The sequence below is a fragment of the Mesoplodon densirostris genome, chromosome 8, assembly GCF_025265405.1.
Source record: "Mesoplodon densirostris isolate mMesDen1 chromosome 8, mMesDen1 primary haplotype, whole genome shotgun sequence".
Classification (NCBI taxonomy): domain Eukaryota; kingdom Metazoa; phylum Chordata; class Mammalia; order Artiodactyla; family Ziphiidae; genus Mesoplodon; species Mesoplodon densirostris.
Genome location: NC_082668.1, coordinates 6,567,486 through 6,711,664, shown reverse-complemented (window position 1 = coordinate 6,711,664; position 144,179 = coordinate 6,567,486). Strand labels below are relative to the sequence as shown.

Here is a 144,179-nt window from a genome sequence, read left to right as displayed (position 1 = left end):
ACATTAAACAAGATGGACTTAACTGATATTTATAGGACATTCCATCCAAAAACAACAGAATACACATTTTTCTCAAGTGCTCATGGAACATTCTCCAGGATAGATCATATCTTGGGTCACAAATCAAGCCTTGGTAAATTTAAGAAAATTGAAATTGTATCAAGTATCTTTTCCGACCACAGTGCTATGAGACTAGATATCAATTACAGGAAAAGAGCTGTAAAAAATACAAACACATGGAGGCTAAACAATACACTACTTAATAACGAAGTGATCACTGAAGAAATCAAAGAGAAAATTAAAAAATACCTAGAAACAAATGACAATGGAGACATGACGGCCCAAAACCTATGGGATGCAGCAAAAGCAGTTCTAAGAGGGAAGTTTATAGCAATACAATCCCACCTTAAGAAACAGGAAACATCTCGAATAAACAACCTAACCTTGCACCTAAAGCAATTAGAGAAAGAAGAACAAAAACACCCCAAAGTTAGCAGAAGGAAAGAAATCATAAAAATCAGATCAGAAATAAATGAAAAAGAAATGAAGGAAACGATAGCAAAGATCAATAAAACTAAAAGCTGGTTCTTTGAGAAGATAAACAAAATTGATAAACCATTAGCCAGACTAATCAAGAAAAAAAGGGAGAAGGCTCAAATCAATAGAATTAGAAATGAAAAAGGAGAAGTAACAACTGACACTGCAGAAATACAAAAGATCATGAGAGATTACTACAAGAAACTCTATGCCAATAAAATGGACAACCTGGAAGAAATGGACAAATTCTTAAAAATGCACAACCTTCCAAGACTGATTCAGGAAGAAATTCAAAATATGAACAGACCAATCACAAGCACTGAAATTGAAACTGTGATTAAAAATCTTCCAACAAACAAAAGCCCAGGACCAGATGGCTTCACAGGCGAATTCCATCAAACATTTAGAGAAGAGCTAACACCTATCCTTCTCAAACTCTTCCAAAATATAGCAGAGGGAGGAACACTCCCAAACTCATTCTACGAGGCCACTATCACCCTGATACCAAAACCAGACAAAGATGTCACAAAGAAAGAAAACTACAGGCCAATATCACTGATGAACATAGATGCAAAAATCCTCAACAAAATACTAGCAAGCAGAATCCACAGCACATTAAAAGAATCATACACCATGATCAAGTGGGGTTTATTCCAGGAATGCAAGGATTCTTCAATATATGCAAATCAACCAACGCGATACACCATATTAACAAATTGAAGGAGAAAAACCATATGATCATCTCAATAGATGCAGAGAAAGCTTTCGACAAAATTCAACATCCATTTATGATAAAAGAAACCTGCAGAAAGTAGGCATAGAGGGAACTTTCCTCAACATAATAAAGGCCATATATGACAAACCCACAGCCAACATCGTCCTCAATGGTGAAAAATTGAAACCATTTCCACTAAGATCAGGAACAAGACAAGGCTGCCCACTCTCACCACTATTATTCAACATAGTTTTGGAAGTTTTAGCCACAGCAATCAGAGAAGAAAAGGAACTAAAAGGAATCCAAATCAGAAAAGAAGAAGTAAAGCTGTCACTGTTTGCAGATGACATGATACTATACATAGGGAATCCTAAAGATGCTACCAGAAAACTACTAGAGCTAATCAATGAATATGGTAAAGTAGCAGGATACAAAATTAATGCACAGAAATCTCTGGCATTCCTATATACTAATGATGAAAAATCTGAAAGTGAAGTCAAGGAAACACTCCCATTTACCATTGCAACAAAAAGAATAAAATATCTAGGAATAAACCTACCTAAGGAGACAAAAGACCGGTATGCAGAAAATTATAAGACACTGATGAAAGAAATTAAAGATGATACAAATAGATGGAGAGATATACCATGTTCTTGGATTGGAAGAATCAACATTGTGAAAATGACTCTACTACCCAAAACAATCTACAGATTCAATGCAATCCCTATCAAACTACCACTGGCATTTTTCACAGAACTAGAACAAAAAATTTCACAATTTGTATGGAAACACAAAAGACCCCAAATAGCCAAAGCAATCCTGAGAACAAAAAATGGAGCTGGAGTAACCAGGCTCCCTGACTTCAGACTATACTACAAAGCTACAGTAATCAAGACAGTGTGGTACTGGCACAAAAACAGAAAGATAGATCAATGGAACAGGGTAGAAAGCCCAGAGGTAAACCCATGCACATATGGTCACCTTATCTTTGATAAAGGAGGCAGGAATGTACAGTGGAGAAAGGACAGTCTCTTCAATAAGTGGTGCTGGGAAAACTGGACAGGGACATGTAAAAGTATGAGATTAGATCACTCCCTAACACCATACACAAGAATAAGCTCAAAATGGATTAAAGACCTAAATGTAAGGCCAGACACTATCAAACTCTTAGAGGAAAACATAGGCAGAACACTCTATGACATAAATCACAGCAAGATCCTTTTTGACCCACCTCCTAGAGAAATGGAAATAAAGACAAAAATAAACACATGGGACCTAATGAAACTTAAAAGCTTTTGCACAGCAAAGGAAACCATAAACAAGACCAAAAGACAACCCTTAGAATGGGAGAAAATATTTGCAAATGAAGTAACTGTCAAAGGATTAATCTCCAAAATTTATAAGCAGCTCATGAAGCTCAATAACAAAAAAACAAACAACCCAATCCATAAATGGGCAGAACACATAAATAGATATTTCTCCACAGAAGATATACAGATTGCCAACAAACACATGAAAGGATGCTCAACATCTTTACTCATTAGAGAAATGCAAATCAAAACTACAATGAGATATCATCTCACACCAGTCAGAATGGCCATCATCAAAAAATCTAGAAACAATAAATGCTGGAGAGGGTGTGGAAAAAAGGGAACACTCTTGCACTGCTGGTGGGAATGTGAATTGGTACAGCCACTATGGAGAACAGTATGGAGGTTCCTTAAAAAACTACAAATAGAACTACCATATGACCCAGCAATCCCACTACTGGGCATATACCCTGAGAAAACCATAATTCAAAAAGAGTTATGTACCAAAATGTTCATAGCAGCCCTATTCACAATAGCCCGGAGCTGGAAACAACCTAAGTGTCCATCATCGGATGAATGGGTAAAGAAGATGTGGCACATATATACAATGGAATATTACTCAGCCATAAAAAGAAACGAAATTGAGCTATTTGTAATGAGGTGGATGGACCTAGAGTCTGTCATACAGAGTGAAGTAAGTCAGAAAGAGAAAGACAAATACTGTATGCTGACACATATATATGGAATTTAAGGAAAAAAAATGTCCTGAAGAACATAGGGGTAAGACAGGAATAAAGACACAGACCTACTAGAGAATGGACTTGAGGATATGGGGAGGGGGAAGGGTAAGCTGTGACAAAGCGAAAGAGAGGCATGGACATATATACACTACCAAACGTAAGGTAGATAGCTAGTGGGAAGCAGCCGCATAGCACAGGGAGATCGGCTCGGTGCTTTGTGACCACCTAGAGGGGTTGGATAGGGAGGGTGGGAGGAAGGGAGACGCAAGAGGGAGGGGATATGGGAACATATGTATATGTATAACTGATTCATTTTGTTATAAAGCAGAAACTAACACACCATTGTTAAGCAATTATACTCCAATAAAGATGTAAAAAAAAAACAAACCTAAGAAACATTTAATAGCCAAACAACAAAATGGAAAAAGTAGCTCTATTATATATTACAAAATGTTAATAATATTAAAATATAAAGAGGAACATGAAAGCCCTGAAAGAGAAAAGGATGAAGTTCATAAATGGCAATCAACAAAAGCTGGAGTACAAAAGGCCCATAAACATATAACATATCCTGCCTCCAAAACCAAATTTAAAGCTTTGAATCACTATTTTAAACTGTCAAATTAGTAAAGATAAAGAACAATAAAAATAATTGGTAGAAAAAATATTGGTGAAAATACGAAGTGAATATTTTCTCATATTTTGGAAGAACGTTAATTTGTACAATTTCTCCTAAAGTCAATTTGGTAGCATGTTATTTAGCTGCAGAATCTTTAGTGAAGCATTTTTTATAAAGTCCAATCCTAGAAGGATAGTTTTGAGTAAATGGTGATACACACACACACACACACACACACACACACACACACACATATTTATTGTCATCTAATATGTATATGATCTTCTAGTACAAAAGTTTACAAACATGTATTATATACCTGCATTTAAAATATATTCATTGTATACTTTAAAATTTTGAGTGTGTATATATCAAAATGTTTCCAGTGTTATCTCTGGATGATGGTATTGTGGATTATTTTAAATATTTGTTTTCCTTAGCTGCATTTTCTAGAATAAACATGTATTCTGCATTTATGAGCAGGCATTACTCATGTAATAAAAATCCCAGCAGAACTAATCATGTGTTTTCACCTTGGGTCTACAGAATTAAAGACCATTTATCCAAAGAAGACACACATGGCTCCAAACCTTCTAAAACTGCTCTTATACAGTTGGACAACATTTTATCACAATGATACTTCATGTCCCAGCTTTTACCCAGAAATGATTTTCCTGGGAAAAGTAGGGCTCCAGCCCTCTTTTGTGCTGTTCCGGCCTCAGTTTCATGTGGTGGGAAATTGCTTTTTACTCTTCACCTTAGGCTTTTTGCAATACAAATACCCTCTTAGGGTCATGGTTAATGTGTTTTAATGGGCTATCCATTTTAAAAATCAATGAAAAGAACTTACATTAAAAATAGAAGGCGATTAGATTGATTTGGATGACCTATCTTTAATCCACCCCATTATTTATGGATCTGAAAAATTTCAGGACATCTTTCTCTGTAGCATTCAAGGATCAGCTCTTCTTTGTTCCTATGTATGAATAACTTTAAAACAGGAGGCACCAGGATCATTGATAATTTGCTAAATACTTAAAAAAATTACCTACCTTAGAAATGTCCCAGGATTGCCTCCCCTTTCTTCTTTCATCAACCCATCACCCCATCACAGATCCTTCTTGTTTCCCATGGTTTACTGGAATATGTTTGAAAGGCACAGAAGACACTGTCGTGTTTTTTGAAAAGTTTTAGTGCATGCAGTCCTTACTCAAAATGAACTTTTTGTTAATAGTCTTACCCCTTTTCTCAACCATCCTTATCTCTTTATATTCAACCACTGACACCATTGCTTCTAAGGTTATTTCTTGCAAGAAATAAGAATTATTTCTGTCTGCTCATTTATCACAATTATTTAGCATCATTATAAAATGCACAAAATTTAGATTCCTTTTAAAGACTTTTTTTTTGATGTGGACCATTTTTTTAAAAGTCTTTTGAATTTGTTACAATATTGATTCTGTTTCAGTTTTGGATTTTTTTGCTTTGTTTTGTTTTGGTATTTTGGCCATGAGGCATGTGGGATCTTAGTTCCCTGACCAGGAATCGAACCTGCACCCCCTGCATTAGAAGGCGAAGTCTTAACCACTGGACTGCCAGGAAAGTCACACAAAATTTAGATTGTTTTTAAAAAAGGAATTCTCACTTGTTTTCTCATCTTCTGTATTTTAAATGTCTTGCTTATATCCCAATTTTTTTCTATTGCTGAATGGGATATGCATTTCAGAACTCTATGAATTTTCTTAAGTCTATAGTTTTGCAAGTATGTGACAGAGAAAAATAATAACTCCCATTTCAATACCTATTCCTTTCTATGGTCTATTAGTAGTATTTTTACCACATATTGAATTTATTATGAAAATGTTATGTTTTTCATTTGCAATCATTCTTCTGAAATTAGCAACATAATTTGCTAGTGCTCAGAGGGGAAGAAACTGCAGAAAGCAATGTCTCCTTTACCTGGAACATTCTGCAGTCATTTGCAATATGTAAGTGCTATTGAACCTAACTGTCCCCAAAAGAACTGTGAACTCCTTACACCCTGAAGGGTCTTGGAGTTTAAGTTAGTGTGTTTAAGAATATGAACATCCAGCTATAACCCAGACAATGCCCATTATTAAGGCAGTGTTGGTGATAGTTTCCCCTCCCATGTGGCCCCAGCTTATGTTTACTGTGGGTTTTTGATTCACCAGACTGCGGCATTGTGATGGTTAATTTTATGTATCAACTTGACTAGGCCACCAGATAACCAGATATCTGGTTAAACATTACTTCTGTGTCTGTGAAGGTGTTTCCAGAAGAGATTAGTATCTGAACTGCTAGACTGAGTAAAGCACCCCAATGTGTGTGGGCCTCATCCAATCCATAGAGAGCCTGAATAGAGCAAAAAGCAGAGGACTGGGAGAATTTGCTCCCTCTCTCTGCTTGAACTAGGAAATTGGTCTTTTGCCCTCAGACTGGGACAATCGTCTTGTGGTTCTCTGGCCTCCAGACTCAGGCTGGAGCTACACCACCAGCTCTCCTGGACCTCAGCTTACAGAAGGCAGATCGTGGGACTTCTCAACCTCCATAATCCTGTGATTCCTAATTATATATATGTATATATTTCCTATATATTTATAATTTATATTTTATTTTAAAAAGGTTGGTATCACACATACTCAAGTATGTTATACCATATTCATTCCTCAAAAGTGGCACTTCAAAGTGTCAAGCATTGTTAAATATCATAAAATACAACTCTGTTTTACAATGTAGTACTGGCGAAAGTCAAGGTAGTATGCCAATTATAAATAGTATAATCAAGTTTCAAACATCTTTTCAAACATATTGAAAGGAAAGCAGGTAGACACACACTTATTGCACCTTGTGTGTGTGTGCATTCTCTGGGGGCCTGTGTGCCACTCAGCGGCAGCAGAAGGTCCTCCCCCTCAGCATCCTGTGTTCGTTCCTGCTCATCTGCAGCACGGTCTGCAGGGCTGGTGCCTCCACCTCAGAGCGCGGTGCTTCCCATGGTCCTCATGGATGGCCCAGATAGAATGACTCTGTGTTAGAAAATGTAAGGGGGTGGGGAGATGGATCCTGGGGCAATCCAATTCCTGCAGTAATAGCATTAGTAATAGCAATAACACTATTCATTGAGCAGAGACTGTGCTAAGGGGTTTCCGTATATTGTATCCCTTGATCATCTCGACAAAGGAGAGTGATGACCTGTCTTACAATCTTGCAGTTTGTAACCAAGGCCACCTTGGGCAATAGACCTGAGCCTCAGTTATGTCATCTGTGAAATGGGAATAGTATCTGCTTCATGGAGTTATGGAGATTAAATAAAACAAGCTAGGTAAGAGCACCCGGCACAGTGCTTGGCATAAAGCATAACGGTTACTAAGAATGTAATTTCCTAACCATGCAGGTGTGGGGCTGGAAAACAGGAAGAAGAGAGGGGCTACCTCTAAATCACATCGCAATACCTTGAGTGGCAGCGAGAGGATGATGTCTATCCAAGGTACGTAGTTAGGAAAGAAAGCTGGTCGGAGATGTTTTTTTCCAATTAACATCCCAAACTTCATTGTTTTGCTGAAGCCTGGAAAGAACTACCAACTTATTTTAGAAAATAACTCTTTGATCTAGCTTTATAGTTTTTTAAAAAAATAAATTTATTTGTTTTATTTATTTATTATCTTTGGCTGTGTTGGGTCTTCGTTGCTGCGTGCGGGCTTTCTCTAGTTGCGGTGAGTGGGGGTTACTCTTTGTTGTGGTGCACGGGCTTCTCATTGCGGTGGCTTCTCTTGTTGTGGAGCATGGGCTCTAGGCCCGCGGGCTTCAGTAGTTATGGCACACAGGCTCAGTAGTTGTGGCTCATGGGCTTAATTGCTCTGCAGCATGTGGGATCTTCCCAGACCAGGGATCGAACACGTGTCCCCTGCATTGGCAAGCAGGTTCTTAACCACTGCGCCACCAGAGAAGTCCCAGCTTTTTAGTTTTAAAAAGCCAAATGGAAACCAAATAAGTATTAGTGCAGGTAAGAGGGCAGAGATTTCTAAGTGGCTCCGGTACAGAGACGTTAGCTAAATTACTTTCCTTCTCCTTTTTTTGGAGGGCAACACTTTTGTGTTTTCCAGGTGTCTGCTTTGTGCTTTCTTTCTTGGCTTTTACGGGACACCTACCTTGTTGTAGATGGAGCCTAATGGACCAATTTGCCCCAGAGAGGTCTGACACTATCACACTTCTTTGCCACAAGTTTGAAAAGGCTGTGAGTAGGGAATATTGCCTCTCAGGCTGTGGCTTTCCTCCTTACTGTAGCAAAGCCTTTTTCTGACATTTCTGACGGCTTTGAGGATTATGGTGAGGTCATTTCTAAGCCATGGTGTTGCTTCGGATTACATTCCCTCAAGCAGCTCTTCTGTTGGAGAGAAGAGGTTCAGCTCCAGTCACATTGGTTGGGGATTATTATATCTATCTTGATGTCTACTTGTTCTTTAACTGAATATAAGTTTCAGGAAGGGGAGAGTGTCTATTAATATCACAGAGAGGGTCATTTGATGTGAAACTGACATTCTGGAAGTTGGGCTCATACATCCCATTGCTGAGAAGAGCAGGTCACAGGGGACCTGATTTCATCATCCATGGAAGCAATTAGACCTGCTGCAGGTCAAAAGGGGAGTCATTTCATCAGAGTACCTGAGAAAGCCCTCATTGCTACTTACCTACACTGACCTTACCTACAATTCCATCTATTGGAAAACATGCGTGAGAACAGTTGGGGACATAGTTGCCTCACAGCTGCAGGGAAAACCTTTCCTTCTTCCTGGTTATTGGAGGGGACAATGGACAATGATGCCACTGAAATAATAATAGTGACAATAGTGGTGACAATAAGTGGTGACTTTTTCTGGTTAAATATTTTCCCTTTTAATGTGAGATTGATCACAGAGCGCTGTATAAAACATCCATGTACAGCTGAAAGAATACTCATAAGCAAACACCCCTGCCTATAGCCATGGTGGTAAATAAAATTAAAATTTAAATGAATTCAAATAAAATTAAATTAAAATTTCAGTTAGTCACACTAGCCACATTTCAAGTGCTCAATAGTCAAATGTGGACAGTGGGTACCGTACTAGACAGAGCAGATATGGGACAATCCATTGCCATAGAATGCTCTAGGAGAAAATGCTATTCTAGATAGTTGATCACAGCACATAACAGAGGAATCTGTATTTTAAACCAAGACTCATAACTTGACTTGGAAGGGTATCTATTAGTGCTCGTATATTATAACTAATAATTCAGCTTCATTTGCTGTCATTTGTCTGAAGTGGGGTCTCCAGGTAGAAGCAGGCACTGTTGCTCCAGGGAGGACATGTTTTACATGTCATAACAATGCTCGAGGTGGGCAGTTCAGACTCAGTAAGACTTTGCTTTCTAAATGCCTCAGTGTTAATTTTAAATTCCCCATAAGACTGTCAGTGCCTTACGGACAAGGACCACATCTTTGTGCTCCAGAATGCTCCACGGTACAAATCCCAAGGCTCAGCATGTGACAGAAACTTGCTACTCTAATGATTTATTTTCGGATGATGGACTTCAGAAAGCAAGTCATCTCATTTGAGCCAGAGACCACCTCTCACAACAGAACTTCAAAGAGTACTTTAGTTAATGACTGTGTTAATGACAGCTCTGTTAATGTGCTGGTCCAAGTCACCATATAGACATGGTAGAGTGCTTTGCTTTAGTGATCAAAACCCTCAAATCCTAGACATGGTCTATGAGACACTATGTGATGTGGATCTGCCTCATCTCACACCACTCTCTTCTCTTTCTAGAATGCTCCAGTGATACTAACCTTCTTCCGGGTCCTTGAATGCCTGGCTTCTCTCTCTGATCCTAGTGGACAAGCTCAGCATCCTGCCCCTTTAGAACGAAATGTCATTCTGATGGGGCTGTCAATCATATGGCTGCACTTTCCTTGCTGCAGAGGTGAGGGTGTGACTTAAGATGGACCAAGGAGAGTGCTTTCAGGGATTTTATCCAAAGGTAGTGGGAGAGAGAAGTCCTCTTTCTTCTGGATTTGCCAGTTCCAAAGACAAAAGCTGTCTGCAGCTCACTTGCCCCCAGGCTTCTCTCCTTATGGCATCTTGGAAGCCATAAGCAGTAGGGGAGAATGAGGGCATTGCTCAGAGAGAAGCAAAGCTGAGGGAGGGTGGTGGAGGAGCAGAAGGGTTTCTTAAGTCAGGCACAAAAAATATTAACTGTAAAAAGAAATGGGGATTTCCCTGGTGGCGCAGTGGTTAAGAATCTGCCTGCCAATGCAGGGGACACGGGTTTGATCCCTGGTCTGGGAAGATCCCACATGTCGTGGAGCAACTATGCATGTGCGCCACAACTACTGAGACCGCGTGCCACTACTACTGAAGCCCACATGCCTAGAGCCCATGCTCCACAACAAGAGAAGCCACTGCGGTGAGAAGCCCACACACCACAAGGAAGAGTAGTCCCCGTTTGCCACAACTAGAGAAAGCCCGCATGCAGCAACAAAGACCCAACGCAGCCAAAAATAAAAAAAATTAATAAATTTATATAAAAAGAAAAGAAATGGATACATTTGACTACATTAAAAATTAAGAACTGTTCATTAAAAGACAACATGAAGTGAAGAAATAGAGTAAAGAAAGACATTTATAACTAAAACAAAAGAATATAGTCTTTTGAATACATAATAATATAGATTACTAACACATATATATTCCAGGTCCATATGAATCCATCCACAAGATTAAGACAGACAACACAAAAGAAAAATAGGGCAAAGATTGGAACACACCCCTCTCAGCAGTGGAACTCTGGCCAGTAAACATTAATAGTCAGGGAAATACAAATTAAAACCACAACAAGATACCATTTTGTACCATCTGATTGGTAAAAATTTTAAAGTCTGGTAATAATACCAAGTGTTGGCAAGGTTATGGAGCAACTGGAACTTACTGACAAGAATGTAAATTAGTTCAACCACTTTGGGGAACACTTGGGCATTATCTACACACTTTTAACCAACTACTTTACTCCTACCTAAGGAGTCTATACCCCAGAGAAGTTCACATGCCCTAGAGAAGTCTAGGAACAGGTGCACCAAGGAACACAGATGAGCATGTCAGTAACAGCCCTAAACTAGAATCATACTGTAGTAGTCTGCAAAGGCTGCTATAACAATGTGACACAGACTGGGTGGCTTAAACCACAAAGTTTATTTCCTCCCAGTTCTGGAGGCTGGAAGTATGAGAACAAGGTGTTGGCAGAGTCTGTTTCTTCTGAAGGCTCTCACCTTAAGGTCTTCCCTGTGTGTCTGTGTCCTAATCTCCTCTTATAAGGACCAAGTCATACTGGGTTAGGTCCCACCCCCATGACCTCATTTTAACATAGTTGCCTTCTCAAAGTCCTAATCTCCAAATATCAGAGGTGCTGGGGGTTAGGAATTCAACCAATGAATTTTTCAGGGAGATACAATTCATCTCATAACACAAACCTAATAATGTCAGTCAACAGGAGAATGGATAAATAGATTGTGGTCTATTCCTACAGTGGAATCGATTGCAGTGCAAACAGCTGAACTATATGTAATGGAAACCATGGCTGAATCTTACAAAAGCAGCGTTGAGTCTCAGAAGCTGAGTTGGGCCCCTAGATGTACCACGTAGTCTTCTCCTCAAGGAAGGGCCTGGGGTCTCAGCTGCTGGAGTTGCTTCTAGCAGGTGCCTTCAGCCCTCAGCTCCTCCAGGAACCGCTTCAGTTACAGAGGCTGCCTCAGCCGAGGGTGCACCCAGCCAGGATGGCTCACACGCATGATGATCGCTGCGGCCATCTTGGCCCAGCTCCGGGCAATTCTGAAGGACCCCACAGGTCAGCCAAGGCTGTCGTTGGACCTGAATTGCAGCTCAGTCCTCTGCCCACTCTTGCTTCTCTCCCCCACCTTTCCTTGCACAGGTGTTAGTCCCCAGGGCAGTCTTTAATAAATATCTGGTGCTCTAACTTCCATCTCAGCAGCTGCTTTCTGAGGAACCCCACTTGGGACAGCTGGTTCCAGGAGTGGTCCTAGAAAGGAGGTTGTATTAGTTTCCTGGGGCTGCCGTAAGAAATTACCATGGACTGGGTGGATTAAAACAACAGATATTCATTCTGTAGCAGCTCTGGAAACCAGAAGTCTAAAACCAAGATGTTGGCAGGGTTGGTTCCTTCTGCAGGCTCCCAGGGAGAATCTGGTGGCTTCTGGTGGTCCTTGATGTCCTTGGCTTGTAGATGCATCACTCTAATGTCTGACTCCGTCTTCACATCAACTTCTCCTCTGTGCTTTCTCTCCTTCTTTCTCTCTTTTTTAGTTTTTGGCCACACTGTGTGCCTCGTGGGATCTTAGTTCCCCCACTAGGGATTGAACCTGGACCCCCTGCAGTAGAATTGCGGAGTCCTAACCACTGGACCACTAGGGAATTCCCCTCTTTTTTTTATAAATACACTTGTCATTGGATTTAAGGTCCACCCTAATCTAGGAGGATCTCGCCTTGAGATTTTTTTAAATTAATTAATTAATTTTGCTGTGTTGGGTCTCCGTTTCTGTGTGAGGGCTTTCTCTAGTTGTGGCAAGCGGGGGCCACTCTTCATCGCAGTGCACGGGCCTCTCACTATCGCGGCCTCTCTTGTTGCGGAGCACAGGCTCCAGACGCGCAGGCTCAGTAGTTGTGGCTCACGGGCCTAGTTGCTCTGCGGCATGTGGGATCCTCCCAGACCAGGGCTCGAACCCGTGTCCCCTGCATTAGCAGGCAGATTCTCAACCGCTGCGCCACCAGGGAAGCCCCTCGCCTTGAGATTTTTAACTTAACTACATTTTCAAACACCATTTTTCTAAATACAGGTACAGTCTGAGTTTCCAGGACACATATAGTTTTGTGGGGCCACAGTTCAACCCACTACACAGGTGGTAAGATGGGGTTTTGAACCTTGTCCTGATGGAAGCTGGGCACAAAGTGGAGCTCTAATTGCTGCCACTTTCTCTGGTGGTGAAAGGGATGGCAGAGTGTTGGAAGAGAATGCATTAACTGTTGCAATATTTCAGGTAGTTGGGAAATATGGGTGAAGCAGCAGCTGTAGGAACAATGGGATTGGGTGGCTGTACTCAGCTGGACACAGACAACAAAAAGCTGAGAGCATAGAAAGAGGCTCATCTCCTGCAGGAGGAAGGCAGGAGGGCCGAGGCCCAGGTCCAGGACTGAATGCTCAGCGTGGCCGAGCTCCAGAGAAGGTAAAATGCCCGAGCAAGGCAGGTCTGCTGTGTCAGGTCAGAGTCCTGGTTGGGAAAGAACAGGACCCCGACACACACAGGATGGGGACAGCTAGGCTGGTGTCTCCAGCAACCTGGAACTCCCAGACCCTTCAGAAATAGCCCACTTCTCCTCCTAAGAGTTAGAGCACCCCCCTTTACTCAGAGCCTATGCAGAAGTGTCATCTCCAGACGACACGTGCTCTCCCAGCGTCTGCTTCCCTCCCCTCCCTCCACCCATTGCCTATAACTAGAGCTAAGTCAAAACAGAACCCAGTGGTGTTGCCCTGGGGCTGCTAGAGAGCTGCAACACCAAGGCAGCACGTTCCAGAAGGAGCCAGGAAACCTGCAGGTGTGACGAGGATGAAATAACAGGGGTATAACTGTTTACGTGGAGAACAAGAAAAGGATGCCTCTTAGTATCATTATAAAGAAAAGACAGATGATTTGCAGACGATATGATTGTCTACTGGGAAAATTTAAGAGAGTAAATCCATTGGGAAACATGCAATCAATACTAAAAATTTTTTTTCTTTTTTTTTTTTTCGGTATGCATGCCTCTCACTGTTGTGGCCTCTCCCGTTGCGGAGCACAGGCTCCAGACGCGCAGTCTCAGAGGCCATGGCTCACGGGACCAGCTGCTCCGCGGCACGTGGGATCTTCCCGGACCAGGGCACGAACCCGTGTCCCCTGCATCGGCAGGCGGACTCCCAACCACTGCGCCACCAGGGAAGCCTTAAAAATTATTAATAGGATATTTTATATTCTTTGTTTTCATGCTAAGCATTTGAAATCTGGTGTGTATTTTATACTCATAGCACATCTCAAGTAGGACTAGCCATATCTGAAGTCTCAATAACCACAGGTAGTCAGAGGTTACTGTAATAGCACAGATACAGACTATTAAAAATTAAAAGCCAGGACTTCCCTGGTGGCACAGTGGTTGAGAGTCCGCCTGCTGATGCAGGGGACACAGGTTCGTGCCCCGGTCTGGGAAGATCCCACATGCCGCGGAGCGGCTGGGCCCGTGAGCCATGGCCACTGAGCCTGCGCGTCCGAGGCCTGTGCTCTGCAACGGGAGAGGCCACAACAGTGAGAGGCCTGCGTACCGCAAAAAAAAAAAAAAGAAAGAAAATTAAAAGCCAATGACAACTTGAAAAGGCAGTTGTTTATTTTGTGTGTATGTGTGCATATTTATTAAAAGGGTTTACATCCTTAATATATAAAGAGTTCTTAGGAATCAGTAAGGATAGGCAAGAAGGCCAGTAGAAAAATGGGCAAAGGATGAGAACAGGCAATTCACAAAATAATCAATAAACACATAAAAATATCCAGGTTCTAATCATCAAAAAATGCACATTAAAATACAATAAAATAGATAGTGTTATCTATTACACTGTGAAATGTTACAAATTCTAATTTCCTGTGTTAGTAAGAATATAATGAAGTAGACACTTATACATGCTGCTGTTGAGAATGTAAATAGGTACAACCTTTCTAGATGCAAATATGTATCAAAAACCTTAATATATGTTTCCTTTGAAATAGCAATTCTACTGTAGGAATTTTCCTAGGGAGGTGTATCAGTTTGGTAGGGCTGCTATAACAAAGTACCACAAACTGGGTGGCTTAAAGAACAGAAATGTATTGTCTCAGTTCTGGAGGCTAGAAATCCAAGATCAAGGTATCAGTAGCTTTGATTCCTTCTGGAGGCTCTGAGGGAAAAATCTGTTCCATGCCCCTCTCCTAGCCTCTTGTGGTTTGTAGCAATCTTTGGCGTTTCTTGGCTTATAGAAACATCACCTGATCTCTGCCTTCATCTTTGCATGGCCTTCTCCCTTGTGTTCGTGTTTGTCTCCAAATCTTCCCTTTTTATAGGGATATTGGTCATACTGAATTAGGGACTCACCCTACTCCAGTATGGCCTCATCTTAACTAATTAACTCTACAACAACCCAATTTCCAAATAAGGTCACATTCTAAGTTCTGGAAGTTAGGACTTCAACATATGATTTTTTTTTTTTTTTTTAGGTGGGCACGGGAACACAATTCAACTCATAACAGAAGGCAAAGATGTGAACAAAGTTTTGGTGGCAAGAAGCGCTTCCCTCCATCTCCACTTTCCCGCACTTGGCTAAGCCACCATCGGATTTTTCATTTGCCTTCCCTCTGGTCTCCGTGCCTTTACCCTTGCCTTCCTATTGCCCATCCTCCACAAGCAGCCAGTTATTTGAACACAACATAACACAGCAACACTTATGAAGAACACAACTCAGGTTGTGTCCCTCCTGTGCTCGGAACCCTCTATGCTCCCATCTCACTCAGAGTTAAAGCCCAAGTACAGACTGTGTTCTCCAGTGTCATCTGCTTCTCCATCTCCCTGCCCCTTCTGATCCATTTCAGGTGCAGGAGTCCTCTTGATGTAACTATAGCACCTTGGGGTCTTGCCAGCGTTATTCCTTCTGCCTGGATGCTCTTCTCCCACGTGTCTGCTGGGCTCACTCCTTCACCTTGTCCACTTCTCTGCTCCAGTATCAGCTCCTCCCCCACGCACCCAGTAACATACCGACTTCCCCCCTGTCCTCATTAGATTTTCCATTTAGGCCTTGTCACCTCCCAACATAATATGTATTTATTTGTTTGTTTATTCTCATTCTTCCCCCTTCAGAAGGGATGGCAGGGATTTCTCTTCCTTCTTGCTGTGTCTTTATTACTTTCAACAATGCCTGGCAAAAGACAACACTTAGTAATATTTGTTAAGTGAAAGAATGAATAAACACATTGAATGAAGGCTTATTGCCTTCATTCAATGATGTAGAGAAACTGGAAACAGCTTGTTTGTCCAAAAAAAGAGGAGGGGTGGTTAAATATATCATGGTGGTTTCTAAAATAGAATAATAAATCTTAGGAAATATATTTATTGACATAAAATATTCATGAAATGTTAAAGTGAAAAATGCAGGTTATAAAATGTGCACCTCAAATGATCTAATTTTGGAACCTATACCTATTTACTAAAATCTGGACTTGTGTCCGACAACATGTGAATAGTTTTTCTCAGTGTGGGACTATAGGATTATAGTGTGTTTTAGTGTACAACTCTTTTATAATTTCTAATTTCCTGTGTAAATTTTAAAGTTATTAACAGAAAAAAAGGCTGTGGGAAAATATGCAGCATATTTAAAGAGCTTTCCCACAAGAATAGCTAAGATAAAAGGAAAATCAGTAAAGTGGAAATCAAAAGTTATCCTGAAGCCCCATCCCATGAAGCTGTAGGTAAACCAGCTGGGAATTGCACATAAAATAACAAGAAAGGCCATATGTACTGAACAATACATAGTGTACCCGGCCCTGTGATTTCCATCATTAATTTGGTGGGTATCAATGCTGCCTGCACATTAGAATCACCTGGGGAACTTTTACAATAGTGATGTCTGGATGGCCAGGCACCACCCAGATATTCTGCTGTCATCAGTCTGGAGTGGCCTGAGCATTAGCGTTTTTTAAAAGGCTCCCCGATGGCTCCAATATACAGCTCAGATTGAGAACCACAATATTAACTTCTTTTATATCTCACGACGACCCTAGAAGGAAGATTTCAATTGTCATCTTCATTGTACAGAGAGGTTAGGCAACTAGGGTCACACAGCTAGTCTGTGATGAATGTGATTGGGACAAGGCAGTCTGGGTTTAAAACAGACCCTCTTAAACAAGATCAATATGGCCTATATACTATACTGATATGCTGGGCACCTAGGCTTAATTTTATCTAGTCTGGCACTTAACTGAATTATGGTTAAATAAAAAGGCACAGTATATTCAAAAGTACTTTATAACTGACAAGGAACTATTTAAACATGAGAAGTTATTATTTCTGGTTATATTAGTTCCCATTTACAATCTTATTCTTTTACTGAATGAAACCTATGATCTGACCAATACCAGCTTCTTCATCCTTTTCTATGAATAAGGTCTTCAAAGCCACTCCTCTTTTAGTGGGTTATTTTTTTTTACCAACTATCTAAATTTGAAATGAAATCACAATTTAGAATGTTTGTGAGGGGAATCTAATGTGTGAATCATTTGGAAGAAAAGAATTCAAATCTTGAGATTTGAAACTGATGAGGCATTTCTGAGCTTGTCAACAAGGAACAGGTTCCCCTAAGCATGCCCAGGGTTGGCTGGTTTGCCTGTTTTTTGTGAGGTTCATGAATTAAGCAGCACAAACCAAGCACTCTCTACCTGACTGCGCTGAGAACACAAGAATGCCCTGAGAATGCCAGGATGCAGAAAGCATCATCTGCATCCTCTTGGAAGTCACAAGACAGGGGGGAACCTGACAAATGAAGTGGCAGTTATGGCCTTGTGATGTAGGACACGGAGGAACAAAGGGCAGGAAGTGGATGGTGCCACCTGAGAAAGGTTCTTGAAATAGGAAGTGCTTGACTTGGACCTTCAAGGCTGAGCGTAGAAGGTGCGAGAGAAAACATCCGAGTGATAGAGCAAGGCAACAGGCAAAGCATGGAGGAGAGAAGGCACACAAGGCTGTGGGGCACTGATAGTCGCTCAGCCTGCTGGGAGCATTAGATCAAAGGCAGGTGTGAAAGAGGAGAGATGCACTGGCCAGCTCCCTGCTATGCAAATAACAGCCAGGAGGCTGAAGGCAACTAGTCTGAACTAGTCTGAGGCAACTGAGCTCATCTTGAAGTTAAAGCACTCTTCCCTAACGTCGCCAATGCTACTGCTTCTATCTTGGAGCCATCTTCACCATTTTTTCCTAATTCTTCTTCCCTGACATTCAGGAAGTTTCTGTTCTGTATAGAGCAGGCACCTTTGTTATCATTAGAGAGCCAAGATCTGGAAACAGCACAAAAGTAAAAAGGAAAGAGAATAAAATATCATCAGCTGGACTTGAATTTTGAATTTGTGTTGCCTAGGGGGTTGACCAGATGTCATGAAGAAATCAGGAAAAGCTCTGATCTTATAATTGTGTGTGTGGCCACAACACCCAATGAGTCACCTAATCAGGAACATATCTATGCTAGGACAATTCCTAAGAGGCCCATTGTGTTGGACTACCAAGGATATTCTTCTTAAGTATAGCATCATCTCTGTAATCAGAGAAGCTAATGGGAAAAAAAAGTTGTAAAAATTCTCACCGTAACTTTAGGGGTGGGGGGCAAAGGAAGTAACTTCATTGCAAGGACCAGGTGAGTTTTGACCCCAACAGTGTATTCTTCCTTTCCATGTCAGTCATAGGAAAAGAAACCCTTGAAGAGGAATCTATAATCTGTCCCTTTAAAGAACACATTAAAGCAGCCAGTCCTAAGTGGTTTCCAACACACAGCATCACAGGACTCGATAAATAATTGATTTAAATTAATGGCCAATGAAAGAAACATATCCGCACTGATCTATAATTACTGGAAGCAACCTCATATATTTTTCATAAAAGTGTCTTTTCATTGCAGTTTTTTTTTTCTCTAAAATTCCATGTATTTAGAGTTTAAATTGCTTTCAATAACTGCTTTCAACTGCTTTCAGTAGTGGAGCTTCTCTGTCAATCCGGGCATCAGAGAAGCCTGTGATTTGGGGGTTCCTTTCTCACCTTCTGATTCTGCCTGACTGTCTGACCTGGAATGGCGACAGCAAAGATGGAGATTGGGATGGCTGGGAACACCTGCGGGCACACTTCAGCAGCTGGTTGTTCTGAGTGTGGCTCCCCAGAGAGAGCCTCAGGGGGAATGTCATTGCTTCAGAAGTTTGTAGGAGCAGAAGCCAGGTCCACGGTTGGCATGAGAGCAAGTTTACAGCCCAGCCAACTGAGGGTTCCATTGGGTCCAGTGTAGACATGTGATTCCACAATGAAATGAATCTTTTAGGCAGTGATTGAAGTTTCAGCTAGGGTTCTGAATTAACTTTGCCAAAACAATCATTCGGACAAAACAATAACAACAAAGACCCAGTTCTGATCTGGAAACTGACTTCTTGTTATTAAGAGCATGGTTTCTGGAGTTGGACCGACTGGTTCGATTCCTGGCTCTGACACTTGCTAGCTAAACTTGGGCAAGTTACTTCATATTTTTGAGCCTCAATTTCCTCATCTGTGAAATGGAAAAATAATACCAATTCCAAAGGGTGATTGTGAGGATTAAATGAATGGAAATATCTAAAACTTTTGGTATAATGGCTAAAAGTTATCATTTGAAAATCAGTGAAGACCATCAAAATTGGTAATGAGAAAGGATCTGTTCCCAAAGTGTGCATGTGCCCACGGATCCAGATGTATCATATGAGGAGAGCAATATAAGTCAAAAGGTCTCGGAAAGCTTGGCAAATCATGAAAGGACGATGAGAGTTTTAATAATCAAACTTACCAATGAAGAACCAGTTCATATAGCGTTTTTCTTTTGATGTGCTTTTAAATATACAAATTCCAAATTTTCTTTTAAATATTACACATTGGAAAGTCCTATTTCCTGTCATTAAAAATGATTCCCGGGCTTCCCTGGTGGCGCAGTGGTTGAGAGTCCGCCTGCCGATGCAGGGGACATGGGTTCGTGCCCCGGTCCGGGAAGATCCCACATGCTGCAGAGCAGCTGGGCCCGTGAGCCATGGCCGCTGAGCCTGCGCGTCCGGAGCCTGTGCTCCGCAACGGGAGAGGCCACAACAGTGAGAGGCCCGCATACCACAAAAAAAAAAAAAAAAAAAAAAAAGATTCCCTACCAGTGAAGCCATGTGCTAGGCAGCATCCAATAATTATAACCTACCCCCGAGGATTTGGTTAATGGTCAAACAAACAAGAATTCCAGAAAACAAGTGTTTGGGTTATAAACTCACTTTTATTTCTTCTTTTCTTTCTTCTTCCGCCTCCTCTTCCTCCTCTTCCTCCCCCCACCCCCTCATTTTTCTTCTTTTTTTCCTGATTGGCCTGGGAAATTGAACCTTTTGTAGCTTAGGATGAAAAAGGGAATTTTTCTTATCTTGATTTTTGCCATGAAGCATTAAATGTCAAACTGAGGCCACTGAGATAAAGATCAAAGTAAATAAGACCCTTCATTTGCTTTATAGCTTCTGGTAGAAGCTGGCTTATTGTTCGCAGACCTCATTTTCTTTTCTTTGTGGTCACACAGCTAGACCCATACCTCCCAGCCTCTCTTCAAGGTAGGTGTGTCCACAAGGCTGCGTTCTGGCCAGTGCAATGTCATTAGAAGTGATATTTGTCACTTCTAGACACAGCCTCATGATTTCCCACTTTCCTTCTTGTTTGCTGGATTGACAGGTGACCTTACAGAGGACTCCAAGGGGATGCAGAGCCACAGAATGGAAGAGACCGGTCCTTGAACTGCCTCTTGAAGACCAACATTCAATTTGGACGTGAGTAAAAAATAGACATTTTTTGGCATGAATCCTCAGAGAGAGGGTTTGCTTGTCACAGCAGCTAGCCTGCCCTGACTGTTCCAGAAATAGCCTCTAGGCACTTTTGCACACACACACACACACACACACACACACATCCCCATTTTATCCTCCCTGTAGCCTGCTGAGGGCTAGAGGTTTCCCTGAGGCCCATGCTTGATGTTTGATTCAGCTGGAGCAAATCCCCATAGACTCTCCGATTAAGAAGGTACCTTTTATTTATTGATTGGTAGACTGATGAGTATAATTCAGCAAGCATTTTGCATGGCCCTCTTTATATGAGGCACAGTGCTAAGTATTGGGAACAAAAATGAAATTGGCCCTCAAAGTTTATTTAGTTCTGCTACACTGAATTCTTGAATTCCATCTAAAAGAGTGTCCAAAATCAACTATCTTCCAGGCCCAGGCAGTGATATCAGGCTGAGAAGAAAGTAGGAGGATCTATAGGAAATTGGAGTGTGGAGGCATCAGATGATGGTGTTCAAATAAAAAATCTTAAAACACTGTGCTGCCCTAACAAAATATACATTTGGATCGTGTTCAGCCCACCAGCTCCCATTTTGTGACCCCTGCTCTATATCATCCCCAGGGATGGCCTTGTGATGTGGGCTCAAGACAATCAGTGAGTTGTATTTGCTGATAACAAATTGCTTAGGGTAGACTCATGACCTCCGTCAGGCCAATCAGAAACCTGAAGATCCAATTCTGAGACTTCTGTTTGTGTGGTCTGGGGAGTGGGCACTCTTTCCCCCATTTTCCTTGCTCATGAGATGATGTTAGACCAAGCTTCTCAGGCCATCCTGCAATCAAGAGTGGAAAAACATGTCTGAGAACAAAGCCCAGATAGAGAAGTCTGGAACCAAGAAATACAGAGACAGAGGCCAGGTCCTAGTGACGTCATCTGACATCCTGACCAAACTGCTCCTTAAGACGATACGACCCTGTTACTTTTAGTTATCTGAGCTAATAAATCCCTTATTAAGCTAACTTGTATTGGGTTGGGCTTTCATTTATCTGCAGCAGAAATTCAAACTGATACACAGATGTCTTTCAAAGGAGATCTGGTGAATAAAATTTTTCCAAGTCTTTACTATAATAGATATGCCACAGAAGGTAGAGCAAGATCTAGCAACTTCCAAGTCTGAGTATCAGTGGTTGGGCTCCGTGATTATACTGGAATGACCAAGAATCCTGATCCATTGGTGAAAGAGAAAGTATAAAAGGAGGATTAGGAAAGAGAGAGAGAGAGAGACAGAGAGACAGAGAGACAGAGAGGCAGATAGAGATAGAGACAGACACAGAGAGAAGGAAATCTCCTTCAAGCAAAAAGAATCATGCTGTGAAGAAAAGTATTCATATGCATTCCATTCCATTCTGCAGCGTGAATAGGATGGGACCTGTTGTTTGGCCAGCTTTGGTGACTTTCTGTTACTTGAACCTAGAAATAGAGTTGTTTGTAGGCAAGAGTCTCCTGGTATAGGAGACTTCTTACCTTCCAAGGTAGGAAAGGGCCTCAGGTTCTACAGGTGGTGGAAGCATAGGCAGAAAGCCTGGGTTTATTCTCAGTTTCACATCACAGTGTGCAGCCTGGCCATCCGAAGTGGCCCTGGTCATATGCAGATGACTGAATCAATCAATCAATCAATCAACCAACATTTCTTGGGCACCGACTATGCCAGGAAGCATGGGAGGCACAGGTGTTATGTTGTCACCCTCTCTAAGGCCTAAGGTTGTTCGCACCTGAGATATCACATCACACAGGAACTAATTTTCCATTTGTTTGGGGTTCATGGGAAAATACACAAGAAAACATCGAATGTATTTGAGCCTGGATTATTGATCCTATTCCAGGATTAGGAAAAAGTGAGTCAGGGGCCAGAAAAGTTCAAAACACACACCAGTGTACCTACGGTTCCCAGAACTCCATGTTTATGTGTGTTCAGTCTTGCTTGCTGTAACTTTTTGGGTAAAGGCTGAAGATGTATCCATTGGAGCTGATCCTTAACCCGCAGTCTCCAATTGATCAAAGATGATATATTCAAAAGAAAGTACAAGGCTTTCTTCTACTGTGTTTTGTGGCTCTAGCCTTCTCCGTCCCGAGGGTCCTGGGTATGGATTCAGGTAGCACTGGGCCCCTCCTCGCGTCCCCTGATGCTCGCTGGGAGAGCTGCTTGCTGTGGCTTCAGCTAAGCCTGATTTAGCATCACTGTGAGCTGGGTGCTTTATTACATGAACTTGGGCAACAGCAGGGCAACCCCAGGGAACAAAGAGAAACCAGGCACAAAGAGATGCATCTCCACACATGGAAAATCGACTTCTGAGGCAGCCACATCCAGGCAGGGAGGTATGACTGCTTTGCCCATGGCTGAGAACACTGATGGGCAGAGCAGGGCTGTGGGTTCCAGAGCAAGCACCAAAGCTGGCGCTCAGGCATCAGTTTCTGACCCATTCACTGGCATCTTTGGGCAAAGTCATACTGTTGCCAACAAAACATAACCACGTTGCCTGGACTTCTACCACATTTTCTGTCTTTGTTATCATAATTAATGTCATAAAGACCAATAAAAAGTACTGTGGAAGTGTTCTTAATTGGTTTCCGCTTAGGTGAGTCACCAGATATGAACTGGTGCTGTTAATCTGCTTTGTAAAATCTGCCGGGTTTGGCCCAGGTCATACCAAATCCTTGCTGCTCCTAAGTCACTTTTTAGAAGGACCTCGAACCTCTCCTTTCACCACTAAAGGAAGGTGATGAAACCAGCCTTGGACGTGTTTGTTCCCGAATACTGTTTCTGCCAGTTTTACTTGATGTTATAATGATGTAAATTAATTAAATACTCCACAAATAGATGAGAAATAAATGTGAGAATTAAGAGTTGCTCTTTCTATGGAACTATATTTGTTTTCAATTGCTGCTGCGACAACTTACCACAAACTTCATGGCTTAAAACCACATAAATTTCATGTATGACGATTCTGTACCTTAGAAGTCCATCATGGGTCCCACGGGGCTAGCATTAAGATGTTGGCCGGGGTGTGGTCCTCTCTGGAGGTTCTAAGGGAGAATTGTTTCCTTGATTTTTCCAGCATTGAGAGTCTGCCCACATTTCTTGACTCTTGGTCTCTTCCTTGTAGCATCTCTCTGCCTGTTTCCATCATCACATCTCTTTCTCTGACACTGACTCTCCTTAAGAGGACACTTGTGATTACATTGGCCCCCTGGGATAATCCAGGAAAATCTTCCTCCTTTAAGGTCAGCTGACTAGCAACCTTAATTCCTCCTTGCCACGTGATCTAACGTATTCATAGGTTCTGGGCATTAGGACGTGGACATCTTTGGGGGGTCGTGATTCTATTTACCATAGCATTTTATTTTTATTTATTTTTATTTATTTATTTATTTATTTTGTGGTACGCGGGCCTCTCACTGTTGTGGCTCCTCCCGTTGCGGAGCACAGGCTCTGGACGCGCAGGCTCAGCAGCCATGGCTCACGGGCCCAGCCACTCCGTGGCATGTGGGATCTTCCCGGACCGGTGCACGAACCTGTGTCCGCTGCATCGGCAGGCGGACTCTCAACCACTGCGCTACCAGGGAAGCCCACCATAGCATTTTAAATTGAATGCATGTCAAGAGTCTTTAAATTTTTGCTGCTCTTCAAAGAAACTATATCCTACTACTAGCTCTGATGGTGTTTGCAAGAGGGTTTCTACTGAAATTGCAAGGAGCACAGTGGTAGTGAATTAGCAGTAATTGCATGTAACTGCCCAAGCACGGCCTGTACGGCTTGGTTGATTCCTCCTCTTTCTTATATCCTACCATCCAGAACTTCTAAGGTTATAAAACCCATCCCTCCTCCTCGTCATCTCTATCACTCTCCTCATCTCTTGTTGGGACCAAATTGCTTCTTTGTTTTCATTCTTCACTTGACCACTGGGGAGACTCAAGGATGATCTTTGTAAAACAGAATTCTGGAGATGACCCTGTGATAAAGCTCTTCGGTGCCTGCATGCTCGCAAGATAAATTCCAAACTTGTCTTCCAGGCCCACAAAAGGCCTGTTCAACCTCCTCTCCCTCAGCCCAGCTACCACCTTTAAACTCCAGCCACACCCATCTGTTTGTTGATGGGCATCCCGTGTTTGGTTCCTGCTCCTGTAGGAATGTGATGGAGAGGCAGTTTTTCTCATCCCCCTGGGCTATGTTGCCGCCCCTTTGGGTATTTCAGTTATCCATTTCTGCATCTTTGACCTTGGCCATGCTGCGATGCTTATAAGCAGGTACCGGGTTGTACTAGCCTAGGTGACTTGGGTGCTCAGCGTTAGGCCAGTATGGGGTTGGTGCTCAGTTATTGTCAAGCGGATGAATGAATCAAACGATGACTAAAGAAATAAATTAGTGAGTAAAGAGAGAGGGGAGAAAGGGTAAATATGAGAGGGTGTGTCTGCGCTCGGGCACCAAGGTAGACTTGCCTTTGAACCACAGAGGCTTCTGCTCGGTGGCAGCCACGTGAGAACTGCAGAACATACAACACGATGTCAAGACCTCCCGTTAAGGTTTGAGGTGCAGCGATGACTGGACACAAACTTGGGCAGCAGAATAACAATCCCAGGGAACAAAGAGGGACCTCGCACAAACAGAGCATTTCTGCCCGTGAAAAATTGACTTCTGTGACTTATGCTGTTCATTCGGCTTTTATCGAGTCCTACCATGTGCTAGGTTGTGCTTCAGGCCCTGGGGAAGCCCTTGTGAGAAAGACAAGGCTGCTGACTCCCTGGTGAAGCTGAATAAAGGCTGGAGGGAGAGAGAGGTGATCAATAACACAGAGCAGCACCATCTAATAGCAAGTGGTGATCAGTGTAGTGAAGGAGAACAAGACAGGGCGATAGGACACAGAGTGATTGGTGTTGGGGCTCAGGGAGGGCTTCTCAAACGAGGGAGCGGTTGAACAGAGACCTGGAAGAGAATGCTATTAAGAATATAATGATGGGGCTTCCCTGGTGGCACAGTGGTTGAGAGTCCACCTGCCGATGCAGGGGACACGGGTTCGTGTCCCGGTCCGGGAGGATCCCACATGCCGTGGAGCGGCTAGGCCCGTGAGCCGTGGCTGCTGAGCCTGCGCGTCCAGAGCCTGTGCTCCGCAACGGGAGAGCCCACAGCAGTGAGAGGCCCGCGTACCGCAAAAAAAAAAAAAAAAAAAAAAAAAAAAAAGAATATAATGATGATGATGATGAGCATTTCTGTATGCTTACTGGGTGCCAAGTACTATCTTGAGTGCGTGACATGTATTAACTAATAAAATCCTCACAGAATATCTATGAGGATGGTATAATTATTATCTCCATTTTATAAATGAGAAAACTGGGTACAGAGAAGTCAAGTGACTTGGCCAAGGTCACACAGCCAGTAGTGAGTGGTGGGCTGACTCTCCAGAGTCCAAGCTCATAACTGAGTTGCTATTAATAATGCTAATAATAATAACCACAGCGAACATTGCTTGAGAAAGGCACTGCTCTGAGTGCTTCACTTGGGTTAACAAGAACCCTGGGTAGATACTATGATTCTCTTCACCATTTTCTAGGTGAAGAAACAGGTACAGAGAGGCTAAGAAACCTGCCCAAGGTCACACAGGTGCAAGAGTGGCGGCAGTGCCCTTCGGGAGCCTGAGCTCTTCACCTCCACCCCGTGCATCCTCGAGGCAGCCACATGCTGGAAGATCTGGGGAAGAGGGTTCTAGACATGGCAGATGGAAAACACTGAGAACCTGAGGGAGACAAGAAGGAGAAGGCTGGGAGCTGAAGCCGGCGGTTGCCCCAGGCCATTGTAGGGGCGCAGGTTTTATCCTGATTACAACAGGAGGCCACCTGATGGGTGTAAAGCAGGGACAGATACGATCTGATAAGGGCTTTGATGAGATGGCTTTGGAAGAGAGGTGGACAATGGATCCTGGGCAGAGAGGGAAGCAGAAGATCAGCTTCCAGGAGAGAGATGGCAGAGCCTTGGATGCAGGAGGTAACAGCAGGGATCAGAGAAGTGGCCGGGTTTGGGGTTCACAGGATGGGAATTAGAGGTGGCACCGACAGGAATTACGGGTGGATTGGGTCACGGGGCGGGGGGAAGAAAAGATCTGGGAATGACTCCAGAGTGAACACCAGGGTGGAGGACAACTCCAGGGGACCATGAGCTGCTCTGGGGAAGGCAGAGGTTAAGGGTTTGGTGGGAGTGGATGGCTAGGACTCAAACACTATGGTGGGGGCCTGCTAAGTCTGAGATAACGCTTATTAGACACATAAGTGGAGACATCAAGGACAATCCTTGGAAATTCCTGAAAACATAACTTGTCCCACAGAAACATGGCTGGGACAGTCTTGACCTTTCTTTGTATTTTATTAGGGCCAACCTGCCTCTCTGTGCCTCTGTGCTGAGTAACTCTGAGGGTGTGTGTGTGCGTACGTGTAGGTATGTGTTTGTATGTGTGCACGTATCTATGTGTGTGTAGGTATGTGTTCGCGAGTGTGTACACCTGCACATGTGCCTGTAGCAGAAAAGTCAGACAGAAGAATTCTGGAACCACACAGCCTGGATTCCAAAGCTAGCTCCAGCACTTGCTAGTTATGTAACTTTTGGCAAGTTAGTAAAGCTGTCTGTGGCCTAGTTGCATTATCTGTAAAATGGGGTTGGTGATAGTATAAAGACATATACTTGGTACCTGGTACCTCCTTGCTGGGCAGTTCCACAAGTCAGCACATGTAAAGCACCACTTGCCTGACACAGAACAGGCTCTCCATAAATATTAGCCATTGTCACAGGTGAGTGTGTACACATGCACTTAACTGTAGAGAGAGTTTATGATGGTAAACTTGTTCAAAATTAGGAATTCTTTATTGGGTGAATGGTCCAGTACTTTCCTACCTGAGATGTCATTGTTACAGAATGAATAAAAGGAGAAAAGCTTAACAGAAATCCTGTCCTTGGTCGTTGGATGGACTGCCTCGCTGCAACTGGCCAGAATCCCACATCAGACATCAGTTTCTTCTGCACAATTCTTACTGACTGAATTTCTCATGTCCAGTCTTTTCCTTCAGTGTGTTTGAATTTGCAGCCCCTAGCCCGGATCCTGGCAGCCAGCCCATCCTGGTTTGATGGATGGGGCTTCTAGGGGTCAGCAAACTGTGGTGCTCACTCTCACCTTGGAAAAGTGTCTTTCCCATCAGATTACTTTTGGGACAAATATTCAGTTATCATTTGGGGTCGCTTGGCTATTTTTGTTTCTGACATTTGAACCCTTTTCCACTCAGGGACCAGTCTGTGTGATGGTAATACTTATAATAATCCTAATTGTCCACTTTTTTCATGTTCTTTCTTTCCATTACATTTCATCACCCGTAGCCATCATGCTTTTAAGTAACAATCAATCATCCTTTCTGTCTTGGGATGGGTTTCTCATCCCCCGAAGCAGAAAGAAGACAAAGCAGCTCTGCTAATCCAAGTGGGCCTGGAATATGTTTTTATTCTCATGCTGCTCTCATGACCATATAATAGTGGTCAGAAATCACTCAGAACTTATTTTGTCTCCTCAAGCAAAGTTTCGGTAATTTGGGTAAAAGGAAAGAAATGGCTTCTTACTGTTCCGGAGCTCTAAAATGGGATGGAGCAGGGTCATATGGGCCAAATGGACCACTGTGTGAATTTTCAATATAGAAGGTAGTTTCATTTCCTCTCGTACGCAGGAGCTGAAGCACACTTGGGCTGGAATCAGGACAAAAACGTTTCCTCAAAAGACACCCTTCCATTTCACCATCCCTTTTGCTTTATCTATTCGAATTGCAGATTTTAAAAGGCAGTTTCCTCTGTAGCTCTTTGAAATGATCTACTTTAAGTCGCATAATCCTCTTTCTAATTCCTGTACATCAGCATCGTTGACAAGCTTGTCCGTTAGTCATGGAGTGTTTATGCACTACTGTCAGGGGGCACACATTCCTGTGTAAGGAGCTTAACCCTCTTAGCACACTCTATATTCACTGATTCTTTACCCTGCATCATGGCATCTGAGCTGAGAGCTTTACAGGTGGTGCTAGAGGCGAGGACACTAGGTCAGGGAGGTCAGGGGCCTTGCCCGAGTTTGCCCTGGAGCCTGAGCTTTAATCCAGACCCATCTTCCAGAGGTGGAGTACTTGATGGCTACAGTATTCTGCCTTATTCTGAGAGATTTCTTATAAAAGCATAAGGAAAATTGTCATTGTTTACATTTATGTTGGTGAATATCAAATACTTGATCTCTGAGTCTGAATTATTCTTGGTCCTTTTCACTTTGGTACCTCTGTCATCTCTCTCTCTCTCCCCTTCTCTTTCTCTCTCTCTCTCTTTCTCTCTCTCTCTCTCTCCCTATCTCTATCTCTATCTCTCTATCTCTATCTCTATATCTCATCTCTATCTCCATCTCCATCTCTCTCTACTTTCATCCTCATCCCCATTCCCATCTCCATCATCTTCATCCCTGTCTCCTTCCCCATCATCTCCATCTCCATCTCTTTACCTGTCTCTATCTCTATTTTTATCTCCATCTTTATTTTGTCTATAAAAACTACTGTTCAGGGCTTCCCTGGTGGCGCAGTGGTTGAGAGTCCGCCTGCCGAAGCAGGGGACATGGGTTCGTGCCCCAGTCCGGGAAGATCCCACATGCCGCGGAGCGGCTGGGCCCATGAGCTATGGCCGCTGAGCCTGCGTGTCCAGAGCCTGTGCTCCACAATGGGAGAGGCCGCAACGGTGAGAGGCCTGCATACCGCAAAAAAAAAAAAAAAAAAAAAACCAAAAAAAAAAAAAAAAACCCAACTACTGTTCATTCTTGTTTCCAGTCCCAGTTCACATGAAAAGCAACTTGGCTGACATAAAAAAATTATTGAGGAGTTTCATCTAGCTCTCATGTCTGGCATAACTGAAGAAGGCTGGCCATGAGCGTGAAAGAGTTTTAAGCTCCTACCTCTTATCAAATCACTCAACAAAACCCTGATCTCTAAGGAGGTGTCAAAAAAAACACACAAAAACATTAAAGAGGTGTCAAGCCCCACAGTTCCCTTGTCAGGTCACCTGCAAGGGAATTGGGAAGACGTGAAGTTTAAGTGGCCCAGGGCAAGTCAGGCTGAGGCTGGCCAATGTTCAGATACCTTGAACACGGCTAGAACAGGAGCCTCTCACCTGAGACCAGAGGAGAGACTGGTGCCTTGGCGAGCTGGCTACATCTGGTTCGGTCATGGGGAGCAGAGGAGATGTCTGAAGTGCACCAAATCCAGAGGCGTTCCTTCTCCCCTAGGCAGACACGGTTCCTGGGTTCACCTGACGGATCATCTTCAGGTGGGTGGCACTTTATCTTGACCGCTTTTCTGGTTCCTACCTTTCTCACTGCTGCTTGTCTTGAAGCTGACCGCGGTGCTGGCAGAAATCTGGTTCTTTCTGCTAAAGATGTAGCATCCCAGGTCCTGCCCTATATGTGCTGAACCAGAATCTGCCTTTAACAAGATCCTCAGGTGGTTCATGTGTACATAAACATCTGAGCCAGGGCCGGGGCCTACCTGGGACTCCAGCTTCATGCAGGTGGTCAGGGGAGGAGGCAAGTTCATGGAAATTCACATGCGCAGCCTCTGCATGAAGGGTGCCCTATTCATGTAATGCCCAGGTGGGCCTTCCTGCACTGGGCCAGAGGCCATGTCCTTCCAACCAGCTCAAGTGGAGCAAACTCAGTCGGAGGGCATGGCTGCCATGCACAGCTGTGCCCAGTCTTCAGGGGAGGGGAGAGATGGCCCGAGTGCCTGGAGAGGAGGTGGCCCCAGGGGACAAGGAAGCTGGGAGTTTAGAGAAGGAGCATGCTGGGGAGATGGAGGGGAACCAGGGTGAAGCCCTTGAACACCTGCTGACGTCTGGGCTCCAGTTCATGGCCTCTGTGTGTCTCCTATAGGGAAACTGTGTGCTGGAGGGGGCAGGATAGCCCTGCTTTCAAGAGGGGTTCTTTGGGGGCACAGATGGCCAAGAAATCTCTCCCATGACCCATAGGGTCTGCAGTAGCTCAGAGCCAGTATATACTGTATATATACTGTATATAGTCTATATGGGCTATTTACTATACTATACTGTACACATATATGCTATACATATATATATATGCTACACTGTACACATATATGCTATACATATATATATATGCTACACATATATATATATATATGTATACTATATATACATATATATAGTATACTATACAATGTATAGTAAGTAGACAGCCAGTATAGCAGAAAGAATCCAAGCTCTGGGTAGAAAGTGCATGTGTTGACCTTTTCCTTCCCTTGTAGACAATGAGCTTTGGGGGTGACATTGGGGGTCCCCCACAGAGTGTGACCACTTCTCTGTGCGGTTACCCAGCTCCCGCCGGCTGTCCCTGTCCCCAGGGCAGCACACTCACCACCGCCCACCTGGCTGTGTTTTTGCCTTGTTCTTGCCGGGTGACAGCATTTTTTCATCTGGCACTTGTTTCTTCAGAGCTGAGGTTGTCTAACTCTGCCAAACTTGAGAAACATCAGATTCCTGGTTCAAGATGTCTAGGGTGGGGCCTGGCCATCATTTTCAACCTGTGGCCCTGAAAGGCCGATGCAGGCGGTCATGGGCCACGAAGGGAAACACCAGTGGAAGCACGTGGGGGCTCATCTTCCTGTTTCAGTGGGCACTGGGCAACAGAAAGAAAGGCAACCTCTCCCTGCCCCATCTGCAAAGTGGAACCCCAGACACAGGGATGCTGAGCTGGAGGGACAAAAGCAGCCGGAGGAGGATGCTAACACGGTTGGTGCATCTGCCATGGTTGTCCTTTCAGTATTCCCCCCAAATCCTGACACAGCCTGAGACGTAGGCATTAGAATCCCACATGGCTGAGGAGGAGCTGGGGTTCGGGGGTGGAGTAGCTTTTTCGAGCTCCCACAGTTAGCAAAAGCTCAGAGCCAATTTCATTCAATATTTTTAAAAACTATTTTTCACTGTGGCAAAATACACATAACATAGAATCTACCATCTTGCCCATTTTTAAGCATCCCGTTTAGCAGCTTTCATTACTTGCATCCACATTGTTACTCAATCACCACCACCCATCCACTTCCAGTTCATTCAATTTTGACGTTTTCTCACAGCACAAAAAATAGGGAAGCAAAGCTGAGAATCCAGTCTACACATGGAGCTGATGGACTCTGCTTACTGTTCTGGGGCCAAGAGGGCTCTGAAAGGACAGGCCAGGCCGACGTCATTGTTCACCTGTTAAACCTGCTTTAGGGATAAAGGTGGTTGAAAATGTCTCTCCTGCAGCCACTGAATTTGCTCAGAGAAGCCACCTGCTGGCACTGAAAGAGAATGCAACAAGTTGGTATTTAAACATTCTTTAAAAAATCACGTTTGCCTCCGTAGAGGAATTTGGTCATTTTGTTAAGTCTTGGATAAAATGGCAAAGCTGTAGGTTATATACCTATGCATCTATACCTATACATACAAATCTATGCTATATCTATCTCTGTACTTCTATATCTACACCTATACATCTGTATCTGTAACTATACCTGTATCTCTACCTATACATCTCTGTTTCCATCTCCACTTCCACCTTCTCCACCTCACTTGGTTAGATGTATTTTGAATCTTCCCCTGTAAACACAGCTCTAAATCACCATGTGCAGTGGCTCTACGATGGTGCACCTGCTGAGATCATCCTCCTTCTCCCCATCTCTCTCATCCCCACCTCTGTGCTCATCCCTCTTCTGCTCTCAGCTTTCCTTCTGCCAGCCTGGGATCACTCACCTTCCACAAGGAATATTCCTCCATAACAGATCAGTGTGCGGTTGGTACTTCAGTCTCTATAATTTTCTAGCTTTCTGGTCTTTTGCAGTTCATATTTTGGTTTTCAAACTAAACTTTAGGTTCTGCTTTTCAATACCTTTGCATCTCTGAAAATACCTGGAAGGATGCTGTGTAGATTGCAGGCTGAGGACAGAGAGGACCAGATCCACAGCCCTGTGTATGTGCATGCATGGGGTGGGGGGCCAGGAAGGAAATTGCGGCAGGTAAGGGTATGGGAGTTTTTAGTCCTACAATCCACATTCAGGGCAATTTTGAGATTTCTCTGATTCTCTCTCTGTTTCTGGCTAGATCTCTTCTCACATGGGTCCTCATTGAGATGCGGCCCCTGATGTTTCCAATATTCCACAGTCCTTACCCTTCCCTATTGCCTCACACTTGGTCACTCCATTCATTTTCACTACCTGTCTGACTCTTGGAGTATTTGAGTTTGTGATCGTACCTTAAGTTTTTTCTTAAAGATTTTCTTTGTCTAAGGGGTTTTCTCCCTGAATTGAACATGTTTTCTGAAGGAGTAATTATCATTAATTACATCTTATCTCTCCTTAGAGATCTTGACCAAATCCCTCTGCCTTTACAAAATTGCCCCTGACTCTCATTATGTTTAATCTCTAACTTCTTTGCATTTGTTTGACTGTATAATCAAATTTTAAATTATATGATCTTATTTCTACTTGCCTGAGACATATACTTCATATATGAATACGTAATAGAAATAATAGCCAATACTTAAGGAACATTAACTGTAACAAAACTATTTAAATGATGCTTGTGGTACATCATTTAAATAAAATGACTATGGGCCTCCCTGGTGGCGCAGTGGTTAAGAGTCCGCCTGCCGATGCAGGGGATACGGGTTCGTGCCCCGGTCTGGGAGGATCCCATATGCCGCGGAGCGGCTGGGCCCGTGAGCCATGGCCGCTGGGCCTGCGCATCCGGAGCCTGTGCTCCGCAACGGGAGAGGCCACAACAGTGGGAGGCCCGCATACCGCAAAAAATAAAAAATAAATAAAAAATAAATAAAATGACTAAAAATTGCCCACTAGGGATTATTATTTTATCTCCTAGTGGGATTTTCACAAAAACAAAATGTAGTTTAAAGGGAGCATGGAAATAACTATAATTTAATAAAGCCAGCCTTGCTGAGTTTTCAGGTCACCCCCCTCAGCCCTGCCTAGCTAGCCCAATGCTGAATATATTTTGGTGTGGATAAAGTTAACAAAATCGACAAAAAAGCAATGTTTGTTAAATTTCCTCTACTTAACAACTTTTTCCTAATCTTAATTAAAAGCTTTTAATCTATTAATTAATTTTATCATGACTTTCCATAATGAGCATTTCCCATTTCATTTGTGGTTTTTAAAATGTGCCACAAATTGTAGAAATTCAGCTTTAGTATGTTTAATACTCTGATACAATTGGCAAGCCAAGAGTGGGGATTTTGTATTCTTACTTTATGAGCATTTAAAATACCCTGTTCTATGAATATGCATTCTTTACTCATATTCAATTGCTACACTGCTACGGTATCCCATGGTGTTAACTGTCTTTTTTCAGTGGCTTGAGTTTTTTTTCTCCTCCTCTTAAGAGAACCTCAGAGAAGAAGGCGGGGCTGAGAAATCTCAAGTTATAAAAGCCTCTTCCTTTTGCAAGTAGATCAGAGGAGCAGGATCTTTGGAGTGAAAGCAAATCCTGTCTGATAACCTCCACAGGTATGTTATCAACTTTTGCTTTTCATCTTTCCATAAATGTTGCAGTTGTGTAACTTGTAGAATTGATGTTAGTTTAGTGAATCTGAGGAGGGCATCATTCGTTTTTTTCTATGAAGATAAGAAACTAAAGGAAGACAAAATTTGAAATTTCTCCAAGATCTGTGTGGATAAGCAAAATGCTAGTGCACAGGTATCTTCAGTACTCATCTGGATTTATTTAAAAATGTAGAAATCTGTGCTAGATTTTTGAGTGATTTAAAATATATCTGTAGTTTTTTCTCTTTTTTTCTTTTTTCCTGATTGCCAGAGTCAGAAATGTCCTCAAATGAGCTTTACTAAAAAAAGTCACTGGGATCTTAAGTCTGCAACTGACTATCTTACCCGGTCCTATGGTTTCAAACCTACTGGGAGCAGAATAAAACAGGTTGGTCTTAAATCAAGACTATGGTGAAATATAAATTAACATCAAGAAAGGATGCATTCAAATGGTCAATATTCTTTGATAATAAAAGGAGAAAGGTATATTTGACTTATTTTTACATACTGTGGTTCCCTTAGTTTTTTTCAGCTTCTGAAACATGCTCATTGATTGTATTATTTAGAAGAAACAGAGAAACGCTGAGGAGTTGGATGAATAATTAAAGGTTTTATTTCTATTTAATTTTGAAGCCATTATTGCTAAAGCTGACTTTTTCAGTGTGTTGATTCTTAAGCTGAAAGTAAGAAAATGGCTATTCCTTAATCTATTCTATATATGTGCTCCGACAAATATGCTTATCATGATAGGAGTTTTAGCTCATTAGTATCTTAGAGTGTAAAGAACTTTCTTCCAAGGTTATGACTTTGGGTTTATAATTCTTTAAAACTTGGAACAAAGTTGTTATCCTCCATTATTAATTTTTAAAGAACTGCTGTGACTCTTGGCACCTATAAAGATAATAGGGTTCCGGGCACCATAGGGACTCCACACTTTTCTCCTTCCAGACAGTACCTTTGAGCATCGTCTCCTGCCCCAGTTCTAACTCCGGTCTCTTGCCTCTACTCTTTGGGATAGAATATCTGGGATTGGTGACTTCAGGAGCCTCCGTTGGCTTTTGCCATTTTCCTGGTTTTTAGCCATCTATTCAAATCTCAAAAAATGTGGTCGACAGAGGCAATTAGAAAAGCAGGATGATTCTGATAACAAAACAAGCCTCATTTCTTCTCTAGGGTTGAAAGACATGTGGAGGCAATGGTGTACATTAACCCTTGCAGGTCACTGGAACTCTTGCAGGTACCGCTCTAGCACTTTTGCCAAAATGAGAATTGAGAAGATTTCTCCGGATGGTGTCATTTATATCTGAAGCCTCTGCAAGTGTCACACTCATCATTACAATGAATAATTGATGGAAGCCAAGAGTGGAGATGGCTGGGGTTTGGTACGGGGCCTTTTGGAACATTCTCATCAGAGGATAAACAATTTAGTTTCTCTCTCATTAAGTGTTAATAAGGAGAACTTCTTATTTCTTCTTATTTAAAAAATTTTTTTTAAACGTAGAGAGAATTAGAACTTGAAAATGACATCTTAGGACTGATATGAACATGGTGATAGGCAGGCTGAAACACAATTTTAAAAACATGCCAAATGCCATTCTTGTGTTAGGACAATAACATAGCAGATTGATTTTTGTTTTTGTTTTTGTTTTGGGCTCACAGGATGCAAGAGTATTCTGTTGTTGATGGGTGACTTCTAGACCATTTGAAATTATTCATGAGCGTCAATGATAAAAATAACACCAAGTCAGCCTCTCCCCCAACCAACAAAACAAGGTTTCTAATTATTTAAATGTTGATAGTGTATTTATATAGTAAAAATGACAATCTATCCTTTCACAAGGACGTATTAAAGTGGCACAAAGGAGCTTACATTTTAAGGATTGGGCTCTCGGGCCAGCCTGCCTGGGTTTGAATGCTGTATCCTCCACTTATCAGCTGTGTGACTTTCGGGGAAGTTACTTAACCTCTCTGTGCCTTGGTTTCCTCATCAGCTTTAGTGGGAAAATAATAATCCATATAATTCATGAGAAGATTAAAGGAGCTGACACATGTAAAGAGTGTAGCGCAGTGCCTGGTACATAATAGGCGTTATATAAGACAAAGCTGTTATTAGTTATTCTTGGCCTGATGAAGATGTATGTTTCATATGCTATCAGGACAAATCGTGTTGTTCATAAATACAAGTTGCAACCACAGAAAAGAACTCAGCCAAAGTTATATGATGTCGCCTCTTAAATATCCTGTCAATTACATGCTTGTGTTTGAAGAAGATTTGAGTACAAGCTTTGAAAAAGTCTAACTGGTGCTATGTGTAGCATCCTGGTTTAGCTCAGTGGTTCTCCAGTGTGGGACCCTCACCAGCGGCATCCGCAGCATCTGGAAACTTGTTAGAGATGCAGAATCTGGGTCCCCCGCCCCCCGAGATCTGTGGAGTCCTTGAGGTGGGACCCAGCAGTCTGAGTTTGAGCGAAGTCCCCAGTGATTCGGCTTGCCCAGCCATCATGTGTTTCCCTGAGTGGGAAACTGCAGAAGCCGGGCAGCTGTTAGCATGGAGCAGCTGTCCTGATGTGGATGGTGGTCCATATCTTCACGATCTACGGTGAAGTCTGAAAATGTGAGTGCTGGTTAAGCATCCACTGTGGTTTTAATTTGCACTGAGGTAAACTTCATGATGGGTATTAGGACTCCATTAATTTCGTCAGACCCATCTGCAATCTGAGAATAAGGACCGTAAGTAAAAATAACTGAGATCTTGATGAAACTATGAAAGCAAAGACTTTGCATCATTCTACAAGTAAGTTGAACTAAATCTGGCCAAACTCTCAGACATTTCTATACTGGGGCCCATCATTTGTCCCTGCTATGGAATTGCCTGCACTGAATTTTACCTTAGTGATACATCTTCCACTTGCATTCAGGACTTTATAAGAAATAGCCACACAGTTTTGTGCTGTAGGCATTGCAGGGTTATGTCAAGATGTTTCCTATTGTGTGGCCCAGAGTTCTTTTTACATAGAAGTTTATTCCTTTTAACTTATTATTTTGAGATAATAACAGATTCACAGGAAGTTGAAAAAGTAGTACAGAGAGGTCCTGGGTAACCTTCACCTGGTTTCCCCCAAAGGTAACAACCCACATCACCATAGTATAATATCAAAACCAGGAAACAGACACTGGTATACTCCATAGACTTTATTCAGATTTTACTCACTTGCATGTGTAGACTTCTATGCAATTTTAGCATGGGTAGATTTGTGTAATCACCACAACAATCAAGTTGTGGAACTGTTCCATCACTAGAAAAATCACCCACGTGCTGCCCCTTTACATTCTCACTTTCCCCCCCCCCCACCCACCTACAGGAGGTCTTTGTACATTGGACTCTGGATCGGGGCAGGTGGGTTTGATCTTGCTTTATGGATGCCGTGATGCTTGCAGTTGACCACGTTCGTTCCCTTGCTTTGGTCCCTTGCAATTAGGTTGCAGTTTCTAGCAACACCCCACAAGCAGACTTTCCATGCGCTGGATGAGCCCATCATGTTACCAGTTTCTCTCGTTTTACTCTCTGCCCACTTCTTTCTCTTTGGTTCCTTTGTATTCAGTAATATCTTAGGAGGTGTCTTCAAATCCTTGTGCATTGAGATGAAATATAAAAAAGAAAAAAAAATTAAAGTCAAGGGACTTCCTTGGCAATACAGTGGTTAAGACTTTGCCTTCCAGTGCAGGAGATGAGGGTTCGATCCCTGGTCAGGGAGCTAAGATCCCACATGCTCTGTGGCCAAAAAACCAAAACTTAAAAAAAAAAAAATAGAAGCAATATTGTAACCAATTCAATAAAGACTTTAAAAATAGTTCACATCAAAAAAGTCTTAAAAAAATTAAAGTAAAAAAAAACGTTCCACCATGTCTTCTCCATTTATTATTTAAACGTATCACCCCCTTCAAATTCCTGAACTGCTGAAAGTTGTGTGGGTGCCTTTCTACCACCTCCTCAAATTCCTGAGGGTGCTTTCTGCTGCATTCACATTTGTATTGGCTGAGGATGCAATTCCTAGGTCACAATCTTTTCCTCCAAAAATTACAAATATTGCCACCTCTTCCAGCTTACAGTCCTTCTAGAAGAGAAGTCTGATGTCAGCCTGATTTCCCCCCTTCTGTAATTTACTTTTTTTTTTGCTATGTTGTTTGTATGGTTTTATGTTTATTCTTACCCTTAAATAATTTCACTGGGTACCTCTAAGCCTATTAATTTGCCTGGTATGAGGCTCTGGGACTTCTTTGTATTGAAGACCCAATTCTTCCCTTAGCCCAGGGAAGAAGATTTCTCCTGTTGACTTTTTTGACTGCTACGTCTCCTGTGTGGAAACTTTTCTTCTTCTGGAAGTCCCTTTGCTTACGTGACGCATCTCCTAGACTCTAATACATGTTCCCACGGCTCCACGGAAAGGGGCGGAGCTTCCTGAGGAGCTCCCGTCCCTATTGGACAGGTGAAAGCCGATGGGTGGAGCCTCGTGACAACTCCACCCGTGCTGTCGTTACTCAGCAAGATGCCTGTGTCAGGGGTCCCCGTGAAGGACGCTGTGGGCTGGCATCCCCTGCACATCCGAGCACATCTTCTAGTGTGACATTAGGTCACATGACGATGCCAGTTTTTGCCACCCCTGAGTAGGGCGCCAGCTCCATGCAGAAATAAGGACAGTAGTCCATTCTGGAAGGCAGCACCGTCCTTCTCTCTTTGTCACAACTGACTTCATTAGACAGTTAGTGAACTGGGGAGGCCACACACTCCCCGGGGTGCTGTCCATGCCCCCGGGAGGCTGTAATCAGAAAACAATAATGAAATAGCAAACTTTCTAGAGCTGAAAACAACAAAACCAAAAAACCCCACCAAACTCGAATTTGCATGTAAAAAGAGCACATAGTGTAAAAAATTTAGATGAATATCTAGTCAGAGTCAATGAAATATTAGAATTTAAGGAAAAGAGGAAGAAGCATATAAATGTTGGAAAAAAGGATAAAAGTGAGGCTGCCTCAGGGTTTTCCTTTACAAGATCAAAACCCTAATAAGAATGGAACTGTTCCTATGGTGTCAGCGGGGAAAAGTGTTGGTCAAGTTATTCATGTGTGAATGCAGTAAAAAGGCATGTGCACTGTAAAAAAAATTAATAAACAGAAACCTCAATAAACAGAGTTGAAGGAATTTCCTGGAGGTCCAGTAGTTGGGACTCCACGCTTTCAATGCCGAGGGTCTGGGTTCAATCTCTGGTTGGGGAACTAAGATCCCTCAAGCCCGGGGGTGAGGCGGAAAGAAAAAAGAAAAAAAAAAGAAAAAAAACACATAGAGTTGAGAGACCACAAGGGGGGAGCTCTCACACCCTGTGATGACAGCAGAGCCCAATAAGAAGAAGAAGACTCTCCTCCCCCCTCCCCACGCGGGGGCTAAGCCAATGAAAAGCCAGGGACTCTGTTTACTACAGCCCTCCCTCCCTTTTCCCTCTATATAGGAGTCTCCTTCCCTTGCTGTGCAGGAACTTGAAAGTGGTTCACCATGGTTGCTGACCCTGAATAGCAATTCTCTGCTGGTTCTGAATAAACCCATCTTTGCTGGAGAAATATCTGGCGGTCTATTTGTTTTAGGTCAACAACATGGATAAGAAGCTCCTAACACACACCTCACTAAAATCATCCCCAGGGACACTCTGATGCCGACAGAGGAGTCCAATGTGGATAAGTCGGATATGGAAGGACTCACACTGGACTCATGGACACCAGTGACACATGCAGCGCTCAGTCTAAATGAGTGTTGAAAATACAGAAGAAAAATTAATATGAAGATAGAAATTATTCTCAAAGGGGAAATCTAGAATCTAAAAAGAATAGCTTACCCGTAACAGCATGGATCTAGATCCCAGACTGAGTGGACCGCTGTAGTGAGGTTGGGTGATCAGTGCTCAGATGGCAGGCAGTCAGCAGATTAAGAAAAAGCAAACTTTTACCCATACCAACTTAGCGTATGGTCATCGGGGGCGTGCAGTTAGAAGGGAGGCTCGTTGCGGGTTCTGTGCCACCATTTTTCCTAAAGTTACTCTAATTTTTTGCTCAGGGTTTCTGCTCAGTCAGATACCTTAGGAGTCCTGCTTTGAATTTTACATTTATAAGACCCAAAAAATTGATGAGTCTTACGGCCAGTCTTGGCACAATGCTCCTTGGCACAATATTCAAAAGATTCTTACGGCCAGTCTTGGCACAATGCTATATTCAAAAGATATTCAGATATCTTTTCAGATATTCAGATATCCAACAAAGCAAGAGCACTGGAAATAAATGTGAGTTAAAGGTGCCATGGTAGGTGGGCTTCTAAGATGGGCCCCCCACCTGTGGAATTCATGGCTATTCACGCCCTCATGTGGTCCCCTCCCCTTGAGTGTAAGTAAGACCTAGTGATTTGCTTCTAACCAACAGAATGTGGCAAAGGTGATGTGTAATGTCACTTGCATGATTAGGTTACAAAAGATTGTGACTGTGTCTTGCTGGCAGACTCCGTCTAATGCCTTGTCAGCTTATATGCTTTGATAAGGAAGCTGCCATATTGGAAAGGCCCTGGTAGCCAGACACTGAGGGTGACCTCCAGCCAACAGCCAGTGGGGTACAGAGGCCCCTGGTCCAACAGCCCTCAAGGAAACATATCCTGTTAACAGCCACGTGAGCTGGGAAGCAGGTCCCTCCCCGCACCCCGCCAACCCCGGCCCCAGCCTTGAGACAAGACCGCAGCCTCTGCTGGCATCTGAGTGCAGCCTGTGAGAGCCCCTGAGCAGAGAATCCAGCTCCACTGAGCCCAGATGCCTGACCACAGAAACTGGGAGATCATAAGTGTGTGTCATTGTAAGTAGTCACATTTTGGGATAATTTCTTACACAGCAATAAGCAGCTGATTCTAATGGTTGGACTCTAAAAAACATCCAAAAGATGCCGTCCACCCATCTTGCTAAAGCCTTACTCACCGTGGCAGCCGCCTTCCCCATAAAGTCTGTATATATTCTCGCCTCTTCCTCTCCACTCACTGAGCTCTCCTGCTCACACCCCATTCCTCTCTCACCACCTCTCCCCACATTCTACATGTGTCCCCTGTGACTGTCTCTGCATCCTTTTGAATGTAAACCTATTTAGCTCCCCTAGGCCACTTCCAAGTTTTCACCCTGCAAGGGCCTCAGGAGCTGAGCAGATAAAACACAAGTTCCCTGGTGACACGGCGGGGAGTGGTCACAACACTTGTGAGTCCCTGTTCCAGACTCTTCCTGCCACAGCGATTTTCGTCCCGCTCCTTCCTTGCTCTTCTCGTGAAGCCCCGACGCTAGTAATAGGAGTATTGATAAAAGCACCGATGTCTACATGACTCAAGCACGTGCCAAGCTTGCTGTAGGAGCATCCTCTTCAGTCCTGTCACAACCAAGCCATGGGGCAGGGACACACGTTTTTAGAGATCAAGGAGCTGAGACCCAAAGGGGCTAAGTGAGCTGCTAGTCAGTGATGGAGCTCAGTCCCACGCTTGGATTTTCCTGACTCCCAAACCCAGGCTTTTGTTTTGTTTTGTTCTCTGTATCTCTACAGTCCTCATTTTCCTCCAGGTTTGATTGTATTAATAATAGATGTCTCTTGGTGTGTTTATTTGAATTCCTCTTGACATTGTACTTTTCATTATTGAAGAAAAGTACATGTTTCATTTTTGCCTGAACTTTTGAATCCCTGGCCTGTGTTATGACACTAGTACTTTCCTGATGCATCGACCAACCCTACGATCTTTTAGAAGTAGAATAACAGAGTGAACTGGGTTTGAGTTACATGAAATCCTCCTCATCAGACCTCATATACACGTTACGGGGCATGCTTGGTGTTGTGTTACTGGTGGATTCTACTTGGGGAGGTCCCCTCGGTGGGGTTCGTCCACATCCAGTGCTATCATTTTCCTGACTCTATTTTCCCACTCCTCAGTGAGAATTTCATTAATTTATAGAAATACACTCAGATACAGTTAAAGGTAAAGCAAGAAGATGGTCTAGCCTTGAAACTCATGCTTGTCAGCATTATACTCCACTGCCCTCCAAATGGGTGGAACGTCAGTGCCATATACCCCATTTCTGATCCAGAGAAAGACATAATATCCGAGAGATAACTTTGGTGAGGTTTTAAGACCATAACAATTATGTATCATGCTTATATCATGTCATGTTATGTTGTGTTATAGTTTGGGAGCTATGAAATCACGTATTCCAAGATGTATGTGAAATGCCAACCCCTAATCATTGGGGTTATTGGGAATAAGTCCATCACCTTTAACTTCTGGAGCTTGGCAAACCATCTATAAACTCACTTTTCCTCAAGGAAAGTAGTGCTTTCTTACCAATTCCAAGAGATGGAAGCTGCAGAGGTCCCCTGGCTGCCTGTGTAGTTAAGGTGACCAGGAGCAAACTTGCAGCAGAGCTCCAGAGCGGATGTGTCCAGCTGTTCTTCAGCAGCAGAAACCTTTCCTCAGGGGGAATCTGTTAGGACCCTGGAGATGTAAGTCTGATGAAGCAGCACTGCTCCCATTGACGTGGGGAAGCATCCCTGAGCCCCTCACAGACGCAAGGCTCTAAGCCCCGCCTTTGAAACCACTACTCTAGACTCGGCTTTTTCAACAACTATTTAGAGTTGTTTTTTTTTTTTTTTTTTTTACATCTTTATTGGAGTATAATTGCTTTACAATGGTGTGTTAGTTTCTGCTTTATAACAAAGTGAATCAGTTATACACATACATATGTTCCCATATCTCTTCCCTCTTGCATCTCCCTCCCTCTCACCCTCCCTATCCCACCCCTCTAAGTGGTCACAGAGCACCGAGCTGATCTCCCTGTGCTATGCGGCTGCTTCCCACTAGCTATCTATTTTACGTTTGGCAGTGTATATATGTCCATGCCACTCTCTCACTTTGTCACAGCTTACCCTTCCCCCTCCCCATATCCTCAAGTCCATTCTCTAGTAGGTCTGTGTCTTTATTCCCATCTTACCCCTAGGTTCTTCATGACATTTTTTTTTCTTAGATTCCATATATATGTGTTAGCATACGGTGTTTGTCTTTCTCTTTCTGACTTACTTCACTCTGTATGACAGACTCTAGGTCCATCCACCTCACTACAAATAACTCAATTTTGTTTCTTTTTGTGGCTGAGTAATATTCCATTGTATATTTAAAGTTTCAGAGCCCTGAAAATGTATGCAGTGTCCCCAGCCAACCTCCTCTCTGGGGCGGACTTGGCATTTCTTCTCTGGAGTACAAGTCAGACAGTCCAGATAAGACCAAGAAACTGTGGCCAGTGGGAAGTCAGTTTCATGTCCAGAAATGATTTCAAAGAATATGATGTGAGAGAACAAAAATCCCCCCATTGTCATCAGTATTTATTATGTTATTGTTGACTCTCTTTTCCTTTTACCTTCAATTTATCATTTATCCTCAATCAATCATTTTAGTGCTGATGGCTTCACTGCTCCTGCCTACCTCTGCAAAGTCCTACTCCATGCTCTGCTGTCATCATAATTATTACATTATTATATTTGCCCTGTGGTTTAATTTCTCCCTCTCTGCTGGTTTTCCTCCACAAAGATTTAAACATGATCCCACCTCTTGGGAGGAAACAAGTCAGCCATGGACCCTCCCCTCCCTTCTAGCTGCCCACCTACCACGTGCTCTTGTGGATGGAGAGGTCTGCCCTGGTGGTCCTCAGTCTCTCATCCCACTTACTGAAATGTTCTCACTAAGGTCACTGGTTCTCTTAGCCTTGCCCAGCTTCTAGACACTTTTCCTATTTATTAAATATATTTTCCAGATTATTTAAGAAATATATTTAATTTGGGCAAATATAAAAAGTGAAAGAATAAAATTAAAATCACTCACAGTCCCAGCCCCACATATGGCAATGGTGAACACCTTGGTGTATTTACTTCCGTGTGCCTTATACACATTATACGTAATGCATTTACATCCCTTACCTCGATAGCTCCGCTTCCTGAAGGTGGGTCGTATGTCAGCTGCTGAAACACCCTTATAGGGAAGCTGAGAGGGTGAAAGACTCACTCAAGGTCACAGGGTGAGTGACTGAACTCGAGCTGACTGGCTCTAAAGCCAGAGCTCCTGACCACGGTGATTTCTTGCCTCCTGCTTTTTTTCTACTCACAATAAATCCTATGACTTTTTCCATGTCATTAAAATGCACCCACTTCATGGTATCATCCTCTTACTTCTTCTGGGTGTAATGTGCTCCTACTGATGGAAATTTAAGTCATTTCTAATTTTTCCTATGAAATGAATATCTTTTGAGTATACCCTTTAATGTGTTTCTGATGATTTCCTTTATCTAGAATTCTCCAAAGCCAATTCACTGGGTCAACAATGATAATACTTAAATGTCTGGCTACATTATTGCCACATTCTTTTGCAGGCAGGAAGATGATTTTTACCCCCCCCCCCCCCAATGATATGAGAGTGTCTGTCTCACTAAGCTCTTCCCAACATCAAATGTTGTCATCTGAAATACCTCCCCTGGGTGTTTCATCATAGTTGGACTTTTATTGTTTTTATTACTAGGAAGGCTTAGCATGTTTTTGTGTTTATTAGTGACTTGTGTTCCCTTGTTTGGTGGCTTTGGATTCTTTGGCCCATTTTCTCTACTGGATTTTGTGTTGTTCAACCCAGTGGTGTGATTTGATGACTTTACCTTAGCGTGTGATGCATCAACTGGTTTCTCCCTGGTGTGACTTTCCTTCCCTCCTCCTGGTTGTCATCCTACTTTTCCAGTTCACCCCCTTTCAGGGGCAGGCCACCCTCTTTCCCAAGGTTCCTAGGGGGGCCCCTCTGGACCCTCTCCTCTCCAGACCCTCCTGGAAGCTCTTGGCCCTTGGCCTATGTCCCTCCTCCTGGAAACCCCTTTCACACCGAACCCTTAGCTCCTGCATGTGTTTAGGAGATGGATAAACGGTCCACCTGGAATACCTGGTATGTAGGATGGTATGAAGACCGCCTGGACTCATAATTCGTCACCTTGAACATCACCTGGCCTCAGAAAGCCAGTTAGAAACTAACATCGAATAAAGGCATGTGAAATGTCAGAACAGGGCAGATTCTGCACTTCTTACGCAGCTTTCCCATTTCTTATTTGACTGAACTGTGATGAAAAAGCAAAAATACACTTTTCTCCGTTGCAACGAAATAAGCAGTTTTTTCATTGTGAGCAAATGAAATCATTTCCTGACTGTTGGCGCCCTACTTAGAAGCCATTTGCTGTATGGGGATCATAGTAAATACCTTGCAGGATTGATTTGCGGTTTTGCCGTAATGTATGTAAAGTACCAATTAATACTCTGAGCCTCTCTGTGAAATGCCTGGGGAGAGAAGTAAAAGAAGCGCTCCTTGTTTTAAACAGCCTGGCCTGAGGTTTCTGAGTGGGCTTTGAAGAAGCGTCGGTGTCTGTGGTGTGGGAGGGTTTTGAGGCTGGGACAGGTGACCTGGAGGAGGAGACAGGCTGAGGGCTCAGGAGTCGTGTGGCTGAGCCGTGGGTCTCAGGCCTTTCCTCGTGCAGAGGGTATGGAAGGCGAGGTGGAAGTAATTTGCAAACTGAAAGAGGATTTTGAGGGTGGGAGGGAGTGTTATATAATCACTTAGATTATTCCCTCAGTCAATATTGGTACAATTCTACTCTGTGCTCTGTGCCAGGCTCTGGGAATACAGTGCTGAACAGATAGAACTGGTTTTATTTTTTTTATTTTTTATTTTTTTGGTACGTGGGCCTCTCACTGTTGTGGCCTCTCCCGTTGCAGAGCACAGACAGGCTCCGGACGTGCAGGCTCAGTGGCCATGGCTCACGGGCCCAGCCACTCCACGGCATGTGGGATCTTCCCGGACCGGGGCACGAACCCGTGTCCCCTGCATCGGCAGGCAGACTCTCAACCACTGCGCCACCAGGGAAGCCCCAAGATCTGGTTTTTAACTTAAGTAGGCAGACAGGGGCCAAACAGATCATGTAACAAATCAGGATACACACGGCTTGGTGGAGGGGAGATGGTGCTTCCAGAACAGGCCACCAGGCACCTGCACCAGCCTGGGCATCAGAGGTACCTCCCTGAAGAGATGGTGCATAAGGTCCGTAGGATGGGCAGGAGATAAGCAGCTGGGCAGGGTTTGGGGAAGAGGGTTCCAGAGAGACGGTGGGACCCAGATGGGAAAAGCGGGGCCCCGTGAGGAGCCTGGCCCAGAAGGAGAGGGAGGTGGGTGCAGTCATGCAGGGGAAGCAAGCAGGGCCCAGGTGGCAGCTGCGGACCACTGGAGGGGCTGGAGAGGGGCGAGGGCGTGGGATTGCCACTTGGATGTGGTGATGATGGAGGCGAGGGTGGGGGCAGAGGTCACAGGCAGCTGGGGGAGCTTGGTCCCAGGAGGAGACACAGGGAGGCGGGGTGTAGGAGAAGGATGATGCTCTTGTTCTAGAATCGTCTTGCTTGCTGTGCCTGCTGGACAGCCTGGGGAGGTGGAGTAGCTCTCTGTGGATACGGGTCTGAGATAGTGTTTGGGAGACAAGAGGGGCGGGGGGCTTCTGCAGCTGGGATGGGAGGGTCTGAGCCCTAGAAGAGCAGGGGGCAGCCCGGAGGCATCTCCGTAGCAACTGAGGCTTCTGGGATGCCCGGGCTAATGGCCTGCTCTCCAGGCTGGGAGGGAATTATTGCCGGGTGTCCTTGGGAACCACGTGCCGGCTCCGAGTCTCAGGGTGACCTGGAGCACACCGGCCCTCAGACCCTACTGCCCCTGCGGGTCAAGGTCCTTCTCCCACTTTACTTGACCGCATCAGGGCAGGACTCCTCTCTGCCGCCAGCCAGCCGGTCCTCTAGCTGCCACAAGCCGCTAGCTACAGTTCTGCAAGTTCCTTCACTACAAATCCATTAACTTGGAAGGAGCTATGATGCACCTCCTATGCTTGGTGGTCTGGGATGCGGGATCCCACCTCCCATAGGAGAGGGGAGCGCACCCAGGAGGGCCCTGCCCAGACGGGAGCGGCCAGGGAAGGGGTATGGAAGGACTGAACTCAAGCTGGCTCCTGGAGGACGAGGAGGAATGAAGCAAGGAGAGCAGAGGCAGGGGGACCAATGTCCTTTGGGGGTGGGGGCGGGACGGGGCTGGGGCATGGCAGACAGCGAGAGGGGGTGCGGAGGGCGGGGGGGGACGGCATGGCGGTAAAGCTCTCAGTGAAGCCCGTCCACCGTTTGTGACCCCATCTTACCCTCCCTCCCCTTTCTCCACAGGGGAACAGATGTCCTTCAAGGGCGCCCGGCTTAGCATGAGAAGCAGAAGGAACGGCACGCCGGACAGCACCCGGACCCTGTACTCCAGCGCGTCTCGCAGCACAGACGTGTCCGACAGCGAGAGAGTGAGTTGAGCCACGCCCCACCAACCCGCTGTTATGTCAGAAAGCAGCCCTTTGCAGCTAGGATTCTTTGGGGACCAATACTCCTTCTTTAAAAAGATCATATCTCAACGTATGGCATTTTGTTCTGCGGATTATTTTTGTCGAATGTAGAGGCCTTTTCTTTTCTGTGTAGTTTTTCAAGCATTCCTGTTTTGAAGATTGTGACTGCAGCCTTGAGTTGCTAAAGAATGTAATTATTTTGGGCCTTTTTAAAGAAATAGCAGTGTTCATTTCTGCTGTAGAGCAAAGTGATTCAGTTACACATATATATACCTGCTTTTTCATATGCTTTTCCATTGCGGTTTATTACAGGAGACTGGATATAGTTCCCTGTGCTGTACAGTAGGACCTTGTTGTTTATCCATTCAAGAATGCACTTGTTAAGTGACTTTTATGAAATCCTAGATACTGCACTTTGAATATTCCTTTTACTATTTAATGCTTGGTGTTCTTTTTTTTTTTTTTTTTTTTTTTTTGCGGTATGCGGGCCTCTCACTGTTGTGGCCTCTACCATTGCGGAGCACAGGCTCCGGACGCACAGGCTCAGCGGCCATGGCTCACGGGCCCAGCTGCTCCGCGGCATGTGGGATCTTCCCGGACCGGGGCACGAACCCGTGTCCCCTGCATCGGCAGGCGGACTCAACCACTGCGCCACCAGGGAAGCCCTAATGCTTGGTGTTCTTGCTTCCAGTCCTGTGGGTTCACCTTGGAAGTGATTCTTGAAGTCCTGTTCTTCATCTCTATGGCCGGGGGCTCATTCTGGGTCAGCCTTTCTTCTTGCCGTAGCTTCTAGCTGTTCTCCATGGCACCCATCTCTCCTCCTTCCAAGCCCGTGTCCACGCTGCCTTCAGGACATAGAGGCACACTGAGCTGCTTCTTAGGGGTGAGCGGACTCAGGGTGGGGCGCCCGGCAGGGGGCTCCCCGCTGGGCTGCGCTGCCTCTTCCGTCCCTCAGCCACCTCGAATGGTTCCCGCAGGCTTTCTGTTCACTCTCACGTCCTAGCGAGTACTCGCATTTGTCAGGAAAGAAAGATAACGTTCCAGTCTGGTACCAAGCTTCCGCCGACTAGAGTGTTAAAAGTCGGGGCGGTGGCTAACTTTGGAAAAAGGAAGGAGGAGGGACTGGGCAGGGACTTCTGGGGTGCTGGGCATGGCAGTATTTTGATCTGCTGGGTGGGGCTCTCGGGGGTGCCCATGCACTTGCTGCTCTCAACACCCAGCGCCTCCTTAGATTCTGCACCTGCCGTCACCTTGACCCTGCTCCGGTGAGAATTACACAGTGGGCAGGGGGCGCTGGTGGCCTCTCCAATGCCCCCTCCTCCAGCCTCCAGCAGTGACAGACCTCTGGAAGGGCAGAAAAGGCCTGTCCGGATCACACTTGGATGCAGGCGTGGGTGCCTCTGGGAGACAAAGGCTGACTGTCCCTTGCCCTGCTCCTTCGGGCTCCCATGGGATTTCTGGATGGATTTCCCGCTCCCCTCAGAGATGCCAGCTGCCCTGTGGGTAGAATTTCTGAGACCACCCAAGTACATCCCAGTTATGGCGGGGGTCTTGTTTGCCCCTGAGAATACACATCTTTGCAAAGTACATTTTTCAGAGGGAACTTATTTTTTTTAAAGGCCTTTATTTTTTAATTAAAAAACATTTTTTTTGGCCACGCCTCGTGGCATGTGGGATCTTAGTTCCCTGACCACAGATCGAACCCATGCCCCCTGCAGTGGAAGCGTGAGTCTTAACCACTGGACCGCTAGGGAAGTCCCCAGAAGGAACTTTCAGCAACAAGGCAGTTTTTATCACCACCCCCTCCTCCACCATCATCGATTTCACAAGCTTATACATATAAGCTTATACTGTTGAGTTTTCTTCATCTGTGTTAAGTAGACTTAAAATTAGTGAAGAGCTAGAAAATATTCTGAGGAAGAAAGAGCATCACAGGTTTTCAAAATTTTTCACGTTCAGATGAGTGTAGGATTTATTTTTGCTCTCTACATTTTTATTATTTGTGGAAAAGAACATGCAAATGTAAATTCCCAGCCTAAGGAAGAAAAATAAAATGAACACACTTGCACCCACCATCAGCCCTTTTCAGGAGTCCCCCATGTGCCCTCCATGCCAAAGGCGCCAGCTATCCTGAATTTTGTGTTCCCTGGTCCTGCTTTTATTTATAAGCTTATGATTTGAATATATGTCCATAAACAATACATGGCTTTGTTTTGTCTGTTTTGATATTTGTGGAATTACACAATAAGTATTCCTTTGTGAATTCATTGCTTGCTCACCATCCTGTGTTGGTGGTCCCTCTGTGTTGCCAGGTGTAATGGCTGTTGATTCACTCCTGCTGGGCCACGCTCCATCCTGTGCATGTCTGTCCAGCCTAAGTGGGGTGAACATTTGGGTTTCGGGTGTTGCTGTTAGGAGCAGGGCCACTCTGAGCCTTCCTGGATGTGGGATGTTCTCTCTGGAGAAGGTTCTTCGGCTTGAGGCTGATGGGTAAAGGCGAACGCCTCTCCCTCGTGGGAATTGGGGTTAAGACACGGGACTTCTGGGGCAACTTGGGGCATGTGGTCCCCATGCTCTGATGTCTCAGGATGTACGTTGGTGGGGGTAGGGGGCTAGCAAAGGGGGAGACTGCTGGAGGCGTGGGACCTTCTTCCAGGAGAGGGACTGCCACCTCCCTTTTCGTGGTGACCTCATCATGGGGGGGGGGGTGAGGAGTCAGGTCTGGCTTTGGTGCAAGGCCGGGGGGCAAACCCACATGACACTGTCTGAGAACCGCTGGCGCCCGGTGACCTGAGGGAAGTGGGTTTGGGCTGCCAACCCCACCTCCATGGAGCAAGACAAACCCCTAAATCTGGCAGTGCGTTGCCAGGCATCTGAGCTTGCAGGTCATTCACAGGACACAGGGACTATTTCTAGGGGACAGTGGTGGACAGTTTCCCAGAGTGGTCGAGCCAATTCACTCATGGCCCATAGTGGGCTGAGGCCCCCTGCCTGCCTCTTCACTGGCATTTGGTGCCAATGGCTTCTCAATTTTTCCAGCCTGGTGGGTGTGTAATGGGATGTCATTGTGGTTTCAGTTCGCATTGGCCTCATTACTGACAAGGCTGAGCTCTTTTTCACACATCTGTGTGTCCTCTTTTATTTAAGAGGACATGTCCTGCTCATGTCTTTTGCCTTTTTCCCACGAGGTAGTCTGTCTTATTCTTAGTGACTTACAGTCTTTTATTTATTCTATTTGCCAATCTTATGATGATTAATATATGTTGCAAATATCTTCTCCCACTTTGAGGAGTGTAAATATTTTCGAAGTATTCTTCAACTCCAAGGGGTTTGTTTCTGCCAACTAAAGGGAAGCGTTCCGTTGTTTGTCAGAATTAGGTCCTGGATATGCCTTACCACCTTGCCCGTGGGGGGACAGTTGCAACTCTGGAAGGAGCATTTGGAATATACCTTCTTTTGAACCGCAAGCATAAGAGGAACTAGAATCTGCAATAAACCAATATTTATGCTAAACTATCAATGAATGCTTATATTCCCCCAGTTGCCTTAGAGTCAGAAAAACATACTTTGTATGTATATAATGACATTTGTTCCAAGATGATGCCAAGTAACTTTTAGAAAAATTTGCATTTAGTTATAAAAATGTAAACGTATGCCTCTTTTTACAGACTTTGTGTACTCTAAAAGCATGAATGGATGCTGGTTGCTATGATGTGTGGTGAATCCTTAAAACCTTTGAAGTAGGTTTAAGTCATTCATGAAGAGCAGCAGGGGCTGAGAACAAATTAGTGATGTGTTGTTCCAATGTTCTTTCTCCAAAGGACTTGGTGAATTTCATTCAAGCAAATTTTAAGAAACGGGAGTGTGTCTTCTTTACCAAAGATTCCAAGGCCACGTAAGCAACTACTTTGCCTCCATTTTTTGCTACCATGTTCAAAAATAAATTATTGACCACCATGACAACAGACAAACAAATTGCTCACTAGTTCATTATTCAAGTTGTTTGCATCTTGCAATTCTCAGAAACGGTGTGTGCACAGGAAGAGTTTGGCAAGCAGCTTGTCCCTGGAGAAGTATCATCTCATTTCATATTTTAAGCTTTGTCAGTAGTTGGTAAAGGCTCCAAGACAGGCTGTCACTCTCTTTGATATTCCCACGAGCCTGGGAGCCCACCGGAGTGGCCATGGCAGTGAACCTTGTTGTTTCATAGCGGTTGGCAGGAGACACCAGGCATGCGCGCACGTGGCAATCTGACCGGCTCCTCTGCCGGGCTGTTGACTGTGGCCCTTCCCATCTGACCGGGTGTTTATCTTCTCTGAATCTTGTGTGTTTTGAAACATTGAGGCTGAGTCACAGAAGCCTTGGGGAGCACCTCCAGCAGCTCTGCCCACAGGAGGTCCTCAGCGAATGCAACCTAGTGGGCCACTGATAAGTGGACTGACCTCTGGTGTTTCCCACAGAAGGTGCCCTGGGATCTAACGAAGTGATTTTTATCCTCCGTCCCTCTCACCTTTTTCCTCTCTGCCCCCTCCCTTTTGCTAACTGGTGATAGGAGAGAGTCTAGCTATTAATATTTTTTAATTGAAGTATAGTTGATTTACAAAGTTGTGTTAATTTCAGCGAAGTGATTCAGTTATGAACATAGATACCTTCTTTTCAAAATATTCTTTTCCATTATGGTTTATCATAGGATATTGAGTATCGTTCCTGGTGCCATGCAGTACGACTTTGTTGTTTATCCATTCTATATGTAATAGTCCAGCTATTAATTGATTGTTTACCTGCTACTGTAGTTTGTAATTAAAGCACTGACTCTGTTGAACAGAGGCAGTGCCCAGAGGAAGGCAGTAAGAGCAGGGGCCTTAGAATCAGCGTTGGATCCAACCTGGGCCTGGCTGCCTGCTCACTGCATGAACTTGAACCAATTATTCTCTTTTCTGAACTGAATCCTCTTATCCTAAACCACTGGCAAAGTACACCTCCTGAGTTGTAGTAAGGGTGCAGTGGGACGATACATAAAATTCCTGCTGTAGAAAGTTCTCAGTCAGTGTGTTTTCCTACTTTGTACGAATTAGAAAGCAAACATTGGAAAAACTAAGAGATCTCTATTTTGTCATTGGTATAAACTTAGTCATTATGAGTCATTTTGACAGAGTATAAACTCTGTGAGTCAGCTATTTATTCCCCACATGTTTCCCTGAAAGAGTTTGCTGTTAATCTATTTGTTTGACTGGTAGAAAACACTGTTCGGATTCGTCCACTCATTCAACAAATATTTATTGGGCCTTGACTATGTCGTGGGGACTCAGGTACTTGATTGCTAATTCTACAACTGCCCTGCCAGGTAGCTGTTATCATTTGACTGACAAGGCAAGTGAGGCCTGGAGGGGCTCAGTGTTTTACCCAGGGCCACATGGCTGGCAGGGGATAGATGAAGGATTGAACTCAGTTTTCTGATTCCTCCTTGTGCATTCCTCTTATGCACAGCTCCTGCCCCTTCTAAGGACAATCCTGTCTTGGGCTGACTGTAATCATCAGCACCTTGTCAGTTGCAGATATCCAGTCTAATTGGCCTAAGTGAGTGATGATTGTAAAGGGGCAGCCACATCCAGGGCTCAGTGTCACCAAGACCCTGCCTCTTTCTACCTGTGGTTCTGTCCTTCTCTGGGTGGGCAGGCTCCTTATTAGTGGTGGCAAAACCACAACTCTGGCTGACCCCTTTTCAGCTTACCAGTGGGGGGAAAGAGGGCCTTGTTCCCAGTAATTCCACCCAAAGTCCTGTGCTCATGGTCATGGCTCTTATTGGCCTGGCATGGGTCAGGCACCCACTCTAACCCCTGCAACTGGGCAATGGAATATGTGACTGGCCAGCCTTGGGTGTTGTGTCCACATGGACCTGGTGTGGAAAGGATGATTCCTCAAAGGAAAATCAGAGTGTTCCTACTAGCAGAAGGAGAAATGGATGCAAGGTAGGGAAACCTATGGCTGCCCACCTTATGGTGCTTGACTACCACTCAAGTCTGGCCCCAAATAAAGGGAGATGTGGTGAGCAGTCCCTGCCCTCCACAACACCAGCACAGGACAGGAACACCTCAGGGTCTTCCAGTGCCCATATCAGAGGGGACCCAAGGATATAAACCAGAGTCAAGACTCTATAAGATTTTAACTTCTTGTATTTATTATTTTCATCTCTCCATCGGCAGTGGGGATGCTCTGTGTAATCTGGATTACTCATCGGACAAGTGAATCAAGGGAAATGACTAGTAATAGTGTTACTGTAATTTTGCAGCTACTTTTGCCACATCAGCTGACATAGGCTGCCCCAAATCTCCCAAGAGCTGCTTCACATGTGCTAAGCCCAGACCACTCATGTTTCTCTACTTTCAACACTTTGGATATCTGTTTCTTGTGTGGTCACTAGGGAGTGATGCTGGACCATGGCTCCTCTTGCCAGGCACCCTCTGAGACACTGCTGTCCAGCTTAGGGGCCACCTCCTGGCACTCTTGAGGCTGTAAGTCCCTGGATCTGGGTTTATTCTCTTCAGTTCTCACTGCTTCGGCCAGGCTGGGTTCTAGGCAGAAAAAGGAAGAACATTACTTTTGCTGTAATGGGCTCTGTGCAATGGAACTTTCTATTACTACTATGATGGAAATATTCTATTTTAAATTTAAAAAACTTTATTTATTTAATTTATTTTTGGCTGTATTGGATTTTCGCTGCTGTGCTCGGGCTTTCTCTAGTTGCGGCGAGCGGGGGCTACTCTTTGTTGCGGTGCACGGGCTTCTCATTGCGGTGGCTTCTCTTGTTGTGGAGCATGGGCTCTAGGCACGTGGGCTTCAGTAGTTGCAGCATGCGGGTTCAGTAGTTGTGGCTCACGGGCTCTAGAGTGCAGGCTCAGTAATTGTGGTGCACGGGCTTAGCTGCTCCGCGGCATGTGGGATCTTCCTGGACCAGGGACTCAAACCCCTGCCCCCTGCGTTGGCAGGTGGATTCTTAACCACTGCACCACCAGGGAAGTCCCAGAAATATTTTTTTTTTTCTGCATCGACCCATATGGTAGCCACTAGCCACTTGTGACTAGTGAGCGTTTGAAATGTGGCTAGTGCAACCATGGCATTGAATTTTCAAATTAAGTTAAATTAAATTACATTTAAAGTCAATTGCCACACATGGCCAGTGGCTGCTATATTGACAGTGAGGCTCCAAAGGATTCAGACTTGTCCTGAGGGGTAGAACTAGCGTCCTGACGCTCTCCCGTCCTCTCCGTCTCCCCTCTCTGTCACTCCTTTGCCTCCTCCATGTATCTGTGCTCCTGACATCTTCCTGACATTCTTCTTACCTCTTCTCCATTTGTAAGCCAGTTCATGTAAATTGGTGTTTGGAGGGCTACCAGCCCCATCATCAAGATGGAGACAGAGGTCGCCCGAGACACACCCCTACCCCTGGAAGGGAAAAGGGCTCGAGAGTCGGCCTTCAGTTGTAGCAAAGACAGGTGGGGCAGGGAATTCCCTCCCCAATCCTGCAATGAACTTGGGTGGGTGTGGACAAACCCCAAAGGATGGTGGGACAGTAACAGCTAAAGAGAGAGGGGAGGACGCCAACTTGGACCCTAGTGAGGAGGACCCTGAGACCAGTGGGAGCAGCCTTGGCTCAGGATGTGCCCCCAGGCTTAGTTAGAGAAAAGGCTAAGGCAATTGTTATCAATTCTGGTTGACTTTTTTTTTTCTTGGGCAAACTGAGTGATGCCCCAGGCAACTGTTCCGAAAGAGGCAAGATTTCTGGTGGAGGAGTGACTTTGGATCCAGGTTCTAGCTCAATTTTTATAGCTCTAGAAAATATTGAATGTTTTGATGTATATTTTTGAATACAGATAATTTCCATACTTCTAGTAATTAAGACTTTCAGGTGCAAGGAACCCGAGCTAGCTTAACCTAAATGGGGAGATTTACTCTAAGGAAATAGAAATGCCATGCAGAACCTGAGAGAAAGAAGTGGCAGGGAGTCTAGAATTGTTAGGACCATGGCTGGAGCAGGTGGAGGCTCAACAAGTCTTCTCTGTTTGTCTTTTATCCCCACCTCTCCCTGCATTCATGCTTTCTTCTTTCTCAGCAGAGATACAATTGTGTTGCCTGGATCTTCCATGTCACAGGGGTAAAACACCAAGATAGTTTTTAAACAACCAACTGAGATGATGAAAATAGTCTGAAAATTAGATGTGATGGTGAAATCTCTTTTTGTGTTTATTTAAGCTAATCGTGTGTGGTCTATTCTAAGAAATGTGACAAAATATTTAAGCAGGTTTAATGAAAGCTATTCCTTCTCATCAATATCCTTCTGCTCAGGGAAAATGTGTGCAAGTGTGGCTATACCCAGAGCCAGCACATAGAAGGCACCCAGATCAACCAAAATGAGAAATGGAATTACAAGAAACACACCAAGGAATTTCCCACTGATGCTTTTGGGGATATTCAGTTTGAGACTCTGGGGAAGAAAGGGAAGGTAAGCAATGCTTTCCTAGTTGAACTAGCTAATCCATATGCTAACATGGTGTGGACTACCTTGAGTTACCTTGAATTGTCTAATAGTACGCATGGAGGTGGGAGAGATGAGTAGTCAATCCAAAAATGATTGCAGAAGAAGATAAATCTTGTGAAAATCAAAAGCTGTGATTAGATTATGTGCCATGGCAACACTCCACGGGTGATGACTGGCTTGTCACCCAGGGTCCTTTCTCCAGGCACAGGGCAGGGTCATGTGACATCCACATTGGCCCTCATTGCTACAAAAGGCCCGACAAATGTGCTTGTGAATCATCTGGTTTAGTTTGGTGTGTGACATTCTTGAGAATAAATGTGGCCTTGAATAAGGTGACATTTTCCTCTACACGATCACACTGCAGGCTCTTACACAGGATTCTACAAAGATGTTTAATGATTATGTCAAATGAAAAAAAAAGCACAACATGAGAGTTGTGAGTTAAGTTTTATTTGGGGCAAAATGAGGACTGTAGCCCAGGAGACAGCGTCTCAGATAGCTCTGAGGAACTGCTCCAAAGGGGGCGGGGGCGGTGTTATCTGTGATTTTAGAGAAGGGGGGACGTGCAGTCAAGCACACATTTTGGCAGAGGTTTCTTGCCCGTCACGAGGAGCAGATGTCTCCGTTAACGATTTTAGTGCTTTTCCAGATACGAGGAGGTGCAAGAATTTGGGCTCATAAAATCTCCTGAAAAATATCTAACTATCTGAAGGCCTGTTCTGCCAGTTTTTCCCAGAGCACAGAGGGCCTCATTCCTGATCTCCACCCTGCACTCCTTTCAGGGTGTGCTGAAGATCAGCGACTGCAATGGCTATTGACTTCATCCTTGTAGAGGCAGATGACAATGCCAATTTTCAGTAGGCAATTATTAACAGTCTCCTTAAATCCTCCTGTGTCCTCTATCCCAGTGACACAGCTGTCCTCAGGCAGCTGGAAGCTGGGCCTTGACCCCTCACCTCCCCAGGCCCTGCCGTGGCAGCCCTGGAAGGTGACCCGGCTCTGTGCACTCTGTCTGTTCCTAAGGCCTCTGTCCCAGGATGGGCCACCACTATCTCACCTCCCTGTATCTCTCCCTACCTGTCTTGTCCCATAGTCAATGCTGCCGCTGGAGGACTCTCTAAAATGTAAATCCCATCCGGCTTCTACTCTGCTTAGAACACCTCACAGGTGCTTCACTCCCTTTAGGATAAAGTCCCAAGTTCTCCAGCCGGCTTGAGATGGGGGGTCCCTGCAGGGGCACCCACACCCACCTCCACTCCACTGCCTTCCTTCCACTTCCCCAAGGGGACGCTCCTCGGCTGCCACGCGCTCCCCTCTCCCCCTCCCTAAGGAGCAGGTATACTGGGCTAAGCCCCACCATCAGGAGAACACCTGCGGATCCTGATGCTCCCCTCTTCCCCGCAGTATATCCGACTGTCCTGCGACACGGACGCGGAAACCCTCTACGAGCTGCTGACCCAGCACTGGCACCTGAAAACGCCCAACCTGGTCATTTCGGTGACTGGCGGCGCCAAAAACTTCGCCCTGAAGCCGCGCATGCGCAAGATCTTCAGCCGCCTGATCTACATCGCGCAGTCGAAAGGTGCGTCGGCCCCCGTTGCGTCCACGTGGCTGTCCCGGCTGCAGCCACAGGACTTTCCCTGCGGCGGCGGGGACCTTGCGCCCGCGGGTTTGTCCATGCAGGCTGTGCAGCGTCTTCAGAGACGGAACGAAATTCTCCTCTGCAATCATGCGCAGACTCCAGATGCTCTAGAACTGTATGATTAATCATTATCTTAATTAAAAACAAGATCCTTCCATGAAGGGACTGACCAGGAGCTCTGGCCGATGGTGAGGGGGGTAGGTGGAGGGTGGGGACACAGTAGCTCTTTAAACCCAGCGTTAAGGAACTTCCTTTTGGGTAATTTTATGTTTCTTTTAATTTAATTTTTCATTTTGTTATTTTTACGTGTGAACTTTTACCCAGAGTATTCTGGCGAATCAAAAAGCAAAGTTTCATTCGTTTGCTCTTTAATTTGGGATCAGTGGTGTGTTTTGGAAATAGTGTTAGTGCCTGGCAGGTTGTAAGCACCATGTAACTGTCTGATGGAGATCAAAACAAATAATCGTGGCTTTGTTATTTGAAATATTCAGCTTATTTTTTAACTTTTTTTTTCTTTTTTTTTGCTGTACACGGGCCTCTCATTGTTGTGGCCTCTCCCGTTGCACAGCACAGGCTCTGGACACAACTTTTTATCATGAAAAATGTCAGACCTACAGAAGAGTTGGAAGAATAATACAAGGAATATCTGTACCCCCTTCACTTAGGCTCACCAATTGTTAACATTTTCCCATATTAATCTTCTCTCTCTCTGTAAATATCCACATATTATGATTTTTAAAAAAATCACTGAGAGTAAATTTTAGGTATCATAACCCTTAGTGCCTAAATATGTGACCATCCCTGAAGAACACGGGTGTTCTCTCAGATAACCCGATACAACTATCAAACCTGAGAAAGTTAACCGTGACCTACACTGTTATCTAACAAACAGTCCTTGGTTTAGTTTTGCTAATTATCCTAACAATGTCTTCAGAGAAAAAAAAATTTCTTTTTCTCCGTCTGGATTCCAATCCATTTAGCTTTTCATATCATAGGAAACTGAAAACCTTTCATCTGGAACTGCTCTTTAGCTGTTTTCAGTCTTTCAGGACACTTTTGAAGAGTATAGGCAAATTGTTTTTGCAGCCTTACTTCCATTTGAGTTTAACTAGAATGTTAAACTCTAATTTCAAGATTAGATTCTATTTATCAAAGCCTAACCTTTATTTTATTAGTTTATCTAAGGCTAACATTTTAAAAACTTCTTTCTTAAGAATATTAGTTCACAGAACTAAGGAAGCATGTCTTGTTTTAGATACCTTTTTCCTTAATGTCAAGAAGAAACTGTGGCACCCCTCCCCCATTTATTCCTAATTTCCTGACCAGTCAGAGGGGACCACACAGTAGGTAGTTACTTTGTTATGAAACCCAGCAACTCAACTTCCTTACTACTAGATCTGAACATACATAATTCATTCATTCAGCAAATACTTCTTAAATGCCTGCTATGTGTCAGGAATTGTTTTAGGTGCTGGGAATAGAGTAGAACAAAGCAGACAAAAGTCCCCGGGCTGGGACATCTACGTAGATGAAGTGAGGGGCCAGAGCAGGGAGGTTACTTGTCTCCTTGTGGAGAGCTACTATGCCTCCCATTGCCTCATTTGAAAGGGGGATGTTGACAACTGAAATCTGTCTGCAGGAAGGAGGCTGGCAGCCAAGGGGTCTGGAGTTCACATCCAGTGAGAGCTGGCTGAAGGAATTGGGTCTGAAACTTCTAAGAACTACATGACATTTACCTTAAAATATTGGAAGGACTTTTATGTGGGAGAGGACTCAACTAGTTCATCATCAGGAAGACTGTAGCAAAAGTAGAGAATGGAGACAAAAATGAACAAAAGGACATTCTAACAGCTGGGGGAGGGGGCTGCTTCGGAACTCCAGAGGCTTCCATTACCAGAGCTAATCAGAGGAGGCTGGTGACCCAGCCTCAGGCTGGATTTCTGTGTGGGTAACATATTAGACTAGGGACATTTCCAACTTTAGATTCTATTATTATGTGAGATAATATTTTGTAGGTATTATTTACTTCAATTTTGAAAACAAAAACAAAACTGTGCAACACCTTTGACACTGCAAAAATCATCAAATAAAAACCTTAACATACCAGTGTGCAAAACTGTGTAATTGTAAAGTTAAATCATAGGCACCAGGGTCATGCCAGGAAGGTCACCAGGATCCCTGAGAGGGCTCTGGGAGGAGAGCGCTCCGCTTTCCATGATGACACTGCCTAACTTGCTCAAAGGCTCAGGCCAGGCATTCATTACCCATAAAAAGATCTACCTGAGAGGCTGGTTAAAGAGGCAGGTTCCCTGGTCCCACCTCCCAGAGAGTCTGATGATGTGGGTCTAGAATGCGGTCCAGAATCCGTATTGTTTTTAAACCAGAATCTCTTAGAAACTTGGAGATCTTCTTCTCCTTCCTGTCTATATGGTCAGAGGTCAAGCCCAGTCCAAAGTGTGGCCAGTAATGTCGCGTCCTAGTGCTCAGGGGTGGGGCTTCTTTAGGGGTCGAGCAAAGGATGGGAAACTTATGCAGAGCCAGCTGAGTGTTTGTTCTTCTCTCTTGTTGACAGGTGCCTGGATTCTCACTGGAGGTACCCATTATGGGCTGATGAAGTACATTGGAGAGGTAGTGAGAGATAACACCATCAGCAGGAATTCAGAGGAGAGCATAGTAGCCATCGGCATCACGGCTTGGGGCATGGTCTCCAACAGGGACACCCTCATCAGGAATTGTGATGTCGAGGTATGGGCTGGACATGAGGGGGTCTGCGGGGTCATGGGGGAGAAAGACCATGGCACAGGGCTCTGGCCTGAACACCAGGGCTCTGGGATGGAGTCAGCTCATAAGGAAGTCGACCTTACAAGGTTCCTTTGGAAACTCAGGATGACATAATCAAAGAACTTCTGGGAAGGAGTTACCAGTGGATGTGTTTTGTTCATTAAAATTTGTTCCCAGCAAATCCTGTTAGAGTCAGTTCTTCAGTTTTTTATTCTCTGGTATTAAGTGCGAGGACAAAGTATCTATTTAATTGCCTCTTTTCATGGTCCCATAGCTACGTGCTCCTCAAGGGCTAGGACTCCATCTCATTCATTTTCTAATCCCTAGACGCTGTCATAGGTCTTGGCATATGATGGATTACAGACAAATATGTGTGTGTGTGTATCAATGTCTACCTCTACCTTATCCAGACACACACACATACAGATGAATGTGTCTGGATACACACACAAACACACACATACACACACACACACACACACTTTCCTGAATGCTATCAGTTTCAATGAATTTATACTAAAGAGCACAGGGCAATGGAACAAGAAATGGATTAGAATCTGATTCTTACACTGCCACCGGTCATTTATGTGACAATAAGAAAGTGATGCAACCATGTTGAGCCTTCATTTCTTCATATTGAAAGTGATGGCCTAAGACCCTTCTGCACTTAGGAATCTGGGAAGAGCATCAGTTGAACCCAAAGGGTTAGCCTTAATATGAACCTGTGAAAATGTCATCATGCGTTTTGGCCAACAGATAAATCTCAAAGACAAGTTTCTCTGTGCTTTTCAGGGATATTTTTCAGCTCAGTACATTATGGATGACTTCAAGAGAGACCCTCTGTACATCCTGGACAACAATCACACCCACCTGCTGCTTGTGGACAATGGCTGCCATGGGCACCCCACAGTTGAGGCAAAGCTCCGTAATCAGCTGGAGAAGTACATCTCCGAGCGCACTATTCAAGGTCAGTGTTTAGGAGGTGGAATCTTAGACAAACATACTAACAAGAGCAGCAGCAGCAGCACCGACGATAGCTCCCAATTATTGAGTAAAGAATGGTACTCGGGCCTCCCTGGTGGCGCAGTGGTTGAGAGTCCGCCTGCCGATGCAGGGGATACGGGTTCGTGCCCCGGTCTGGGAGGATCCCATATGCCGCGGAGCGGCTGGGCCCGTGAGCCATGGCCACTGGGCCTGCGCATCCGGAGCCTGTGCTCCGCAACAGGAGAGGCCACAACAGTGAGAGGCCCGCATACCGCAAAAAGAAAAAAAAAAAAAAAAAAAAAAGAATGGTACTCACCCACTTAGATGTTCTATTGCCAAAGAAGAGCTGTTATATCTCTTCTTTAATATACTCGAGGTGCTCCTGCCAAGGTTACTCTGATATGTACCCTTCAACGTGCTGGAACACTGACAAATGCTGCCTTGTCCTACCCTGGTTTGTCCCACCCAGTATAGAGAACCTGCTGTCCATTCTGCTTGACAACATTTAAGAACAAAGTAAAATTCACAATGGCAAATTTGCGCTGACAAAGCAATGCGGTTAGCTAGGATAGAAGCGGTAAAAACCAACCCACTAGCTTAACAGTTAGGTGGTTTACTTCTTTGGTTATTGGCTACTTTTATATACTAGAACCACCTAAAACATTGGTTTCAAGGGGAGAATGCAGCAGGTGAGTGAAAGCCTTTATTTGCTATGGTAAGTGATAAATAACTCTCTCTCTTCCTATTGTTGAGATGTGTCCTGTTGTGGAACCAGATTACCTCGTGATCTAGTGATAGACTCCATCACAGGGACTTGCTGGAGATAATCTCAACCTTTTTCCTTTCTCAGTGGGACGTATACAAAGGAAGACATTTATAGATGCGATACTCTCACTGGAAAGAACACATAGTTATGCAAATTTTTCACCCACTCAAGACAGCATAGGATTATGCAAATGAGTGAAAGTGTAATGATTCTAAGGATAAACTTGAACCTGGCCTAATGTATATTAGCAAAAGTCAGTCATTCACAGACTTTGGCATTTTAAACATCAGTAAAAAATTGCAGTGTGACCCGTGTCATGCTCTTACTGGTTTGGAGCACAGGGATGCATCCATTGTGATCAGCTGGTAGATGGTCAAGTCTGTGAGATCTGCAGCCATCATCCCACACCTTGGGCTCATGGGGCCCACCACTTCCTTGAGGTAGGTGAATATTTCTGATGTGCCCAAAATAAGTTTTACGTTTTATATTTTACAGATTCCAACTACGGTGGCAAGATCCCCATTGTGTGTTTTGCCCAAGGAGGTGGGAAAGAGACTTTGAAAGTGAGTCTTGGTTTGGTTTTCTAGAAGATCAGTCAACAACCTTACTCCACAAATTTGCACTTTCAAGGCTTTCGGGTTCACCTAATCTAACACGACCAATTTCTTTTCTACAGCAAGTAGGTAGCATTTTCCCAATCACACAGTGTTGCCCTAATAGGCTTAAGTTGTTTCCTCAGCTGAGAAAATTTAGGAAGAGAGTTTGTAGCAACATGAATAGTCTGTGCACTTACTGCTCTCTTTGGCCATCAACCTGCCAAAGAGAAGGCTTGACATGAACTCACAGGACTTAGGGATCATAACCAGCGCGTATGTTGGAAAACCATGGCCACCCCATGATCATATACACCTGGAGTTACATGAAATTTCTGGCAGAGTTATTTGGAATCATAATCTAATGTTTCTCTTTGTTTATTCTTTTCTATAACAATGATTCATTCATCCATCATTCATCAACGTGCATTCATTCACCAACAGGTATTTATTAAGCACCTAAAGACTTTTCAGAGAGAAATTAAAATAGAAATTTTTTTTCAGTGTGAAACAGTCAGTATGGAAATGCTTGAAGAAGCAGTCACATTACAGAGGAAGAGAGATGGAGAAAAAGTAATTGAAGATGGTTACATTTATTATCTCTCAGATTTTAGATTTAGAATTATGGTTTCCAGCAAGCTGCTCCTGGCCTAGAGTACTGCATTTCTATAGCATTTCCCACAAGGTCTGTTCAGCCAATTCACAACCCACAGAACCCACAGGAGAGAGGAGAGAGGGAGGAGAAACTGCCTGCTGAACACTTCATCCCTTCATCCTTCAGCTCACTCTCTTATCATCCCCACTTCTGCCCCAGCACAGCCCTGACACCCACCTGTAGCACAGGTAGTGAGGTGAAGATGGATCTCACCCTGATTTGATGAAGGCACCACACTCTTTATGGCCAACATCTTCTCTAAGGAAGACATCACTCCTGGCTAAAGGAAGGGGCTTCACAGTTTCTTCTGTACCCACGTGTACATCACTTTGTTTTGTTGTCAAGTGATTAAAATTTTTCATACCTGGTTCTCGTATGCTGGTCTCTGTGATTTTTATCAAGGAAATAAAAATGTGGTAGGTGTTTATCCAGAAAGCAGATATATTTTTCTTTTCTTTCAATGGAAGGAGCAAAGGAAATTATTTGAGGAGGGAAATATGTGAGTCAACATAACGAAAAATGTATGGCTGCTGCTGTGAAGGTATTTTCATACCTTTAAAGTATGAATACTGTTAACCTCCATCAGAAAAGCTATCAACGACAATGCTGAGTACCGTCTTAAGAGCTGTCACTCAAATCTACGATGATGTCAGTATTTGGAATGATCGATTTTGTATAGAGGGATATTTTAAAGCACTTATTTATGGAAAACTTGCCAGTCACACGTGTCCTCATTATGGAATTCGGTATTAACATAGGATGTAAGACAACTAGCTTACATTTCTGATGCTTAAAGTGGTTGCAAACATTTGGTTTGCTTCTGATTGAAAATAACCCCCCCACTGCCCCGCCAAATGATGAAGTGCAGAGATGTGTCGATGTGATTTGTTAACCAGCTTGATTAGAACCTCGGTCCTGAGCTGGGTTCTGTTGATCACCTGGTCAACTCTATCTCCCTTCTCCCAGGCCATCAGTACCTCCGTCAAAAGTAAAATTCCCTGTGTGGTGGTGGAAGGCTCAGGGCAGATTGCCGATGTGATCGCCAGCCTGGTGGAGGTGGAGGATGCCCTGACGTCATCCATCATCAAGGAAAAGTTGGTGCGCTTCTTACCCCGCACAGTGTCCCGGTTGCCTGAGGAGGAGATCGAGAGTTGGATCAAATGGGTGAGTTGCAGGGAGTAAGTTCCTGGGAAGGGAGACCGCCTTCAGTGCCCAACTCCAGTAGCAGCTGTGGGTCTTTATACTTTCTCAGTGACTTTGAAACTGCACTCTGGCCCACCCCAGGTTTTTTGCTAGAAATTGAAGCCCACATAAGTTAAATGACTTGCCCTGTTTCCATACCTCACAAGGGGTAGCAGATGGGGCTTAAATTCCAGTCTGTCTGTTTGCAAAGCTGATAGTCCTTCTTTTACACCCTGCCAACAAGCATTGAGCTTCTGTGTTTTGTAGGTTATCAGCAGCGGGGAGGAAAAAATCCCTGTGATGCTGTTTTAGAAATGCAGATTCTAAATTGAATCTATGTCTAGTGGAGAAGCTGTTACTACAGAATAATTGCCTTTCTAAGTTAACTGACCTGTGATTAATTCAGAATCTCTCACCTTTCCTATTGGATCTTATAAGAAATATGTACTAATCGAAGTATCTCGTGCTTCTTATTGCTAAGCCTATAAAGCATTTTAACATAGTGCTATGCTTTCTCACCTTTCTCTCTTGTTTCGTGACTGGTGTTGACTTGAAATGACTTTCATTCTGTTGACTGTTCAGTTTGTGATAAAGCTCACGTTAATATCAGTAGGTACGTTCACATCAGCTCATTCAAAAATGGCCTTTGCTGTTTGGATATTCTTAGGAGCACGTGCTGCCACTTGAAAATTTTCCCATAAAGGAAATGACAGGCTGTAGACAATAAGAGTTACTTTAATCATACAGCCCATTTCATCATTGGAGTGAAAGGTTGAATTTAGTATAAATAATTTTAAAAGTTCTTTAATTAGCTTGGTATTTAAGCAGTATTTAGTTGTGGAAGATCCTCAAGGTGTCAAGTTTGGCAAACTGAAATCCTGGAGTAGTGAAGATTATCTTGCTCATGGCAGCCTTTGTCATTATTTTTTTCTTTTACTGAAGTATAGTTGATTTACAATATTGTGTTAGTTTCAGATATACAGCAAAGTGATTCAGATACATATATATATATTCAGTCATATGTATGTATATATATATATATAAAACTTTTTTTTCCAGATTCTTTTTCATTATAGATTATTACAAGATATTGAATACAGTTCCTGTGCTATATGGTAAATCCTTGTTGTTTATTTTATATAGAGTAGTGTGTATTGGCCTTTGCCGTTATTTAAAGCAAGCCTGGATAAATCAAATTCTTGTAAATAATGAGAAAAATCAACCCCGCTTTCTAGGCTGACAGGTACTCTGTACAAAATTAACACACAGTGAGACCCTATTGGTTTTGTTTAATTTCACATGAGTAGGCAGTTGGGTGATAATCCCTGTAAGGTACAGCAGGGTCAAAGTGACCAGGAAACAAGTCCTTTCTGGATTAAGCCTCATTACTAAGACTCAGGATTAAAAAATGCACATGCATCTTCTGTTTGTAGCTGAGAGTCAGTGTTGGTACTGAATGATGCCCTGGCCAACAAATGCATATATGATGTTCCTACTTGAGATACTGCATTTTGCAGATTTTACTGAAAAAGGTGAAGCTGGTGGTTTTACATGAAACTTTTTGCTGGGATTTTCTTGTATCTTGGCCAAGTCCAGTTGAGAGACAGACACAAGAATTAGGTAAATAGAGAGATCAAAATATCAGCTTCGTTGGTGATGAAGGCCAAGTTGAAAGATGTGGCTTAGGGGTGCAGCCACCATGGCCCTCTTTATGTTGAGCCCCAGAAAGAGACAGATGAACCCACCCAGACAGGGGCAGCCCTGGATGACTGCTGGCCCCCATCTGCCTAGCCCTAGCCTAGGCATGTGGCTGACAGCAGACACCAGAGCACTAGCACCCTGCAAGGAGCAGATCCCAACGGAGAAGCAGGAAAGGACTGGCTGGGCAAGGCCAAAGTCATCAACTGGCTATGTCACTCCCCTGCCTGGAGTAGCAGTAAGCGAAGGGCTGGGGGATACCTAGGGACCTGATTTGGATGGAGGTCCCTCTGCATGAAAACATATGGGTGAGGAAAATATGTATCACCCAAAGTAGTTATCTTCAATTCTCCATGTATTCAGACCTAAACAGTTTGAGTCATTCCAAACACATCAGGGGAGCAAACCCAAAGTGTAGATATCAATCTAAGACCTTGTGTGTTGAGCAATATCCTCAAGGTAACTTCCTGTGATGGATGGAAGAAATGTTGTGGTCAGTTCAAGGATGCCCACAGAGGAAAGAATAGACCACTCTTAATTCACCCACCAAAGATGGCCCTGGGTCCATTCTAGTGACTTTTCTCTTCTTCTCCGAGTTGGCTTGTTTAGTCCAGACCAGGTCACATCCAGAGGGCCATGCCACCTTACAGGTCCCCACATCCTTTATGAAGGATTTTGATTTCTGCTTCAAGGAAACTGATACAGGAAAGTCGTCTGAAGCAGGCTAAATGTCAGACACATTTCACTCCCTGTGATTATATTATTCTTTCTGGGATTCACATCTAATTCATATTCATATGCTAATGATTTATCATAATTATAATCAAGTCAACCAGAAGACATACAATAATAATAAAAATTAGTCTGGCATTTTGATTATGCACTTGTATGGGGTTTTGCAGTTGGTAGAAATTTCCCAAAAGACCAAGCCCAAGAGTGGAATTATTAATTAATGAATGTATACATTCAATCAAAAATTTTTTTGGATTTTTGAATTTTGTTTTATTTTTTTATACAGCAGGTTCTTATTAGTTATCTATTTTATACATATTAGTGTATATATGGCAATCCCAATCTCCCAGTTCATCCCACCACCACCCCCACCCTGCCACTTTCCCCCCCTTGGTGTCCATACATTTGTTCTCTACATCTGTGTCTCTATTTCTGCCCTGCAAACCGGTTCATCTGTACCATTTTTCTAGGTTCCACATATATGTGTTAGTATACGATATTTGTTTTTCTCTTTCTGACTTACTTCACTCTGTATGACAGTCTCTAGATCCATCCACGTCTCTACAAATGACCCAATTTTGTTCCCTTTTATGGCTGAGTAATATTCCATCATATATATGTACCACATCTTCTTTATCCATTCGTCTGTCGATGAGCATTTAGGTTGCTTCCATGACCTGGCTATTGTAAATAGTGCTACCATGAACATTGGGGTGCATATATCTTTTTGAATTAAGAGTTTTCGTCTTTTCTGGATATATGCAAGGGCCCTTTTTAGTCCACATCTTCACCCTTCCAGCCTGACTTGAGGCTTCCCTCTCCACCCAGCTGAAACTCTCTGTAGTTTCAGGCCCTCATTTCCAAATGTTGCCAGGAAAACCCACCACCATCTTGAACTCAGTCTAACCACAGCCAGACTCGTTTCCTCCTCCAGAAGGAGCTCTTCCTTGCCAAGCTCCCACCAAGCTCGCCAATGCCTGAATCCTGGGAATCAAGGGCTCTGCCTCTCCCCCAGCCCTTGAATCTTAAAAAGTGTCTCAAAATTAAACTTTACAGAAAAATCACAAAGGATAAATAGTGAATTCCTTGTCTCTTTAGTCAGTCACCAAGTTGTCTTGGTTTTTGTTCGCACTGAAATTTCCTTCCTATAATCTAAGCCCTACGTGCACACTCAGGTGATTTCTGTGTTCTTCTGTTGTCTTTTCTGCATTTATTCACTTATTCAACAGCTGAGCACCTACCATGTGTTACACACACACACACACACACACACACACACACTCATCCCTAGTCAATGACTCTCTCAGCTTTTTTTAAAAATTAATTTTTATTGGAGCATAGTTTATTTACAATGTTATGTTGGTTTCTGCTATACAGCAAAGTGAATCAGTTATATATATACATAAATCCACTCTTTTTTAGATTCTATTACCATATAGATCATTATAGAGTACTGAGTAGAGTTGCCTGTGCTATACAGTAGGTTCTTATTAGTTATCTATTTTTATGTATAGTAGTGTGTATATGCCAATCCCAATTTATCTTTCCTGCCCCCCCTTTCCCTCTTGGTAACCCTAATTTTGTTTTCTACATCTATGACTCTATTTCTGTTTTGTAAATAGGTTTATTTGTACCATTATTTCTTAGATTCCACATATAAGCGATATCATATGATATTTGTCTTTCTCTGTCTGACTTCACTCAGTATGACAATCTCTAGGTCCATCCATGTCACTGCAGATGGCATTATTTTGTTCCTTTTTTATGGTGGAGTAATATTCCATAGTATATATATACCACATCTTCTTTATCCATTCTTCCATCGATGGACATTTAGGTTGCTTCCATGTCCTGGCTATTGTAGATAGTGCTGCAATTAACATTGGGGTGCATGTATCTTTTTGAAGTATGGTTTTCTCTGGATATATGCCCAGCAGTGGGATGCCTGGATCATATGGTAGCTCTATTTTTAGTGTTTTAAGAAACTTCCATACCGTTCTCCATAGTGGCTGTACCAATTTACGTTCCTACCAATAATGTAGGAGGGTTCCTCTCTCAGCTTTTTGATAAGGACTTGTTGATATATGTGCCCTTGTAGAGCCAGTACTTTATTCTCATTGTGGTCAAGGACTCACTGTTCCAATTTAGAAATTAGATGCTGTGGGTACAGGTGCTGTAGAAGAGGGAAGGAGATTTGGAACATTCCTATAAGTGGTCTTTAAAAAAATGGAATAAAATATTCCTCACCAAAAGAGAGTTTATGCTGCTTGTGCCTGAAATCAGTTGGCTGACAACTCTGCTCTTTAAATCTTGCCAGCTCAAAGAAATTCTCGAAAGTTCTCACCTATTAACCCTTATTAAAATAGAAGAAGCTGGGGATGAAATTGTGAGCAATGCTATCTCCTATGCACTGTACAAAGGTGAGTAAAATTAGCTCCTGTAGAAGTTTCAGCTTTGTGTTGCTTTCTGTGGCTTTTAATGGCTTCCATTTATTTTTTAAAACAGCTTTACTGAAATATAATCTTGCACTTAATTTCGATTAGCATATATTAGAAGTTGTAATAACTACTATTGACCTGCTGAGTTAAATCTCCTTGGTTGTATATTTAACAGAACAAGAATTTTTATGTCATCAAAATATCAGTTAAATATGATCACAGTACTTTCCAAAGAGCTGCCTCCAACAGTGGTTTAGAATCTTTATCTGAGTCTCAGACACTTTGAGAGTATGATAAAAGCTATGGACCTTTGTCCTAGGATTCTACATCTGTGTACACACGTGTGCACACACATAGATAATTTTGCGTTCAGTTTCAGGGGTTAATACATTTCCTATGCTTATGAATGAACCTCAGTTTTAAAATCCTCAGGTGTGAACTTTGCTGTCTGAGAATCCCATCAAGGTGGAATTACCTGAAGTAAATAGACCCCTGGCAAAGACCACGTAGAGTTGAGCCATCTGATTAATATATTTAAGGCATGCAGAGCAGGGCAAGGCACAAGAGAAGTGCACTTTAAGCATTAGCTATTTATTAGAATCATTCTTACTGTGCTTGTCAGAAATTTGGTTGTAAGGATATTTATTAAAATGAGACTATATCTGTAGAGATACATAGGTACAGAAATTATTAGCGCTGAAAAAGACAAGTGGAATACTGTTATGATAGAGCTCATTGTGTCATAGATTTAGATATAGTAAAAGTCAGATGTGGTCCTGGAAATGTGACATTTATGGAATCTGAATCTATGGAAAAATATCAGTATACCATATTTACACTGTTAGGATATGACATGGAAAGATATTATCACCTAAATTGATCCACATTACATACTTTGGGACATATAGAATAAGGATAAGATTGAGTGAAAATAAACTGTCAGTGAAATGACAGCTCTTAGTGTCTGATTCTATGAGAACATGCTTAGAATCTCCTTTGATAAATGGCTCTGATAATTGGCCATATGGAATGGTTCTGACTCTCTTGTTTCTGGGTGTTTGGTGAGTTGATTTTTTTCCCTGTCCTCTTACAGCCTTTAGCACCAATGAACAAGATAAGGATAACTGGAATGGGCAGCTGAAGCTTCTGCTGGAGTGGAACCAGCTGGACCTAGCCAGTGATGAGATTTTCACCAATGACCGCCGGTGGGAGGTACATAGGAAGCCCTCCTGGGTTATTCCAGTGACAGGTCTGGTCCATTTCTGACAGGGTCTTTGCCCTTGAATATTGTAAAGAATTGTCCTGTCCTGGTACATCAGTGTTGCCAAGGCTCACTTTCCTCATCTGTAGTAGGGGATAATAACATTGACTTAGTAGGTTGCTTGCAAAGAGATAATAAAAATAAATACACTAATGTAAGGTAACATCAATCTACCATTACCATCCAAAGTTTATAGCTGTCCCGCCATGATGTGAGAGGTGATTCTCCATTGAGGTGTTGAGGTGCAGATTTCCTCCTGGGAGTTGATGGACAGAAATGTGGGGAAACTAAGTGCAGGATGATTGAAAGGGGTTTATCAGAAGTAACTCAACTAAAACTCCAGACAGCGGTACTCATTTTGTGCCCTGCCCCACCTTCTTAGCCAAGTTCTCATAAGAGAATTGTCAGCAGTGAGACGCATAAGAGAAAAATAGAACAAGTTGATTAAAGACATATAATGAATATCTTAGAGTTAGAAAATCAGGACTCCCCCAGGCAAACGAGTACCTCCAATATGGAAGTTGTATGTCCAGAAAATCTGTATTTTTTTTCCAGGAGAGTGATTTTTCTCACTTTGAATTTGATGAGAGTTGTAAGACTGCATTTTCCAGCAGCATCCTCTTGGGTACAACTAAAGTGAGATCCGCCTTAGGAGCTCTGTTTTGTAGGAACAATTATAAACCATCACACTTGGATCTGTAAGGTGGGAGCTTCTTTGTTTTAAGCTCTTCAGTCACTGGTGGGCAGTGAAAACACTTTTAGGCCTCTCGTTGTATAATCAAAGATGAAGACTTCAGTTATCCTTACATGTGATCAATTTTTTTTTTTTTTTTTTTTTTTTTGCGGTACGCGGGCCTCTCACTGTTGTGGCCTCTCCTGTTGCGGAGCACAGGCTCTGGACGCGCAGGCTCAGCAGCCATGGCTCACAGGCCCAGTCACTCCGTGGCATGTGGGATCCTCCCAGACCGGGGCATGAACCCGTGTCCCTGCATCAGCAGGCGGATTCTTTTTTTTCGGTATGCGGACCTCTCACTGTTGTGGCCTCTCCCGTTGCGGAGCACAGGCTCCGAACGTGCAGGCTCAGTGGCCATGGCTCATAGGTCCAGCCGCTCCGCAGCATGTGGGATCCTCCCGGACCGGGGCACGAACCCGTGTCCCCTGCATCGGCAGGCGGACTCTCAACCACTACACCACCAGGGAAGCCCCATGTGATCAATTTTAGTAATAGAATCCAAATAAAGTCATGGCTTATGGGTTTTTTAATTATTAATTCCTTTAGCAAACATTATCTTTGGTTTCTGCAGTATAATTGATGCTATCTCACATGGCAAGCCTTTAGTTAGTTGAGGGAAAACAGAACTGTATAAAAATCTAAGTAATTGATTCAGAAATGAACCCCTCTGTGTGAAATGTTCTATTTAAGTGACATCAGATGGTACAAATAAACATAAACTCAGGCATGCATTGAATAGTACATTTAATTTTATTAACTCAGCTAAAGAGAGTTGAGTGAAGGACATAATGGTTGAGAGTATGGACTCTGGAGCCAGCCCATCTACATGACTTAACCTCTGCAAGTTACTTAACCTTCCTCAGTTTCCTTATACAGTGGTGAATTGGGGTCAGTTCATACTGGTTTTAGCAAGAGCTGACTGCTAAAATTTTTAGGGTTTTTTGAGTCGGTTGTTAAATACAGTCATTAAAAATCAAGTACTATACTCTTAGAACTAAATAAATTTTATTAAAAACCAAGGCAATCAATAATCAAACTCATCCCTTTCTAACTATTTTACTACATTTACTCTGATCTATACTCTGGAGGTTATGTCTATTGTATCTGCATTCTGCAAACACCGTATTTGCTACTCTGTGTTGGGTCCCAGTTGTGCATTCAATGATGTCACATGGTAACCGAAGACTGGCCATGTTGGGAGCATTTACACTGTAGCAATGGTCAAATACTACAAATCAGGGCTTATTATTTTCTTCCAGAATGTTGGTTGTAAAGTATTTACCAACACACCACTGATCATCTGAAAACAGAGATGGTAATAATAGTGGTAGCTACCTCATTGGATTGTTATGATTAAATCAGATAATATTTCTAAAATGCTTAGAACACTGGCACATATTAAGCCGTATATGTCTTTGTTTAAAAATAACTAAAAATCTTTGCATAACCTTTTGTAGTGCACAAAGCAGCTTCACTGTGCTAGTTCACTTGGCCGTCATGCCAGCCATCACAGGGATTATCTCATTTTGCTGGTTAATAAGCCAGGGCTCCATGGGTACCACAGAAGGGCCATTCTGATGGTTTTTTGAGGGCCTGCTCCGAACTTGAATCTCCGAAGGCATCTTGACCTGTGTTATCTCATTTCATCCCCACAAGCACCTATTTTACAGACAAGAAAACTGAGGTTGAGACACAGTCTTGTTCGAGGTCACACATAAGGTAATGGTAGAACCAAGGTTTGGAAACAAACGTGTGTCCGACTGCAAAGCTGCTCTCTTCCCCATACGCCAGTGGTTCTCAAAGGGTGGTCCCTGGACCCGGAGTAGCATGAGTATAACCTGGGAACTTGTTAGCAGTGCAGATTATCAGGGCAGCCACCTCTTTTTGTCCCTGTCTCCCCTGGAGCCACAGTGTGGGGACTCAAGAGACCCTTGGCAGTTGCCTCTGCAGGCAATGTGTGATCCCAGAGAGACCAACATCAGACAGAAACAGAAACCGCTAATGCTGCCCTTGGCAGGGGATATTCCCCTGAACCAGGGCTCAGACAATTAAAGTGAGGACAGTGGGCTGGGTGAGCAGCCGCGAGGCTAGTGGGGGGCTCAGGGCTACAGTGCCCAGGCTCCTGGAGCTGCCCCAGTTGGCTCCAACTGACGGTCCTCTGTGTTGTCAGAGCTTCTGGTATTTACTTGTGAATCTGGATTTTAATGCTGGCAATGTGGATTTTTATGAACTGTCTAATTTTTAATGTTGGCAACTGAATCAAATTGTAATAAATAGTATGGAGGACAATCAGAACATATCTGAGAGCTGGTGTGGCCCGTGGACCACGGGTTTGTGTCTGAAGTACACATTAATTATCTTTATTAAGATTCTTAATAAGCTTCTATGGGATAAGGATACCAGCAGCCCAGACAGTAGAGGTACAGGTAACTAATAACTAGGTATCACTGTCAAGTGTTCCAGTGACTCATGGTTATATAACATGACCAAGCATTTGCCTCATGGCATGGGAAGGGCAGTGGGGCAACCCCATGGCACAGAAGGAAGAGTTGGCTGGTGGTTGGCTCACACCTGGTGTCCAGTGTAGACCTCAGAGAAATGGTGTGAGCTGTACCATGAGCCCCCTGCCCCCTAATAGAGTGAGTGCTTCCTTTATGCCAGACACTGGGATCAATTCTTGATCAACAACATCCCTTTTTTTAATGTAATTTTTTTTTTTAGATTTTTATTTGATGTGGACCATTTTTAAAGTCTTTATTGAATTTGTTACAATATTGCTTCTGTTTTATGTTTTGGTCTTTTGACCACGAGGCATGTGGGATCATATCTCCACAACCAGGGATCAAACACGCACCCCCTGTATTGGAAGGCAGAGTCTTAACCACTGGACCACCAGGGAAGTCCCTCAACCTCATCCTTATGTGGGTGTCATTATCTCCACTTTACAACAGCAAGAGACCAATTCCCATCCAAGCTCACATCTAGCTGATTTCAAAGATTCCACCTTGCTGCTTCCCCCATCTCGATGTTTGAGCTGTAATCTAATATTGTGTTACAACCGAAAAGATAAATTTTATTTACCTCATGGTTGAAAATGCGACGTGGCTGAGAAAGAAGATGCCTTATTTTCTTTCTTTTTTTTTTTTTTTTTTTGCGGTATGCGGGCCTCTCACTGTTGTGGCCTCTCCCATTGCGGAGCACAGGCTCCGGACGCACAGGCCCAGCGGCCATGGCTCACGGGCCCAGTCTCTCCGCGGCATGTGGGATCTTCCCAGACCGGGGCACGAACCCGTATCCCCTGCATCGGCAGGCGGACTCTCAACCACTGCGCCACCAGGGAAGCCCAATGCCTTGTTTTCTTGATTGGATTTAGGCTGTGCATTGTCTCTCTGCTCTTTCTTCTCAGTCTGCTGACCTTCAGGAAGTCATGTTTATGGCTCTCATAAAGGACAGACCCAAGTTTGTCCGCCTCTTTCTGGAGAATGGCTTGAACCTGCAGAAGTTCCTCACCAATGACGTCCTCACTGAGCTCTTCTCCAATCACTTCAGCACCCTGGTGTATCGGAACCTGCAGATTGCCAAGAATTCCTATAACGACACCCTCCTCACGTTCGTCTGGAAACTGGTTGCTAACTTCCGAAGAGGCTTCCGGAAGGAAGACAGGACTAGCAGGGATGAGATACACGTAGAGCTCCATGTGTGTACTATCACAGTTGTCTGCTTGAATTCTTTGCTCTCTTGCGTCTTCCCTCAAAAAATCTCTCTACTTCCATCTTTCCTACTCCCTACCTCATCGCTGTCATGTAGTTAACATGTTGGGGTTGTTATTTTTTCCTACTGCCTTTATTTAAGCTAGCAAGTCCTAGCGAGGTAACAAGTGGTGCATGTTCTTGCTTTATTCTTTGTGCTATCTTTACAACTAGTTATTGCAGTATTTCCTAATTGCAAAGCTTGGTGTGACACACTTTCTGAAGGCATCTAGCAGGGAATGGGGACAAATGACTGGCTGTCTGATCATGTCGTAGCCTTCTGGACATGATCTGCCTAAAACAGTTCTCTGCTTCCTATGCAAAGAACGGGAGAACTGCCGAGTTTCCTTTTGTGAATAAAAGGGGCAGTGAATCTTTGTACAGAGATAATCCAGGTTTCCATTTGAGAAGGTGTTGTGGAAGTACCACTTATATTCTCTCAAGATTTCCTATTTTAAGGACAGGCAGGCCCAGTTTCTAGCACCTCCAACTCTTTGCTGAAGGTCTGCTCTGGTCAGAGCCCAGTGACTGCCAGAAGTTGGTGTATAAATACCTCAACAACCCCCCTGCTCAGAGGAGATAATTCTGAGACTTGTGTCCTACACTGGCTCCAAGGATTGCCTAGTGGGATTAGTCTCTTGTTATGGACCATGACAACTTGTTGGTCCTTTCTTTTCCAATCTCATTTCCTCAATTTCCTAGTGGTTTTCCTGCAATCATGTCCAAAATAAACTACTTGTCTCAAATGCTTGATTGCTTCTGGGAAAACTCAAACTAGGTCATTATCTTTTATAGTTTTAGAATTTTATTATATGTGTGTTGCAAAAATCTAAATGAGCTAGGTGTTTGAAGGAATTGGAAATGTTTAAAAAGCTGTTTGATGCTATTTATGTTAAAACTCTCCACAGTATCCATAACTATGCCAGAAACATTTTGGATCTTGGTAAAACCTGTAGGGAAGATTAAAAGGAATATATACATAGAGTTGTTTTCTATCTGAAAAGGTTCCCTTGGAAGATATGGGAGGCTGAGTAGGAGCTGGGATTCTTAGTTGATGTATTAGGAATTGTAACTTTGAATAACACTCCAAAGAAATAACTTTACTTTTACGTTGTGATAATTGAACTTCAACTATTGGAAAGTTAGAATTTAGTTAGAATGATTTTTCTAGATGAGAAAGAGATTTCTATGATGAGAAGGAACTGCTTTCTCTCCAGCCTGTCAGAAGTCATTCAGTTTTTAAATTGCTGTCAGCCCATTTTTTCACCCTTTATACTTTTCCATTTACGTGTACGTTGTCTTTTATGATAGATCAAAGATTCTGTTGAAACTCACATCACTGTTCTGTGAAAATGGATTCAGACACCAAGTTACAGAGCCCTCCAAACATGGGGCACTCTCCTAGGGCATCCTGGCCCTGTTTTCATTCTTATACTGGTGTGTCTGCCAAAGTGATGCTCCATCTGCATGTGCTGACCCCCTGCTCTAATCCCTCCCAGGATGTGTCTCCTATTACTCGGCACCCCCTGCAGGCACTCTTCATCTGGGCCATTCTTCAGAACAAGAAGGAACTTTCCAAAGCCATTTGGGAGCAGGTAAATGTCTAAGTCTGTGACAGATGTATGCTTGGTTGTGGTTGTTCTGACCCTTTCAAACCTCACATACCTAATCTAAAACGTCCTCAGTAAAATGGAATATTTGATGTCAGTGGATATGGTTGTGCCTGTTTCCATGTGAACAGGGGTGTGTTTGGGAGGGGAGGTCCCTGGAAAGTTCTGGGCTTGGTGGGTAATCCAGGAGGCACCTGCTTCTTAGGTTTGTGTGGATGTGTGATTGTCTTTCAAGTGGAGGAGGTTTTAAAGTTTAATTTAAAATTAATTTCTAACCTTCTTGCATTATAGGCAGGAAGTAGGGCCTGTACAAAGCCTGCTTTAGGAAATGATTGAGATTTTTCTTTGTGATTCCACACATAATGATTTTTATAAATGATTTATGAACAGTTAAAAAGAAGCTGCATTCTCTGTTTTTAGAGCCTAAGATTAGGTATTGAATATTGATTCACACACACACTCTCACTAACTATAATTGTCAGTCTTCATGTCCTTGACCAATTTCCCCCTCTGAGCTGTTACAGCATGATGGTGGGTCATTAAGCTTCCCATTGCCACGTCTAACTATCAGCTTCTCCTGCATTTATCTTTTTTTTTTTATTGGAGTATAATTACTTTACAATGTTGTGTTAGTTTCTGCTGTACAATGAAGTGAATCAGCTATATACATACCTATATCCCCTCCCTCTTAGACCTCCCTCCCCCCTTCCCTGCCCCCCATCTAGGTCATCACAGAGCACTGAGCTGAGCCCCCTGTGCTATACAGCAGGTTCCCACTAGCTATCTATTTTGCACATGGTAGTGTATTTATGTCAAACCTAATCTCTCAATTTGTCCCACCCTCCCATCCCACCCCTGTGTCCACATGTCTGTTCTCTACGTCTATGTCCCTATTCCTGCCCTACAAATAGGTTCATCTGTACCATTTTTTCTAGATTCCACATATATGCATATACAATATTTGTTTTTTTCTTTCTGACTTACATCACTCTGTATGACTGACTCTATATGTCCATCCACATCTCTACAAGTGATCCAGTTTCATTCCTTTTTATGGCTGAGTAATATTCCATTGTATGTATGTACCACATCTTCTTTATCCATTCATCTATCATTGGACATTTAGGTTGTTTCCATGTCCTGGCTATTGTAAATAGTGCTGCAATGAACATTGGGGTACATGTGTCCTTTTGAATTATGGTTTTCTCAGGGTATATGCCCAGTAGTGAGATTTCTATGATGAGAAGGAACTGCTTTCTCTTCAGCCTGTCAGAAGTCATTCAGTTTTTAAATTGCTGTCAGCCCACTTTTTCACCCTTTATACCTTTCCATCTTTCCATTTCTGTGTCATATGGCAGTTCTATTTTTAGTTTTCTAAGGAACCTCCATACTGTTCTCCATAGTGGCTGTATCATTTTACATTCCCACCAACAGTGCAAAAGGGTTCCCTTTTCTCCACACCCTTTCCAGCATTTATGATTTGTAGATTTTTTGGTGATGGCCATTCTGACTGGTATGAGGTGATACCTCATTGTAGTTTTGATTTGCATTTTTCTAATAATTAGTGATGCATTTGTCTTGATATTTTCTTTTTGTATGTTAATTCCGTGTTCAAGACTGTGAGTATATTCAGGTTCAAGACTCTTGGTGCACATTACAAATTTTACTGGGAATCATTATAAACAGTTCAGATTTTTACCATTTCCTGCTTTTGCCATCAATCTGTGCTTGTCTGACTTTGATGTTGACTCGACTGCAAGGGCTTACAAATTAACTGTGACATTCTCACCCCTCTGGAAGACCAGGGGCTGTACTCTGGCAGCCCTGGGAGCCAGCAAGCTTCTGAAGACTCTGGCCAAGGTGAAGAATGACATCAATGCTGCAGGGGAGTCCGAGGAGTTGGCAAATGAGTACGAGACCCGAGCAGTGGGTAAGCCTCTGGGAACGGGAGCCGTGGCCGGCACAGCCACACCACGTGGCATTTACTGACTTTTCCAAGAACGAAGGTGGTGAGATATAGGCTCTCTCATCCCACAGCTGCCCAGGGCCACACCCAGGCCAGGTCTAAGTAACTCAGCACCATAGGGAAGCCTTGGGGTGTTTTGTTTTGGGGATGCTATTCAGAAACCTTGACACGTGTGAGGTTTTACCTGACGTGCAAGCTAACAGGTTAGCCTGCCAGCTTCCTATACATATACTGACAGAAGACCCCAGACCCCTGGGTTAGGGACACAGATGGTTTACTACTAATGGCAAAGACAGCAGCCAGAGCAGTATCTTGGGTTGGTCCCCGTGCCTCGATTCCCCACGAGGTCACGTGAATAAGGGCTGGTGTTGGTGGTCCCACATCTCCACAAACTTAGGAGGCTCAGAGCTTCTATAACACAAGGCAACAGGCGAGCTGCCCAGCTCCCCTCCAGGGCGATGTTTCTCATCACCTGGAACGGAAGAGGGCAGAGGCCCCGCTGAGTGTGATGCTCCTGAAACATCTGTCCTCTGTTTGATGTTCACCTGCCCTTGAACACAGCTTGCCATTGCCCCTGCTCAGAGGGCCTGGACCATGCAGGACTGTGAGAAATCCAGGACCAGTTGCCTCGCAGCAACAGAGAATTTTAGGCCGGCTCAGTTTTCTTCTTTCCACTGGGGAGTTTTAAGTTTGCAAGGTGGCACGTTGCAAAATGCAGGCATGTCTGTTGTCTGATCTAATGAAGAAATGTTCATGCATTTAGCCTCTCTGTGTTGGGAAAAAGGTGTCTGATTATTTCTTCTACTATATTAAAAATTTCAAGGTATTACGTTGTTTTTGGATTGACTTCAGCTGGGCAATGGCTCCGAGCATTTCGACTTTTAAAGGATTTTCTCTGAGGAGCTACACACCAATCTGTTTGTCATAAGGTCTCAAAATATAAGCACACCCTCAATGCAATAGGACAGTGTTGTTGTTGTTGTTTCTTCATTTTTATTTATTTTATTTTTGGCTGCGTTGGGTCTTCATTGCTACGCGCGGGCTTTCTCTAGTTGCAGCGAGCGGAGGCTATACTTCGTTGCGATGCGCGGGCTTCTCATTGCGGTGGCTTTTCTTGTTGCGGAGCACGGGCTCTAGGCACGCAGGCTCAGTAGTTGTAGCACGTGGGCTTCAGTAGTTGTGGCTCACGGGCTCTAGGCGCGCAGGCTCAGTAATTGTGGCACACGGGCTTAGTTGCTCCGCGGCATGTGGGATCTTCCCAGACCAGAGCTTGGATCCTTGTCCTCTCCACTGGCAGGCAGATTCTTAACCACTGTGTCACCAAGGAAGCCCTGGGCCAGTGTTTTTTATTACGTTATTTTGGCTTTTTTTTTTTTTTTGCACTGTGCCTTAACCGCAAAGAACCTCACCAAGAAAGCACAGAAAGTAAATGAGATGGAGGAGGGCTCAGGGTCTGGATCCCCTCCCCAGTGGCTGAACCCCACGAAAGAGGGCATTCCCCATGTTCACTGCAGCTCAATTCAGTGGGCATTTCTGGACACCTGCTGCCAGGAGGCGCTGTGCTGTGTGTGGGGTGCCCAAAGAAGGTCCCTTTGTTCAGTAGAGAATTATATTGTACTGGTGTTCTCTTTGCCTTTTATAATCCAGGATGCTCACAGCCAGGCTTTCATGGAAGTCAGGGCTTGGCTGGTGGGCTCGGGGGGCGGGGGGGAAAGTTCTGTGTATTAGCCAGCCCTGCCTCCCGTTTCCCTCTCTCTGGGGACCATGACACTTAGAGCTGTTCACGGAGTGTTACAGCAGCGACGAAGACTTGGCGGAACAGCTCCTGGTCTATTCCTGCGAAGCCTGGGGCGGAAGCAGCTGTTTGGAGCTGGCGGTGGAGGCCACGAACCAGCATTTCATCGCTCAGCCCGGGGTCCAGGTAAACAACATGCAGTCACCAAACATCATGCCCAGAAATGGGCCTTTCCATCAGCTGGGTGTCTGGAGCCAGTGTATCTCTAACTAGGTGTAGGCATGGACCAGGTTACATGAACTCTCTGAGCCTTAGTTTCCTCATCTGTAAAATGGGCATAATAGGGGGTAAAGGAAGGGTTGCTGTGAGGATTCAATGAGATAATATGTGAGTGGGGCCAGCCCTTTTATTATAGTAGCTGTTACTGTTAGAAATATTACTAGTAGTAATGGCAGCAGAGAAACTAGTATAAAGTGGGTTCAGCCAGTGGAGACGTTTTCTGCCCCAAATTACATTAACAGCAGTTTGCACCTGGTATCTCAGGTTTCGGAGGGGAGATTTTTTCCACCCACCATCCCAGCTGGAGGGGTCTGGTGTGAAGGGGAGGAACATGGGGAAGAGATGGATGGACTGACCCTCGTCTGCATAGCCCTTGTACACGCGACCACACTTCATCTTCACAGCACGCGTGCAGGTCGACATCATCCCATTTTACTGAGGAGGACTCAGGAGCTCAGAGAGGTTCTGGAACGTTCCCCAGGTTGCTAGGAAGTGGCAGGGCTGGGCTTTGATCCCATGATGATTGCCCGCCTTACGGACTTTCCATTATACCATGCAGCCAATAACTAGCACAGTGTTTACAAAGGAATCCGTTTGCGACTCCAGCCAAGCGGATTCAGTGAGTGTGGTCATGGATGACAAGGGACACACAGGGAGCCTTGCTGTTGTTCTGGTTTAGCCTCTGTGTCGTAGTGGGCTGGAGGGAGGCCAGTGCTGGGGTCAGGGTTGCCTGGGAGACCCGGCCGGCTGCTACGGCTGCCTCGCTCTGCTCATGGCTCTGCTCGCAGCTTCTCAGCCCCCAGACCCCTTCTTGCCGGTGTCCCAGAGCTTTGGGCCCTGGGGAGGGGCCAAAGTTCACCAGGCCTGACGGTTTCCACCAGATGCCAGTTCAGCGATGTTTATGGAAAGTCTCCCTGCCCGGCCCGTGGGACCAGGGAGTGTGGTTGCTCTGGGCGGGCTGACAGGTGGGGTCAGATGTCGCCAGTGGCCATGGAACCCGAGCTAGTGCAGGAGCTTTCTGTGACCGAGGGCCTCAGGGTGCCGCTCGGAGATGGCCTGGTGGGCTCATCACCCTGGAAGGATCGGGACAGTGAGGAAGACTGGACCTTACTTGTCTCGGTGTGCCCTGCAGAAGCAGACTGCCAGACAAGGATTTGACTGCAAGTGGTTTATGCTGGACGTGAGTCCAGGAGGTGCGTGAGGGGAGGGGAGGCCGAGAGGCTGGGAAGGGAAGGGAAGGAAGCAGACACAGGTATGCTAAGGAGAAGCTGCCTTCTGGGGGCTTCTGGGAGCTTCATGCCGCCTGCCCCAGTGTTGCTCATCCGAGCATCAACCCACCAACTGCAGTTTGCGGTTCCCTGGGGGCTGCCCCTCAAGGGTCAAGTACACGCCCGGCCCCAGAGGCCCAGGCAGAGCTGGGCAGGGCTCTCGGGAGGAGCCGTCCTCTCCTGGAGGGGTGCTCCGGGGTATGGATGGGGCACCCGGGTCCCAGACCTCCAGACAGTGCTGGGAAGGCCTCAGGTCCCTCCTGCTCTGCCACAGAGACACACCGGTCCCTTCTGATTGACATATTTTTGTTCTTGTGGGTTTTCTTTTTTTTTTTTTTTTTTGGCTGTGCTGTGCAGCTTGCGGGATCCTAGTTCCCTGACCAGGGATCGAACCCAGGCCCTTGGTAGTGAAAGTGTGGAGTCCTAACCACCGCATCACCAGGAAATACCCAATACGATCTTTTCTGAGAGCTGCGGGGTCCTTCTGTGTGACCCAGCCTATGCCCACCCCTTCTGTGTTGACTTTCAGTGCTGCTGTCAGAGACAAAATGAGTTTCTAATTCCTGTCTTCATGGGAGGCCCTGTTCCACCTTTCAGGGGCTGATACAGTCTGGGGAAAGCTTTTCCATGCCTTTTTAGCTCAAACGGGTGTTGAAACACCAGTGGTCTCTCTCTTGGTGACTTCCTTTCAGTTTCCTGACAGGTGTCACCTGTCTGCCTCCAGAAATGAATCCTTGGGGCCCCGCAGGTAGCACTGGATGTCGTGTGAATTTGTGATCTTTCAGGGAAAAGGAGCTACAGAGGTGCTTGTTTAAACGTACACAGTAAGAATTAGAGTTGGTTAAAATTCATAGGTTTAGTGAATTTGGACTCATACAACCTCTGTTTTAAAGTTCACAGAACCCAACATAGAAAAGGACTGAAAATCAAACAGAATTTTATATGGTTGAATCGTAGCCCCTTAAAATCCAGGTAACTAATATAAAAGAATAAGGATCTCAATTCAGAGTTATTTATTTGGAGAGGTTTGAGGTCTGGGAAGAAAGGTCGCACACCATCCAGCATGTCATTGCATTAATAAGGACCTGTGTCCTTTGTCTCTGTTTCCTGCAGAATTTTCTTTCCAAGCAATGGTACGGAGAGATTTCCCGAGACACCAAGAACTGGAAGATTATCCTGTGTCTGTTTTTTATACCCTTGGTTGGCTGTGGCTTTGTATCATTTAGGTATGAAACCAAGGCACGTAATCATGTGTGTGAGTGTGTGTATACATACATCTGTGTGTGTACAAGCATCTGTGTGTGTGTACATGCATCTGTGTGTGTGTACATGCATCTGTGTGTGTGTGCTCTTGTGCAAAGGATCAAAAGGCCTGGAAATTACGATGTTCACTCTAGTCCCTGCACTTTAGGTCTGGGATCTCCGTGGGTTTCCCCCAGGTTTGATTTCAAAGAGGTAGGAGTGGGCGCGTGTCTTCAATATCTGAGGCAGAATTTGGATCTATTAAGCATGAAATGCCGAGGCTGAATTTTGGCTGGGTCAAACTTAGAACACAGTTTGGACACCACCTGTCCCTGGCCCAGCTGTGGGTCTGAGTTCATCTGTGTTCAGAAGGAGAGGTGTAGCCCGTGCAGTGATGTTGGCCAGGATGGTGACAATGCTGTCACTCCTCGGTCCAGGAAGAAGCCCCTCGACAAGCACAAGAGGCTCCTGTCGTACTACGTGGCCTTCTTTACCTCCCCGTTCGTGGTCTTCTCCTGGAATGTGGTCTTCTATATCGCCTTCCTCCTGCTCTTTGCCTACGTGCTGCTCATGGATTTCCACTCTGTGCCGCAACCCCCGGAGCTGGTCCTCTACGCGCTGGTCTTTGTCCTGTTCTGTGATGAAGTGAGACAGGTAGGTCGGCCCTGCCGTGGGGCGCCCCCTCCTTTCCTCAGTGAGCGGCATCTTCCTAATGCCAAAGGGGAGCAGAAGTTGCTCCTCAAGTTCCAAAGTCATTATTTCCCCCAAATAAATGTTCTCATTTGGTGGCCACCCATGAACGTGAAGATGCTCTTCCATGAGATCTCCTAGCCCCAAGCCCAAGCTTTGCTCTCTAATTAATGTTAATTGGTGGAGATGAATTACTCGGGAATGTGTTCAAAGAGCAGGTTGACCTTGGACTTTTAAACCCACTCCCATCATGAGGAGCCCTTTGTGATCCGTCATTACTGTCACTGGGGTAAGCAGCACCATGAGTGGCAGGGGGATTGGAAGGACTTTCCAGCTAAGAGCATCTCAATGCCCAGCATGTCACATTGACAGTGTCGGAAATTCATATTCATCCTTGTGAATTTCAGGGAGTCCATGTCATTTATTCATGGTGTTTTCTCTAGTTTCTTGGGATCTGCATTGTTTGGCATCCCCTTCCCACCCTTAATCTGAACTTAGCCCAGGCCTGGCACGTAGCAGGTGCTCAGTTAGTAATTGTTGAATGAGTAAATGTTGATGGTGAAGGTCAGTGCTGTCCATAAACCATCATGAAAAGTCATCCCAGAAAATCCTTTTAAAATGGTAATTTACAAAATATTTGAGAACTGCTGTTGCTGTCATTCTTGTCCCATATGAGCCCAAACCCAAAAACATATCCATTCAACACGTACGGCCTAGGTGCTTACAGTGTACAAGGTACTGTGCCAAGTGATACCAGATATTTGGAGGGGCAAAGGATGCTGTTCTTGACCCCACAGAGTTGCTGCCTGGAATAGGATTCCTAAATTGTTTCGACTATCATGCTAACTCTAATAGATTCTTTTTTTTTTTTTTTTTTTGGTGGCTTCTAGGAGCCCTGGGTTGAGAAAGATCCTGAGCCTCTATTTTCAGCAGGAGAACATCTTAATGAATTAGAAGTGTCTGCCATGGGCACAAGGGGTGGCAGGAGTCCTGGTACCAGTGCCCTGGATCTGCCTTTGCTTGCCTAGTAGGTGGGAGGTGCAGACGCAGGCTGGAGATGGAGTACAGGTAGAAGTGTGTTGAGCATGCAAGATTATCAGGCTTTCTGTTTACCAGCAAATCTCCCCCAGGACCTGGTCCTGCTCACGTTCAGAGGGTTTCTATGACTTCAGATCAGCTTCATGGGTGCCCCAGGCATTGGGTCAAGTGGTCACAGTTCAGTCCAGGGCACTTCTGTATTAGCTCGCTAGGGCTAGGGCTAGGGCTGTCATGATGAAGCCCACCAGCTGGGTGGCTTAAACAACACAAGTTCATCATCTCATTGTTCTGAAAGCCAGAAGTCTGAGATCAAGCTGTGGGCAAGGTTGGTTCCTTCTGGGGATGTGAGGGAGGACCTGTTCCAGGCCCGTCCCGTTTCTGGAGAGTTGCTGGCCATCTCTGCTGTTCCTTGCCTGTAGATGCTTTGCTCAGTCCCTGACCTCATGCTCACACCGAATTCTCCCTGTGTGCATGTCTCTGTCCAAATCTCCCCTTGTCATAAGGACACTAATCACATTGGATCAGGGGCCCATCCTGCTCCAGTATGACCTCATCTTAACTAATTACATCTGCAAGGACCCTACTTCCAAACAAGGTCACATCCTGAGGTGCTGGTGGGTAGGACTTCAATGTATGAATCTGGAGGGGATGCAATTCAACCCACAGCCCCTTCCACAGAGTCTCAGAGGCCTTCTTTTACTTGCTAGTTCTCTCTTTTTTTTTTTGACTTCTGTGTATCAGCAGCCAGGGTGTGAAAATATCCTGCTGGAGAGAAGCGGAGAAAGATGGAAGGAGAGTCAGCATTTAAAACGGGAATGGGCCCTGGCCATTGTGAGAAAGTTAACCAAGAACTTTTAAATTAGGAACCTCCCGAGTTAGGTTGTCATGGGAGCTGGCACTGCACGGGGTCGCACGTGTTCCCTCCTAGACCAGTCGGGTGCTGGGGCCCTGACTCCCTTCCTTTGCTGTGCTCCCGGGCGTGGTTGACCACGTTTCAAAGGCACATCAAAGAGAAAGTTTGGCTTTTGCAGAGGAAGAGGATGAAAGGGTGAGTTTGGAGGGGTTTGTCTGGCTGCAGGGGGAAAGGCCTGTGTCTCATCCTGTTTGAGAGGCCAGCAGACCTCTCATCCTCTGTGGACGGGGAGGCCCAGTGGGGCAAATAAGTCACGAGCACAAATAAGTGGAGAGAGAGAGAGAGAGAGAGAAAGGGAAAAACCAGTGGGAATTGCAAATAGCATGGTAGTAACTTACTTAATTTCTTTGACCTTCTGGTTCCCCATCCTTAAATGGGCATGTTTCCTACTGCAAGCGGTTATTTTTTTCAGCTTATTGAGATATTATTGACATATAGCACTGTATACTTTCAAGGTATACAGCATAATGACTTGACCTACATATAACCATGAAGTTACTGAGGGGAACAAGAGGACGGGGTGTCCTACCTGCAAGCCTTGCCCATCTCATCCGGCACCAGCTCCACTGGGGAGTTCCAGCTTCTCACATATACTCTGCTCTTGCCCAGAATTGGGTGGCATAGAAGTGACTTCACGCAGATGTTTGTTTCTTATTCACATTTGATCCTCGGGGCCTAGCACAGCAGCGGGTGTTGTCACGTTTCTGGCAAGTGCGTGTATCTTTTTTTAAAAAACGCATTGACAAGGCAGGGTCTTCCTTATTCAACCCTAGAGATGTGCTGTGACCGAGAGTAAGGGGGGAACCATGAAGCCAGCACTGGGCACGTGGGGAGGAACCTGGCAGGAGGGGGCTCAGACGTACCCTTTTGAGCAGAGGGTGCTGTTAGCAGCTTCTTGGAATGGTTGGTAAAAAGTAAAAAGTTCTTTTCCTGCTTCTGGCTGCCCCTCACTCACGCTCCCAACACTTCTCCGCTCGTCCCGTTCCTGACCCTGCCTCCTGGCTGCATTAAAGTCACAGAGTCCAAACGTCATTTGTATCCTCCAGGAATCTAAAGGAGCATGAGGTCTAGAGAGACGACTTATCTTGGGTTGCTCTAGGGGCAGAGCTTGGCCTGGAAGGAGGATGCAGGGAGAGTCATCCTGGCTTAAGCCAAGCACTTCATTCACGCAGTCTTTCTTTCAACAATTATTTATTGAGCACCTACCTCAAGCGGTGTCTTAGACCCTGGGGATACAGCGATGAACCAAACAGGCAAATATCTCTGTCCTCATGGACTTTCTACCAGTTAGTGATGACCGGCAGGGTCTTTTCTGGGAGCTTTCAGGGAGAGGAGGTGAGCGCCGCCAGTAGCACTGAATGAGCGAGTCTTGAGTTGACGGGGAGGTTGGCCTAGAGGACTTGGGATGGTAAAATCTGGAGTCCTTACGTCACAAGCATCTCCCTTCAGATTCGCATGTACATTTAACTGCTCATCCCTTATTCGGGTCATGCAGGAAGGAGACTCAGGACAGGTACATTTTTGCATAGAGAGGGGCCCCCGGCAGGTGGAGTGTGTGGAGCTTTGCTCGGGAGAGACACAGAGCGGGGGCACTGAGTGGGGGCAGACGGTGGGCAGGAGCCTCAGGGGGAGGTTCTGGGTTTCTGATGTGCTTCCCAGTTACTCCTCAGGCCTGATGTGATGCCCACAGGGTCTGGCTGAGCCCCAGCTGTTCTACCTTCATAATGGGTGGTATTTGATGATGCTGGAGATGTGTAGCTTTGTCCAAGTGTGTCCTCCGTTTCTTTGTAAAAGTTATTTTTGAAGGGGCAGTTTTTCTTTAACATCTTTATTGGGGTATAATTGCTTTACAATGGTATGTTAGTTTCTGCTTTGTAACAAAGTGAATCAGCTATACACATACATATATCCCCATATCTCCTCCCTCTTGGGTCTCCCTCCCACCCTCCCTATCCCACCCCTCCAGGCGGTCACAAAGCACAGAGCTGATCTCCCTGTGCTATGCGGCTGCTTCCCACTAGCTCTCTATTTTACATTTGGTAGTGCATATATGTCCATGCCACTCTCTCACTTGGTCCCAGCTTCCCCTTCCCCCTCCCCGTGTCCTCAAGTCCATTCTGTACGTCTGCGTCAGGGGCAGTTTGAATTCAGCAGTCCTGCATATTAAGGCGATGGTGAGGGACTTGCCTGTGCTCAAGGTCAGGAGCATGGGGTCAAGGCCACCCCTGCCGGCTGGGAGCAGCTCTGCCTGTGTGGTCTGTGAGCCCCATCTCCACAACACAGCCTTGCTGATTCCTGTCATTACAGGACTCTGCCACTTGGGGTCGCTGTTTCCCTTTCGGGTCTGCAGACTCAGGCCTTTGGAAATCCTTCATGTGGTTGGTTTCCTCAATCAGCTCTGCCGGCCTGGTACTGTCTTAATTAACCTAATTCACACTTGTTAGCGAGCGAAAAGCAAAACCAGGCAGGATGTTACCTGCTTCAGATAGTGTCTGGGTGTCAAATGCATGGTTGTCAGCGTCTCCCTGTGTCCCCTTCCCCAGGAGACAGAGGTTGCTATGTTAACTGGAATTTTATTTATTTATTTATTTATTATTATTATTTTTTTTTTTGCGGTATGCGGGCCTCTCACTGCTGTGGCCTCTCCCGTTGCGGAGCACAGGCTCCGCGGCCATGACTCAGGCTCAGTGGCCCCGCCGCTCCGCGGCATGTGGGATCCTCCCGGACCGGGGCGCAAACCCGCGTCCCCTGCATCGGCAAGCAGACGCTCAACCACTGCGCCACCAGGGAAGCCCGTTAACTGGAATTTTTAACCAAGGCAATCAATAAGTGCAAACATAGTTGCTAAATAACTCTTAGGTCTGTTCAACAGACTGTGAATGTTTATTTAAAGTGAGGTAAGTCCCAGCATCCCTTCATGGAGAGCACATTCAGTCTTGAGGCCCTTGAATCCCCAAATCCTGAGATAGGATGAAATATGCTCCCGTTATTTTATGAATATAGCCAATCGCTGGCATTCCATTCAGAAAAGAGGCGGCTATTCCTTTTTAAAAATGTCTTCTTACTGCAACGGTGCCTCCCAACCCCAGACTTGATCTATGTATGGTTCTTCCCGTCACGTGGCCCGAGGCTGAGCCAGGCTGGGGCTGCCCTGTTGCCCTGTGCCTACCTGCCTCTCAGGCCAGGGTTTCAAAGAGGGAAGCAGGTGGCAGGTAGAGCCTGTCCCAACTACCCTCATCTTGCAAATGGTTCTTGGTGGGTGGTGATCAGTTTCACTGGGACCACCCAAATGGACAGTTAGGAATCCTGACTCGATTTCTGAGCCCACGAGTTCAGCCATCCCACAGGGGAACATGGTCAAATTGGGCTGCTCACACCTGGGGGATTTTAATATTTCCTTGGTACTTGATTTCATAACACCCTCACCCCTTTGTCCACTAAAGTTGCTGTTTGCATTTATAAATGAGTGAAAAGAAGTACTTGTTGAGAAACCGATGATGTTTCTTGAATCTCTTTCAAGTCTAAGATTGTGGGATCTCTGGGTGGGGGGCGTCTAAAGAAGCAGGGTGATGCTGCAGAGAGGAAACCACGTTTCAGAACCCTAAGACCCATCACTTGCTGGCTTTCTGCCTAAGGGCAAGTTCCTTTGCTTCTTTTTCTTAGGCCTTTGTTTCAGGTGCAGAATAGGAGATAAGATATCTTAATAGCAGGTGGACCCATGTTGGTGGTTCACTTAGTAGATTTGAAAAGTGCCACGTTGCTTTGATGACACATCTTTGCTGTTGTTTTCCTGCCTTGCACAAGTCTGGTGGTTTCCTTATCTGAGCTCACTTGGACCTTTGATCTTACCTCCCCTCCGACCCTTATCACGTTTCATTTTAAACATGTTTAACGTCTGTCTTTGCTGTGGGCTAGTAGATTCCTTGAGTGTCGACATCACACCCAATCCGATGATGTCTCTGTGTCCCAGGAGCCCAGCACAGGTGTTTGCAATCCCGTGGATTCTCAGTAAATATGTTTTGAGTGGATGGACAAATGAAAGGGTTAGATGACCACCCTGGAATCACCCAAATCCAGCGTATGCGTTGCCAGAGAGGCTGTCCACATGCAGCCTTCTAATGATTAACCTTATCTCTCTTTAAGTGTTTTCCTGACATGCTTTCTTCTGAGAAATCATGACCGATATATACAAATCATGATGGAAGGATCACTGAGGCACACTCTTCCTGTCGGTCATTTCTGTGACCACGTCTGTCCTCCTAGCTGCCACACATAGCACCTGTGTGCAAAAAACAAAAAGTTTTTAAAACTTAAAAAAAAATCTCTTTAATAAGATGTTTTATTGCCATGTGCCAGAAAAGTTTTACAGTAAACACACAAATCTGTGATGACGGCAGTATGGATAACACCCTCTAGAGTTGTGCAGTGCACAGCCTACACCACTGTACATGGCAGCCACGGTGGGTGGGATTCCACCTTTGCCCGCACAGGTTGTACTCACTCTCTGCAGGTTTCTCTTTAAAAAACAGTTAGGATCCACGAGTCTTTTTATCTTGACTTTGTGAGCAACACATGAATAACAGCACAGCAAGCATGCAACCCACTTTCCAATCCCCCTGGAACAGCACAGGGCAGTTGCAGGGTGTACTTGGCACATCATGGGCTCAAAAAGGATCTGGAAGGAAATTTGTGAGCAAGAATAAATCTGGAAGCAGTTGATGTTTCCAAGCTGCTGTGTCCTCTCTCTGTCCCTCTCTGTGCTGCAGTGGTACATGAATGGGGTGAATTATTTTACCGACCTGTGGAATATCATGGATACGCTTGGGCTCTTTTACTTCATAGCAGGGATTGTATTTCGGTAAGTAGTCCTCACCACGTTTTCAAGTTTCAGGTGTTTTTGGATTCTCTTGGGTGGGAAGGCGGAGGAAAGACGTTTCAAGCCCAAGATAAGAGAGAGGGGATGAACTATGGTCCCGTTATTTTATGAATATAGCCTACCTCTGGCATTCCATTCAGGAAAGAGGCTGCTATTCCTTTTAAAAAATGTTTTCTTACTGCACCGGTGCCGGTTCTTCCCATCACGTGGCCCGAGGCTGAGCCAGGCTGGGGCTGTGCTGTTGCCATGTGCCCTCCCCGCCCCCATTTAGAGATTATTACAAACGCCCATTGTCTCTGCCTCTTAGAGACACAGCTTGGCTGGCATAAAGCTGGGTCTCCTCTCTTCCCCCCTCCTGGTGATCTGTAACTGAAAAAGGGTCCTCATGGTTTTTCTCTTTGCGCTTATAGAATTTGGGGAGAGATTTAGAAATCGAGGAGAGAATGATGAGGGTGTTAAATATAGCACAGTGTTTTCGTTTGGGGCCATATAATCTTCTAACATACACTTAACTTCAACTTAAATGCTGGTTCTGGAGCCTGCCCTCCCAGCTACAAGAGTTCCTCAATCCCCGAGGATTAGAAAAACCAGTTGAAAAGTACGGTTGAAGGCAAAAAGCAACATGACTCCACGTGATAGGGAAATCGGGGTACATACAAACCTTGGCCCCCCTTGCCCAGCCCTGCTCGTTTCCGGGCTGCCTTTCCCGAATAGCTTCAAGGTGAAGCTCGTGGTCTATTGGAGCAGAGAAGCCTGACTATTAATATTCACACCTACCCAGAATGAGGTGCTTTACAGTGAGCGCTCACTCTACAATACAAACGGGATAAGAACTCAATTTCCTCCTCCAAAAAAACCTCCCTTTCTGCTTGGGTTAAAGGCCCAGCATTGTTTTTAAAGTTTTTATTTTATAGTGGAGTATAGCTGATTAACAATGCTGTGATAGTTTCAGGCACCCAGCAAACCGACGCAGCCATACATATGCATGTATCCATTCTCCCCCAAACTCCTCTCCCATCCAGGCTGCCACATAACACTGAGCAGAGTTCCCTGTGCTCTACAGTAGGTCTTTTTGGTTATTAAAGGCCCAGCATTTGAATCATGGTTGGATGTGATTTCTAGGGCATTCCAGTTAGAAAGCACATATGGCTTTCAATGAACACGCCAGCAGGTGGTTAGCTAATCAAATGATCTGGTGCAAATGAGGTAAGTTTCATTGGGGGGAACCTGGCAGGGTCAAGTCTCAAGTGGTCGGGGTCACTGTAGAGGCCTGTGAGCCAGGAAGTTAGCGATGTCGGAATTGGGTCCTGCAGGAGGATTTGGGATGAAGGACTAAAGTGTCCGGCCTCTCCTGAAGTCCACGAGGGCGGTAGACGTGGCCTTTGGTTTTCAGTGGCTGATGGGCCGGTGATGTCCCTGGTCTATTTCCACTTACTCTCAGTTCCCAGGCTTTTGGCTGTTTCTTCACGTTTTTTTTTTTTTGTTTTTTGTTTTTGTTTGTTTGTTTTTTGCGGTACGCGGGCCTCTCACCGTTGTGGCCTCTCCCATTGTGGAGCACAGGCTCTGGACGCGCAGGCCCAGCGGCCATGGCTCACGGGCCCAGCCGCTCTGCAGCATGTGGGATCTTCCCAGACCGGGGCACAAACCTGCGTCCCCTGCATCGGCAGGCGGCCTCTCAACCACTGCGCCACCAGGGAAGCCCCCGTTTGGTTATTTTTAAAAGCAAAACTTTGATTGTAAATCAACTGTGCTTCAATAAAATGTAAAAAAAATTAGCAAATAAAATCCAGAAATAAATAAAAATGATAAAAAGCAAAACTTTGAAATATTTTGTCAGCATCTCACAGCTTCTTTCCTCTTCTTTCCACAGGCTTTACCCTTCTAACAAAACCTCGCTGTACTCCGGACGAGTGATTTTTTGCCTGGATTACATTATATTCACCCTAAGGTTGATTCACATTTTCACGGTCAGCAGGAATTTAGGACCCAAGATTATCATGTTGCAGAGGATGGTGAGAATGAAGAATATTTGTAGTTAGTTGTCCTTCTTCTAACTGCATCCAGTGTTCCTTTCATTGTTGAGAGGAGGATTTTGTGCATGGAGTGATGGCTGCATTTCACAATCAGTAGGGTTTACTTTCTTGATGTGTTTTCATCAGGGGCCCCTCTTCCAGGTTAAAATTTCACAAAAGATGGCTGTTAGGAGCAAACAGCATGACTCAGTGCGTTGCTAAGAAAGATCTCTAGATTTTACATGTTTCCAAGTGCTTTCACTTGAGTCTTAACAACTCACTAGGAGCCGAGGCGGGAGAAGGACTTTTATACCCATTTTACAGATGTGGACAGTCAGGTTCAAGAAGGTTAATATGTTTGTCTGGAGACATGCAGTGAGCTAGAAGCATAGCGTGGACTGGAACTTTAATCTTACAACCATGCGATACAGACGTCGCGAAAGCACTACCAGCCCTGTTCCATGGGGACAAATAACAGAAAGATACACACTGACGATGTTGCTTCTCTCAGCTTGTTTTCCACGTGACCCAAACCTCCCGTGTTTCTGTCTTTAAATCAGATGGGCGTTTGGATGAGCTCATCTGGAGGTTCCTTTCCAATGCTGAGCTTCTTCGAGTTTGTGGTTTTAATTCAAAGCATATCTGGGGCATCAAGTCACCATGAAGTCATGCTATGTGTGCAAAACATTAAAAAAGATAAAACGGTGCATTCTTGTCTAAAAAGGAGAGCTTTTATTTTCCTTAAGAAAAAAAAAAAAAAAAACTAAGGCAATAGCTTAGGGGTCTGCAGAACGTGAGCTGGAGAGGAGGGGCGGGGGTCCAGAGTTGGATCCCTCTTCTGCTCCCAGGCTGGTCTCATTCAGAAAGTCTCTGCTGCTGAGCTGGTTTGGGGACCTGCAAGGAAAGATGCATCCGTCAGTTTTAGTGCCGGGAAGGAGATGCCCCGAGACCCAAGGGTGATGATGGCCATTTTTAAAAATTAGTGATCAAATGCTGGGCACCTTAGATTTCAGGGTCCCAGAGCCTCTGTCCTTCTCCGTGGTCAGCGGAGTGGACAAGCCGCCCTGGTGCCGTCCTGACTTCACTCTCCTGTCCTCCCGTGACAGCTGATCGACGTGTTCTTCTTCCTGTTCCTCTTTGCCGTGTGGATGGTGGCCTTCGGCGTGGCCAGGCAAGGGATCCTCAGGCAGAATGAGCATCGCTGGAGGTGGATCTTCCGCTCGGTCATCTATGAGCCCTACCTGGCCATGTTCGGCCAAGTGCCCAGCGACGTGGACAGTAAGCCTGATGTGGCCTGGGCGGGGGACAGCTGGGAGGTGGCAGATGCTTCTAGAACCAGCCTCCGAGGCTCCCCACTCTGACCCTGGGGACTGTCTTAGGAGCAGGCGGCTGGAATCTGGCCAACACCAGGGAATGAACACTAACCCTCAAAGCCATTTTTTTCTCCTGAGCAGGATCTCATGTCCACCTTTGTAAGCTTGTCCCCAGCATTTCAGCCTGCAATTTTTAAACCTTTTTAAAAAGAATGTTTCTCATATTTCCAACAGCAACGTGGCCGATGAGAGTCAGGAGCCTCACTGGTTTAGAAACGAGTGTTGCAAGTCTGTCCTATACAACAGAGTGACGGGGTGCTCATTTATTTCAAAAAGTGCAATATTGAAAAATTTTGCACTGGAACCTGGAATTTAAACTTCCAGCATTAGCCTTCTGCCAGCTATCTTTCGGAGGCAGGTTAATGGTGGCAGAGATGGCATGGATTTGGCCACACCCAGTTGACATAAGGAAAGTGTCGGGCGTGTGCAAACTGGTGTGTGTTTTGGATAAACTGTCTAAAGCATCTCTGTGATGCTGACAGTAGCCTGAGCTTGTCATGTTCTGTCCTGCCACGGGAAAACTACCCCGATGTTTGCCTGGCCCTATGCTCTCATTTCTCAGCTCCTTGGTGTTTTCTCAGTTATCTCCGTGGCCTCGTGTGGTCCTTCTGGCCTCTTCTGCTGCAGCCTCTTCCAAGACCTTAGAAACAGCTCTTTTCCATGCAATGATGGGAAGGCACCTTGTTATTATTATTTCCCGTCTGCACACTGTACTTACCATCTTACATAAAAGCGAGTGTGTGTTGTCCTCACGGCAACCTTACGTGTCGGTGGTTTTAGTCCTGTGAGGGACAGCTCACAGTAACTCACCTAAAGAGCCAGTGGCAGGTGGGGTTCAAATCCTGGTCCAGCCACGTGTGTGCTGTGTGCCCTGGGATGCAGCTTGGCGTCTCTGCCTCTCAGCTCCATTGCAGGTAAAAATGGGTGTAGCACCGACTTTTCTGCCGGGCGTCTCACCGACCGGCAGGACTGAACTCAAACTCACATGCTCGGATGAGGATCTGTAGCCCGGAGTGACTCCCAGAGGGCCAGGCACTCACATCCATTGCCTTCTCTGAGAGTCTCAGACTCACCTCTCCATCCTCCCTTCCAGACTCAGACCTTCTGCAAGTCCTCATTCTAGGATCTGTCACCACCGGTCGCACAGATGTGCAAAGCAGAAACCTCGATGGCACGTCCTTGATGCCTCCTATGACTTCCTCCCCCACCTCCAGTTCATCAGCTAGTTTTGTTGATTTTATTCCCTAAATGTCTTTGAAACCCAGCCACTTTTTACCATCCCCAACACCACTACCCTAAGCCATCCTCACCCCCTGCCCGCGTGGCTCTTAGTCAGAACCTCCTCACGTCTCCCTCTGGCTCCTTGTACTGCAGCCAGAGTGATCCTTGAATAAAGAGAATCTGATGTGTCACACCTCTGCATCAAGGAGTCTAACGGCTCTCCATTGCTTTTACTATAAAGATAAAAAAGTTAACATGCTAACTGCACATCCTGTTCCCTCATTTCAACAGACCTTTCCAGTCCCCCTACCACAGGGCCTTTGCACGTGCTGTTCCCGCTCCAGATGCTCTGGGCACCCCATCTCTCCCCATTCATTTAGCTGGCTCCTACTCATCCTTCTGTCCTCAGTACAGAGACGCTTCCTTCCTGTGGAACCATTCTCAGATGAGGTGCCTTAGTTTGTGCCCACGGAGCACACTGTACATGTCCTTCTTAGCACCTCTCAGGGGCTGAAATGTTCAACTTGTGTGATCAATCATATGCCTATTCTTCCAAAGAGGTTGGAAGCTCCCTGAGGGCAAGACCATGTTTACCTTGCCTTCCTTTTTATCTTCCATCCTAGTGAAGTCCTGGCTCATAGTAGCTGCTCAATAAATACTTAAAATTTTTTTATTGAGGTCTAGTTGATTTACAATATTGTGTTAGTTTCAGGTGTACAGTAAAGTAAATCAGTTATACATATGTCCACTCTTTTTTAGATTGGTCATTACATAGTGTTGAGTAGAGTTCTCTGTGCTATACAGTAGGTCCTTATTAGTTAACTATTTTATATATAGTAGTGTGTATATGTCAGTCCTAAGGTATCCCCCCATTTCCCCCTGGTAACCATAAGTTTGTTTTCTACATCTGTGACTTTATTTCTGTTTTGTAAATAAGTTCATTTGTACCATAATTTTTTGGTTCCACATATAAGCAATATCACATGATATTTGTCTTTCTCTTTTTAACTTACTTCACTCAGTATGACAATCTCTAGGTCCATCCATATTGCTGCAAATGGCATTATTTCAATGCACTGTTATTCAGTCAATAAATACTTAATGAGTAGATGAACGCATGATTCTGAGGCTTACCCACGATTCTGAGGCTTACCCATGATACAGTGCCTTGGAACAATGCCCAACACATTGCATGATCATCGCACCTTTGTGGTGCTTTAGCACTGCCCCCTCCAGAGGGTCCTCACATTGCCTGTCTGTTGCTGTATCCTCAGGTACCACGTACGACTTCTCCCACTGCACCTTCACTGGGAATGAGTCCAAGCCCCTGTGCGTGGAGCTGGACGAGCACAACCTGCCCCGCTTCCCCGAGTGGATCACCATCCCCCTGGTGTGCATCTACATGCTATCCACCAACATCCTGCTGGTCAACCTGCTGGTCGCCATGTTCGGGTATGTGCTTGGCCATGCAGCGGCTGGGGGTCCACGCCGTCCCGGGCCCCATGCCGGGCGGGGCTGCGGGAATCAGGAGTGAAGCAGCAAAGGTCCACCCTTGAGGAGCTTATGATAGAGGTCTTATGATAGGGGATTGGTGGTCTGGGGTGGGGAGAGGCCTTGAAGGGACTATATTAAGATAGAGCGAGTCCTATAAGCTGTAACATAAGTTTTTGGACCCCAAAGACAGTGCCTGTAACCCCCTCCAGCATGTTCAGACTGCATGTTTAGTGTCCATTTAGCAACCTCCCCGGAGCGCCGAGATGCTGGCCTGACAATGACTGTGGCTCAGCTCGGCTCCCAGGTTTTCATTTTCTGTGGACTCCGTGGGATGGATTCTAGGGCTTAAGGGACTCAGCTTTTAGTTAGCTGCTGCTTTAAAATATTTAGTTTAAGTACAAATCAAGAGAGCAGAGTCAGGAGAGCGACTCTCCTTGGGGGCTCATGTCTAATGAGGTTGGCGTGAGAGCACGATGGTGACTGAAACATTTTTTTTGCTTTTGGCCATTCTCTTTAATCCATTTAGAAAATCATGTTTATCTTGCCCCTTTGTCTTTCTTAGGAGCGTTTCAAAGAACCCCATGTGGTGGGTACAGTGGGGGTACCTTAATTTTATGCTGTTGTTGTGAGGTAGGGGGTTATTCTGGGTACATGAATCCTGGCATAGACAGGCAAGCAATTTAGAAACAAAATTCAAATTAAAAAAAATTATTTGTTAAACTTTGGAGTGAAAGAAAAACCATAGTTGAAACCAGAAACTGAGAAACTATGAAGGATAAGAAAAACACATTTAATTTCGTTAAAGAGGATACCTCAGATGAAGTCATGTGATAAATGATAGACTGGGAACAATGTTTGCCTAAGGTGAACAAAGGCTTCTCATTCTTGCTGTAGAAAGAGCTCCTGCAAATCGGTGAGAGAAAGATGAGGCAGTAGAGAATGGGCAGAGGAATGCAATTCAGAGAAATTCAAATGGCCACTAACTGTAGGGGAAGGGGCTCAACCTCATGGGTGGGAAAGGTCAGCTGAAACCAGCAACGAGGTGTTGGTTTAGGATCCATCAGGTGAAGAGACATCGTAAGAAGTGCTGGAGATGATGCTGGGAAATGGACACTGCTCTGGGAATGTGAATTGTCTCCCACTTTTGGGAAAGTGATCTGAAAATAGCTATTAAAAAATATGCAAACCTTTGGCCCAACTCCTGTGTCTGGGAATCTTTCGTAAAGATATCTAGGCAAAAAACATTTATTAGATCATTGTTTGATGCCTATCAATAAGGGGATGGTAAAACAAAGCATGTCGTATCCATACCATGGAACATTATGCAGCTCTTAAAAAGAAAAGCTGAGGGCTTCCCTGGTGGCGCAGTGGTTGGGAGTCCGCCTGCCGATGCAGGGGACGCAGGTTCGTGCCCCGGTCCGGGAAGATTCCACATGCCATGGAGCGGCTGGACCCGTGAGCCATGGCCACTGAGCCTGCACATCCAGAGCCTGTGCTCCGCAATGGGAGAGGCCACAACAGTGAGAGACCCGCGTACCACAAAAAAAAAAAAAAAAGAAAAGCTGAGATCTATATTATTGACTTGGAAGGATGACATTTTGTTAAATATAAGAAGCTCAGTGCAGGCTTATTTTTATAGCAAAATCTTATTTTCTGACAGTAAAAAACAAGAAATTTTTAAAAGGCAAGTATATATTTCACTCAGCACAATGATCACATATTACTTCCATAATTTAGAAAAAAAGAATCAGAAGGTAGTTGTCTTATAGAGACCTGAGGGGCACCAGGATTGTAGACGAGGGTCATCTTTCTTTGTCGGTCAGTGGCCTCCCTTTGAGTGAGGCTGCGTGGGGGAACATGTGCCTTTGGGGACATCACGCATCCAAGGGGCTGAGCCGTGAGTGGTCACCTGGTCTTCAGGTGTACAGCAACGTCCTCCTCTAGACTAGCTTCTACACTGTGGCCACAGTGGTGTTTCTAAAATGTCACTTCTCTGCTTAAAATTCTGGAAGTATTTCAGTATTTCCCCATAGTGTTCAGGGTAAATTTCAGCCTCCTCAGCTTCCTCCAAGGCCATCGACCTGGGCTTTGAAAACACCTTCAGGCTTCACCTCTGCTACCTGTCCCCGACAGGCATCCCACCTGTCTATCCCTAAACAGTGTGATCTGTCATGCCTGACACTTTTGCAAATGTCACCCCTCTGTCGACATTACCTGTTCTATCTTGACCGTCTCTTTCCCATTCCTCTTGCCCTCTAAGGAGTCCAGCAGCACCCTTCGCCCGAGTGGTCCTCGTGCCCTCCCCACTGTGCATAGAGAACCCGTGGGCCCCCCTCACAGCGATAGCTTCCTCTTCTTCCAGACCGTAAGCTCTGGAGAGTGGAGATTGTGTCTGTCTCAGCACCTAGCCCTTCCTGGGTTTGTTCCATGAATGAAAAGAACAGGATTCTTTCTGCTTTTAGTTCATTATTCAGTTTTAGTTAGGAGAATAGCTTCCTGGTCTGTTATTCACCAAGTAGTGTCAATGGTGAATGTCAGACCAGTGAGGGGTTCATCACCTAGATGTATAACATCTGTTCTGTGCCAGGTGCCTGGGCCATGGAGATCATGGGGCCCTTTGTCCCACTCAGCCTTAAAGAGGGGATATGCACCCCACGCCACCCCCAACTCCATCACCGCCCCTAAAGGGGGGCCTGGGAAGGACTCAAGAATCCAGACGTCTATACTGCTTACGGGAAGCTGGACCATGTCACGCTGCCAGAAGTCCCCAAGTCTGAGCTTGCAGAGAGAAGTGGCAGAGACGGGTGGTTATGTATCCACGTGAGGGCAGAGAAGGGAGGACCGATTCCCAGACTCGAAGCAAGAGTGGGGAGGGAATGAGATGATTTGGGGTCCTATTTTATAGTGATAACCTCTCTCATCAACCTGTACATTGAACATTGGGTAGTCCCTGTAAAAACTGACCACTAATATAATATCTACAAAAATTAAACAAAAGGGCCGACAGCTCCCAATGCGATGGCCTTTGAGCTACATGAATTCAGTAGATCTCAGGAAGCAGAGTGGAACAGTGCTTAGAGTTCTCCCGAGTCTGTGTGCTGTGAGCTGTTCACCAAAGCCATTCTTGAGGACCAGGTCAGTTTGTAATTCATTATCCCCATGACAATCATAAAATGATAGAATTTGGAGCTGAGAGGGACAGGAGTCCAGCCTGTGATTTTCAGCTTGAGGAAGTGAAAGTTGGGCAGCTCAACATCTGTGGCTCTGGCCGCACTGATGTCCGTCTTGCCTGTGTCCATTCGAGGCTTGAGCTTGAGTCTCTTCCCTGCGAGGCCTGAGCCATTGGGCCACACCCCGCTGTTGCCTCATTCAGTGTGTAAGTGTGACCACTGGGGAACTTCCCTTCCCTTGGGGGATCCTTAGATTCATCTTGGGCTAAGGCAGAGGCCTTTTTTTCTGTTAATACCTGTCTGAGCAGCTAGAGCAGCCCCCTTGCCATCCTTGAGCTAACTCGTCAGGACACTGTTTCTGATGGTTGTGATGGATATTCTGGGTTCACTCCAAGCCGACAGCTCCGGGATGTGACCCCTGTCTGGCACCGCATCAAAATATTCATGTAAGGGTTTAACCATGCACAATGGCAGCCTTTTGAACTGTATCATAAATGTACACTTGGGAATTTTAAAGTAATATTGGAATGCTCTCTAGATGGTATTCAGCAGGGAAAGGAAATGGGTGTAAACATCTGCGATGATTCCACATTAAAATTATCGATCACAGGCCCTTTATGGCTTATCAGAGGCACGATGTGATCTTAAGGTTAGTAAATGACTCGGGGGCCTCTTAACACGGAGCTGTTAATGCTTTCAGGCACCGTGTCCTGAAGATAAATTCACCCACGGCATTTCTGCTGGAAAGGACTCATCAGACATGCCCCGTCTGAGATAATTTCTAAGAATAAAATGTTTTTTTAATCTTAGGAATAATATATGTTCATTATGAATATGTAGAAAAGTAGACAAAAGAAAATATCTCCTGGTACAGATTAAACGTTCGGGTGACTTCACCAGTCCCAGGCAGGCTACTGAAATGGGATGAAAAGAAGAAAAAGAGAGCAGATAATTGTAACAATAACAATAGCTAATATTGATACTTTTCCATGCTAGGCACATCCAAGTGCTTTACATGTGCAGCTTCATTTAATTAGTCATCATTTTTGTGTAGGTGTAGCTTTATAATCATTCATAAATGAGGAGTTGGAGGCAGAGAGAGGTTAAAGTCTCTGCTATCTGAGCGGGAGATGGGCACATAGACAGTAATATAAGATGAGGTGAAAAGATACAGTACGATCCGAGCGGCACGAGAAACCTATTCACAAAGGACTCTGGTGCAGGGCCGGGGTTATTAATTGTGACAGGTCTTGGGGCTGGGCAGCAGCAAATGGAGGAGACATTTGCTCAGAGAACCCTGTGAGCTTTGGTTGGAGAGGGAGAGAAGCAGAGGAAATAAAGCTGTTCTGGGGAGAACTAGAGACTGCGGATGGGGGAAGGTCAGCAGGGGCTGGGTTATGGAGTGTCTCTTATGCCGTGTTAAAGAATTTGGACTTTTCCCTGCAGGTGAAGGGAGATTTCATGGGTCTTTACACAGGCAATGGCACAATCTTAGTTGTGCTACTTTGACAGAAACATGCTCAACAGTTAGCATTTCAAAATCAGTGCAGTGAAATCGCTGGCTGTCTCTTACTGTTAGCGTTGATGCTGTTTTGGTGCTGCAGAGCGTGAGGGGAACCAGGATGTGCGGAAGGTTTTAATGTGCCCGCTGGGGCACTGAGTGGGTGCAAAAAGTCAGGGTCATCAAGGTTCACTGGATACTGCTGCAGAGTCTGGGAAGGAATGGCAGATGGAAAAATGTATGTAATCTGTGAAAAGCTTGGAAGAGGGGTTTACCTGATTGCAGTCTAACTGGCAAGTTTCTCGTATTTCAGTTTCTTCTAAAATTCTGCCGTTGTTTTAGTGTCTACTTTTTCTTTGTGAATTTTTTGCAGGCTTTTCATTCTGTTTTGTTAATCAGTCTTTCTATTTTGGTTTTTACTACCAAATGGCTTTAATTACTGATTTTTAAAAATCATTTTAACATCTGTTGTATGAGTGCCCTTCATTATTCTTACTCAAAACTTTCCTAGCTTTTCTGATATATTTAATCATGTGGAGAGCCTAAGGCTCATCTTCTGCAATCCTTTTTTCTTTCCTCTTCCAAAAAATTTCTTTAATGAATTTTATTGTGATGATGTTAACTTTGCAGGGCCATTTAGGGGAAGCTGACGTCTTTAAAAAATGCCAGAAAAAATGGCATGATTCTCCATTTATTCAAATACATATAGTTTCCCAGTAAACTTTTATGGCTGTATTCACATGGATATGGCCGATATTTTGTTACATTTTTTTTCTAGCCATTTGTGGTTGTGAGTGAGATATTTTTTCTATTATGTTTTTTTCAATAACTACTTTTTGATATGCAGGAAGGCTATGAAGTATTGCTTACTTATTTTGGAACAAGTCTCCTTACTGAATTCTTTTTTTTTCCCCCTCTCTTTTCCTTTTATCATATCATGGAAGTTTCCTCCTATTTCTTATTTATTAAGCTCCTTCCTTCTTCTTCTTCTTTATTTCTTCTAATCAGAAATGGATGTTGCATGTTGCCAGAAGACTTTCTAGAAACAGTTTAAATGGTATTTGTCTTTTTGATCTGTGATGTATTATGAAAATGATGAATTATATAAATGACCTTAATATTTAGTCATCCTTTTGTTCTTTGGTCAGGCACATTACTCTTTGAACGCACTGCCGAATTTCATCCACGTACAAAGCTATGTGAATCCTAAACATTTATCTCTTGGTAACATTTGCACTGTCAGTGGGTGTCTGAGACTTTGTCTCTCCTGCTTCCTCTTCCTCTCATGCTTATCTGAGGTGCTCAGATGCTCTTAGGGGACAGAGCTCCCACCAGCTGGGTAGCTGAGGGCACAAGATATCACGGGAGATGTCAAGTCAAAGGGGACCTTGCAGAATTCCTCTCAGGGAAGACGCTAGGTGGCCAGTGGTTGGCAGGGACAGTGAGAGCCATCAGAGCTGGGTGGGCCTGTGTTCTGCTCTGGACATTTGGGTTTGCTGAGGGGGGTGGGGATGTAGTAGCCCCAGAACTCAGCCTGTCTGCTATAGAAGTGGAAAACCATGTCTAAAAAGCATTAAAATTATTTGAGCTAAGCAGTTGGAAGCCTTCCCTGGGGAACCCTCATGTCTTGTTGGCTGAGTCTGGACCTGACTCTAGAGAAAAAGAACAATTTGGAAGGTTTGGGGTTGGATTTCACCTCCAGGTCACATTTTGCCCATTCCTGCTGCTCTCTGGGGCAGGTGGACGTAAGTAAATAAACCTCAGCATGGCCAGCCCCGGAAATGTGTTATTTATGCAAAGTGGCTTTTGGGTATTCATGTCCAGTAATCAATCAGTTCACCCACACCCCCTGTGGGATGCGGATAAGGGCTTTTACCATTTTCCCAGGAAAGGAGCGCTGCTCACTGGATGCACATGGACCCTGAGGTGCAGAGGAAGCAGAGGTTCCAGCAGGAGGCTCCTTGGAGCCTGCTGGGTTGTCCAGAGGAGCACATGGGGCAGTGATGGGAGGCGGAGTTCTTCAAAAGAAAGAATGATACAGGGCTTCCCTGGTGGCACAGTGGTTGAGAGTCCACCTGCCGATGCAGGGGACGCTGGTTTGTGCCCCGGTCCGGGAAGATCCCACATACCGTGGAGCGGCTGGACCCGTGAGCCATGGCCACTGAGCCTGTGCGTCCAGAGCCTGTGCTCCACAATGGGAGAGGCCACAGCAGTGAGAGGCCCGCGTACCGCAAAAAAAAAAAAAAAAAAAAGAATGATACAAACACCAACCCCTGTTGTCGGCACTGGCCTAAGTGCATTCCAGACCAGGGCTTGGCGGTTTTTTCTGTAAGGGCCGGCCAGGGTCTTGGCTTTGGCCAGATGTGCAGAAAGAAGCAGTGCTCAGCGACCCCACACCCATCCCTGCCTCTTTGCTCGTGGGCCCTACAGAACAGGTTGGGTGTTAGATTTGGCCCCTGGGTCACAGTTCACCGATTCCTTTTCTAGATGACCTGGAAGACTTAAGATGTTTTTCACTACCTCTGAGTAACCAGTTAAGCTAAAATGTGAATCTCTTCCCACTAGGACCCTTCTTGGCCACAATTCCACTTGAAGATCCCAGGGAAGGGAGGGAGAAGACACCTTCCCCAGCTCTAAGCATCTGAGTGTTCCTCCCTTCAACAGGAGCTATTAATTCCTTCTGGGTAAAACCTCAGCAAACAACATTCAATGCATTAAAATGGATGCAATTTGGGTGTCTGTTGAGTTTTAGGGGGCAGTGAGTAGGATCCATTTTTGGCTAAATACATAAGATTTTAAGATGCTCCTAGGGGCTCATTTGAATGGTGATACTTGTTCTGGAGCAAAGTATGTAGTAAAACGTGATTCCTGGCACGTTCTTCGCCTGGACTTCATTAACCTGGGCGTGCCTGCCGTCCTCTCTTATTGCAGTGACAGAAGCCTGCAGTGCCCTTTGCAGACACAGAATCAGCAGGGGCTGGCAAGGACAGATAATGATGCTTGGTATTCATCTTGGAGCAAAACCTGACCTACATTTGGAAGAAACAGCAGGCTCACTGCCAGACTCAGTTTGCTGCATCAAACTGAGTCTCATGCATCACAGTCCTGTCTGCTTTTCACCCAGAAAATCTACCACATAGAGTTAACACTTGAATCAGTCAAGAAACCGTTTTACATGCCTAGTAAAGGAGTTTACGTATAGTAGATACTCAACAAACATGAATTCCCTTTGCTTTAAAGACCACACCCAGTTGAAGAGGCACGTTCTGGGAAAGCCTGCCCTGCCCAGACCCCAGGACCTGGTGTAGAGCTCAGAGGGGTCTGATTCATCAGTAAATGCCAAGATAAGCAGAACCAAGCTTATAAGCAAAGCCACAACCATGATCTGTATAGGCTAGTGTTTTGCTCATGTATATGATCCTCACTTGGCTAAAGATATTTAAGTCTTAGGTTGTAGTGCGCTAATAATAATAGTGAGTAATAGTAATAGTAACTATTATTGCTAATAGTAATAGTGAGGTCTCACAACAAATGTATCCCATTTCTCTGCCTGCAAGGTTTGGCCTCTGAAGTTTTGGCCTCTGATGTTTTTACCCAGAATTTGGAGAATTTAATCTATCTGCAGTCAGGATTTGCTGTTAGGCAATTTTAAGGGGTTTGTTGCTGCTTCTTTGGCTCTTGAAGGAGTGATTTGGTGTTAATGATAAAAGTATCTCAGATGATTGAACTTCAGCAAATGGTAAAATGCTTCACAGTTATCTTTTACTAAGTAGTCCAACCCGATCCTTTTTAAAAAAATTTTTTTAAATAACAAATTTCAGCAGTTATACATATACATATGTTCCCATATCCCCTCCCTTTTGCGTCTCCCTCCCACCCTCCCTATCCCACCCCTCCAGGCAGTCACAAAGCACCGAGCTGATCTCCCTGTGCTATGCGGCTGCTTCCCACTAGCTATCTACCTTACGTTTGGTAGAGTATATATGTCCATGCCGCTCTTTCACTTTGTCCCAGCTTACCCTTCCCCCTCCCCATATCCTCAAGTCCATTCTCTAGTAAGTGTGTGTCTTTATTCCTGTCTTACCCCTATGTTCTTCATGACATTTTTTTTTCTTAAATTCCATATATATGTGTCAGGAGTCATGTACCAAAATGTTCATAGCAGCCCTATTTACAATAGCCTGGAGATGGAAACAACCTAAGTGTCCATCATCCGATGAATGGATAAAGAAGATGTGGCACATATATACAATGGAATATTACTCAGCCATAAAAAGAAACGAAATTGAGCTATTTGTAATGAGGTGGATGGACCTAGAGTCTGTCATACAGAGTGAAGTAAGTCAGAAAGAGAAAGACAAATACTGTATGCTGACAACCTGATCCTTTTGAAATGGAGCACGGCTCAGAACATTCACGCTCTACGTCGTGAGGTGGCCTCATGTAGTGACAGAGCAAATAGGCACTGGGCTGGATTTCGGGGTCCAGATGTTGGCTTCATCACCTGCCAGTCGGGGGACTCAGACAATTACCTACCCCTGTTGTGCCTCAGTTTCTTGATCTGTTCATCACAGATGATAATAGCACTTAACGTTCTACAGAGAGCTGTTTGCAGACTAAATCAACTAATACAAGTCGACTGCTTAGAACAGTGTCTGGTATGTAACAAGTGTTAGCTACTTAACAATCTGGGTTTAATTTGTAACAGATAAGTCAGTGGTATAGTCAGACATTTTCTGGATAAATAGACGTTTTCCTAATTCTTTGTTATGGGACTTATTTCTCCCTGTGAATTGTGATTTACATAGTGAGATTGTGTTGTGAGTACAGGTTTGAGCCTCATTATTTTCACTCACATGTAAGCATTTGCCCAAAATATAAAAGTTAGTCATAAACATATTTTTTAATGGCAGCTGCATAGTGTAATCACATTGATTGGCCGTAACTTGTGATATAGTTTCTTAGGGTTGAACATTTTCGTTGTTCCATGCTACTGGGTGGAAAGTGGGAGCAGCTGTTACTCAGCGTGCTGTGGCAGACACCCATGTGTGATATCCATTTCTATATTTTCTTTTCTCAGTATCTCCTTATTCTTAGGTTAGATTTCCAGAAGTAAAATCAATGGGTCAACTGGATAAATATTTTTAAGGTCCCTGATAAATATTAACAAACTGCTCTCCCAGATTGTTTATAATTAAGCCCCCACAGTGACGTTGGCAACTAACTCCTCTGAGAGTCGCCACCTTGGGCCTCTGGGTATCGAACACAATACCAGACTAACGGAAAAAGGGAATCCTTGAAAGCTCTTGAAACACGCCTCTACCGTGTGGGCGCTTGGCGGGTGCTTCAGCCATGCCCTGCCTGCCCCCTCGCAGGCAGGAATCATTTTAAAGTTCATTGGACAATCTTCTGTGATTAAAAAAAAAAAAAACCAAAATAACAAAAGCCAGACCCAGTTTTGGCCCAGCATGAACGGAAGGGTGCCTGAGTTGTTCAGGCCCCGACACCACCATAGATTCTTCTCTCCTATGGCAGTGAGAGCTTGGTACCAATATCACCATATTCGGCAATGAAATGGCCAGGCCTATGGAAAGCTGAGGCTTGACCTTCTCTCCCCCCCCACCAGCTACACCGTGGGCACCGTCCAGGAGAACAACGACCAGGTCTGGAAGTTCCAGAGGTACTTCCTGGTGCAGGAATACTGCAGCCGTCTCAACGTTCCCTTCCCCTTCGTGGTCTTCGCCTACTTCTACATGGTGGTCAAGAAATGCTTCCGGTGCTGCTGCAAAGAGAGGAGCGCAGAGTCTTCCGCCTGCTGTGAGTGGCTTGTCTGTTGTGCTTGGGCTTAAAGGCAGGGATTCCTTCTGGGGAAGCGTGTCTGGTCCACATCTCAACAGGAAGGGTTAGTCCCAGTTATTTCAGCGCTCACAGGTGTCTGTAAAGTTCAGGCATCGAGCCCCCCAGTGACTTACTCGAGAGAAAGAGTAGATTGTTTTTTGAATTTACAGAGAACAATATTAATATTTTAGTAGACTTTACAATACTTAGAGCAGTTGTCCATGCCCACAGGTTTTTTTTCTTGTTTTTTCTTTTCTTTTTTTAACGGTAGTGTTATCATAGCTGTTTTATTTTATTTTTTTATTGAAGTATGGTTGATTTACAATGTTGTGTTAATTACTGCTAGACAGCAAAGTGATTCAGTGATACATATATATGCATTGAAAAGGTAGATTAAGAAAGCCTTCTAGTGGGGCTTCCCTGGTGGCACAGTGGTTGAGAGTCCGCCTGCCGATGCAGCGGACACGGGTTCGTGCCCCGGTCTGGGAAGATCCCACATGCCGCGGAGCGGCTGGGCCCGTGAACCATGGCCGCTGAGCCTGCACGTCCGGAGCCTGTGCTCCGCAACGGGAGAGGCCACAGCAGTGAGACGCCCGTGTACCGCAAAAAAAAAAAAAAAAAAGAAAGCCTTCTAGATCTGCCAGGACAGCCTTATTCCAGGGGGCTTACTTGTGGATGTACATAATAATGATGTAAATAGGATGTTGAAGCAACAGGATTCATGGGGTGGTGTCAAAATGTGACTTGGTCCTTGCTCTCTGTTGCTTGTGTGACATTTATTCTCTGGGAGATCTTAGCTTTGATTCCAGCAGGGGTCATGACTTTCCTGGTTGTTCTTAGAGAACTAGAAAAGCTTATGACGACTTTACTTGGTAAAGCAGTCTCAATTTAGAAATTAGGACCTGCAGTCCAATAGATTAAGCAGCCCATTCATCGTCATTCAGAGGGGAGACTCCTCTTACCCTGAGGTCCCTCTCAGCCAGTGGAGTTGTCAGGAAGGATGGGCTGCTGGCTTTTCTCTCTTTCTTATTCCCTTCCCTCCCACTCACTCACCAGCTGCTGTTCCTGACCTTCTCTGGGTTGGAGCACAGGGAGAAGGGAGGGGAAAGAGCAGAAATCCTGTTCAGCAACGGTGGTGCTGCCCTGGGCTGGCTCTGTGCTCGCTGGCCTGGTGCATGCTTAAAACTGACCCTCTGCTGTGTGGGCGCTTGGCGGGTCCTTCAGCCATGCCCTGCCTGCCTCCTCGCACCAACCACAGCTCCCGGGACTTGGCGATGCTCTCTCTGAGGGGCGCTGCCCCACAGGAGCCTCTGGTTTCCAGGGGTGCACTCTGCACAGACTCTCCCTGCTGGGGGCTGTGGAGTTTGTTCTCCCTCTCACGTGGTCACCCACCTCCTCAGCCCCAACAGACTCCGGGCAGACGGGTCCCCACCTAGCCCCTCTCCTTGCCCCTGCTGTGGGAGCCGGAATCTCTGACCCTTGACCCTCAGTCACACCTGGGTCCCCATCGTTTTGGCTGCAGGGAGCACACGTCTGGCTCTCTTCCCCACGACCCGAGATGTACTTAACTCCCCTTCCTGGAGCCACTGAGCCGCATAGATCTCCCTCACCCACAAACTTGTTTCAACCAAATTCAGCACAAGGGAGGGGGAGGCCTATTTTCATTCCCTGGATGTCTGGACGCAAAGGAAAAGATGGAAAGGGCACCACTGGCTTGTACACTTTGTCTTCTAACCTCAGACTTAAGCTGGGGACTCCGTCTCCCGGTGAGTGGATAGGCGCACCGCCGCAGGACTGACACCTGCACAGCGACGGGGCCCAAGCACTTTGGGGTCCACACAGTTCTTTTCATTTCTTTTAAAAATCAGAAGAAAAAGAAAGAACTTTTAGGTGACAGAAAACCTATTGGTATATACTTGTCCTTATACCAACCCAGTCATATAATCTTTTTCATGTTTTCTTGATCCAGGAAGGAGCCCACAATGGCAAAAGTGCCGAGGGCTTAGGGTGGCTGACTTGTCCTGGTTTGCCCAGAACGTCCCTGTCTTAGCGCTGAGGGTCCTGCATTCTGGCTGTCCACTTAGGGTGACCGACTTGTCTCAGTTTGCCAGGGACCATCCCTATTGTAAAATTACAAGTCCTGCATCTCAGGAACCCTGTCAGTTCAGGGGCTGCTGGTCACCCTAGCAGGGCCCACAAAAGTCATCAGTGTCCCCGTGTGCTGACTAGGTAGGCAGAGTTAATGACTCAGGTTGGCCCCAGCCCTGGTACCTGCGGGATTTCCATCCTCAGTCCCATTCTTGAGAAAAACAAGCGGATCCGAGTCTCTAAGCAGATCTGTTGTGTCTTATTGTGAAACAACTCTTTGAAATCTGGTTCCCTAAAACTACCACTGTTTATCTGCCCATGACTCCATGGGTCAGTCCTGGGCTGGTCTTTGCCCCTTGTGGTGTCTGGCTGTTGGCAGGTAGGCTATGGACTGGCTGGTCCCAATGTCCATGTGTGCTCACATGTGTGGGGTTGGCTGGGCTGTCATCAGGGAGCCTCAGTCTCCTCCAGCTCAGGCTCCCACAGCTGGAGCCTAGACTCCCACAAAAAGCGGAAACTGCATAGCCTCTGAGGCCCTGGGCTCACAAAGCAGATGACATCACTTCTGCCACATTCTATTGGTCAAAGCAAGTCACAGGCCCACCCACCTCAAGGGAGAGCAGCCTACACACGGGGTGGGCAGAATCTGTGGCCCTGTTTTGCCATTTATCACACCAGGCATCCCCTGAACAAGCTGGATGAGCTGATCTCCGGAAAGTGCCCTTCCCCCCGCCCCCCCCCGCCCCCGCCCCCGCCCCCGCCCCCGCCCTGCCCCGCTCCCACGCTGGCCTATCAAGAGAAAGCAAGGTTCTCACTGCCCTCTCCACCCAGGCATCACAGCTGAGCTGAGTCCTTGCCATTGGGGGCGGGCGGTGTGCATGCGGGCTTATCTCTCATTAACTCACCTGCCATATTAAACCTAGATCTGACACACTAGAAATGAAAACATTTCTCTAGCCAGATTGATCTGACACACTAGAAATGAAAACATTTCTCAGTCCAGAATTATCTTTGATGCCTCGAACAGTTTAAAATAAAAATTTCTCAGCTATAATGGCTATAACTGCATTCACCATAGGGAAATGCTCAATACCTAGGCTGACACCATGTACATATACAGCCCTATTTGCTGTGCTTTTCTTGAGCCTCAAAAGCTTAGACAACTGAGCATGGATCTTTTTTTTTTAATTTATTTTTTTTTAATTTTTATTATTTTTAATTTTTATTTTTTTGCTTTATAACAAATTTAATCAGTTATACATATACATATGTTTCCATATCCCCTCCCTTTTGCGTCTCCCTCCCACCCTCCCTATCCCACCCCTCCAGGCGGTCACAAAGCACCGAGCTGATCTCCCTGTGCTATGCGGCTGCTTCCCACTAGCTATCTACCTTACGTTTGGTAGTGTATATATGTCCATGCCACTCTCTCACTTCGTCCCAGCTTACCCTTCCCCCTCCCCATATCCTCAAGTCCATTCTCTAGTAGGTCTATGTCTTTATTCCTGTCTTACCCCTATGTTCTTGGATCTTTAAGAAACAGCTTCTTGATCTTTCTCAGTCCTTTGCTGCTTTTTCTTTGCTACTTTCTAAAATGATATATTTTCATGAGCAGTTGGAATATCTGCTATGTTTTCCTTCCTTGAAATAACCTTTCCTGAGCACTGCCTTTCTGAGCAGGGTCTGTGATAGATGTGGATGGTATAGAAAAGTACAAACTTGGTTCCAGAAAATGACCTTCAGCCATTGGGATAGAAGTGGGTGCCTCAATGTTTATGAGCTATCCAGTTAGTCTTATCACTTAGATTATAGACAACCACCAAGAACCAATGAAAACATTCTCATGAAATGTCTAAATAGAGTGATAAAAAAGGAAAATCACCGAGTTCTTATAAATTCCAAATGCAAGAGCCTACCAACCTCATTTCCTGCCACCGTTGTCTTTGGAAGATTTTTGTAAAACCCATCCCACATTTTCTGCAGATCTGGGTTTAAAAACAGAGGGAGTGCAGGGATGGATGGATGGATGGATACGGTGCATGGGAAAGACAAGCAAAGCGTGAAGAGGGGCCTTCCCTACCTGTGCACATGAACAAGAAATACTGTAAAATTATTACAGGAGGCGTTCATTTCTTTACCCACATTTACTCTCTGTTCTGTGGATACAGCTGTGAACACAGCCATGTGGGAGCTGGGCTCATGGGCCATGGCCTGGAGGGATGCCAGCCCTGGGACGAGACGGTCAGTGTCACAGGGAGCCTGCCAGGCAGGGAGTGAAAGGGGCCTGGGGATCATTAATTCAACAAATATGCGTCAGGCACCCACCATGCGGCAGCCAGGCACTGTGGAAATGGTGCTAGCGGCTAACCTTGCCCTCAAACAGGGCTCATAATCTCAGGAGAAGAAAAAAAATGAGAAAGGCTTAATAGAGAAGTGTAGGAAGCATGAATTTAGAGAATGTGCAGGGTGCCATGATAGCCACATTGTGGACACTTACACCCCAGACTAGAGTGAGTCAGGGGAGGCTTCCTGGAGGAAGGGGATATTGAAACTGAGACCTAGAGGATGAGTTGGAATTAGCCAGGCAAAGGCGTAGATGCTGGGAGGGGCCCAGAGAGTGAGGAGAGGTCAGAGAGAGAAGTTACAGAGGTCAGAGGACAGGTGGGAGGGGTCCGGGGGGCCAAGGGTTGCAGGGAGACTAATGAAAGACCCTGGTCCGTGTCCCACAGCCAGATTCTAGCCCCACACAGTCTCCTGCCTCCCTTCCTCTGCCTGCTGTGCCACAGTGTACATCCTGAGTCCCAGGGGAAGGAAAAATGCAGACAGAAGACATGATAGTACAAGAAATGGTAACATAAATCATGAAACACCCTTTTGCTGATTGAACTTATTTCCCTCAAGATGGAAGTGAACAAAGAAACTCCCAGGGCCAGTAGCAGACACCCTCAGATCACTATGTAAAATGATGCTTCTCAGATCCTGACGTTCGTTCTCCTGACTTGGGGAAGAGCAGTCAATTTAGGGTTTGGAGAGTGGGGCAGGATCTTGAGATGTGTCCCCCGAATTGATCACTATGGGTAAAAAGAAAAGTCTCTGTTAAATAGCAAAAAAACTGGGTGTTGGGGGCAATTTGGGAAAGGGATAATCTAAGGGAGAATCCAGTACAAACAATTAAAGGAATACCATTAAGCTGGTCTGATCTCCAGCTTACTGATTTTTGTCAGGATGCGTTAGAGCTTGTCTGCTTTGTCTGTGCCTTGTTCCTACTGTTTACTGTACTGTGTCTCCCTGGGGCTGCTGGGTGTGTGTTTATGTGTTGCCCTATGGTCTTTTCTTTATTGCACCTGATAAAATGGTCAATGACTACCATCATGGGATTCATGTTCTGTATTGGGCCAATCATTCCTGTCCCTTTAGTGTATCCCCAATATTTTGATGATTCAGAAAGTAAAAATACAAATTTTATGAACCTAGACATGATAATTGGTGGTAATTAAGAAAAATTTAACTTGCCAAGAACCATCATTTTTTGTGGGATTCCTTAACTACACAGAAAAATGGAGGAAAGATACTCAGGAATATGACCTTAAATGTTAGTCATAACTTACTTCTGTGTTATCCCTGGAGCCATGATCTCCTAAAGTCTGGCTTTCAGAATGTAAAGGTACCAACAACCCCCATCTCATGTCACAGTTTAAAGAATCCTCATCGTCAACTCTTTTAACAGCATTATTTCAAGACGTTAAATGTCACTTTGGGGAATGTCATTAGCTATCACACATATGTAAATGCCTTTCCTAATGAAGAAAGGTGTTTTGACAATTTGGATAAGTTGCTGTCTTTCCCCTCATCATTTTGCCATGGAGGACAAAGTGAGTCATTTCTAACTAAAAGAATGAAAAGTCTTTATATCTGGGATGGGAATTGAAAGTTGAGACCTGGAATTTGTACTCAAAGACCACACCCAAAGATCAGAGGTGCGTAATGAAGTGTCTCAGAACTATCTTTGAGTCTGTTTTTTTTTTTTTTTTTTTTTTTTGCGGTACGCGGGCCTCTCACTGTTGTGGCCTCTCCCGTTGCGGAGCACAGGCTCCGGACGCGCAGGCTCAGTGGCCATGGCTCACGGGCCCAGCCGCTCCGCGGTATGTGGGATCTTCCCGGACCGGGGCACGAACCCGCGTCCCCTGCATCGGCAGGCAGACTCTCAACCACTGCACCACCAGGGAAGCCCTGAGTCCGTTTTGAAGCCATGTCATGGATAAGTGTCTATAAAACCTGAGGGAGAGCTCAGGGGACCAATCCATGCCACAGATTTGGAGGCAAATGCAAAGTAAATTTAGGAAATGTATTGCTGACTAGGGGTTCTGGCAAAACGTTTCATACTTCTTCCTGAATCGTTCCAGAGAACAAAAACAAACGATGGATAAAAGTTGTGGGGAGGAAGATTTGATGCAATATAAAGGCAAAGCAATGTCTAACAACTAGTGCTATCTGGAAATGATGTGATACCCTGTGAGGTAGTGAATTCCCTATCACTAGTGGGATTCCAGTTGGGGGTGGGTAGGTAGTGGGGCCGTATGGGATGAAGGCCCACTCTCCAAAGGTACATTGTGTTCAGCCCAGGATCAATGGAACCAGGAAACTCAGTGTTATAGGTAAGGACAAATCAGTCCTCCAGATTCAGGATGGGTTGAGAAGGCAGAACGAAATGCATTCCATTCCCCCAAAACTTATTTAACAATTAAGCACAAGAAAGAACATAAAAATGAAAACAAATCCCCCAACCTGGCCAGCAAGTGGACAAGAGCTTCAACTAGAGAAAGCAAACAGGTCAGAAATGAGCTGTGTTAATCTGCACCTGTGTCCCTGATAGGCTCCTGGGAAAGCGATGCTTTCACAACAATCGGAGAAACAGACAGTGAGCCATGGATGTTATCTTCTAATAGTTCTTAGTCTCAGGAAGGAATAAAGAAATAGGGAGAATGGGAGACCACAGGGCAGGATCCTTTAGCCACTGGGCAGTGATGACAGAAGACAGGGAGCCAAGAGCCCCAGTTTACTCCCTGGAGACTTCTGGGGGGACCTGGTCACCACCTGCTCATTTGTTTCTCCTTAGGGATGCCTAATTCCGGAACCACAGCATCCTGTGGTTGTCAAATCTCCTCACGGTAATTCATTTCCTACCTTTACTTTGCATTTGCCACTAGTGATAGGACAATCATGGGGTTTAAGCTTAAAATTGCTCTTCTTTAGAGGAAAATGCAAGATTTTTCAAATAACTTTCAGAAAAGATAGAATCCAAACTTCCATTTTTGGTACTTTTTTGGTGACATCTTCAAGTAATAGTAAAAAATATGCTACCCAGTCATTGCATTTTTATAAAATTTGCTGTTTTTCATGATTGAAAAAGTAATCCAAGCTCATTTATAAAATGTTCAAAAAACACAGAAAAGCACAATTAAGAAAGAGCAAGAGCAGATGTAACCCACCATCCAGAGATAAATATTGATAACATATCAGTATTGATTCTATTGTTCTTGTGTGGGTGTATGATAATTTGACTGCTCTGTGCATACACATTCAAAATCTAATTTGTTGGGCTTCCCTGGTGGCGCAGTGGTTGGGAGTCTGCCTGCTGATGCGGGGGACACGGGTTTGTGCCCCGGTCCGGGAAGATCCCACATGCTGCGGAGCGGCTGGGCCCGTGAGCCATGGCCGCTGGGCCTGCGCATCCGGAGCCTGTTCTCCTCAACGGGAGAGGCCACAACAGTGAGAGGCCTGCGAACCACAAAAAAAACCCAAAAAACAAAAAACTAACTTGTTCACTTAACTAATAATCTCCCAGAGAACATCTCCCATGGCCATAAATATACATCTTTATGACAATTTTTAACTGTGGAATATTCCAGCCTATAGGTATACCATACTCAATTTTTTTTTTTTTTTCCATACGTGGGCCTCTCACCGTTGTGGCCTCTCCCATTGCAGAGCACAGGCTCTGGACGCGCAGGCCATGTGGCCATGGCTCACGGGCTCAGCCGCTCCGCGGCATGTGGGATCTTCCCGGACCGGGGCACGAACCTGCATCCCCTGCATCGGTAGGCCGATTCTCAACCACTGTGCCACCAGGGAAGCCCTACCATACTCAATTTAACCAATCCCTTGTTAAACACATAGATTGTTTCTCCTCTTTTGTTATTATATAACACTATGAGAAACAGTTTTATGTATTCATTTTTGAGCATATCAGTGATATTTTCCTTTGAGTTCTTTCTAGAAGAGAAATTTCTAGATACACTGTATGTACTTTTGATATGTCTGTCCCCCTTCCCATCCCTCATTCCCTGAGGCTGTAACAATTTACAGATTTTCCCATTATTTGGGAAACCTGTTTGTTTACATCTTCTCCAACAGAAAGTACAGTCATTATTTTAGACTCTGCTAATTTTCCAGTTTGGTTGTGACAATGCTATGTTATTGTTTCAATCAGCATTTCCTTGACAGTGAGAGAGGTTGGACATTTGGTCATTGGTCATTCTTGCTCTTTAGCCACCTGAATTCAGGAGCATCTATCCTTTCCATTGATTATTAAGTACTCCTATCGGGCTTCTACATACATTTAGTTTGAGGAAAAGACATTGGAGATGACTTTGCTAGGAAAAATCCACTTGAAAGAAATTCCGTTAGGAATTATTTTCTAAAGTGAATAACCACCATTTAAAAATAAATCTTTATTTGCTATATAGGAGTTGCTTCAATCCTGCCACTTTCGTATGTCTTTGACTCCCAATTAATTCTTTTTATATCTAGGAAGATCTTAAAACAGCTCCTAAACTCTAACATGTAGATGAACACATTTAAAAGTAAACATGAGATACATTTATTCCAAGTGGACACTTGCATGAACATATGTGCTTTTCTTTCCCCGTGAATTCATATGGAGGATTGCTGTCCATTGCACTAGTACCTGAAATACAGGTGACAGGTTGATTTGTTCCTTTGTTTGCTTGCCATCTGAAAGGTTAAGACTCTGTAAAAAAAAAAAAATTGAACGAAAAATCTTGCTGGAGCATTCCCCAGGCTAATTTTGCAGCACACCTGGCTTAGGTGAGAGGAAAAAACTAAACATCAGAATTATCCTTGAGGTCTACACCCAGACTGCCTATTTCAAGAGGGTAGGAATGATGTCCAGGGATGATTTTCCTCTCCTCCAAACTTTCTACCCCCGTGTTAGGTTGAGAATAGACAATCCATCAGTAAGTATCTAACTGAATGATCAGAGTAGTATTTTGATGGCATCAAAATGGAACAGGAGCACATAAGAAATGTGGGAACCAAATTCACTAGGGAAATGGTTTTGTTAAGTCACAAGACACACAGACAGGCTGTGGATGGATCTCTAGTTGGAATGAAGATTGCGTTCCTATTTCATGCAAGCTCCCATTCCTCACTGTTACCAAGTCATTCATTGATTTTCCATCGGTCTGCTGCTCTCACTAGTAAGTAGCATTAATCAGATCAGCCTGTGCAGGACAAATCTAATTCTCTTGGTTCCAGAGTATATGGCAAAATGCCTAGCAGGTATTGATTTAGGAGGGAAAGGGGGCAAATGAAACAATTTGAATGTTTTTCTTTGTCTCATTATTCAAGGTTTCAAGAATGAAGACAACATGACTCTGGCATGGGAGGGTGTCATGAAAGAAAATTACCTTGTCAAGATCAACACAAAAGCCAACGACACATCAGAGGAGTATGTCAGTCATTTATTCCTGCTTTGCGAGCCTCCCCTTGTGTACAGAAGCCGGCAGAACACAGGCAGCTTATCTGAGCAACCTCTGTAAAGAGAATTTGCAGCAGAGAGGAATGGCACCAAAAGGATATGGCTCAGGCAACTGAAGGTGACAAACACAAAAGGGTGTGTCAGCCTTTCAGGAAGGCCAAAAACCACCCACCTGCCATCTGATTGTCCTTCTGATTGAAGGGCAGAAAGAGGGATTTGGAGCCTGCAGGGCAGGGCTGTGGGCCCAGGTGACAAGAGCGTGGGTCCCTGTGCCACTGCTGACAAGGTGGATTCTAGGAAGACCCATGGATTGTGGGGAACAGAAGTTACCTTGTAGGGTCTGCACATATATCTCTGTGAGGAAGAAGCAAGAGATTAGAAGATGGCAAAACCCTTTGGTTGATCTCCTACAGACAGTGGTCCCTGAGAAGTTCTGAACGCCCTTTATGAGTCACATGGAGTTGTTGTAAACATCCCATAGAACTAGCTAAGTCACTGACTCCCTAGGTAGTCCATGAGGAATGTGGGATGCAGGGCATCCGGGGGCGTGCCCTTCGTATTTAAAGTGGAGTCACTCTTACAGAGAGCTCCAAACACACCTCAGAATTCAGTCTAACAAAGAAAGCGTAAACATAAGAACAACTAATCCCTTTGTTAGGTTCAACACAGCTATTGCGAGCAGGGGATGGGAGGCATGCTTTTGCTCTTTGAGTAACAAAGCAGATGCCCTCCATTCTCCTCCATCCCTAGATGCGGAGATCTTAGTTTTGGAAGGACGGACCTTACAGGTCATCTTCCACCCCCCCATCAATAAAGGTAGCATCTATTTGCTGTCCTTCCATCTGGGGTGAGAGTGGAATTCTGCTTCGCTTGGGTATTAGGAAGAAAGTAAAAATGGTAAAAGCAGGTGACGTTGATTTAGTTGAAGGTGAAAATGATCTGTATTTTGTTCTTTAAAAGACTGCAAAATGGAGCCTAATAGCCTTTTTTGTTTCTCTCTCTCTGTCCTCGCTCTCTTTTTTTTAACTTCCTTGAAGAATGAGGCATCATTTTAGACAGCTGGATACAAAGGTATAGTTCTGTTTATAGTTTGGGAATTATTTTTTTAAATCTCCATTATCTTTGAGCTTTCAGCTAGAGGCCAGTGTCCAAAAATAGATGAAGTTAATTGTTTAAAAAAAAATGGATGTGACCCTGTTCTATACTCAGCTTTCTTTATTCACTGCATACAGTCGGGGTGCTGGAATGACATTGCTTCTCCGATGCTCCCAGCCCCCACGGGAATAGTCCTGAAGTCCCATTTCCACGACTGTCTCTGTCTACCCCAGGACCCCTCCTTTCTTTTTCTCTCAGGTGTAAGATGCTTGCAGTGACAGGGAGCACCAGAAAGGCTCAGAAAAGCAGGGTGGGAGCCTAGAGACTCTATGCCAGTCTTTGCTGCCGCTCTAATTTGTCATCCACTTCATTTGAATTGCGACTGCAAGAGTACGCACGTGAATTAGACGTAGAGAGAGAGTATGCCTACCTCCACCCTGAGCTGGGTAGCTGGAAATTATGATTTGGTTCAGCAGAAATGACAATCGATTCATAAATGTCAGCTCCCTGTTAGGCTCTGAAGAGGAGGTGATATCCATGGCATTTTGGGGATGGTGTCCTGGGTACACAGTCACATAACCTCCCCAGGGCTGTGCGGTTCCACGGCTTGACAATACCCCATCAGGGGTGGCAGGGTCTCCAGCGCCCAATTCCTTGCCTATAGTAAGGTCTCAAGGAACATTGAATAAATGAACAAAAGGTGCTCTTCTCAGAGCTCTTAGATGATCATTTATTCGGTTCACAATTTCTTGTATATGTATTTATGTGTTAGTTACCAGCAGCATTTAAAAGATCTGAGGCCGAGTTTCCATGGGCCTCCCTCCTTGAACTCTGGCCTTGTGCAGGACGGTGGGCTGATGCCTGGTACCTTCCTACTTACCCCCGCCCCCACCCCCACCTTCCCTCTTCTCTTCCTTCCTCTCCTTCCCTCCCCTGGAGCTGCTTGCTCCATATATTGTACTCATCCACTCAGGGTGACGGTACATTCTGTGCTGACAGTCGAATGTTTCCATCACAGTTTGCTTTAGTTCCCTATTGCTGTGCAACAAACAACCCCACATTTTTTTTTTTTTTTTTTTTTTTTGCATTACGTGGGCCTCTCACTGCTGTGGCCTCTCCCGTTGTGGAGCACAGGCTCCGGATGCGCAGGCTCAGTGGCCATGGCTCACGGGCCCAGCCGCTCTGCGGCATGTGGGATCCTCCCGGACCGGGGCACGAACCTGCGTCCCCTGCATCGGCAGGCGGACTCTCAACCACTGCACCACCAGGGAAGCCCCTACAACCCCACATTTTAGTGGCTTCAAACAACCACTTTATTTCACTCTTGCTTTTCTGGGTCAGGGGTTTGGGAAGGGCTCAGCCTGGCAGTTCTTCTGCTTCATGTGGTCTCAGCTGGGTTTACGGGGCTGGATTTAGCTGGCGGTGAGGCCAGGATCTGGCACCTCAGTGTTCCTCCTCATGGCCTCTCTCTTCCACGTGATCTCTGATCCATGAGGCTTGTGGGTCTCGGGGCAGTTCCCCTTTTCCCATAGGGACTGGCTTCCAAGTGTGAAGAAACAGAAGCCGCCAGTGCTCCTAAGGGCGAGACCTGGACCTGGCATGACATCACGTCCACCAGCATCTATTGATTAAAGCAGCCCCAGGCTGGCTGGGATCCAGGTGGGGGAGCAGTAGACTCTACCTGTTCACGTTCCACCTCTTGATGTGGGAGTGACACGTGGACAAGGAGAAACGTGGCAGCCATCTTTGGAGACACGCCATCACGCAGGAGTATATCTTGTTACAGCTGCTCTCCTTCTGATGTTGTACTGGTACTGATTTTTTTTTTTTTTTTTTTTTTTTTGCGGTATGCGGGCCTCTCACTGTTGCGGCCTCCCCCGTTGCGGAGCACAGGCTCCGGACGCGCAGGCTCCGGACGCGCAGGCTCAGCGGCCATGGCTCACGGGCCCAGCCGCTCCGCGGCATATGGGATCCTCCCAGACCGGGGCACGAACCCGTATCCCCTGCATCGGCAGGCGGACTCTCAACCACTTGCGCCACCAGGGAGGCCCTGGTACTGATTTTTAATTGAAGGGCTGGGAAGACTCCTATGTTCTTAGAGTTGAGTATCTGGACATAAGCAATCATGCCAGGATGTATATCATGATTATAATGAGTGAATAGGGGAAAGAAAAGTGCTGGATATTTTAAAAAATTTTTTAAATGTTAGAATGGGGCTTCCCTGGTGGCACAGTGGTTAAGAGTCCGCCTGCCGATGTAGGGGACATGGCTTCGTGCCCCGGTCTGGGAAGATCCCACATGCCGCGGAGCGGCTGGGCCCGTGAGCCATGTTCGCTGAGCCTGTGCGTCCGGAGCCTGTGCTCTGCAATGGGAAAGGCCACGGCAGTGAGAGCCCCGTGTACTGCAAAAAAAAAAAAAAAAAAAAAAAAAAATTAGAATGCATGAAAGGAAGCATAGAGGATAGTATTCTAACACTGAGTATGTATATTTGATGACTATAGTATGTAATATAGAATATATATAAAGTCTTATAGGATTATTCACTTTCTCTACATCATATATTTATATTTAAATATATTGCCTGCTGCATCAATACCTAAGCTACATAGCTCATAATACTTACTGAGCACCTGCCATATGCCAGGCGTTGGGCTAAGCACTATCAAAGAAGACATGGGCCCCAAATTTCATGAATGGATTCCTTGTTAAGTGGTTTGGGTGTAGGAGCATTTTCCAGCTGAATTATGTAGGATTAAATAGCAATAACTCTTGTCTTAGCCTTATCAGGCATATGTTCCGGATTGCCCATGTCTGCATTACCGGGAGCAGGGTCAGCAGCTGTGAAGGCCCTGAGTCCAGAGACGCATGGAATGTTCTGGGCAGCTAGAGAGGGATGGCATGGATCAGGGGAACCCTGAGTAGGAAGAAAGGGGGAGGCTGGGTCATCCTTGGCAGGAACGTGCTGGCCTCTTTAAGGTTGGATTTTATTCCCGTGTAGGGCAAGCCTCTGGGGACACACCTGGGAACATTCCTTTCAAAGATATCCCTCTTAGCGGTCAGAGTGGCCACATAAGAGGGGCTTACACAGTTTGCTTTGGGGAATAGAGGTGCTAGGGACTTGTCTAAGTGTGTGTGTAGAGAAAACAGTCTATTTTTGTTTGTTGTGTTGAGTTGTTTTACTTGTGGATTCACTTAAGGTGGCTTAGGAGGGAGCCAATGGAAAGTACCCTTGGGGCTGGGCTCAAGCTTCTGCAAGACTTGCCACTGCCCCTGCTCTGGGGCGCGCAGAACCTAGGCAGGATGGCAGCCAGGGGATGGGGCGAGCGGGACCTGGGTCGGAGGTCAGCCGGAGATCCAGGTACTGGAGCAGCTGAACTGACTCCCAGGGGCCAGGGAGGCCTCCCAGCCAGTGCATGTCTGGGTGTGGCGGGGCGACCCTCTGGTGGGGACAGTGGACCTGAGCATGGTAGTTGTGGGCGTGGTGCCGAGGGGGTCACAGATGACTGGAGTCCCAGTTGGGGGCTGTCCACACACACGTGTGAGCCAGGGCTCTGTGGGGTCCTCAGAGGAGTGCCTGTGGGTCCAGCCCCCTCTGCATCTCGCTGGCTGTGGCGCTCCACCCCTTTGTTGGTTCCTGCAAGAAGTCCACCTACACCATGCCTTTTGCAGGTTTTAGTTGAATTTGGGCAGATCCCAGGGGAACCTCAAACAACACAACACTGAGACCTGGGCCACCACCCACAGGATTTCACTGCCTCTCTCCCTGCTTCTCTCCTGCTCCCCTGCCCTCTCTCCCCTTTTTATTCCCTCCCTCTTCCTCTACCCCTTTTTTTCTGAGCAACACAAAGTCTCTCCTTTCTATCCAAGGAGAATTTTAGGGTTGGCCACTTGTTTCTTGAGCAAGCTCTTGGTGTCTTAAACCCTGCTAAACATCATACTAAAGTCCTTTTACTGTCAACCAATACAGAACTCTCTCCAAAGCCCCTCCAGTGAAAAAAAATTTATCCATCTCATTCTTACACCAGAAAACAAAGTTATTCACATTGACCTGAAGTCTGTAAGTAGGAATCTTACTATGCCTTCTTTATTTTAGGCAGCCATTAGCCCTTATGGTTTCTTTTTGTCCTTTTTAAAAAAAGAGTTAAAGGAAGAGGTTAATACTGGAAATAAGCCTAAGTTAAACAGAAAGTTTTCCTTGAGTGAGTGATATAGCAAGTTGGAAACCAACTGTGCAGAGATTGCGTTATGTCTACAGCTTTTATTAAGTGTAAAAATATAGCTTGTAATTTAAAGTGATCTTCATGCATCTTGTGTAAAAACTTGTGAAATATGCATGTATTGAAAATAATTATATCATGCTTTTCACTTAAATTGTTTTGCTACTTATACTGTTTGTGTGTGTGTCTGTGTGTGTGTGTGTGTGTGTGTGTGAGGGGAGACACTTTATTTGCAAAAACTTGATTAGTATTGTATCACATTATTTTCATTATATTATACTTTTATCAAAGCAAAACTTTATTGATACCTTATAATTTTATTAGTTACATATAACATTTTTATTTCTATATATTACTTCTCTGTGTTGTAATCTATCCTTTCTATGTAGGAATCACTAGTGATTTTTATTTGAGTAAAGCTAATCCTAATTGGTGCTAATGATTATTTGCTTGTGATATGATTTCAGAAAGTTAGTAATGGACAGAGTCTGAAATATCACCTGGAGCCTGCCATACTCCAGGCATGAACCATACTTGCTATTTTATATATACTACATCTATTTCATAGAAAAGCCATAGAGTCATAATTTAAAATTTAAAGTTGGAAAATTGATCTTAAGACCAGTTTTATTTTTTCCCCTTTCAAGCTTAATGATCTCAAGGGTCTTCTGAAAGAGATTGCTAATAAAATCAAATAAAACTGCATGGACTCTAATGGAGAAAAATCTAATTCTAGCAAGGTAAGTAATTTTAATGGCTTTTTGTTTTGCTCTGAAAATTTACGTATTTTAAGACTAATTCAAAAATCATGATATTTTCTCAGTTACTTTCACATATGATCAGATTTGAAAATAAGGCATGGTGTAAAAAATTCGAACAATAGAGGTATATAGAAAAGAACAGGTAGAAGCCGCCCTCACATTACTTTCCCTGTCTGCTCCCCGGCCTAAGGTTAACTCTGCTAGCAGTAGGTTACAGTATCCTTTTGGATCTTTAAAAAAAAAAAAAACAAACTTCCAAACTATACAGCTATTTTTGGCATTAATTGAATCAAGGTCACACTATTCTAAGACTTGGTATTATTTTTTTTCTTACTTAACTCTAGATCATGGGTATCTTCTCAGACATGTACCTCATTCTCCTGATACATCATTTATGTTTACTGCTATAAGGGATGTACAGATGTATGGGTTCTTTTGGTTAGTTTGTTTTAAATATTTGCTATCATCAAATGCATGTTGATCACATTTTACTACCAGAAATGTTTTAGTAAGGCTTTCAAGGTTTTTAGCAATAGCTCATTTGCACAATAAAAATGTAATTCAGTTAACAGACAAAATTGAGGCCAAGGCTTTGCTCCATGATCTTACCATTTGCTTTAATTATGTTTTCCCATTACCTGTCCAAATGCTGAAACAAAATGTTGTTAGGGACTTGTAAAGCTAGGAGAAAACAGCAGTGAGCGATCCATTTGATTAGAATATTTTGAGAAAGTGAATGGTAAGGAATGGAAACAATTAAGCCTCCCTCCTTTCCTCCCTTCCCTTTGTGTTTACTGACTGCCTTCTAAGTGCTGAGAGTACTGTGCTCAGACCGTGATGAGGCTCAGACGCTGATTTTTGCCTTTGCATAAATCCTCACGCTGCAGAATTTCTATTCACAGGGTGACTGTGTTATAGGGGTAACTGTGTTAGGATCCTTTCAGTATATCTGGTAGCTCAATACTTTTCCTTGAGTTCTGACAGTTATAGATCATGTTACAAGCCCTCTATCCTGGAAGACTTTGTAAGAGCAAGATTGATGCATATTACATTTGCATATTTATTTGCATATTTATTTTCTGTGAAAGCAGGTATAGTCTCCCAAGCTGCTCAAGAAAACAAACCTTGTATATTTAGGAAGAATTTATTTCAACTCTTTCGTCATGGTGTTTCATGAACACAATATTATACTTTAAATTATAATTCGAGTTTTGAAGCATTTATTTTGTTTGATTAATGAACTGAAATATAGAAAAGACAATTAGGAAGAGACAAAACCATTTGAAATGATTTTTTTTTTTTTTTTTTTTTTTAAAAGAAGATGTTGGGGGTAGGAGTTTTTTATTAATTAATTTATTTATTTTTGCTGTGTTGCGTCTTCATTTCTGTGCGAGGGCTTTCTCTAGTCGTGGCAAGCGGGGGCCACTCTTCATCGCGGTGCGCGGGCCTCTCACTATCGCGGCCTCTTGTTGCGGAGCACAGGCTCCAGACGCGCAGGCTCAGTAGTCGTGGCTCACGGGCCTAGTTGCTCCGTGGCATGCGGGATCCTCCCAGACCAGGGCTCGAACCCGTGTCCCCTGCATTAGCAGGCAGATTCTCAACCACTGCGCCACCAGGGAAGCCCCTGAAATGATTTTTAAAACCCTTAGAGGTGTAATAATTGGAAAAGATTCAAAATGAGCTGTACGCATCCATCTCTTAAAGCTCTAATCTCCTCATCTCTCCTTCTTTTTCCAAAAGTGTTGACTATGAGGAAAATGAGCAGACAAACTGGTTTCTTAGCAACTTGCTCTTTGCTTAAACTTAAATTGTTATTACTATATGGAGAGTTCATTAATTGGTGAATGAAGATGAATCGGGAGAAGGATGTTACTTAATGTTCAAGTGGGCATCTTTAGAAACAATGCATTTGGCATGTCCAATTTGTTGGTATACCTTTTACTTCTGGATATAAGATCCATTTTCTTTTTTTTCTTTTTTTTTTTTTTTTGCGGTACGTGGGCCTCTCACTGTCGTGGCCTCTCCCATTGCAGAGCACAGGCTCCAGACATGCAGGCTCAGCGGCCATGGCCCATGGGCCCAGCCGCTCCGTGGCATGTGGGATCTTCCCGGACCGGGGCACGAACCCATGTCCCCTGCATCGGCAGGCGGACTCTCAACCACTGCGCCAGCAGGGAAGCCCCCATTTTCTTTTTTTGATGTCATCTGTTCAGCATATCCTTAAGACGTTCACTGAAAATGTAATTTTATAGGCAACCACCTACATGCTGCTAAAATATATATATATTTTTGATTCTTTAAATTGAAGTATAGTTGCTGTATGATATTATATAATATAGGTGTACAGTATGGTGATTTGCAATTTTTAAAGGTTATACTCAATTTATAGTTATTATAAAATATTGTTATTTTATAATAACTGTGTTGTACAATCTATCCTTGTAGCCTATTTGCTACCTAATAGTTTGTACCTTTAATCCCTTACCCCTATGTTGCCCTCCTCCCTTACCTCTCCCCACTGGTACATGTTGCTGAAATATTATTCTTGTAGTGTCTCTCTGATACTTCTTTCTCTAGATGGGTGAGTGTGTCTTTCCTGGGGGTGGAGGCAAAGAAAGAGAATGCCAGCTTAAGTGGGTGTGAGCTGGCACCAGTGGAAGTAGGGCAGGAGTGGACATCTGGGGACAGGTCTTTGCCAATTTGCCCATCTGGGTTTTCCATCTCAAATCAGCCTTTGAGCCAGTAACTTGGGATGGGACCTTTGTGTATATATTTTCTTTGCTCCCACACTAAATTTGAAAGGAAGTAAGAATCAGGGTGAGAGAAAGCTATTTGTTTTCTCATACCCTTATACCTTCCCTGAGAATCGGGGTGGGTTGGGGGTGGGGGAGTACTTCCCTGAGGGCACTGGAAATTGCTTGATCCCTACCTAATCATCCATTGATTCTTGTATTTGCTGCAGTTAAATTCTAGTTCATTTCGATAAATTATTGTAGTTTTAACTTTCTTATCAACTCATCCTTTACTTATCAGAAATCGTTCAGCAAATAAAGCACTTGGAAACTTTCTGGGTCTTTGAGGTGAGTCTTAACCATTCAACCAGAGTAATTCTGTTCATACTGGCAAACTGGTCAGAACTCACATCTTTTTTTTTTTTTTTTTTTTGCGGTATGTGGGCCTCTCACTGTTGTGGCCTCTCCCGTTGCGGAGCACAGGCTCCGGACGCGCAGGCTCAGCGGCCATGGCTCACGGGCCCAGCTGCTCCGCGGCATATGGGATCCTCCCAGACCGGGGCACGAACCCGTATCCCCTGCATCGGCAGGCGGACTCTCAACCACTTGCGCCACCAGGGAGGCCCAGAACTCACATCTTTAAGAGAAAAAATGGTTTTGTAATTACTTCAATACCAGAAGGCAATCTCTCAATTTTTGGTAGTACATTTGGACCCGTTACCAGCATATTACCAATGTATTTTGAAGCACGTCGTATCCTGAGAACGAAAGTGGGAAATCCTTCTTAACACAGGGCTCTTGCTTTGTTTTCACAGGTGGTATCAGACATCTAAATGGAAAAAATTCAAGGGATGCTCCTGAGTAGTTTTGTTCCCGTCTAAATGAGAATTGTTCAGGCCCCTGGGTGCACAGCGGTGGTCTTAATCACCCCAGTGTGCTCAATCTGAGAATAAAATGTGCTACTGATTTCACACGAAAGATGGATGTAAAGGAAGAACATCTCCTACAACTTGCTTCCGCTGAAGGCTATCTATTACTTTCTGAGTCTCAGTGGCCAGAACCTGCTGCTGATAGTTTAAACTGTACTGTCTTCCTGTTTCCTTCTCTCTTCCTCCTTTGACCCATGCATATTAGAGAATATCTCTCCTAGGAACTGGAACCTGGTCATGATTTTCCTCCTGTATTGTTATTTTGTTTATTTCCGATTGATTCTCCATTATTTCCTTTTTTTTTTTTTTTTTTTTTTGTATAGTGTGACTAATTAGCTGGCGTATTGTTAAAAGTCTCCCCAGTCAGGTCAGATTCTAAAAACATGCTACAGCAAGAGGACTCTCCTTTCTTCAGGAGAAACTATTTTCATTTCTCATTATGCTTTTATTCATTAAAGCAGGTGATAAAACAGCATCTTCCTGTCTCACACTCACCAGGAGCTCCACTTGAAGGAAATATCCCCTTCCTAACAATGTGAAAAGGCACCTAAAAATGAAATCCTCAGAGGTGCATCTGATTTTGTTTTCACTGGGTGTTCCTCTTTCTCCTCCTATTTATTATTTTCCTATTAAAAATAATTCGTGGATATTATAGAAAATTCATGGGTATTATAGAAAACACAGACTACATGGAAAAGTAGAAAATATAGTCTCACTACCTAAAGGTAATCACTGCTAACAAGTCAGGATGTTTTTCCAAGTCTGTTTTTTTTTCTATGCATGTTTTATTTCTCTTTTAAAATTTTACATAATGTCATCATACCACGTATACAATTTTATATACACTTTTTCAGTTAATATTTTATCGAAGATATTTTCTTTATACTCACGGTCTTCTTAAACTTTACATTAACAATTGCATGTTGTTCAGTGTCTAATGATTTCCACTATGTTGGTCATTGAAGGTGGTTCTCCTTGGCCAGGTGGATGAGCATCTTTGTGCCAACATCTTTTTCCACAGTTGGGAAAACTTCTCATGGCTAGATTCCCAGGAATATGTATTGTTTATCAAACTATTTACAAGGCTTTTTCATAAATGTTTAGCAAATAGGAATTATTAACTTGATATAAGATATGAGATACATGAACCTAGAACTCTTAAGATAAAATATTATATCTAATCCTTAGTTTAGGAAGAAACCAATATACTTATTTCAGTATTATAGATGGTGAAGGCATTGGTATAGAACTGGAAAAATTATATTATTGAACATTTGTAGTCCCAGCTTTGTCTGGAAGTGGTGTTATCTTTGCCCAAAAGAGATGCGCTTGGAAGTATATAAAGTCATTTAAATGTCCATGATTAGTTTTTCCACTTTGAATAGAGTGTACTCAGTGGCTAAAGAAGAAAATCTTAGAAGGAAGCTGTTAAATGATTATCTAATTAGAAAAACTACAAAAGCATGAACCAAAAAAGCTTTTTCTGTTTTGTCTGGGAAGTAGTTAAAATGACTACTCACAATATTCATGATGTTTTCAGGGAATGAGCACAAATAAAAGGTGTCTTTTTACTTAGACCTCGTTAATGGTCTAACAGGGAATCTTATTCAGTAACAGGATTGATCAGTTCATGGTGTTGGATGCTGAAAGTAGATGGGATAAAATTAATGACAAATATTGTCAACGAAAGGAATTTTCAAGTTTTCTCTGTTGGTGAGAGAATTTCACGTTTGTTTCAACATGGCAACTAGAAGAGCTGCCTTTTCTGAAGCCACCAAGAAGAGGCTTGTGTTATCTCCACGGTGACTGGAAAAAACAAAGTATATGGCACTGAACATACTGTGCAGAGAGTGGCAACTGTCCTAACCTCTTACCTTCAATTCAAGTGGTGAATTTGAATAAAATCCATAAATTAAATTGAAAACCTACCAGAAGACAAAACTTAGCATAACTATTGGCTGATCCCCTTAATTGTGTTTGTCCCTACATTCACATTTCCACTGACTGTTTTTTTGTTAGTGTAAGAAATAGGCCATGTGCTCATCAGTATCATGAGTAAAAGCAATTCTCCCATTGATGCTGATGACAGAGAACTTGAACAGTACTCGGAATTCACTTGTATTGGAGAGGGAACTGCCCAGTGTTTCCAGCTCAGCTTGTCTGGGTGATGTTTTTGCATGGTGACTCTCCATGATTTTTGTGTAGGCCAATTCATTGTTTTAGGTGTAGCTCATGAAAATAGCACACGTCTTGGATGCACCTCTCATCAAGGGTGCTCTGTCTTGTACATGGTACTAAAAGTGTCCTGTGCACGTGTACATCACTGCTGATAACCCTACAGCTTGGTTTAAATGAGTGGGTCAATGAATTAACCAGGAGGAAATGTCATGGGTTGCCTTTGTCATTCTACTGAGCGTGAAAAAATACAATTCCTTCCTTCATCCAGATGCATTTCTGTGGGGATTTGATTCCCAGAGTTACGTGAGCTCACTTCACTGAGCAGATGACTAGAACATTCTGAGCAAATGCAAGCAGAAGAATGTCCCCCGTGGTTCTGATTCTTGCCAGCAGGGCCACATTTGGATCCCATGGTTAAGCACCCATCTGTAGCCCAAGGGTCTCCAGCTTCTGTGACTTGGAGCTAGCCTCCTATGTCACCAACCCTCAGACATGCATAGCAGTTTCTGAGATTACAGGGGTCTCCTCTGGCCTCAGGATCTGTCTTGGGGCCAACATGGTGTCTTTTGTCCACAGCCCTATGTGGTGATGGAGCCTCAGGCCCAGACTGACGTACATGGTTTCCTTGCTGAGGGCAGGGTCCTCCAAAGCCACCTTGGTTCCAGGCAGAACTGGGGAAGTGTGTCTCCCTCTCACCACCCCTTCCCCTTCTTGGTCCATGTGGGGGACTGCACTGTGTGGTTGTCATGGAGACGGCCTCTGCCCATGGCCTCCGTCTCAAAAGGAAAAGGCTGAGAAGTCAGGCCGTTGGCCGAGCTGGAGCTGGATATTGGAGACAAACGTCCCACTGCCTTTCCCGACCCCCATCCCAGGCACGCATGGACTGGACGGGACTTTATTCTCCTGAAGATGAAAATCGTGAGGGGAAAAGCAGCCTTCGGTGGCCCACCCCATCCATCCATCAGACCTCAGCAGATGTTTCTGAACCATAGTTCGTTTAGGATCAAGCTGGGGCTTTGGGACTGCACGCACACACATTTATAGCCTCAATGTTTTTAATCAATGTTTTTTTTCCCCCGTCAGAAGTCCTGTGTGACTAGGAGAAATTTCCCTCATTTTTTCATAATGTGCAATGTGTTGTCACTAAGTGTCCACTGTGAGCACTTCCTGGGGACCCAGAATAAAATAAGTAAAAAATAAAAATTAAAACAAATCAAAAAGGAGAAGGAGGCTCTGCCCTCCACGGTCTTACAATCCATTCGAGGACATTGATTTAAGAAACAGGAACTTGCCGCGACAGACAGCATGCCACGCACAAAGGCAGTGGGTTGCAGACCCAGGAGAGACCTGCGTGGGCGGAAGGGTTCAAGAAGCACCTGCTTGTGCAGCAGAGGCAGGAGATTGGCTTCCCCCGAATTCCTCTGTGTCTGTAACTGATAAGTGCCTTGAGAAGTTCCCTGGGGTAGAGAGTGAGGCCCAAGTGTCTAAAGCGGGTCACTAATTGATGTGCACACGCAGGGCTGAGGTGTCTGAAGTTGCTCGGGGGAAAACTGAGGCAGATTTATGGAGATGGGACACAGCACAAAGGTGCAGGCTAGGAGGGGCGTGTTAAGGGGTGTACAGGGTGCAGTTCTTGGGAACCCCTCCCTGTGAGGGCACCAATCGTCAGGAAAGAAATATACAAACCAGGAAGCAATCACGGCAGCAGACAGAGCACACGTGGTCATCTAGACTACGGACCACATCATGCCTGGGAGCCACCCTTGGGCTCCTGTCACGCTGGACTACAGCAGTACCCTTCAAACACCTGTCTCCATCATTGCCCTCATGTCTCCTCCTCATTCTCGGCACTGCCTGAGAGTTATCTTCTTGATGCTCCCCCACGGAGCATCCTGTCCCCTGCTCATGAGTCTTCAGTGGCTCCCCATTTAATTTCTGCCCAAATCCCAAAAAGGGAGCTTATGACATGGGCAGCCTGCCCCTCTGCAGATACATGATGTGACCTCCCTGCCTTGTCCCCAAACTCCATGTGGCTGTCCTGTTCTGAGCTGAATGCTGTGTCCTCTTCCCAGCCCATTTCTTACCACTGGCTGCCCAGCATTCTGCATCCCAGGAAAGCCACACTGCTTATGTGGTCCTGCCTTCTCCCTGGATTTTTTCACCTCTTTTGTCGTGTGCCTTAATGGGTCTTCTAATGGGTAGCAGTAGAGTGCCATAGTTTGGAAATACAGGACACATTTACCTTTCTATGAATCCCAGTTTCACTGCTTGCTGGCTGTGTGACTTTGGGAAGGTTACTTAAACTCTCTGTGCCTCAATTTACTCATCTGTAAAATGACTCCTTCCCCTCAGAGGGGTGGGAGGATTAAATGAGATAACTGAAGAGGTGCTAAGGTCCTGGCTGGCACTTCCTAGCTGCTCAGTGAAGGTTAGCACTCTTTATTGTCGCCACTCTTAGCTGCTCCTTTGTTCAAAATCTCTTCCACCTTTCTTTCTGATGAACTCTTACTCTATCATCAGGGCCCAACTTGGGAATCACCTTCTTCAGAAAGCCTGCCTTGATCCTCCGCTCCCAGAGCAGCTCTGTCCTAAGAGAGCTTCCCAACTCTTCTACCTCCTGGCTGTGCAGAAGATGAGAACATCTGTGGGTCACCTGTGTGCTAGAGAGGGACTTCTCGAGGCCACGGGCCCTGGCCAGCCCCATCCCCCTCCAGCAGCCCCGAGCTGGAGGATGAGCACCTCACTCACTGACCTCCTGCCTGGCTGGGCATCCTGGCCGGGCATGTGTGGTTAACAGTTCCCACCATGGTCTGTTTGGGGTCTCCCTCCCTCTCTCGCTGTGACATTCGGGAGGGAAGGGCTTTGTGTTCCCAGTTTGTTTGGCTCACTGCTTCTAGATGATGCCTGGTCTATTGCTGGAGCTCAATCAGGTGCCTGCGTGGTTGGATTGAATTAGTCACCACCTTCCACGTGCGCAGTGGTTTCCTTATTAGTGGTTCTCCTCCTCCCTTCTTGGCTGGTTAAAATATGTCATCCCCAATTAAGCATCATCCTGCCCTTTTCTTGCACCCCAGGCAGAGGTCACCAGTCCTTCCCCATGTGAGTTTGGAACCTGATTTATAAACTTGACTGCAGCCCTTGCAGCCTGTCCATAAGGTGTCATGGCCATCGTGTAGGGATCTGTCCTCCCACTGGATTAGAGCTCTTGTAGGACAAAGACCAGGTCTTTTTCACCATTTCATTAATTTGTGCACTCAGACACATACACTGTGTGCCTTACCGTGCTTGGATATCACCCTAAAACTGTCCCCGGAGATCTTACTGTCTGCAGGGAGTCCTGAGTCTTGGGTGACGACTGGGGCTGTAGTACAGGGGTCCAGGGGGCAAATACGAGGGGCTCCCAACCTAGCTCTGGGGGAAGGGGCAGGAGGGATCCCCAGAACCAACAAAACGATCAAGAGGGTTAATGCAGGACAGGTGGGGCTTGTTTGAGGCAGAGGGAACTCATGCAGGGGCAGGCGAGTGGTTGAGAGCATAAACCTGAACCAGCTTGCCTGGGTTCATATCCTGACCCTGGAGTATACTTAGACCCGAGCCTGGCAAGCAGCCCCGACCCACTGATGTTAGCTTCATACCTGTGGGTCCCTTATTAACTTCCTTTAAGTTCTGAATTCTGTGTTCTTGGCACAATGTTTCACCATGTGGTGATCCTGTGAAATGTGCCCTCACGTGGCAGGAAAGTTTTTGCTGGGGAAAAATGAAAAGGAGCCAATACCTCCAAGGAGCCATCCTCATACAGATCAAGAGGATGCGGGCTTCCTGCAGGGGTGCAGGGGACCCGGTGTAGGGGAACCTAGGGCACATCCTCAACGGCTCCTTCCCACCCTCAACCCCAGGGTGAATTCTTCACACAGAAGAACACTTGTTTTTATTTTAAAAATAGCAAAAAGGATATAGCTCCTAAATTAAGAGAGTTCGTATAATGTGTACACACACACACACACACACACACACACACACATATACACACACATAGTTATGAGGTGGGGGAATAGTGTTTGTGGTAATTTTGTGTGGCTGAAAGTGAAACCTCACGTGCTCATTTGCCTTTCTGCTTTTAAGTGAGTACAAAAGAACAAATACGAGTGTTACAGCCCTGCTGTGACTCCAGTCAACGGAGTTAAATAGCGATGGTCTCTGTCTTTGTTTCCTCCTGTCCTGCATCCTCCCCCCAGGGCTCTTCCATCCCCTTCCCTCCTCTTTGTCTCCCTTCTTTCAGTTCAGCGCTGGCAGATGGCTCTGACGTCTACTTAATTTTTCTCGGAGATGGGTCAAGAATAGAAGCAAGGCTGCCCTTCTAGGCTGATGGAGAGGGCTTTTGCCTCCAATTTCACCTCTCACATCCCCTGGTTCAACCTCCAGGCACAGACAACCCCCCCGCAAAGTGGAAATCCCCTGGGCGCCCTTGGCTTTGCCTTGAATCTGCTCAGTGGAAGCTGCAACACTCTTATTATTCCAGAAATGGATTTTCTTTCAAGCCCCACTGTCAGTTTCTTTCGGGCAGATCAGGCAATTTATGGATGCTTAAGGAGCCCTGTGCCTTCAGTGACCCAGAACTGAAGACACTCGGGTGTCCTGGCGCTGGTCGCAGCACCCCCGTGGGTTTCCCTAACAGCCCAGCTCCCCCGGGGACAGCCCAGGCACAACCAGCACCCTCACTCCCGGCAGGCCTCCCCCCACTGTCTACCCATCAAAGCCCCAGGCTCTGACCCCTGCTGTCCTTGGAGTGTCTGGAAGCAAGAGACTCTCATTCCAAGTGCGAGTTGTTTCCAGATCAGGAGAACAATTTCCTCCCACTCCTGAGAGCACTCTGCGTTCCAGCTCCAGAACCCTGGGCTGTGTCCTTTCTTCGTGGGCTTTTCCTCTTTGGATCCTTCTGAAATGAAGTGACACAATTTCTCCCCCAATTAAAAAGAGAGGCTTTTGTATTCAGACTTGAGGTGCCTTTGACTTGGATGCAAGCATTTTTGAGTTCAGAGAAGGGAGATAAATTCACTTTCATCAAGCCCTCACTGCCTCTGTATCCAGTGTGCTCAGATTAATTATCAAAGAACGCGTACACCCGCGGCTGAGATGCAGCCCTTAAACGTCCCTGCCCTTCGGCCTCCTTATTAGAAAAAGGAGAAGTTGAACTAAACTCTTACCCAGGTTGTCCCCTCTCTGAAACACCAGCATCTGTTGCTCCCTGGACAGATGAGCAGAGCTCGGCTTTGGCCAGAACACCGATGAGCTTTCTCTTCTTGGTCATTTCGAGTGCTTTGAACTTATTTCTGTAAATGTGACAGGGACGAGAGGATGGGTATGAAATGTGGAGTGCTGGCAGTGTTCTTCCCTCTCACCATCCGCCCAGGCTTCAGAGGGTTCCGCAGGCCGCCTCTTGTGGGAATGATCCCAGGGATGGGAAGATGAGGGGACTGACACCAGGCAGGCCAGAGAAAGGAGGAGGGAGGCGTGGATGTGAGAGAGCGTTTACGGAGTGTGGAGAGACTTTGGGTCCTGGCCAGCGAGTGTGTGCATGCGTGTGTGCATGTGTATGGGTGTGCATGTGCATGTGTGCATGTACACGTGTGCATGTGTATGCATGTGCATGGGTGTGCATGTGTACGTGTGCAGATGTGCGTGTGTGCATGTACATGGGTGTGCATGTATGTGTGTATGCATGTGTATGGTGTGCATGTGCATGGGTGTGCATGTGCATGTGTATGGGTGTTCATGTGCGTGTGCATGTACATGTGTGCATGTGTATGGGTGTTCATGTGCGTGTGTGCATGTACATGTGCGCATGTGTATGGGTGTGCATGTGCACGTGTACGGATGTGCATGTGTGCGTGTACATGGGTGTGCACGTACGTGTGTACACATGTGTATGGGTGTGCATGTGTATGGGTGTGCACGTGCATGTGTATGGGTGTGCACGTGCATGTGTGCATGTACATGTGTGCATGTGTATGGGTGTGCATGTGCATGGGCGTGCATGTGTATGGGTGTGCATGTGCATGGGCATGCATGTGTGTGTGTGCATATGTGTGCACGCACATACAAACCATCTGGAACCCTCCGTGTCTTCCTCTGTCCCACCACTCTCTGCAGTGGCCACCTCAGACCACCGTGAGACCTCCGGCTCCCCCTCTACCTCCGTCCCCTTCTTTGCTCTTGGCAAACAGACTTCCTACTCCCCCCACCCTCACTCCCATGGGTGCTCACTCAGCCCCCTCTTCCAGATTTGCAGACACCCCCGCCCACTGGGCCGGCTTTTCTCCTTCCTTCCCACTGCCCTTTGTCTTTTCCAAGTCGATTCCTTCCTCCTGCGCTTTGGACTCCATCCCCCGTGCTTCTCAGGAACCTTCTAGGATTGGTTACTCCTCCTCCTCACTTTTCCCTTCTCACTGGAAGTATTTCCACTGCTTCCACCTTTCCTACCCTCAGAATAGAGCAGCCCTGCCCTCCACCTTCCCCCGGGACTCCTGTCCCCTCCCTCTCACAGTCTGAAACCTCACAGATGTCCCCGGACTTACGGCCTCCGTTTCCCTCCCTCTTGCACATGGCTGAGCCTCCTCCAGCTGGCCCCACACCCCTCGTCTCCCGAGGGTCATCACCGGGCTCCGTGTCTTCCATCCGGCGGCGTTTTCCGGTGACCTCTCTTCTCTTGGCTTTCTGGAACCTCAGTCTCGGGTTTCTCCCTGCCTCTGTCAGCACTTTCTCAGTCGCCTTTGAAACTTGCCCTGCTCTATTCCTCTATTCAGGTTGACTTTCCTAGGCTCCATCCGCAGCTCTCTCCTCGTGTGCCCGGGTCCCCTCCTTCACACCCACAGCTTCAGCTACCATCCAGATGACCCTGATTCCCAGGTGTACAGCTGCAGCCCGTACTTCCCACCTGAGCTCATACCAGCTCATCCCACTGCCTAGCTAGCGTTTCTCCTTATCTTCACTAATGTTTCCTGCGATAGTGCCAGACAGAAATCCTAGCATCACTACTGCCGCTCTCTTTCCTCCCACATCATAGCCTGTCTTCGTACCCACTAAGTATCTTGAGTCTAACCATGTCCCTCTTTCTCCACTTAAATCTAACTTTGTCTCACCTTACTACCCGCATCCAAGCCACTGTCTTCTCTGCCTGAACCACAGTCACAGATTCTGACCCCTCCCGGATCACCTGGTCACCTCCTCGAAATCCTTCTCTGTATTGAGACCAAAGTGATCTCTGCAAGATGAAAACCTGCTCATGTGATGCTCTTGTTCAAAACCCTCAAATAGCTCCCCGTTGCTCTTGGGATAATGACCCAGGTTGTTAGCAGACACTGCAGGGCTAAAGCCTACTCTGGTCCCATCTATCTTTCTATAGCATCGTCTGATACACGCTCCCTGAACTCTGACACTACTGAGAGGGAAGAGGGATGCTATTCATGATTAGTCTGTGACAACACGCATGAAACAGTCAACAGTCTTGGGAAAACTGTGTGATTTCCCCACTCAGGACTGACATCCTCCCTCTGGCCCCGGGGCCTTTGCTCATCCTGTCCCATCTGCCTGGGAGTCTCTTCCTTGCCTCGTCACACTTTTGTAGCTCCCACCATGATATATATAACTCTATGGTGCCATTGACGCCTCCTCCGAGGGTCTTCATCACTGCTGCCATTTTGCATATATTTATGTGATCTTGGACATATACTGACATTCCTGGCTGAAACTGTAAGCTCCCTGCAGTCAGGACCCATGTCTGGGTTTGCTCCCTGATGTATATCCAGCAAGCAGTGCAATGCCTCACATATAACTGCTAAATGATGTTCGGTGGGTGAGCGAATGGATAAATCAGGTAATTGCTGGGAGAGAGTTATCCATTGGTCTCTCTTCTTTCTATCCCTCCGCCTTTGCTTCTGACTCTTCAAGGATTATCGTCTGACAAACAGCCTTGGAGACACAGATAATTTCTCCCTTCAGAACAAAGAACAGGCACAGTAACTTTAATAAAGACAATGTCTTCCTCTGGAGAAAAGGGCAGGCAGCCCACAGCCCCTTAGAAAGACTCGGGCTCTCTAAATCACTGTTCTTCTGTAATGCAATTGACCACGTGCATAGGTATCACGTGATTCTTTTCATGTTGCCTTGTGGGAATTGGGGCTCCGGTAACCAAAGCAAGAAATGCTGATACTTTGGCTACTGCTGTGACTGATGAATCCCTTGTCTCTGACACAGGGGTCTTGGGTCCTCTCCCAGCATCCACGCCAGTCACATGTTGGGTGAAATCTCAGACTTTTCCCAGGGCTTGACATTAACTAGAGTAATTCTCTTTTGTCCTTTCTGTATGTTTCTTGGAGTTCAGTATCAAAATGTGAACAAATGAAGCATGAATGCCTTGAGTACCATCCCTTTATCCCTTTTACACAAACGGCATCCCCAGGTGACACTGTGAAGTCAACAATGTTTTCCTCTCTTTCTTCTATGTTCTCTTTTTCTCCTTCTGGTTTTGTAATTTTTTTCCCTCCTAGGTCTTTGGTCTATATTCTCTTCCCTTTCAAGTGGTTAAACTAATTCCTCCTACATTGTTAGCCAAATTTTATAGAGGACTCTTAAAGAGGAAACACATTCAAGGTTTAGTAAAGTCTAGAAGAAAAAGTCTTGGATTAGAAGTTAGGAGACAACTTTTAGATTCATTCAGGACGAACTAGTTATCCCAAATTGGACAAGTCGTAAAACTTGTTTTCTCATCTGAACGCACTCACCCATTCATTTAACAAATCAGCTACTGAATTTTATTTGGAATAAATGACATGGTTGCTGCCTTTCAGTGGACTCACCCTCTAACGAGGGAGGCAGACAAGAGAACCTAAGATCCTAACACAGTGAAGGATATGATAACAGAGGAAATTCTGGAGAGCCACTGCAGGGCCCAGGGGCTGCGCATGGGAACACGATTGGTCAGAGTGAGCTGGGGCCTGACCCGAGTCCCGTCGGCTAAGTGATTTGCCATGAAGAAGGCCAGGAAGGGGGTTTTAGTCAAAGGAAGGAGAAAGTCCTTACAATTTCTGTTGAGTCTTTTCCTGACTTAACTTGCTTACCAGGCTTTGCCTGTACAAACCTCTTGTGGTGTCTCTAAGGGAGAGTCTTTCTCACGTCGAGGGCCACGGCAAGTGCACCTAGTAGACGGCAGTATAAGAACGCTGTGAAGGGCCCAGCTCCACCGCCAGGCTAGGCATTTCCTCCTAGCCTTGAAACCCTTGTAACCCTACTAACTGGGCCTAGCCTTCTTGTCTGCCAAAAGGGGATGCCAGTAGGATCCCACGCGGGGTGATGATGGGGATGAGATTGTTTGACACAGTCCTTGGTTCAAGGCAAACATCCAAGTGCCTGTGTCAAAATGGGTGGGGGGGGGGATACTTTGGAAATAATTCATGTACTTTCTTTTTTGTCTCTTTGAGAACATGACCATTTCCCCAGTTGGCCCAGGATTTCCATCTGCCTGGGGTGAGAGGCGAGATTAGAAACATCTCAGAATCCAGCAGGGAGGCAGAGGGAATTCTTGGTTTCTCCTGTGCCTGATAGGATTAGACAGCAAGAGGTTAGCCCTGGAAGGCAGGACGTTGTCTAGAGGTGGAATTACAAATTCTTTACTCTCCTGTTTTGAGTCTTCTCCCACCAACACCTTCCTCATAGTCTTTAGAAGACAAGGGAGATTCAGTGCATCTGGTGAGAAAATGCAAGATTGTCATTATTATTTACATCTATGTGAGTCAATAACAAGGGTTTAACAGTCTCCGTCCCCTGGGGCTGGCTGCCCCGCCGGGAACCCGCAGGAACACAGAGATGTGCTGGCCCCAAACAGCTCCTGATCTTTCAGTCCTTCAGACAAGCGTATGCTTAGAAAATGACTGTTCTGAAAATATCCACACCTTACCAAGTAGAAACAAAAAGTAATACTTCTTATTCATTTCAGAGAGGTACAAAGCAATCCCAAGAATTTGGAAGCATCACAGAAGCTTTTAGATAAATCTTTGGAGTGCATTCCATGGTTGAGCCTGCAAACATGTCCACTGATTTACATTTTTAAAAGGGAAGTGTGTTATTTTAAAATTATCTGGATTCCTTCCAGTCTCATAGAAATGGTATTGTGCTTCCAAGGGGTTATCACAGGGTTAGATATGGTTAATGGACGGGAAAAAGTCTGTAAATCATCATTCAGTGGGGCTTACGGAGTTCTTTTGTTTTCTTTGCTCTTAAGTGGTGCTTATCTGTTGGTTGTGAAAATGGAAACAGACAAAGGATCTGCTCCAGGTCTGAGTACCTGGAGTTGAGCGGCAAAGATGCCAGTAAGGCAAACCATCGCATTCATCCCTTTTCTGCAGAGGATGACATGTGGAATTGTTGTGCATTTAAAAGATAAAGAGATGATCGCTATTAAATATTTGAGGTATTTCCTCCTAGCCTTGAAATTTTAAATTTAATTTCTTTCCTTTCCAAAATAATATTTGACATATTTTAAAAAGCCAGAAAGCTTCACTAGGCTTGTCATGAAAAATAGCCATCCCTACTCTACTACACCCTAAGCACTGAGGCAAACACTTACAAGCCTTTTGCCTATTTGTTCTGCTTTTTTGTTTTCATATTTCTAAATAATTGGCATATACTGCTATTTCTTAATTCTTGTGACTTCATCTTGTGGAAGATAAGGACTCAGTTCTTTTCTTCCCTGTCCCCACCCTCACCTCCATGCAATAAACACCTCTCTGACCCTCCATCCTTCCAACTATTCTTGTTCAGTGTGTATGTGATTGTGACCATATAAATATCATTCACAGCAACACCACATTTCCTTTTGTGGTTGTCACTAGTGCTCTGTGTCAAATATTGGGGTGACAAATATTTGGGTTTCTACCTTCAGGGTACATGGCAAAACTTTTTTCTTGTTCCCTTGAACTTCGGTGAAATCATGAGACTGGATCTGGTTGATAGCTCCAGAGTGTGAATTGCCCATGTGAAATTCTCCACGGCTCTCTTTGTACTTGTCGTTGCTAACTGCCATTGTTCAAGAAGATGGTTGCTCCATCAGACTGCAATCTTTTGTTACTATGATGAGTAAAGCTCCTTTTCAACCAATACTGAGCATAAGCAAAAGATATTTTACTGTTTTAAGCTACTGTGGTTTGGGGGATGTTTGTTACCACATTCTAACAAAAGTTTTCTTAACGTATACATCTTTCTTGAACAAATGCTTGTTTTCCCTAGAAATAGCAGTGCTTCATTTAAAAAGTTTGCTTAAGTTTCTCTGTACCCATCAGAAATACACTAAAAGTATAAATCTCTTTCTTTGTCAAGGCCTCTTCATTTCTTCTTTTCTTTGGGACTTTCCATTGAAGGGTTGCCTCCAGCCCCCCACACAATGGTCTTCCTGGAGATCCTCTTCATCTCAATACTGTGGAGCATAAAACCCCTGGTTCCTGCAACTCAAGATGGCAAAGATTATTCTTACTACCCCAATATCTACTAGTTAATGGATTACATTTCTTAGCCTCCTTTGCAGCAGGTGGGCTCTGTAAATTATTTTTGGCCAAGGAGATGTAAGCCATAATGGATGTGACCTTTAGAAAGTGTTCTTAAAGAGAAGAGGCTCACCCATTTTGGCCTTTTTCTTCATCATGCTGCATGGAATAGAATGTGATGGCTGGAGCTCCAGCAGCCATTTTTTAAAACTCTTTATTTTATATTGGAGTATAGCCGATTAACAATGTTGTGATAGTTTCAGGTGCACAGCAAATGGGCTCAGCCATACATGCATGTGTATGTATCCATTGTCCCCCAAACTCCCCCAGCAGCCATATTGGATCATAATGACAAGGACCTCTTGAAGGAGTCTAGGTCACTAATAATTAATTACAGAGCCACGAAACGAGCACTGGTCTGCTTATTGCTACACTTTTATTTATTTATTAATGTGAGAAATAAATGTCCATCTTATTTAATCTGGCATTAAATTTTTGGGCACACAAGAATGAAGCTGATTCAAATGGATCCTTCCTTTTCCTTAGTTAATTCCCTTGTTTTGGTGAAGCACATCCTCTTAGCCATGGCTTGGTCAAGAAAAGGAAGTGATTTTGTATATTCCAGGTACAAAGAGTTTTAATACAATAAAGAAATTGTTAGATCATTACTTCACAACTTTTATCAAAATTCATTCTAAATGGATTAACTATTTAAATGTAAACAGGGAAATCATAACACATAGGTAAACATTTATGTGATTCTAAGCTGGAGGAAGACCTTCTAAAGATGACACTAGTAGAAACCAAGTTGAGTGGGTTTAAAATAAAAATAAAATCATTTGGAAGACATAAAACCCTGAAAACAAAATAAAATAATAAATGAAAATGAATAGGAAACTGTGATTAAAACCCAGGGTTGCTGATCAAGGTTCTTTCCTTTCACCAGGATTTCTCAACCTTGGAGCTACTGACATTTTGGACTTGGATTCTCTGTTATGGGGGAATCTGGCCTGTGCCTTGTAGGGTAGCCAGCAGCATCTTTTGTTTCTACCCACTAGATGCCCAGTGACACCCTCTCCCCTAGCTGTTGACAACTGAAAATGTCTCCAGACGTTGTCAAATGTCCTGGAGGACAAACTCACCCCTGGCTGAGGACCATTGCTCTACACCAGTGGTTCTTACATTTGAGTGTGCATCAGAATCCCCCGGAGGATTTGTGAAACACAAATGGCTTGGTCTTCTGCCTAGTGTTTGTGATATAGTAGGTCTGGGTTGCTGTTTGAGAATTTGCACTTTCAGTAAGTTCCCAGGTGATACTGAAGCTGCTGGTCTGGGGACCACACTTTGAGAACTTCTGATTTCTACTACTTTGCTTGCAAATAAACATGCTGTCCCCTATAAAATAAAAGTAACAATATTATTCACATTTCCAGAACATGGAAAAGGATGACTATCGGCCATCCTCTTGACAATGGAGTTCAGGAGTTTAGAAACCAGGCTATTATAAGAAACTAGAAGATAGCTGCAAAATCTTTGGTTTATGAATCAGATGAAGATTTGGTTTATACTTGCTCTAAATTTAGTGATTTTTTTCTCAACTAATATTACTGTAGAGATGAGCAAGATGAAAAGAAACTATCTTAAGAGAAATGATCAAGATGATAGCAATGAACTGTATTAGTCTATGATATGGATGTCCACCCATCTTTATTCAACCTTTCCCCAATTGCTCATTAAGCTTCCTCTGATAAATTTTATATAAATTTCCAGAGGCTGCATAAGAAAAGCTATACTCTACTCTTCACTTAGTGACACATAATTTTTTTTAACATCTTTATTGGAGTATAATTGCTTTACATTGCTGTGTTAGTTTCTGCTGTATAACAAAGTGAATCAGCTACACATATACACATTTCCCCATATCCCCTCCCGCTTCCATCTCCCTTCCACCCTTCCTATCCCACCCCTCCAGGTGGTCACAAACCATGGAGCTGATCTCCCTGTGCTATGTGGCTGCTTCCCATTAGCTATCTGTTTTACATTTGGTAATGGATATATGTCCATGCCACTCTCTCACTTCGTCCCAGCTTACACTTGCCCCTCCCCATGTCCTCAAGTCCATTCTCTAGGTCTGTGTCTTTATTCCTGTCCTGCCCCTATGTTCTTCAGAAACTTTTTTTTTTTTTTTTAGATTCCATATATATGTGTTAGCATATGTTTTTTTTTTTTTTTCTCTTTCTGACTTACTTCACTCTGTGTGACAGACTCTAGGTCCATCCACCTCACTACCAATAATTCATTTTCATTTCTTTTTATGGCTGAGTAATATTCCATTGTATATGTGTGCCACATCTTCTTTATCCATCATCTGTCGATGGACACTTAGGTTGCTTCCATGTCCTAGCTATTGTAAATAGTGCTGCAATGAACATTGTGGGCCACGACTCATTTCGAATTATGGTTTTCTCAGGGTATATGCCCAGTAGTGGGATTGCTGGGTCATATGGTAGTTCTATTTTTAGTTTTTTAAGGAACCTCCATACTGTTCTCCATAGGGGCTGTATCAATTTACTTTCCCACCAACAGTGTAACAGGGTTCCCTTTTCTCCACACTCTCTCTAGCATTTATTGTATGTAGACCTTTTTGGTGATGGCCATTCTGACCAGCGTGAGGTGATACCTCATTGTAGTTTTGACTTGCATTTCTCTAATGATCAGTGATATTGAGCATTCTTTCATGTGTTTGTTGGCAGTCTGTATATCTTCTGTGGAGAAATGTCTATTTAGGTCTTCTGCCCATTTTTGGATTGGGTTGTTTGGTTTTTTGTTATTGAGCTGCATGAGCTGCTTATAAATTTTGGGGATTAATCCTTTGTCAGTTGCTTCATTTGCAAATATTTTCTCCCATTCTGAGGGTTGTCTTTTGGTCTTGTTTATGGTTTCCTTTGCTGTGCAAAAGCTTTTAAGTTTCATTAGGTCCCATTTGTTTATTTTTGTTTTTATTTCCATTTCTCTAGGAGGTGGGTCAAAAAGGATCTTGCTATGATTTATGTCATGGAGTATTCTGCCTATGTTTTCCTGTAAGAGTTTTATAGTGTCTGGCCTTACATTTAGGTCTTTAATTCTTTTTTTTT

The 144,179-nt window shown here is 44.8% G+C and overlaps 1 protein-coding gene across 2 annotated transcripts; it reads left to right on the top strand.

Annotated features, from left to right (window-relative positions):
• The first annotated feature begins 47,599 nt into the window (after nucleotides 1-47,599).
• Nucleotides 47,600-123,609, top strand: TRPM8 (transient receptor potential cation channel subfamily M member 8). 2 transcript variants are annotated; one of them, XM_060106035.1, is made up of 24 exons: nucleotides 47,600-47,716; nucleotides 51,577-51,650; nucleotides 56,099-56,255; nucleotides 57,696-57,873; nucleotides 60,506-60,678; nucleotides 61,507-61,681; nucleotides 62,960-63,027; nucleotides 64,679-64,876; nucleotides 69,642-69,744; nucleotides 70,856-70,974; nucleotides 75,163-75,441; nucleotides 77,005-77,100; nucleotides 78,916-79,045; nucleotides 80,857-81,002; nucleotides 83,477-83,589; nucleotides 84,043-84,259; nucleotides 91,013-91,104; nucleotides 92,993-93,134; nucleotides 94,241-94,412; nucleotides 97,003-97,180; nucleotides 107,520-107,710; nucleotides 117,470-117,569; nucleotides 118,637-118,670; nucleotides 123,559-123,609. In XM_060106035.1, the coding sequence occupies exons 1-24, from the start codon at nucleotides 47,600-47,602 to the stop codon at nucleotides 123,607-123,609; spliced, it is 3,303 nt and encodes a 1,100-aa protein (XP_059962018.1). The 2 variants fall into 2 exon arrangements, with proteins under 2 accessions (XP_059962018.1, XP_059962017.1); XM_060106034.1 differs by having other exon boundaries at nucleotides 75,163-75,453.
• The last annotated feature ends 20,570 nt before the right edge of the window (nucleotides 123,610-144,179 follow it).

Excerpts from the sequence above, each read along its gene's own strand:
- TRPM8 (XM_060106034.1), top strand. The coding sequence starts at position 47,600 with ATGTCCTTCAAGGGCGCCCGGCTTAGCATGAGAAGCAGAAGGAACGGC. Across the intron at positions 60,679-61,506 it reads TCAGGAATTGTGATGTCGAG|GGATATTTTTCAGCTCAGTA; the intron begins GTATGGGCTGGA and ends TGTGCTTTTCAG. Across the intron at positions 117,570-118,636 it reads GCCAACGACACATCAGAGGA|AATGAGGCATCATTTTAGAC; the intron begins GTATGTCAGTCA and ends ACTTCCTTGAAG.